Raw genomic sequence first — 144,179 nt, 5'->3', positions numbered from 1 at the left:
TTCCTCTTCGAGCTACAGCCCCAGTGGCTGGCTCAGACGCACCCTGTCTTGCCGGTGTTGATGTTGGCGCAGTCGGTTCTCTAGTTCTAACCATCTGCGAAATAGAGTGAAGATGGTCAGATACCAATTTGTATCACCCAGATACCAATTGGATCCAAGTAATAGCACGAAAGAAAGAAAGAATGGAGTTTTCCTAAAGTCCTATAGCCTCTCAAAGAAAAGTAAAGGCGTCCCCCTACCGTTCCTCAAGACTCTACTAGACTCATTCTTGTGTGATGAGACCAACGAACCTAATGCTCTGATACCAAGTTTGTCACGACCCAAAATGAGCCGCGAGTGGCACCCACACTTATCCTCCTATGTGAGCGAACCAACAAATCTAAACCCCAACATTTCAGCCATAATAAACAGAATATAATGCGGAAGACTTAAAACTCATTAACGAAAACAATTAATAACTTCTAAAATTTATCAATTACTATCCCCAAAATCTGGAAGTCATCACACCAAGAACATCTATCCTCAAATTCTAAGTCTAAGAGTATTTAAGAAACTAAAACAAGTAAAAGAATGTCCCTGTCCGAACTTCAAGACATCAAGACGTGAAGGAGAGAATCCAGCACAAGCTAGGAACAGTAGCTCACCCTGAATTCTGATCTGCTGGAGACTGGCTAGAGTTGCGGACGAGTCGAAGTCGATGGTACGTTTGCTGCACTCCACAATTAACAAAGAGAAACATACAAGTAGGGGTCAGTACAAGGCACAAGTACTGAGTAGGTATCGTCGGCCAACTCAAAATAGAAAGAAATATATATCGAATAATAACATAAAATCAACCATAATACTTAACAGGTGACAACAACAAGTACAAGAATCATTGATAACAACCACAAACGCACCCATGAGGTCTCAAGCCTCCACACCATACTCATTTAGGAAATAGGTTCTTTGAATTTAATTACATTTACATAATTCCAGATTCAATCCCTTTACTCCTCTTGTGTCGGAACGTGACACTCCGATCCCCTAATACTACGTGTCGGTTCGTGACACCCGATCCCCTAATACTACGTGTCGGTTCGTGACACCCGATCCCCTAATACTACGTGTCGGTTCGTGACACCCGATCCCCTAATTCTACGTGTCGGTTTGTGACACCTGATCCCCTAATTCTACGTGTCGGTTCATGACACCCGATCCATTAACCTAATTCTTTTAGTTCATCAAGCCTTCTTTTATATCAAGACATCATCATTAATAGAGTGGATTTAAGGTTTTTAAGATTCCACAGTATCATCATTATAATACATCACCATTTACATAATCACAACATGCAACAACACAATTAAGTATATAGAAGACGTTACAATACCACCCAACACATATCAATCGCTATTTAGAGTTTACTACGAATAGCATAAACCATAACCTACCTCCACCGAAGAATTGTGATCAAGCAAGCTACTTCTCAAAGCCTCTGCTTTCCTCTTCGCTTCTCTCTGTTTCTCGCTCGTTCTCCCCTCTCTTCTTTCTCATTTTCTTTTTACCCTAATTATCATATAATCAAGTATCAAAGAGATAAAAGTAACCCATTATTTATTTTAAGGTTACCTCCTTTAACCCCCAAGTAAATAAGTTATTAAACTTACCCACTAATTTCATACAGTTTGTCATATATAGTCCAAAACACCCCTTTAAAACTTTAGCAGAAATCCGACCCAGTCAAGGTTACGCAGCTCGTGACGGCCCGTCGTGCCTGCGACGGTCTGTCCTACAGGGTCATCACAGAGTTCGGAGAGTCGAATTCATTAAAGAGCTCTATGACGGTCCGTCGTGCCTACGAAAGTCCGTGCTGCTTTTCCGTTGCGAAGTTCAGAGAGTTGATTCCCCGTACCCAAATTTCAGAGTTTAAGTGTTTTGGCACGACGACCCTCGACGGTCCGTCGTGACCATGACGGTCCGTCGTGGGATCCGTCGACATTGTCAGTTATTAAAAAAAGTAATTCTACCTGCTCAAAATGACTAAATAGGTCGTTACATAAAACCTCATATAGATTGATAATTCATTACTAACAACAAGTGACTTCATTAAAAAGACAACAAATGTTCATGATAGAAGACTCAATCTCTAGTTAAATCTTTTCTAAGCATAGCTTCAATTTTATTAACTCCAATTATAAATTCCATGATACTCCTGACTTCAATATTCCTCCTCATCTTCCGGATCAAGGGCAACATTTAAATCAAATTTCATATGCTCCTTCAAAATAGAATTTAGTGTTTCTTTTTTAATATTCCCTACCCGCAACTTCAATGCCAACTTCTGCTCCTCCATATGTTTATCTTGAGGTATTTCTGATCCAGGGTGCAGAATCTTATGCATTAGTACTCGTTTTTTTTCTTTCTCGTTACAAGTTTGCAATTCTTTATGAAGATCTTTCAATTCCTCAAAACCTTTGATTCACCCTCAGCATAATGACGCCGGGGGTCCGCCACTTTCATTTTGAGAAAATTTTCAATTATATCTTCTACGCTTGTGGAACCACAGGAATATGGTTTTCCACCTGGTGAAAAGAGCATCACAGCAACATCTGCACCGGTTTGAGTTGCAAACTTCTTTGCATCCTCAAACAAAGTTTTTTTTCTTTTTGAGAAACTCACAGCACGTGCTCTCTCAGACTCGATAAGCTTCATTTCAATTTTTTTCTTACCTTTTTTAGTCTCATTTTCCATACCAAAAGAAAATGATATGAAGAAGACAGTAATATATTTCTATTGAATAAGGCTGAGCAATTTCAAGAGAAACACTTGTAAAATTTATAGTAGATGTGTGAGTGTACTTCTCACGAGTATTGCAATGCTTTCTTTTAATGATTCTAGCTATCACGTGTATTGTAATGTTTACTTAATACTTTCATATTACGAGTGTATCTGTTTATTTAATGCTTTCACATTATATGGGTCTTTCTATGATGTTTGCTTTCAAGTGTGTTTTTAGATTTGTTTAATGTATTCATAATATGGGTCTACTATCACATTCATATTATGAGTCTATATTTTCATATTATGTGATTCTATTACAAGGTTACCTTGTAACTAAATAAAAAATTATAAAGTTGCAAGGTAATAATGTCTAATTGAATTTAAAGGCAAATAAAAAAGAAACAATGCTTGTGTGTGCGTGGGTGTAATTATATATACACGTACATATACACATCATATTTTCAAGTTGTCGATGTTTTACATTGTCATTTGGTGATGAAGGATACGCTTATATGCTAGTATCATTCACACAAGCATAAGACATATACAAAAATGATAAAATTATTACAGAATACATTTCAAATATGTATACATGCACAGATCAAAGTAATTTGTGTTGCTTCTACTTACCATTGAATCTTATCCCATAGATTGTATATCGTCTTCTCAATGTTTTGAACTCAATCAATTTATAAATCTTAAAATATTTAGCAACTGACGTTCCTAATTTTCTCCTTGCTCGTACAATTACTTGCTATACCACAAAGCCACTTTTACTATTTGTCATTTTAGAACAAATATATGATGTGGTTCACGTATTTTTCCTCTGTGAAAAATTAACAGTAAGTTTAAATATGAAGAAATTTTATAAAGGCAAAAAAGATTATCTATTACATTGACAAACCTTGGTATAATAAATCTTAAAATAAATATAACTTTACATACTTCAAAATGTTAATAGATATATGTGGCTAATTTTTTTATGTATACGTCAAAAACAAATAGTAAATATTATAATTACTTCATCATAGTATGTGTAGGAGTGCACTCGCCGACTTTCCATAAATTCACCATTTTGAGAAGAAAAAAACTGAAAGTTCATGTTTTTTTAAAAAAAAGATTATACAATTCTATTTCAATTTTTATGCTAAAACTAAAATTCATTTATCCGTATGTACATCATCAAATATTTTAACGTCTTTATTTGAATGACTTAGCGCCCGTTTGTATTGACTTACAAGTAGTTTTTAATTCAATAATAAAAAGTCAATTTGAAATAACTTTTAAGCCAAAAAATAAAAGTATGGTGGGACCTACTTTTGGTTTTTAACTTATTTTAAGTAATTTTTGTTCTTGTCAAGCACTTCCTCACTAATTTTATTTCATTTAGATAATTAAAGTTATTTTTTATATATTTGACAAACACTTCCAAATGTTTAAAACTGACTTAAGTGTAGGTTTAATCAGCTTTTAATTCAATTCAAACACCCTTTTAGACACTAATGCCTACTCAATAAATAACATATAAACTATATAATTGATGATATATTCCTGTTAAGGCTTGTTTACATTATTTTAAAGATGTACATAGGTGCATAAATCATGTGCAAGATCAGTTATCCAAAAGTAATATCATCTTAACATTTAAAACAGAAAATTACTTAATTATTTCTGATATTTCATCAAACACTTTACTAGTGTAAGAAGTTCTTCCTTCACAGGAACTACCACCTCTCTATTGGCTTGGGACGTCACGGCTTGAGCCAACACTTAAAAATTCAATCTAAACTCCGCATTTGTAACTTGTTCGGCCAAGGGATCGACCAAAGAATGAGGAGGAGCTTCATGTTCCAAATTCTTCCTCACATTCTTTTTAGAGTAAGCCCTTCGAGTAGACTTATCTTGAAGAGCATAAGCTAAGTATTAGGAGAGAGAATTTACAGAGTCAAACTCTATATCATGACTTTAGAGTAATGAAAGAAGTGAAGTTTCCTAATAATCTTGAAGCCTCTCATCATAAATGTGCCTCTCTTCACACTCATGAACAAGACTCTACTAGACGCGGCTTATGAGACATATTATGACCGTTCTAAACCTTATGCTCTGATTACCAAGTTTGTCACGACCCAGGGCAACACCCTAGATGTAACATGGAGTATAGAACCCCGAAGGACTCCATACAAGCCACTTAGCTTTCACAACTTAAGAAATAGAACAATAAAGAGTAAACAATCATCTTAAGTACAAAATATTTTTTTAGAAAAGCGGGGAGTCTAACAATATGTCACAACATAGACATCTATTACAATCCAACGAAATTAGGCGTAGCCAATATATCCTGTCCAAAACAAAAAATAAAAACAAAAGAGAAACTAAAACGAAAGTAATTAGTCCTCGCATTATAAGTACTCACCAAGCTCGGGAAAGAATCAAAGTCCAAGATCTTGCCACTAAAATGGGAATCCTGTCTATCGGACCCTACATTTGGAGAAAATGTAGGGAAAAGTATGTGTTGGTAAAAAATGCACTAAGTATGATAGTTATGCATTAAAACATTTAAAATATGCTAAAAGAGACATTTCATTCCATAACATGCAATTGACTAAGTAAAACATAACATAAAAAAGTAAATATAACACAAGTCATAATATCATGGTCAATGCAAGCTAAATAAAACTTTAAACACATATGAGATATTTATTCTGTAACCTTAGTTCACTATAATCTTGTTGTGGAAAATTATCCTTAATCAACTTAGAGACGATGGGAACTATAACATCATCACCTGATGTCCCCCAAACCAAAAAGAATTGTTCTACTTGCCTAAGGTAAAAGCAAGAACTTCTAGCAGCTTAAGTGGATGAACTAGCTAATCATCCTATTAGGGCACTTAATTTATGAAATGAGGATATTGATATTAGAAACCGGAGTACACTAACGGGGGAGCTTCCATCTAATGAGACTTCTTCTATAAACCCGACCTCTATTAACGGGAGAGCTCCTATTTCAATGTCAATATCCACTTGGTGTGTTAACCATAACTTCCTTGGACCAATATTTTCTTACTTATATATACTCGTTATCCTAAGAATCCTTTCTATGTATATCATGCTAGTGTGTGTTTATGAGGATAGTCTTTCACAACATAAAATAAAACATCATTATTTGACACTTAACTCTCAAATCACCCTTTAACATTCGCATAGGTTTCATAAGATCAGGCATAAACTCATACTTTGCCCATTCAAGATTCAAAGTTTTCAAGATTCAAAGTTTACTTTCAATCACAAATTCTAGAAATCATGGTTTAGATAGGGATTTTTTCAGAAATTCATGTAATTATATTACTTCATTCTTTGGATCATAAAATTCCAATTTCATAATCAACAACTCACATCATATGACATGGGGGCTTGCATGGGTTCATAAGGAAAACATCAAAAAAGCATTGTAAATCACCAATTCATGAATATTTAAACATAATTCAATCATTAAGATAAATATTGAAAAGAATCCTTGGCGATTGAAGAAAACCCTACCTAACTAGGGAATTCTACCTTTAGGAATAGAGGGATTTGGGGACTCCATGAAGGTATGAGATTTCATGGATGAAACCTACCATACCACAAGTCCAATTGCTTCTCTTCAATGGAGTAATTGATATTTTAGATTGAAACCCTATGTTGAATCATTTTCTTCTTCTTCAAGCTTTCAAGAGAGAGAATATTTCGGAGGAGATTTGATTTCTTTAGTGAAAGTTGGAAGAATGAATTAAATATGGTGAATTTAATGTAAAAAGGCTTATATAGGGGTTCTAAATATAGGCAAAATGATATGGTATAGGAATTAATTAATTAATTAGGAAAAGATCTAACTGCCCCTAAAAATAACTGTCAAACAGTGACCCACACGACACCACTATCACGGATCGCGGATGGACCTACGGTCTGTCCAGCACATTTGTAGTTAGGTGGTCTGGGAACTGATCTTTGGGGGTCAAAACCACGGATTGTGGACCTCTACGGTCCGTAGGTCTAGTCGTGGTCCTAAGCCTGGACAACTTTTTGAATGGCCAATCACGAACCCTACTTACGGTACGTGGATAAACCTAAGGACCATCAGTGGTCCTTATGGATGGCAACGGTAGGTTTTGGATTGATTCTCACTTGTATTGGTTGGAATTGCCAAGTGTCATCATGAGTGTTTTTGAGTCGTGAAATAATCAAAGTCCAAGATCTTGCCACTAAAATGGGAACCCTGTCTATCGAACCCAACATTTGGAGAAAATGTAGGGAAAAGTATGTGTTAGTAAAAAAATGCACTAAGTATGATAGTTATGCATTAAAACATTTAATATATGCTAAAAGATACATTTCATTCCATAACATGCAATTGACTATGTAAAACATAATATAAAAAGGTAAAGATAACATAAGTCATAATATCATGGTCAATGTAAGCTAAATAACACTTTAAACACATATGAGATATTTCTTCTGTAACCTTAGTTCACTATAATCTTGTTGTGGAAAATTATCCTTAATCAACTTAGAGACCATGGGAACTATAACATCATCACCTGATGTCCCCCAAACCAAAAAGAATTGTTCTACTTGCCTAATGTAAAAGCAAGAACTTTTAGCAGCGTAAGTGGATGAACTAGCTAATCATCCTATGAGGGCACTTAATTTATGAAATGAGGATATTGATACTAGAAACCGGAGTATACTGACGGGAGATCTTCCATCTCATGGGACTTCTTCTAGAAACCTGACCTCTTTTAACGGAGAGCTCCTATTTCAATGTCAATATCCACTTGGTGTGTTAACCATAACTTCCATGGAACAATATTTTCTTACATATATATACTCGTTATCCTAAGAATATTTTCTATGTACATCATGCTAGTGTGTGTTTATGAGAGTAGTCTTTCACAACACAACATAAAACATTATCATTTGACACTTTACTCTCAAATCACCCTTTAACATTTGCATAGGTTTCAGAAGATCATGCATAAACTCATACTTTGCCCATTCAAGATTCAAAGTTTACTTTCAATCACAAAATATAGAAATCATGGTTTAGATAGAAATTTTATCAAAAATTCATGTAATTATATTACTTCATGCTTTGGATCATAAAATTACTCTTTCATAATCAACAACCCACATCATATGATCACAATTTGGGAAAACATGGGGGTTTGCATGGGTTCATAGGGAAAACATCTTAAAAGCATTGTAAATCATCAATTCATGCATATTTAAACATAATTCAATCATTAACATAAATAATCAACAGAATCCATGGCGATTGAAGAAAACCCTAGCTAATTGGGGAATTCTACCTTTTGGAATAGAGGAATTTGAGGACTTCATGAATGTAAGAGATTTCATGGATGAAAGCGACCATACCTCAAGTCCAATTGCTTATTTCAATGGAGTAATTGAAATCTTAGCTTGAAACCCTATGTTGAATCATTTTCTTCTTATTCAAGCTTTTAGAGAGAGAATATTTTGGAGGAGATTTAATTTCTTTTGTGGGAATTGGAAAAATGAATTAAATGGGGTGAATTTGGGGTAAAAAGGCTTATATAGGGGTTCTAAATATAGGCAAAACGATATAGTGTAGGAATTAATTAATTAATTAATTAGGAAAAGATCTAACTGTCCCTAAAAATAACTGTCAAACAGAGACCCACGACACCACTATCACGGACCGTGATGGACCTACGGTCTGTCCTGCACATCCGTGGTTAGGTGGTTTGGGACCTGATCTTTGGGGGTACGAACCATGGCCCCTGGACCAGGTCTGTGGACCCCTACGGTTCATAGGTCCAGTCGTGGTCCTAAGTCTGGACAACTTTTTGAGTGGCCAATCCACGAATCCCACCTACGGTATGTGGGTAAACCTACGGACCATCTGTGGTCCTTGTGGATGGCATCGGTAGGTTTTGAATGTTAGTTCATTATCCTTTTCTGAATACCGGGTGTTACACCCTCTTTTTAAAATGTCTTTTAAGTCTAATTATTTTTCATAGTTAATTCAAATATCATAAAGATATTTTAATAATTAAGTGACAAACCTCTTATTTATACATTTAAAAAGCTTCGTGGAAATATCGAAATTCTTTAATAGTGCATTTATTTTCCCAGTAAAAGTGCATATATTATTATATTACATATATAAAACTATACTATTTTCTTAAAGACATAGTTGATGGAACATGTGATTAGTGTATGTCACATAGTTTTTTAGGAAACCCCGACAAAATTTAAACCAATACAAGATTGAGTTAATTAATTTGACTTGATTTCAATATTATAAAAATTAATTTAATTAATTGATCCGATTATCTTTTTAAAAAAATCACTTCAAACCAAATCAACAAATTAAAACAAGGATAAAGGAGTACTATATCTATATTATTGAGTAACTTTCACGAATAGTAATAATAAAAAATATATTTGTATATTATAGTTTTACTTTGTATAATTGTGCTTTATAGCAAACATATATATGTATTTCGCTATACATATAAAAATTGTTGTATAATTCGTTATACATATATAAATAAAGCAGTTTTATAATTTGCTATACATATTTAAAAAAACATTTGCATACATAAAATCAATTGTATAATCTGTGTACGTATAAAACAAGAAAAAGAGAAAGACAAAAAAAAACTAGGTAGGAAAATATTTGTATTGTATAATTATAAGTTTATAGGACGAAGATATATGTATTTGCATATGTATATACAATTTTCTCTCGCTTTATACAAACAAAAACACAATTTATATATTTCGTTTTTGTTTGTATAAGCGAGAGATGCGAGGGTGGCGAGCGAAATATGGGAGAGTGGTGAGAGAGATCTGGGAGAGGGAGAAGGGGAACATAATTATATACAATTTCCCCTTGCTTTATATAAGCACAAACTCATTTTATTCATTTGTATTTGTATAAAAGTGAGAGAGACGAGCGAGACTGCCACCAAACGAGAGTGGCGAGCGAGATTCCATCAGGAAAAGAGGCGAAAATAGCAATAATTTGATATAAGGTACAATTAAATTAAAATATATTTATAACATTTAATTTAAATTAATAGTTCGTTATTATATATAATTTTTTCAATATATTTTCGTGTGCCCTCTTTATTTATTTATTTTTATAGAAAGTGACAAAAAGTGATGAGATAAGTGGTGATGGTTTTGGGTCAACAAAGAATATAAAACGTAGCTAGTAAGTAAAGTAGGATTTTATTTGTGTAACTTTCCAAGTGGTGGCTCGATGTTGACATTCAACTAACCAATCTTGGACTTGGTCTACATAACATTTATAATAAAATTCTCAATTTTACCCTACTACTCCATATACTTACTTTAGAAAAATAAACAAAGTCAAATACATATCTACCCTTGTTTTCATGTGGTGTGGTCACATTTTTTTTCTTTAATTCTTTCTTCGTTTTGTTTATTCTTTTTAAAAAATGTTAAGTAGTTGATGTCTAATAGTCTCATGGAATTTCGTTGACCGGTGAACAGGGAAGGATTTTGACACATGAATTTTCTTTAAACATAAGTAATCTTTCATCTTTACAAAATTTAAGAAAGAAAGAAAAATAAACTATAAACTTTTGAGTTGTTAAAATTAAATTGTTACTATTTATTGTATTTTTAGAACGGACTAAAAAAAAATCATTATTAGAAAAGAGAAAGTGCTTATTTAATTAAAGGGAATATATACAAGTTTATTTTTAGGGGAGGAGAGTTGATGAAATTAAGATATAATCAACATGCATGCAGGTGAAAGAAAAAAAAAAGGAAAATGAATATCATAATGAAAACAACAAAATTAACAATGAGAAAAAAAAAAAACAGATTTTTTAAAAAAGACCATCTAATTAAAAGGCTTGTACAAGTGATTTCTCACATCTACTTTATTTTTTAAGGAAGAAAAAACAAACCTTTTCCTATAATACAGTATGTAGATTATTTATTATTGATGATTAATCACATCCATAATCTTCAACACCAAACCTACTTGATCCAGAATTACTATAACCTGCATGAGTAGTAGTAGTACCATTCATGTCTTGGCTATTATTATAATATCCATATTTTGAAGCATCCCCTACTATTGATGAATTTTCTTGTGATCCAAAACTTAAGTTAATTGGACCCTTTTGGTTGTTGATTGGACAAGTGTGACAACCAGTATATTGTTGTACAACTGCTCGAAAATTCGATATGCTAGCATTGACAAGAGTAGTAGGTGTTTTCTTGGAAGCTCTTGATCTTCTTCTCACTGGTTTTGATGATGCACTTTTTGTATCACCACAAGAATTATCAGGACTTAAATTGGAATATTGATTATCATGAGGATAATTAGTAGTAGTCATGTTATTTGTTGTCATGATTGTTGAATGAGAGAAATTTTCATAAGGTGTATTAATTGGTTGCTCAAATTGTGTTTGTTGGTAATTATTGTATGGCATTTGGATATCATCCATCCATTGATATGTAGGAGATGTTGGGATACTCATATTGTTGTTCATGTTTGTTTGTTTTTTGGGGGGGAGTGTATGGTTTTGGTGGATATAAACTCTCTTTATATAAACTATAAAGCTAGTTAGCTCTTAGTATTTTTATTCACTAGTTTGTCAAAGAATTTATGTATTAATTAATAAATATTGGTTTGGCTTTAAGATATATATAATATAATATAGGACTTATTTAGTCAAAGGTATACATTTTTGTCTGGATATGTCCTTTTCAACTAAGACAATCTTGACTTTTGACTATTCAAATGTTGAGGTAAGAGGGTTCATATCAACCTTTCAACCCATCTACTTTCCTTTTACCAAAAATAAACTATTGGATAAGCTTAATTCTTTTTTCTTTTTTACCCCTCCATCAACCTTCTATCCTTTTTTTGGGTTTTTTTGGTAACTCAAAATTACAATTTTAAAAATAGAAGCGGAGAGTATTTATTAATTGAACAATTTTTTTATTTTTAAGAGTCTTAATTTGTTATCTTGATTAATATAGTTTTACGATATCTCTTTTTTTTGTCATATTAATGTAATATAAATTTTATAAAATTAAAAATTTCTTCATTTTCAGAGATCAAGCTCGAAATCTCTAATTAAATGAACAGATAATCTTCGTCTCATCATCTTCCATACCAATTCTTTTAATCCATTACATCAATTTAATTCTTTCAAGATATTGTTTTTTTACTCTCTTTTTTTTTTTTTTTCTAACTTAGAGATACTATTTTTTTCTGCCATGTTGTCAACCTAAGAATGGAGAGAAGAAGGGGGTTAGGTTGCTTCTTGGAAATAACATGCATGCTACATGGCAGAAAGAGGGAATAGAATGCTTGAAAAGGAAGATAACTAGTCTAATTTTTTTTATGCCAAACAGAGACACACACTCTATACTTAGTCTTAAAATTTTATTTTCACATTTAACACGATCTTATTTTATTTTTACCTTTCAACTTAGTTTTTATGTACCATTTTAAATTAAAAAAGAAAAACTTTACTCAAGTGTTAACCGTCTGTTAGACAAAAAAATAAAAGGATAAAAAAACATACGGTTCAATATGTCTTTTATTTTCTTCAAATTATTCAAATTTACTTGATATTTACATCACTATATCTATTTATCATCTTTAAGTAATATCAGAACAATATATATTAGTTCGGTCTATGTTAATCTCTAACTCAACTTTTTATGTACCATTTAAACATAAAAAGCTTTACTCAAGTGTTCGACGTATTAGACAAACATTAAAGGGGTAAAAATAAAAAAGTAACATACCATTAAAACAATACGTTATTTGTTTTCTCCGAGTCCTACAAAATTTACTTGACATTTACATTAATTGTATAAAACTATCATTTTATTAAGTAATTTAAGTAATACAAGATCAATATATGTTAAGTTTCATTTAACACTCCAACACAATGTTTTATGTGTCATTTGCACCTTGTTTGGTTGTTAACTGTTGTACTGTACTGTATTGTAGTGCACTGTATTGTAGATTAAATACAATGTTTGTTTTGATTTACTTAAATTTTATTGTATCATATCGTTTAAATTCAAAGTTAGGTAACGATGAAAAGTCTCATTTTATATAACAACTGATTTGGTGTGATTCCGTCTTTATCTTGATATTTAGTAATCATATCTCATCTTATATCCTATATTTTCATAGTAGCTCTACCTCATACCTTATTTTTCTTGTAGATTTTTCATTCAAATTATGAATGTGTGACATTATGTAACGATGAAGAATGATACAATATATCGAAACATTAATTTATTTAAAACAGTACAATATGATACGATACAATACAATATAATAACCATCCAAAAAAAAGTATCCAAGTGTTCAACTCATGCTAAACAAACATTAAAAAAAGATTATTTTTTAAAAAAAAAAAACATAAAATTAAATAGCGTCACATATTTTTTTTCTACCAAACCATCCGAGTTTACTTGTCATTTATGTTAAGTGCATCAATTTATCATTTTAAGTAATATAAGATCAATATATATTAATTAGTTATATTCAATTGATATAAAAACTTATTGTGAGGATCGATTTGTGATACAAGTTAATATAAACATCGAATTTCTATTACTAGGAAAATTTCTATCTTTTTAGAATTTATGTGGCATCAACAACATATTTGATATCATTCAAATAATTATAATTCTACATTTTTATATGATATCGTTCTCCTTAGTCAAACTCTTTACTTATTATGTTAACATTTTATTTAGTCTTTTAAAACATGGAATATAAAAATATTTTTAAATTTTATATAGATACACTACAACAAAAATAACATTTAACAACATTAAATATTGATATTAATAAAAAGTGTTAAAGTTTTTACCGGCATTAATTAAGTCATTAGAATCAATGTCGCTTAAGGCTTTAGGGACATATATAAAGAGTGACAATTGCCGCTAAAATACATATTTAGTGGCAATTAAGAATTAATTATCGCTAATGATTATTTTTAGTGATATATAAAATAAATTATATAAATTAATATTAAAAAAATTATCTTTAGCTTAGAGAGAGTTAAATAGAAAATGAGATAATTGAATAAAATAAATGGATAATTAGTAAAATAAAAAAAAATATTGTGTTGAAGAGAAGATGGAGAAAATAAATAAGGGAGAAAGGGGTTAATAATAAAAATGTCGAATAATTCTTATTCTGTTATTTCGTCTGTCAAATAATTGAACCAAATTATAAGTAGTAAAGACATTTTTTTACACTAAATTGTTTATAATAGGAATATTTTTAGAACAAATTATTAATTAAGATATTCTTGTTCAAATTTTCTTAGTTTAAAAGTATTTTTACAATTTTCCGTTTGATAAATAAGCATAATGTATAGAGTCATTAGCCAATTAAAACTGAATAAAAGTTTCACGAATATATATATATATATATATATATATATATATATATATATATATATATATTTATATATAAACTAAAAAGTTACTAAAATTATTAAAGTATAGTCATAACTCACTCATCTAATTCATACTAGATTTTTCAAAATATATTTTTATAATAAAATAATTTTAACAATATGAATTAATTTGAATTGAGTATCAACCCACAATTTAATAAGATAAAATGAATTAAAGTAAGCTAATAAAGAAGTAGATTCAACAAATTAAGATATTTTAAAATCTTTTCATAAACTAATTTATTACTTGTAGTTATGACCTCCAAGAAATCTAGTGTTGACGTGACTTGAGAGTTGCCATCTATTTTAATAGAGAAAAAAAAAGACACGAATTGACGTTGGTTTACTTTGAATGTTCTCGTAGCATTTTAATACGAGATTTCGAAATTATAATTGTAAATTTCAAATTTAAAAACATGAGGTAAAAGTTTATATCAATGATTTTATTTTTATTTTTTTTGGATGTAAAGCTTATTTCATAAATTTATATTTTATATAAATAAATATAAATTTATCATTTTAAATTTTAAATTTTAAAAATAAAAAAGAAGTTCACATTTGGCATGAATAGTATGCCTTATAAAATGATTATGTAAAAAAATAATTAGTTACTATAGTATGTGTTAGTCATTTGGTCATTTTAATAAGATTCTAAATGTACTTTTCATTCTTTCTGTTCATTATTATATAAAAATAAACTATAGTATACAGTACATGAAAAAGTGAGTTAAAAAGAGTTTTATTTAGAAGTCCAAATAAATTAATTATTTTAACTAGTAATTATTCTTTGACATATAATTATAAATCTTAATTTTGACAGATGGATATTTAATGAATATATTTTATATTTTAAGATATAAATAAAAATAAATTTATCATAAACCTTTTAAATTGATATTTCTTTAAGTAGAGAAGTAAAGAAAAGTCTATGGCACGTGTTTACTAGCTTCTGTGATTGGAGCAAATTATGAATATTTACCATTGTTGTTAAGTAGCAAGTGAAGACTGAAGACCAAATGAATGTGTCCAAATTTGAATATCCAAAAGTAAGTATGTTTGATCTATTCAAAGTTCAACCTAATGGAGTACTTATCTTCTTTATTATTTTCTTGAAAATGATTATACATCCCCATTTCCATCCAGCATTACTTCTAGGTTTATTTCAAGTTTATAATTTTTTCCCATGAAAATAGAGAAATCATCTGTAATTTTCGATAAATAAGAAAAGTAAATTTTTCAGTCATTTAGAGGTTATTTGGTAGAATGTATTAGCAAAAATAATGCATGCATTAATTATGTGTATTAGTAACATCTTGTTTAGTATACTTTTCTGAATATTAGTTATACATTCTATTGTGTATTAAGATTTATAATACTAATATCATGAACGTATCTTCAATCTCTACCAAACGATCCCTTTGAGAAAATAACGTGCTTTTTTTTTTCCAGACCATCATAAACTGGTTAAATTTGTAAACTTTGAGTGGTCGTCAACTCACCCTCTATCTCCGGATGACCCTGTTGATGCACAAGATTAATGTTGTTCACTGACACTCGGATTTGCATCAGAAAAAAACTAATGAAAAAAAAACTAATGCAGAGTGTAGTATGTGGACCAACCAATAGATACATAATAGGCATCATAGGACAACTAAGTTTGAAAAATAAATAAATGACAAAATGTGAGAAATAAAATGATGTCAAGGGGTAAAATGATGGGAGAATAGTGATAAGTCTAACTATGCACCTCAATAAGCTAGCAAAAAATGAAACGATAAGCCCAAACAAGACCTCGTAAGCCCGATGAGTACACAAAAAGAGTTGAAAGATAATTTTAACTAAGATTTGATTTACAATTTAACTGAAATTGTCAAGCTCGGACTCTAACCGCAACAAAGGAACCCAATAGAACCAAGATGTCAAGGCTCAAACCGACTAATAGAAGCGTGCCTAGACTCAAACCACAACTCATAAAAATGTGCTCTGACCTCAAACCATGGGTACTACACTATGGAGAATCTATTACCAAATGTTCAACATCATAAGGGAATACCGTGGATTGACACTATTACAAAAGATTCACTTTAGCTCGAAACCCAAGTCTAAATTCAAAAGATCCAACAAGGCCCAAAGTCAAATAACATAATCAAATCAGGGTCATAGCAAATTAATTTGAATATATAGAATGTGTCTTTATTTAAAAATTAATGAAAATAAAATTTAAATAAATATTAAATTAATTTAATATTATATTAGTAAAATATTAATAATATAACTATTGGTGATGATAATGACTAACGATGAATTAGTAATAGTTATGGGTGTTGATTTGAGATGTTAGTTTATGGTAGTGACTATGAATAGTTGCTAGTAGTGAAGATGGTTGAAGGTAGATAGTAGTTGATTCTGATATGTATAGTTAGTGATGACATGTAATTTATGGTTATTTTTATGATGGTTGGCGAAGTTGATTCTGATATGTATAGTTAGTGATGGCATGTAATTTAGGTTAGTCTTATGATGGTTGGCGTAGTTGATTCTGATACGTATAATTAGTGATGGCTTGTAATTTACGGTTAGTTTTATGATGATCGGCAAGTGTATATATATCTAGTGGATACTGTTTTGAGTGATTGGTGGTAGAGATTAAGCTAGTGATAATAGTTGATGATGCCATGTATAAAAAGATGGACATAATTAAAAAAAAGTAATATATATATATATATATATATATATATATATATATATATATATATATAATGACGATTGATGATAATGATTTATAAATTTACATAAATAATTGATAGTTACTATGGTAATAGGAATGATAAACGATAGCTGGTGAATACTGTTTCTAGTAATTGGTGGTGGCGATTAAGCTAGTGATAATTGTGAGAGGTAATAGTTGATGATGATACGTACAAAAAGATGGACATAATTAAAAAAAATAATATAAATATATATCATTCAAATATTTTTTTAAAAAATAAATATAGTGACTGAATGTAAATAATTTAAATTATTATTTTCAAGTGAAAATAAATAAAGCACGAGGATTATTGAATATGACTACTTTACAACTAAACTTTCATCAGCATCCTGGTCAAATTCTCCGAATTGATACGTGATATCATGTGTTATCTTTTGAATTTCAGAAAATACGGTTAGGCTTAACTAAAAATTTTGAATTTGGATTTTGGATATAAAAATTTTTTTATCGGAGGAGCCACTTTTGAATAGGTCATATAAAACGTAATTTAAATTTAATCGAGATTTTAAAATCCGGAGAAAATTAAAGAAAAAAAAAACTTATCATACTAATTAATTTTCACACAAAATATTGGATTTTACTAGCAAGTAGTAACTAGTTAGTGGAGTTGTTATTTATGCATAATACATATAAGTATTATTTATTTTGATTATAATTGTTTTATTTTTTAATTTTGAGTGTATATAAATAAATATTAAAATTTATATGAAATTAAATAAATAAATATATTCGTGTTGTATATTCTTGATGTGTGACATTCTAACATAGTAATTTTTTGTATTAGCGACATCTTAAATATATTATAACATGTAAGACGCGTGTGTATACTTGCTCAATTTCATACAAATTTGAGTGTCTACTTATGCGTATCATAATTTAAAAACATAAATGTCACCCGAAGAAAATTTATTTATATGTTATGCCTATTATATACTCCACGAGTTACTTCTTATTCACCATATTTATAAATAATTATCACAGATTACTGATTAATTATTTCATTAAAATATTATTTTACCATTACATTTAATATTTTTTTGGCTAAATAAGTTTATAACTCCAAAAAGTTAAGACATAAAATAAAATATATATTAAAATAAATTAATAAAAATACCTTTTTATTTATAATTTTTTTTTAAAAAAAAACGGGATAAAAGAAAAGAAAGAAGCTGATAAGTAATTAATATGGGGCGGTGGAGGTAAAAAATTAAAGGAAACTTCGTGCTACTTTCTTTTAAATAAAATATAGCGAGAGACATATCTCTAGTTTTTAGCTTATTTTGTTATTTTAAATTTTATAAAAGACTTTCTAAATTGACTTAAATATAAGTTTGAACAACTCTAAAAATATATTTGTATAACTGGGAAAAAATAGTTTTTAAATTAAAAAATAAAAAATTAAACTTGAAATGTAATTGTACGAGATTATGTCATCTCAAATCAAATCAAATTGATTTTAAAAGTTAAAAATAACGAATTTAAGTAATTTTTAAGCCAAGTAAAATTGGTTCAAAACGTAATTGTAGGAGATTATGTCATCTCATAGATTTCCTTGTCCACATTTTCCTATACTAGTTTATATTTATTTAAATTTTACACGTTTCGTAAAAAATAATATTGATTAACAAATTTTATCATAAATTTATATCAATAAATAATATAAAAATAAGTAATAAATATTAAAAATAAAATATGAAAAAATTACCTTTTTAATATATAAAAACAAAAAATAAAAAAATAAAATAAAGGCAAGTAAAAATGAAAGAGAAGAATATTTAGAGTCCAAAGGTTACTAGTGGTCAACCATGTTTAATTACACTATTTGGAAACTAAAGTTTATAGTCGTGATAGTACTGAACCTTCTTTTAGCTTTGTGATAAAAGCAATTCCACCACCTATATAATAATGAGAGAGTATTTGTCTATCACTATTAAATGAATGATGTACTATAAAAAAAAATTATTTACATATAGATTATTTTTATTTAATTAGATGAGTTCTTGATCATCTATTAAATCAACAAAGTTAATAAATTTTGCATGAATACGAAATTATTAGCTAATCTCTTTTATTTTTCAGGAGAAAAAAAGTAAAGTAAAATCATTGTGATGAAAAGAAAAAAAAAAGGTAAACACTATTTTGGTCAAAGCCCTAAAGTCAAAAATAAAAAAAATATAGTGGTTGGAATTTGCTAATCCCAAAGCCATGTTCATATTTAGTCAAGCCAAATAGTCAGAGTCTGTTGATTCATTGGACTGTCATGTTATTTTAATAAATATTATTTTGATTGGTGGCGAAGTTAGAAACTTAAAAAGTTTAAAATTTAGAATTATGAATATATCAATATTTGTATACTTAATGATTTAAAAAATTATATATATATATATTATATAATTATTTTTAATAAATAATATTCAATTGATCACTCTTAACGATATGTGAATATGTCATTGATTTTGATATGCAACGTAAATAAAGGAGATAATTTTTTAACCTCTTACATATTTTTCTAGCTGATCACCCTTAACGATACGTGAATATGACATTGATTTTGATATACAACTTTGTAAATAAAGGAGAGAAATTTTTCAACCTCTTATATATTTTCCTAGTGTTGATCAAACACACTTTATGAATGGAATGATCATCTTGGACTATATTAATTTGACTTTATTCCTAAATATTGAATAATTCTATGGTGTTCACTCCACAATTTATATACACAGCAAAGTGTATTATTTATCTTCAAGATATAAAATAGAATGATCAAAAAATTATGTAACTCTTAATAAGATAAATTTAAACTTTCAAAAATGAAAGAAATATTTAATTTATAACTTATAAGTCACATTTCCTTTTTTAGGTCATTTCTTACAAATTCATATTTATATCTTTATGCGTATTTTCTCTGTTTTCTTGTTCATATACGTATTCGGTCAAATGGAGAGTTGTGTTGAATGATTTGAGTGGTACACTATTATTTTTATCTTTTGTTATATATTAAATTTAAATATATCAACATAAATATAAGTTTTACAAAAATAAAAAATGATTGAAGATTTAAAATAATCTCAAAAGCATTTGACTTGTGTTTTACAAATTAAACTAATAATCTTGTTAAATGTTTTATTTACTCTCTTATATTAGATCAACATCTTACTAAAAATATATATCTTATATTACTTGATTATTTATTAAATCAAGATATCATTATTTTGAAGGGAAAAAAATCATTTTAACACCTACAATTAATATGGCATATGAAAGTTTAAACAAATTTTAAAATTCAAAAATAATTTATTTCAACAGGATAGTTAATATGAATAAAGATCAAAATAGTACAATTAATTAGTCTATTGATAATCTTTTTAATTACTATTTAAAATAAAAAAAAATATTCATCTAATATATCGGATATGACCGAGGAAGTAACTAATTTCATATTGGTTTTTGTTATTGAATTTCACCTTATCTTAAAACATTGATTACTAAAATGTTAAATTTATCATAAAGACAGAATAAAGTATATAGTAATGTGTTCACACTAGTTCACATTGCTAACATCATCACTCAATTAAGTGTGACGGAGGAATACTTTTCTACTTCCGCCGTTCGCTATTATTTGTTATAATTTCTACTATAGATTTAAAATATAAGAATTTTTAACACTTTAAAATTTATTTATTAAAAAATTATAATTTATAATATATTTTATATAGTTTTTGAATATTTAAATTTATTGTTTAAAGTATATAATTGATATAATCTACTTTAACATTAAAAATTAAATTAAATTAATTTTTGAAAAATGTAACATAACAAATAAAACTGAACAGAAGAAGTATCCTTAATGGTAAAATAATTAGTGTTATCTCTTAGATATATGATAATTAATGCTTATCCATAAGAAAAATTTATGTTTACATAAAATAGATCTAAAATTTTGTTTTTTACATTGATATCGTAAAAGGATAAAAGATTTTATTTTCTCTGGTAATCGATAGGCACAAAAATATTAATCTAGTTTGAACTTATTTTAAAAGCATGTTTAAATATAATTTTCATTCCAAATACTTTTTTTCTAATTTAACATCAAATGCTATGAACCGACCATAACAATTATTCAAAACCATTGAGAATTGCTTTTACTATAAATTGGTGTCTGACCGTAAAAATTCTAACAACTTCAACTAAATATTTGCATAACATCCAGAATCTGGTTTCACCTTATCCTACCATTATAGTTTTGTTTTTTGATATATATATATATATATATATATATATATATATATATATATATATATTTCATACTTCTTAGAAAAAAAAGGTATATTTAAATAACTAAATATTATTGCAAAAATTGAAATCAAACACAACTTCATCCTTAACTCCAAACTTCAAAAGAATCAAAAAAATATAAATTGAAAAAATAAATAGTTATAATATGTAGTATATCAAAATTAATTAACGATATTAGGTGATTATCTATTTTGCAATATTACACTTATAGAGCAAATGTGATTTCTGACGGCTTCTATCTCTTTTCCTTTATGGTGAAAAATATGTCTTATCAATTTTAAATATTTTATTCTCTTAGAAGCTCTTGAATTAGATGAGTTCCTTGAAAAGATTTGGGGTATTTTCTTTACAAAAAAGTGTTTCAGTAGACTACGTTGAGTATTTTAGAGTTTTAAAATTGTTCACTTCTTGATGTTATGATTGAACTTGGATTAATAGTTCTCATATCTAGATGTTAGAATAGGCGTTCCCACGATCAATGAGTTGGATCATTACAATTTCCAGGTAGGTTAATCAAATTTAATTATTGTTAGGTTTTAGAAATTGAGTTGATCGAAAAGGTATAAATCATATTTAAAAAAATACATTTCAATTCTAAATATTCTTTTGTAATTTTGTCAAAAACAATTATTACTCCAATTTCAAAATTTCAACCAAAATGAATAACATTCGATTTTATTTTTGATCAAATGCCTAGTACTCAATTTATTCTAAATATTATAATTTTTATGTCCAAATGCCTACTAAATTTTAAATCATAAATAACCAAATTAGAAAAGAATTTTTTTTTTTTTTTTTACATATTTGTTTAATGTAAGGTTTGTTTGGCAGTAGTTAGCACCATATTTCTTTTCTGTCATTCTATTTGTGATTTTTGTATTTAATAACAAAACTTCCATATCCTCTTAAGTAAGCTAAATAGCCACCAAAATCTAAAAATAAAAAGATAAATATAATGCATATTTAAATGCAAGGGTAAAAACCGAGTCGATCGATAAATCAAATTGAAAAAATGTTATTAGGTTATTGGGTTTTAATGAGTTTATAAAAAAATTTATTGAGTAGTGCGATATCAATTTTTATTATTGAGTTATTGGGTAAATCCATAACTCAATAAGACAATAGTAATTTATTATTTTATTCTTTCTATTTAAAGGTTGCAATTAAAAATTGAGAGTTATAACTTATCACTTTCAGATGAGGATACGTTTAACATATCAGTATTTTAAATAAATAAATAAATGTGTAAATGACTTAACTCAAAAAAAGAATACCTTCAATTATATCTACCTACCATAATGAATATGTTAAATAGAGACAATTTCATTAATGGGTACAAATATTTATATTGTAACTACCAAGTATCTTATCCGTGTATCTAGTACATAGTGATAAAAATTGTATTTGATATTCATTACAATTCGATAAACTGTAAATGTATTAAAAACGGTATATGATATTAATTATAACTTCATATGCTCATTGTGCAATATTTCTGTATCAAATACAAATTATGTTGTATGTGATATAATATTCTGCATAGTACAGGAACTTTTTGAGAAAATATGAGCTAAACTTAGCTCAAGCTATTCATTAATGGAGATCTATATTCTATGAAAAAATACAGAGAAGAATATTTTGGAAAATGTAAAATTGTATTGATCTTCAATTGAAAGAGTCATGAATACACTATATATAAAAATGCTTAAATGACTTTCTAACTAACTTTGATACAGCTGGACCATTAGCTACTAATCTAACTAACTTGTAACAATATAACAACCCAAAACGTCACGTGTCAATACTCCCCCTCAAGATGGAGGGTGTAAAATGTTGAACACTCCCAGCTTGTTCATCAAATAGAAATGTTGCACTTTACTTAGACCTTTAGTCAGCAAATCTGCTTCTTGTTCTTCAGTTCTCACAAACATTGTTTTGATAATTCAACTCTTAATTTTGTCCCGAATAAAATGACAATCTATTTCAATATGCTTCGTTCTTTCATGAAATATTGGATTAGATGCAATCTGTAAAGCAGCTTTGCTATCACTCATAACTGACACAAGTTGTGTTATTTGTACTCCCAATTCTTGAAACAATCCCAGTAACCATGTAACTTCAGCCACTGCTGAAGCCATACTTCTATATTCTGCTTCTGCAGAACTCCTTGACACTGTTTGTTGTTTCTTGGACTTCCATGACACCAATGAACTCCCAAATTTAACTAAATAACATGTTACAAATCTTCTGGTATTTGGGCAAGCTGCCCATTCTGCATCACACCAACATGTGAGCTCATGACTAGATGATGAACTCATGAGAATACCTTGCCCTGGTGCAAGTTTCAAGTATTTTACTACTCTGATGGCTGCTTCCCAATGAGACCGTTTTGGCTGCTGCATGAATTGACTCAGTGTCTGCACAGTGTAACTGATGGCCGGCCTTGTTATGGTTAAGTATAGTAGCTTACCAATTAGTATTTGATAAACACTAGCGTCTGCCAGTAATGTATCACCTTTTCTCCCTGTTGACTCATCGAATTCTGTAGTTGTTAACTTGACATTAGTTTCCAAAGGTGTTGTTGATGGTTTTGCTCCTCCTAATCCCATTTCTGAAATTAATTCCAACACATACTTCCTTTGATTCAATAATATTCCAGCTTTGGATCTTAATACTTCTATCCCCAATAAATACTTAAGATCTCCTAAATCTTTGACTTTGAATTGCTTGTGAAGTACATCGTTTGCGTCACTGATCATTTTACTACAACTTCCTGTGATCAGTAGGTCATCTACATAAACAAGGATGATGACAATATCTGCACCCTTCTTCTTTGTAAATAATGAGTAATCATGATTGCTTTGAACAAAATCATTGCCAACTAGTGCCTCTGTTAGTTTTATATTCCACTGTCTTGAGGCTTGTTTAAGCCCATACAGTGATTTCTGTAACTTGCACACTTTAGACTCCCCTTGGCTTCTGAAACCCTCAGGTATCTCCATATACACTTCTTCACATAAATCACCTTGGAGAAACGCACGAAAGACATCCATTTGAAACATATTCCATCCTTTGGAGGCTGCAAGTGCAATAACTGATCTCACTGTGACCATCTTGGCCACAGGAGAAAAGTCTCATGATAGTCAAGACCTTCTCTCTGACTATATCCTTTGGCAACCAGCCTTGCTTTGAATCTCTCTACTTCTCCATTTGCCTGAAACTTGATCTTATAGACCCACTTACAACCCACCGTGTTTTTGCCTGCTGGAAGGTCAACAATGGTCCAAGTGTTATTGTCTTCTAGAGCTTTGATTTCCAACTTCATGGCTTCAATCCATCTAGTATCCTTAGCTGCTTCTTTAAATGTTTGTGGCTCCATAAGGGAAGAAAGTTTTGTGAGATAACTTTGGTCTTAGCACTAGTATTCTCATAAGACAAATGATTAGACATTGGATATAAGGATTTGGACTTGTGCACATAGTCTTTCAACCATATAGGTTGTTTAGATATCCTTCCTGATGTTCTTCTAGTATTGACAGCATCAGAAGTACTTCCAAGGTCTGTAGCGGAATTATGATCAGCATTATCATCCTCAGATCTTCCGAAAACTTGTGTTTCATGATTTAGCTCAGAATCTGCTAACTCATCTGAAGACAACTCAATTATGGACTCTGAGGGTGAAGAAACCACTATGCAATCATTTTGATCTGTAGTGATAGGCATTTCTGTTCCAAAACTAGGATATAATGTAGATTGCGAAGAATGAGAATGGAAGGGAAATATTGTTTCCTTAAAAATAACATCCCTACTAACAAATATGGACCCTGAAACTCTGTCAAGAAGAATATAACTCTTCTGAACTTCTGCAAAACCAAGAAGTATAGCAGCCTTTGCTCTTGGTCAAAACTTATCTCCTTTCTGCAGGTTGGCGGCATAACATAAGCAGCCTATCACTCTCAAATGAAAGAGTGAGGGCTTTTGGTGATTGAGTAATTCATATGGCGTGCTTCCTCCTATGGCAACAGAGGGTAATCTGTTCATCAAGTAAACAACAGCTTTGCTGCACATTCCCCGATATCTGAGAGGGATCATGGCCTGGAATCTGAGAGGTCTTGCTATATTTAGGATTTGTCTATGTTTTCTTTCCATAGTACCATTTTGTTGTGGAGTATATGGACAACTACTTTGATGTTGTATTCCCAAAGTTTTCAAAAAATCATTGCACTTGGAATTAAAAAACTCACTCCCATTGTCAGACCTCAATACTTTGACCATCATTCCAAACTGATTTTGGATCATATACAAGAACTGTTTAAGCACAACAATCACCTCAGATTTTAATTGCAGCAAATAAACCCAAGTAAATCTTGAGTAGTCATCGACAATGGTAAGAAAGTAATATTTCTTATCATAAGTGGGCACCTTATAAGGACCCTAAATATCCATGTGTACAAGTTTGAAAGGTAAATCAGCTCTAGAAGTACTAACTGGAATTGTAATCTAACTTATTTAGCCAACGGACATATGTGACAAGCATTGTCATTTATTATGCTAGTACACTTATGTAATGCTGGAATCTTCCGCATAACTGTGGATGAAGGATGACCTAACCTCTTGTGCAAAAGATCATAATCCTCATCCTTGCTAGACAAATGTGTAATCTTTATTTCATTACTCATCAGCCTCTTATTAATGTCTGCAACAACCACATATAAGCCACATTGTTTTCTACCAATCCCCTTCACCTTGCCACTGTAGAGATCCTGAAATACACAAAAACCAGGAAAGAAAGTGACAAGACAAGATAGCTCTTTAGTCACTTTAGATACTGATAAAAGGTTATATCTAAATTCAGGGACATATAACACACCATGCACTGAGTTTTGTCCAAACAGACTAGCATTCCCTATGTGAGTGATCTCAGCCTTCTCACCTATAGGCAAATGCACTTGATCTTTCTTAGAAACATCTACATCAACACTATCTTGTAAGAGTTTCTTATTTGCGGTAAAATGATGTGTAGCTCCAAAATCAACAATCCATTTCTTTTGAACAATTAGACATAGACATCAAACAATTAATAATACCTGCCATATTAGCATGATGTCCTCCAGCATTTTCCTTGTGCAACAACTTTAGAATTTGTCTACATTGTTCATCAGAGAAAGGACTATAGAATTGTCCTTGCCTTTCACGATAACCTCCTACAGTGTCTTTGGATGAAGATGCAACATCAGCACAATTCACAGCTGAAAATGATGATTGCTCCCTTTTCCGGCTATCTGAGTTGTCTGTATTTCTCTTCCAGCCCTCTGAGTTTCCATTTCCTCCCCCATACGATTTTCTAGGTGGATAACCAATTAGCTTGTAGCAATTTTCCCTTGTGTGGCCTTTCGTCCTACAATAGTCACGTTGTTTACCCTTAAAACCTCTACCTCTACCTGTTTGTGAATTCAGATTACTTGCTTGTAGTGCTAAGGATTCCATTTTTTCAGTCGTTTTAGCAACTATGTTGGCTGCAGTAACTTGTTGACTCTCATCCTGGATTATCATGGCATATGCCTGTCCTAAAGATGGAGCAGCTGACTTCATGAGAATTTGCCTCCTGGCTTGATCATAGGACTCATTCAGACCACTAAGAAAATGAAGCAATCTCTGTTGACTCAAATGTTCAATGTAGTCCTTTGATTTCTCACAACCACAATTTGGTGATGGAACTAAGACATCATATTCACTCCATAATTCCTTTAATTTTGAGAAATAAGTTGATACGGAATTGGCACCTTGCATTAGTGTAGTGATTTCCCTGTGTAACTGCCAGATCCTTACTCTATTCACCTTGTCAAAGCTTTCCTTCAAATCTTCCCACACCAAATGTGCATTTGAAGCATAAACGATTCCATTCAGAAGATTTGCAGATATTGTGTTCATGAGCCAGGATAATACAATAGCATTACACGTTTCCCATTGATCGTGTAATTGAACATCAAATGAATCCTTTGTACAAGTGCCAAGCACAAATCCAAGCTTCCTCTTTCCTAAGAGTGCAATTCTCATCGATCTACTCCATAAACCATAATTTTCAGATCCGGTAAGCTTCACCGGAATGAGGACAGATCCTAGAGTATCTGATTGCCCTAAAAACAGAGAATGAGAAACATCAATCTTCACTCCCGTCATCGAAACTGTAAAGAATCAGTTGAAATGTAAGAACAAAGCACACAATGAATGAGATCTACTGCTCTGATACCATGAGAAAATATGAGCTAAACTTAGCTCAAGCTATTCATCAATGGAGATCTATATTCTATGAAGGAATACAGAGAAGAATATTTTGGAAAATGTAAAATTGTATTGATCTTCAACTGAAAGAGTCATGAATACACTATATATATAAAATGGGAAAATGCTGAAATGACTTTCTAACTAACTTTGATACAGCTGGACCATTAGCTACTAATCTAACTAACTTGTAACAATATAACAACCCAAAACGTCACGTGTCAATACTTTTAACTTGATACATTTATAAAAACTATTCAAATAGAGAACAAAACTAGGATTTTATATATCAACATATCAATATGAGAACATCACGTTATCAATAATGTATGAATTTTTGAAGCAAATAATAAAAGACAATATCAAACATCAAAATTATGTAAATAGATAGAAAATATATACCCTGAATAGTGTAGGTGGGGAAATGGTTGATGCAACTTTTCTATCCCTTTTTTGAATTTTTTTTCCACACCCGTTTAAACATCTCTCTTCATCTCCGCCTTCTCAATATTCTGATTGGTCATTGATATGAATCATGTAAATGTTTAGATCTCTTCTCAATCCAATTATCATTGTCAGAATCATAAATTTGATCAATGTTAGATGAGTGTAATTGGGTAATCCTAATACTAAAAGAAAAAGCATCATTCATATATTGAATTTAATTGATTGGAGAGAGATTTTGAAATTTAAATTGTGTTGAAGAATCTAACTGATTAGATTATGAAAGTGTAAATAGGAATGAGAAACGTCAGTTTTGATGTAGATGACTTATGTATTCGAAAGATTTGGTCATTGGGGAAAATAAGGAATTTTATAATATTTTACAATATATGATTCGAATTAATAGAAAATATGGTGAATAAAGAGGTGAATATAGGTAATTCTTTCAATTTTTTGTTTTTCTCAAGTGGGGATAGGAAAGGTGAAATAATGGAGAAAGTTTAGTAACTAACCGATTGAACTACTGAGAACCTGTTTGAATTGACTTTATTGCATTTTTGTAGTGTATAAGCAAAACAAAAGTGTTTTAAGCCGCCCATAAAAGGCATAAGCCCAACAAAACAGGTTATAAGATTCCTCAATATAGGATACATGCTGCTCCAAATAGGACTTTTCAGTTCAGCTTGAATGCTACAACCTGTTGGATATAATAACATTTTAAAATTCTTGATCTGGCACGGTTATACTCCATCCAGATGAACGGTAAGAACCTAAACGGTTGCCCCATGTTCAAAAGACTCATCCGTGCATACCTAGCCAGAGACGGTTATAGTGAGAACTTTCCTCCTCATTGTAAAAGCTAATGATCCATCCGCGCATACCTGCAACTAGGAATAGGATGGTCATGTTAGTGAAAACACACTCATAGTAAAACAAGATCTTCCATAATTTCCATACTAGCCTATTATGCAAATGCCCAACAGAATGGCAATTGAACATATGTATTGTCAAGAATAAGATCTCGGTTGTTTACGTGCATCCTATACCACCTTTATCTTCACATAAACCAAAAAACATGACATGAACAGTGATGCTGGTTGTCAATTCAGATGCAGGACTAGACACCTAATCAACTTTCTCCAATCGAAAAAAAATAATCAAATTTCTCTAGATACAAGGATTACAAACAAAATGGTGATATGGGGATTGGGCAAATGGAAAGGATCTTACTTACATGTCAATCAACATGAGCAAGAAAATGTTTTATTAACTTGCGTAAGAATATGGTTTGACACCAAGTAGTGGCTCCATACTGGACAACTGATGTTGCAGAAAATTGTACACTGATTCCGTTGTCATGGCAGCTATTCGAGTAACAACTCCAATTCCCTGCAAGGATATATTTCTTATGAAGCATAACACGGAAGTGAATTCTGGTTTGCACTTCTAAATGGTTAACAGTTTTTTTTTTCAACAGCATGAGAAGAGCATGTTTAGATTATAATACTAACGCCAAATTCTTTTTTATTTCTTAATGGTAGTAAACAATACTTTCATCAAATTCTATGGTATGAAAAGAAATACTAAAATGCAGTAGAAAAAAAGTCCAAAACAGGATGTCTAACAGAAATAAGAGTTTGGTGATGGTATTCCGACATTGTATCTGTGATAAACAGTATACAGCCCGGGACAACAAATTGCAAGTGGAGAACTCCCTCCCTTCCACATTGTTTGGCATGGTTCGGAGTATGAAAGTCCAAGTACTTAATTTTTTTTGGTGTGAATACAGATATAGATTCTTCAAGTTTTTGGAAATAAAGTTAGCATATTTAGGAACAACAACAAAAGTACTATATGTCAAAATAACTAATAAATTCAAAATATATTGAAAAAATATTTAAGAAAAATGTGTTCACCTCTAGAAATTGTACAAGTGTCGAACAAAGTGAAACAGAAAGAGAAGCAATTAAAGGATTATGTGTCAGATATTTTTGAATCCTGGAAATAACTAATAAATTCAAAATATATTGAAAAAATAAATAAGGAAAATGTGTTCACCTCTAGAAATTGTAGAAGTGTCGAGCAAATGTGAAATGGCGAGAGAAGCAATTAAAGGATTATGTGTCAGCTATTTTGAAGTCTTGGAAGACCAACGTGGAGAGGGGCCAAATAAGTGAAGAAAACCAGTACAAAATAAATCAAATGAGGATAAAAGCAACACACGCACAACCCAAGTAAAATATTTTGGGGTTGACTCGGTTGTTAAAGCAATAAAGAGATTAAATAGATAACACTGTCAAATTTACATGTAAGGTATATCAAGAGAAATGGAAGGCTTTATTTGCACAGAGACTTAAATCGCTATGCTCAAACAACTAGACCTGAAATTCACAGGTCATTCACATATAAGACAACCAGAGAAATGGAGTAGGTGTTAATGTATGTTACCTTTGGACCAAATATGCTACAGGAAGCAAGAAAACTTGGTTTGGTCAAGTGATGATCATTATGTCTACTAGTCGACTGTCTTGAACCAATTGTAGGCATGTGTAAACTCTGAGACATTATTTTCTTCACATCTTCCTGGATTTGGTTTTGAACGTGCTTCAACTTTGGCCTGTAAATAAGTAACAAAAGTTGATCTTCATCTTCCTTTTTTCCAAAACAGATGAATGCTGGCTTAAAAAATAAAAATAACACTAAGAACCAGAAAAAAATGACAAATGGTGGAGTGAAGAATATTTTTTAGTACCAGATGAGTAACCTACACACCCCAGTAATATCACCATTGCGATCACTTGATAATCTTGCATACGCTCAGCTATATCTGAACATGTTCCTTGTTCTAGCAATGCCTGATTAAAAGAAAAAACAGTTAAATAGCTGCAGCATGACATGAAAAACATGGTGTTCAGATGAGTCACTCTAAATATCTCATTTGAAATATAAGATCAGTGTGAGGGAGATTCCCTATTGGAAAAAAGAGCACCCCTGGATATGCAATCGATCAAGTGATATTCGTTAGTGGCTAAGACCCTTGTGGCGATGGAAAGGGAACATCATGAGTCATGCCCTAAATGAAAGGCTGGTTCTGTGTTATTGAGAAAGAAAGAGAATGTAGAGAGCAGTCATCAGGGGTCCAGCTAAGAGGCAGGGAAGTCTCTAGGGTGGAGATGCCTGGGTCAGTCCAACAGATTTTTGGACTACATCTAGCAGAGCATAGTTGGAAAAGAGAAGAGATATGTTACATCATTTTTATGACTCGTTTCAAGATACACAAGTGTGCCTCACACATATATTAGTTACAACTTATAAGTAATTAGCAACTACTATACCATAAGCGCCTTCCAGGATTTTAAGGTAGTGGGTGCTCAACGACTATAGATGTAATTAGCTACATACCATAAGTGCACTACTATTTGAAACTTGACGGTTAAAAATAATTTTCCGAGCAAGTTGAAACTAATATTATTGTTGCCAAAAAAAAAAATCTAGTCATTCTCATATAGTTTCCATGGTATTTGTAAAATGATAAATAATAGTTTTATCATTATTTATAGAAATCTTATGTTTTACTTAACACACTAGACAACTATTTAAAGAATTATGCAAATGTTCCATAAATCAGATTTTCTGTAGTCAATTAATGAGGAAGGTATTGAAAGACCAAGTTATACAACATAACCATAAAACTCAACGCAAGTCAGGAAATTTTTTAAATTTATTTCTCAGAAATTCTCAATTTCTTAAAACCCAATTTTGTAAATCAAAACACTATAGAATCTATGCAAAACTTCCAATCAGTAATAAGTTCAACCGCTTTAGGAAACATCCCACAATTGAGCCAAACGGTTATGTTTGCACATTATGACTCAAGAAGAAGCATTTGCATTTAGAACTAAAGATGGTTGTTTTATTGTATTGTATATTTTTCTTCCATGTCTTGCCACTATAATTAAAGAAAGGTAAGGAAGAATGGAGGGAAAAAAGAATGTCAGCGGCAGAAGAAGAAAATAAAAAGTTAGGGAAATAAGAGTTAAAACAGGAATCAGCCCATTTTGATAATATGATTGGGTGTTGTTGCCGAGGGTCAAATCCATTATTCTCTGAGGTAGGCAGCTCAAAAATAATGGTTCAACCAGGTCACTTGCCCATTCTTTCATTCTATGGTGCTCACACAAAATATTTACTACTGTCTTTAAAATTCTATATACAAAAACACATTTTCTGCTCAGGGTTAATGGGTGCTCGAACACCCACACCATTAAATATGATTCTTCCCCTGTGCGGTGCAAGTTGTAAAAGATGGAACTGACTAGGACATAGTTACTCAACAGCCTTAATCAGACAAAAGCAGAGATTGCTACTTCATTATAATTGTTCAAGTTGTTACCACAATCCTGTCTCTCTAGTTCTTCTCTTTGGTTCTTTACTTTGGGAGGGCAAGGGGTCAATTGGAAAAGTTTTCTTCTCCAAATGCTATAAGAGGCAAAATGAGGACAAACTGCCAAGCACTGAAAATTTCCTAGCAGTATTGTCAACGAGACCAATAAGATTAAGAGAAGAATAGGAGTTGAGAAAGCAAAGCATTATGCTCTATAAGCTTTTTCATTTACCATGGTTAAAAATGTTTAGCTACTTTTCCATTTTTTTTTAATCTTTATGGCTTTCCAGTTAGCAATTCATGATACCATGTTCTTGTTTTGGTTTCCTTGTTATGTCAGTACTGGATGTATCAGATTTTGCAGGGTTACAACCATCCAGGGGACATCTGTAAGGAATATCTGCTCCTTGTTAAGATTGCTATACATAGCAGGTTATCTAAGATAGAGCCAAAATGTAAAAAGAAAAAAATAACAAAATTTTCACTTGAAATAAAGGCAATAAAAGAAGTGATGGGCAGGTTAAAGGCAACAACAACATACCCAGAGAAATCCCACAATTGCAATCTGAGAAGGGTAGAGTGTACATAGACCTTAACCCTACCTTGTGGAGGTAGAGAGGTTGTTTCCAAAGGACCCTCGGCTCAAGTGCAGCAAATCAAAGTAGATATGGAAAGGGAAAATGGCAGTGAAGAAAACATGGCATTTATGAGGAAAGCAATACAAAGCATTTTTCAAAAAAAGAAATAGGAACAACAAAATAGTGTAATAACCGAAACGGACAGGTTAAAGGCAAAACTCACAGTATTATTCCAATATCTAAAAGAGAAATTCCTACTGATATAGTTATACTTTATAAAAATGTAAACTACTTTCTACACATTAAAAAATACAGACTGATAAACAAAGAAACTTACTGTATCAAGGAATAAAGGCTCATCATCATTATGAAAAATGTTATTCATGCTCCTATAAAGATCAAAATTCCATTTTTCTCCTGTTTCATGACGGCCACTAGTTATCCAATCAACAAGAAGCAAACTTGAGTCTGACATAACTTTGAACACTTGCTTCTGGGAATATTTTGCAGTGGAGAAACAGGTCACTGGATCTGGAATTACAGCCAAAAACGCATTGCTTCCTATTCTTGCCTACAACATCATAAACAAAATCTTTTACTAAGATGGCTAGCTAGGGATCAAATGAGATAGTTAAAAGGATCCAAAATAATAAATAACAAAAAGAAGATAATGATATGCTCTTTAGAAATTGTTATCCCACACTCCTCATCATCGGTTTACCAAAAGTTACATTTTGAACTGTAAATTCTGTGTTTCGTAATAAATTGGAACGGATATGCACCCAAGGGTGTCGCCTAGGGGTCGATGATTGGTAGCGAGACATGAGATCTTAGGTTCAAATCCGAGGGAGACTAAAACACTAGGTGATTCTTCTCACATGTGGAACTGATATGCACCCAAGGGCGTTGCCTAGGGGTCAATGATTGGTAAAGGGACATGAGATCTCAGGTTCAAATCCAAGGGTGACTAAAACAGTAGGTGATTCTAAACCTTGGTGGATAGAGTTACTTGGTACCCTATTGTTGGTGGAAAGTGGCAGGTATCCCGTGGAATTAGTCAAGGTGCGTGAAAGCTTGCCTGGACACCACAGTCATCAAAAAAGAAATGGAACTGATCGTCAAATTTCAGGCAGATGCCTTGTTTAAAGGGAATTTAGAACCAATGATCACACCACGATATCTTTTGTTATGGCTGTATCCAGAAGTGGAATCCGTTATGTGTCTTTTATTATGGCTGTATCCAGAAGTGGAAGCTGTTATGTATCCTTTGTATGTCTTTTCTTTCAGAAGTACCATATCAACTTCTTAAAATACATAAAGTACAATTACATTTGAAAGCAAGTTAGCTCATAACTCTACATCCTACTTGAATGACAGCTACCTATATATCAACTAATGCAGACTATTTCAAAATCAAGGACTCCATTTACACACAATTTCCAGATCAACCATTTTGACACCAATTTCAGGTTCTCAATTTCCCTTTCTTTCTTTTCTTTCTTTTCTTTCTTTTTCTTCTCCTTCAGCTATCTCCCTAAAGATCTAGCAATCACTTGCTTTTCTTGCATCATCAAATTTGTTAAATACTTTGGTTCCTACGGAGGTGCTTGTAGTCTACAGGTGTACATGTGGCTTGCATTAGGGAAATTAAGGACATATGTTGGAGACAAGACCCGAGTAAGAACAATGAGAGGTGACTTGGAACACTCTAGATCATGATGAGGGTTGCACCAAGAATCATCCCTTAGCTCGTTCCTATTTGCCATAGTGATGGACGAATTGACGAGACATATATATCGGGATGTGTCGTGGTGCATGTTATTCGCAGATGACATAGTTTTGATAGACAAGATGTGCAGAGGAATTAATCATAGGCTGAAAGATAGGAGACAAACCATAGAATCTAACGGTTTCAGGTTAAGCCGGACTAAAACTGAGTACCTAGAGTGCAAGTTCAATACATAACATATGAAACAAAAGTAAAAGTGAAGATCGATATATAAGTCATATCCAAGAGGGGGAGTTTTAAGTATCTTGGTCCTATAATCGAAGACACTGGAGAAATCGACAATGATGTTGTCCATCATATTAGAGAGGGGTGGGTGAAACAGAGACTCTATCTGGGGTATTATGTGATAAGAATGTGTCGAACCTACACTATTGTATGGGGCAGAGTGTTGTCCAGTGAAGGACGCACATATTCAGAAGATAAGGATGCTAAGATGGATGTGCGAGCATACTGGAGAGACAAGATTAGGAACGAAGTAAGAGGACAAGATGATTGTCCTTTGAGGCAGACAAGATGAAGGAAGCAACATTGAGGTGGTTTGGGGATGTGAGGAGGAGGTGCAAAGAGGTACCAGTTAGGAGGTGTGAGAGTTTGGCTATAAGTCTATAACAGTTCTTAATAAATGTAATGGAGGCCAAAGAAGAACAGGGGGAGGTGATCAAACAAGACATGATACACCTTACCTTAGATTTTGCAGATGAAGCATTAAGGTGAAAGGGTAGTAGACAGTTGTGTGTTGCAGTACTTTCACGAGGGAGAGGCAAGGATCTAAGATTCTTTTCTCATTTTCTCCTTATTTAGTAGTCTTACCTTGTATTTGCATAGTATCTTCTTCTTCAATTTTACTACTTGTTACTTCGATTGCTTTGTTTATCTAGTTATTTTCCTGTTGTTATTTTCCTTCCCATCCTATTTTGATTACATATCTTTTGAGTTGAGGGACTATTGAAAATAACCTCTCTACCCCACAAAAGGTAGGGAAGGGTAAGATTTGTGTACATCCTATCATTTTAAGATCCACTTGTAAGACTACACTGGATATGTTGTTATCCAACTCTCTACGTCGCATGTTTAAGAGCACATATTTAAAATACATTTGACGAATCAAACCATGAAATCCAAAAACCAAGTGTGAAGTCAAAATAGGACACCAAAATGAAACGGAGAGAATAGTTATTTTACCTCCAACACTTGTTCAGAGATTTTTGTTCCCACAGCTTTATAGACCTGCAATGAAAATTTGACTTATATTATTAGAACATTAAAGAAGCTACAAAATCGACACAGCTAATTTATAGAGTTTAACCTTAGTAGAAGCTTGAGTAGTCAAAACAGTGGTGCAACCATCTCCAATTGTATAATCACATACTATAGAATCTCCCTAGAAATATGGGCATTAGATTTAAATAAAACAAACAAATTTAGAATTGTTGATGACTTACAGAGACAATTCCTCCACCATAAGTGATGGCGTAAATCCAAACAACATCAGTTTGAGAAGGAGCGACCTATGAAATTAAGAGGAAAAAAAATCAAATTGACCAGAAAGAATGGAAAAGAAGAAGAAGAATTTGAGGAGGAACTGACGTTTTTTGGGTTGATGAATTTGAGGGGATACTTTGAAAAGCATTTGGTAAGTGTTGATTTTCCTCTTACTTTCTCAACTATAACCTTCCCTGTTTCCATCTCCCACTCCTTTTCTTCCTCTTTCTTGCGCTCCTCCTTTGGGCTCTGCTTACACCATTTACAAACGAAACGGAAAATTATTGAATATACGGTTTTGACAATTTTTATTTTATTTTCAATGCCACTTGCCAATAAGAATTACAATTTGTTTGGATAATTGTTATCATTGTTTCATAATGTATTTTATTTTTTGGTAGATACAATGTTTGGTTAGATTGTACCGTTGTTGTTGTTCAGTAACATTTTAATTGTTTGATTTGATTGCATCTGTAATCATTTAAAATTTATTAAATATAAATTTATGAAATGATTCGGGTTATATTGAATTCATAATTATATTAATCCAAATAAATATTGTGGATTGATATAATTGAGTTAAATATTTAAGTCCAATAAATATAAATTTAATTAAAGTCTAAATTAATTGATTTGGACTACATTGGATGAACCCAATTTGTTAAACTCAATCTCATCTGATTCTATAGCTCATCTTAGCGCCACGTGTGCAGATGATGTGGCATGCCAAGTCAAATAAGAAAACCAATAGAATCATGACATGTGTTAAAGATGACAAGCCCGCTCCATAAAGCCCAAATGTGATGTCACTTAAATCTGATTGGCTGAACGAAATCTTATTCCAATCGCAACTCCTCTATTCTAAAACTATAAATAGGGGTCTTCATAATTCAGAAAGGAGACAAAAAATTCTAAATAAGATGCTATAGAAATTCCGTGGTACAAACGCCATTTAATTCTCTACAAAGCTACAAGTTTAAGAATTCAAGCATTCAAGTTCAAGAACGATCAAGATCAAAACCACCGAATTCAAGAACAAGCTCGAAGCCCTTGAATTCAAATAAAAGTCAAGATCAAGATAAAGTTCAAGTTCAAGTTCATCATAGATTCAAAAACAAGCTTTTAAGCCCTTGAATTTATATTTGAAAAGGCGAATTTAGAGGAATTATAGAGATTGTAACACTCGCATTTGAAATAATAAAATTGATTGTTGCTATAATTTTTCGTTCTTGATTATTGTTTTGTCGACGCGAATCTTATTGTCTACAATATCGTACTGTATTGTAATTTATAAATTTACTTAAATATCCTTAATCATGCTAGAGTAGGAGATTCAACTAGATGCAAATAATTAAGGTAAAGGGTGAAATAGTATTTTGAAATATTATGTAAAGACATAATTGGAAAAAGAAATTAAGAAACAATGGGAACACACCAAATTGGTTGTTCCATAAAATAGGAGTTTCAATTGTTAAGTAACAACGAAATTTAACAATACGGTACAATACATTTAAAGTAACAATCAAAACAAACATTGTAGATATATAACGATACAATACAATATAATTGATAACAATGATCCAAACATAGTGTTAGTGAGGATAGTAATTATCAGTATAATAATTATAATATGACCGAACAGACCCTTAAAGTTGTCCACATAATTCACTTAAGCATAATAACTAATGTTTGTACCTATTGAACACCTTGACTATTCCGAATTTGAATTATTTAGACACTTTATGCACACGTGACACAAAAATGTAACCCACACCTAATTAGGCGCGTGAAATATTTAATCAACACCTCTTTTATTTTTTTCTTTTTTCTTTTCATTATTACTATTTTTTTTGAAAAAAATAACCTTCTTTCTTTCTTCTTTCTATTTCAATACTGCCACCAATTTTTTATAACAACAAAATCTACCATCTTACGTTTTTTTTTTTTTAATAAATTTACTTCTTCCCTTATGCTTAAATTTGATAAGAAATGGAATCAACTATCTACATTTTCTTTGTCGAAAAAAATAAAGAATATAATTTAAGTTTTTTATCGAAAATATAGAAACCATTATTCACTTTTTTGCTAGAAATATGGAGGCACAAACACTGCAGTTGATCTACACTCTTCCTTGCTTCATAACAAAACTTAAACAGAAAGTAAATTTGAAATAAAAATAAAAAATGGACGAATAAATTTTTTTAAAAAATGAAAAAGAAAATATTACTACTATCAATTAAGATAATAAAAAGAGGAAAAAAAAGAAAGAAGATAAATTGATACTTAGGTATATGCTAAAATCTCCATATTAAAAATAACAATGGTGAACAAGAGATAATTTTAGTGAAAGAAGTAAAGAAAAGGTTTGGATTGGTGTCGGATGGAAGGTGAGTGTAATGATGGCAAAATGGATTTTTTTAAAGTTGAAATTCTTTTTTATTTAGATTTAGATTTTTTAATTTTCGAAATCTAATGGTATAATTATTTTAAATTTGAATTTTCCACGTATTTTCATTTGATTTCTTATTTTGTCACGTCAGCTGCATTTGTGTTACACGCACTCCTTGATTTAACCAGGTCTTAGAAAAATGTATGGTAGATATTTATTTTAAAGGTTTGAGTGTCTAATAGGAAAAGAGGCATGTTAAAGTGTGTAATTGAATTTTGTGGACAACTTTAAGAGGCCGTAGATGACTTAATCCTTTTAATATCTACTAATTACACTGACATATTTGGTTGCAATTACACATGTTCACACAAAAGTAGAGCATTTCAATTTCAAAATGAAACTCTTAAATATTCATTTTGTAAACTATAAAGTATATGATCAAATTAACACAAAATTAAAAATGTTAATTCTTAAAATTTTTTGAGTAATAATACTACTTGAAATAATAAAGGAACTAAACTAAAAACAAAAGTAAAATTAATTTACTGAGATGGTTAAGTTTAAATTTCAACGAGAAATTAAAAGGTATGCTATGACACCTTCAATATTACTAGCTTGAAATAATAAATAAACTAAACCAAAAACAAAAGCAAAACTATTTACTAAGACGATTAAGTTTTAAATTTCAAATTATGAAAAAACGGTAAGATATATTATGACACTGTCGCAATGACAGTGGCTGTGAGGTTGAGAAGAAGTACTACCTCATCATTCTTTCTTAAAAAGATAAAACAATGAAACTCAACTTCTGAGTAATAATACTAGCTTGAAATAATAAATAATCTAAATCAAATACAAAACTGAGACCATTAAGTTTTTTAAATTTCAAATTATGGAAAAACGAAAAGATATATTATGACACTGTCACAATGGCAGTGACAATGAAGTTGAGTACAAGTTACTACCTCATCATTATTTCTTAATAAGATCAAAAAAATAAAACACAACTTCCGAGTAATAATACTAGCTTGAAATAATAAATAAACTAAATAAAAAACAAACGCAAAACAATTTTACTGAGACGATTAAGTTTTAAATTTCAAAATATGAAAAAATTAAAGGTATATTATGACACTATCGCAATGGCAGTGACAGTGAGGTTGAGTACAAGTTACTACTTCATCAATCTTTCATTAAAAGATCAAAAAAATGAAACTCAAGTTCTGAGTAATAATACTAGCTTGAAATAATAAATGAACTTAATAAAAAAAACTATTTTACTGAGACGATTAAGTTTTTAAGTTTCAAATTATGGATAAAAGGAAAGGTAAATTATTGCACTGTAGCAGTGGTAGTGGAGGTAACAGTGGCAGTAAGGTCGAGTACAAGTTACTACCTCATCATTCTTTCTTCAAAAGATAAAAAAAATGAAAACAACTTTTGAGTAATAATACTAGCTTTAAATAATAAATGAACTAAACAAAAAACAAAAGCAAAAATATTTTACTGAAACGATTAAGTTTTAAATTTTAAATTATGAAAAAATTAAAAGGTATATTAGAGATGAGATAGGTGTCTTAAATGAAATCTATCTAAGCTCTTTATGTTATTCACATGGCAGATCTATGATGATATGAGTTATATAGCTGGTAATTTCATAGGAGTTTGGCGTGATTGAGGATAGTTTCAATTCTGTACCTCGATTTTTCGGTATCAATGTGGCACCGATCAAGTGTCAGACTGTAACTAGCTTGGAGCTCCGAGAAAGAAAGGAGCTTAGTTAGTTTCAAATTTGTTCACCGTAGCTTCTTTTTTTTCCCATTTACTTTGGGTGTTTTATTTGACTTCCTCTTTTAAAAAATTAAAAAAAGCAAAAAAGCAAAAAATAAAAAAATAAAAACATATAAAATAAAGTTTTATATTTATTTCGGTCTTCACTCTTCTTCACTTTGCCACGTGAACATATATGGAGGTAATAATTTTAATTTTAAATAGTTTAAGTGGGTAATAGAACCTTCATATAAAGTATAAATATGTAGTTAAGAATTCGATATGAAATTAGGGGCTCATTTGACCATTTTATGTTAAAATAAGAATGATTTCGTTTTGTAATCACTAATTGACAAATAAAATTAAAAGATTTTCTAATTTAGAAGTCATTTTCAATGTGTACCAAAATGGAAAAATAACTTAAATACACAACTATAAGTTTAGTATTTTCTAATTTTTTCTTCTTTTTTTAAATATTATATAATTCTTTTTTTTTAAATTTTAGTAGAAGTTTAGAGATACATAGTCTTCTCTCTCCTATAACACACTTCCCCAATATCATGCCTATTTTTTCTCCACTAAAACACTCAATTTTCTGAATCACTTTTTAAATTTTGAATTATTAATTTTAATTAAAAACGTTTCACAACATTTAATATGAAATTTTGAATTTCAAAATTCAAAAAATTTGAAATTTCTGAAAATTGAACCATTGTTCTCTGGTTCTTCTTCTTCTTCTTCTTCTTACTCCTCATCCGTCTATAGTTCTTCTTCTTCTTCTTCTTAATCCATCATCTGTTCTTATTTTCTTCTTTTTTTTCTTCTTGTTCATTGTTATATTACAACAGCCGTCTCTAGGTCTTCTTTTTCTTCTTACTCAATCATCCGTTTTTTTGTTCATTGTTCTATTACATCATATTAATGAATCCTTTTACTAATAGAAGGATTTATGATTCGGACGATAAAAATTGGAAAGAAAATAGAAAAAAGTCTTTGCACGATCCTATGAATGTTCGGAAGGATTCAAACAAAGATTTTGACGAATCATCTAAATCAAAGGTTGACAAAATACACCAAAAAAAGAGAAAAGAAGCAGCAACCATTGTTGTTGAAATTAGTAAAAATTTTAGTAAAGGAATCCCATATGTATCATGAATTTTTGAAAATTATTATCATGTATCAGACAATAAGTTTAATACATAAGTACTCAGTGTGTTATAGTGTGTTAGTCGATGCATTGATACATAATTAGATGTGTATCATATGATTTCCTATGTATCAAGAATTTTTAAAAATTATTATCATGTATCAGTCAATAAGTTTAATAACTGCGCCATCAAGTGTACTTGCTGATACATATCGACTCAGTGTGTTATAGTGTTTAGACGATGCATTGATACATGTATCATATGATTCTCTATGTATCACGAGTTTTTGAAAATTGTTATCATGTATCAGTCAATAAGTTTAATAACTAGATGTTCATAAAAATGTCTTCAAACTAGATGATATATTCTTGAATTTTCAAAATTTGAAATTGTTATCCAATTACGTACTGAATTAATGCTTATTAATGAACTGTTACCGTAATTTAAGCTGATTTAGATAACAAATTTAAATGTTCCGTTTTCCCCCCTTTTAATCTTAACAGTTTTAAGTTATTGTGTATCATTTACCATGTATCACAACATATTAATGTATCACGCCACAACAATTTTAAGGAATTATTAATAAATACTAAATTTGTCGGGACAGAAAGTAATTATTGTATTACACTATGAGATTCTTTAAATTTATACTATAAAAAAAAACTTAAAAAGGAAGTGATTACGTAAATGACATTATTACCCCTGGGTTTTAGGAGAAAGGGCTAAAACTGGTTTTGGGATTCATCCACAAGGGTTCTTCGAACTGTCTGCAATTGCCGCTGCCATCGATTCGTCAACTCAAAACTCTAAGGTCAGTTTGGGTTTATATAATCATCTTTTCTTCATCATTTTGGGTTTCTTCAAACTTTGATTTTTCATTTTGCGGAGGTTATTCAGAGCTTGCCGCATAATCTGTAGCTTAGGAACTACGGTAACTGAGCCCTACCCATAATCTATGCTTCTTTATTTGGGTTGCACTTATTCAAAAATTAATAGGGAAGTGCACTTGTAACTGATTTCAGGATCTAATATTAGGTTATGGGCAAAGGATATGTTTGAAATTACATACCTTTTTTCGTCTCAAGTTTGGGAAATGTTTGTGTTCAACTTGAGATAACTTTTGGTTAAGCTTGCTTTAATATACTTCTGTTCATTAACATTGGTGTTTCTCATCATCATTATTAATAATTCTGTACTAAAAGTACCTGATGAAATGATTCATGTTCCTTTATATTAGTTTGAACAACATGCAGGGTCACCAAAGCAATGTGAGATCCTAACTTTCTTTTCAACTGGGAAATGTGAAAATTGGGGTGGATCTTGGATGCAATAGGCAACTCTTAAGTGTTAGCAATAGCTCCGACCCTGGCTAAGATCTTAAAGGGTCCAAAGAACATGACTAAAAGCTTCTGATAAGCATGTGACCTCAAGGATAATAGCCCGTAAGACTGAAATTTGACTTAGACCTAATTACCAACACTATTGGATCTCAGTCCTCCCCTATATCAGCCAACAACTTCATTTTGCTCTAGGATTTGTCAAGGTGTAACTTGATGGTCCTCAATGTGGCTTCTCTTATGTGCTACCTCCTATCAACCAAATCCTGTTAGGAATCATGTAAGGAAGCAATGAGGATGGCTTTTGGACATAAACTGCTTCATAGAAGGTCATATGCATAGAGGAGTGGTAAGAAGTATTATACCACAATTCATCTAAGGATAACCATAATGGCCACTCCTTAGGCATCTCAAAGGTCATGCACCTCAGATAACATTATAAGCATCTATTGACTGCGCTTCAGTTTGATTGCTTGCTTTTATATACTTCTGTCATTGTGTCGCCATTTAGACTGGTGTTTCTCATGATCATTAGTGATAAGTTATAGATATGTGGTGAGCACCCATGATACAGGTCATTAGTAAAGATACCCGTCAAATTGATTCATGTTCCTTTTCTTAATTCATACAAATTCTTTTTATTTTACCCTTTTGGCCTTTTCTTTGTTCATCGTCTATAACACACCTGACATCTTCTCACCTAGGAATACATGCTTATTTTTTTTTCACAAGGTAAAGTGACAACCTTTTACTAGGACATTTGGTTCTTCTCTCTTGCAGCTAGGGACGATGAACCCCCATTGAGCTGAGCGGGTGTTTGAGCACCCATGGCCTTTAAATTGTGGGTCTGCTGTTGTTTGCAAGTTACACTTTTTTCTGAACTTATAGGTTGTTTTAGAGAGCATGACTATAAAAACGTCAAAGGTATTGCATAAAAGAAAATACTTTTTGTTTTGTTCTCAACAATAAAAAATAAGTGTATTGTTTTCCCCTCAGGTTTATTGAAGCACCAAATTTTGTATTCTTGCTGTCCATTAGACAATTGGTGATATATGTAGGGAGTCTGGACTTGAGCAAGTGCTGAATTATTTTACGGGAATTTTTCAGAAACTTATTCTATATGATTGACTTAATGTTTGGGTGTTATTCTCTCTGTAAATTTGTATTTACACTGTGCAGAGGATAACTTCCAGTGTAACATATACAGTGATGCTCTTGTCAACTTTTTACAGTTGTGCACTTGTTAACACTTCACAGTTATTAGACCATTCCAACCCACCTCTGTTTTACTCTCCATTCTCTATATTTGGAGATTGAAATAAAGAATGCCCTCTCCAACCCCTCTCCATATTACTCTCTATACTCCATTTATAGGGAGGTGAATAGTAGTTCTTCAAATTATTATTCATACTACTGTTCACACTCTCTATTTCACTTTTTTAATATTTTATTATTATTTTCATTACTTTTCATTAACATATTATTTTACATATAATTTCATTTATTAAATATCTAATAATCATGATTCTTTTTGAATGTAAAATACTATTTAAAAAAATATAATATCTAATATATTCTACTTTAGTTTCAATTAATATAATTTTAATAATTTTCACCAATAATAAAAGTTTATTTTATTATTAATTTTCCTTATAAAGAATACACAAAATGAAAATGATAAGATGAAAAAATTAATTTAAATACAAATAACAATACAATACATAACATAATATTTAAATGCAAGACAAAATACAATATATAACATATTAATTCGCGATGAAGCAAGAATCATGTCGAAAAGATGTGGAACATGCATTCAAAGTTTTGCAATTATTGCAAGACCGTCAAGTTTTTGAAGAAAGGAAGTGCTACATGATATAATGACTACATGTATTATACTACACACCATGATAAATGAGAACATAATCTTAATGCACTAATTCAAGATGTCGTAGAGGCTCCAACTGCAACGACAAAAATGGTGGTAGATGGAAATCTCTGATTTGAACAATCTTTAGCTAGACATGATAAAATTAAGGACAAAAATGCTCTTTTGAACTCCGTAATGTATTAGTAGAGCATTTATGAAAATAGCGTAATAATTTCAAAAATTGAGTGTTTATGTAATGTTTATGTAATTGTATTTTTACTTTTATTTGAATTTGTTCATTAATTTATATATTATATAATATTTTCGTGCAATTTATGATATTTAAATATTTAGAATAAAATATAATTTATATTAAATAAAGTATGAAAAAATAAAAATTTTATCAGATGAGAATTATATAAATTATTCATTGGGAGAAAGAAATAAATGATTTATATGAAATAAGAATATAAGAATGAAATAGAAGTAATAATATCATATTAAAGAGAGAAAAATAATTCTTTTTTAGAGAGTAAAATAGAGAATTGAGTTGTAGTTGGTTGTCTGAAAAAATAAAGAACTCTATATTTGGAGACTAAAATAGAGTGTAGGGTTGGAGATGCCCTTAAGTGTAAGAAGCTTTAGTTGTGCATAACATATACCGCTATGGACCTGTTAACTTGCCTCTAATTCATTCCTGAAACTTTTTGTTTAAGTTCTTTTTTATCCTAAGTGCTCTCTATATAATCTGGAAGTGGAATTAGAGCTTCCATTTTTTTTCTTCTGGTAAAAGCTTCAGTTGTAATGTTTGCAGTTATACACTTGTACACTTGCTTCTCATTCATTACTGAAACTTTTTATTTGTTCTTTTTTGTCGTACCTGTTCCTTTATAATTAGGAAGTGGAATTAGAGCTTCCATCTTCTTCTTCTTGATATATCTTCTTTTATCGATAAAAAGATTTATAGTTGTGCTTAATATATACACATGTAAACTTGATTCTCATTCACACCTAAAACTTTTTGTCTTTTTGATTCCAAGTGCTGTCTGTCACTACATTGTTTGGAAATATAATCAGAGTTTCCATATGACCTTATTGTTGGTTTTTGCAGGTACAGATCGAGCTAGCAGAAGGATCCGTAGATGGTTACTTTCTAGTACAGTTCCCTGTGCAGTAGAATTTTGGAAATGAGTTTGATTTCACGACTGAGGCATCATTTGCCTTGTGTACTCTTGAGACAATCTGTTCAATCTAATGTGGCTAACTCCCATTTTGTTACCTCAACTGTCTTTACTCGACACTTTGGTCAGCCTGCTAGGAAAGAGGAAGAAGAGGAGGAAGAAGTAGAGATTGACCAGAGAAAGCTTCCAGCTGATTATGATCCTGCAAATTTTGATCCTACCGAGCATCGCAGTCCTCCATCGGATAGGGTATGGAGGCTTGTGGATGAAGTTTCAGGACTTACCTTGGTTGAAGTTTCAGAACTGTCTTCGATTCTTATGAAGAAGTTGGGTATGAGCGAGCAACCAATGGTTGGTGTTATGAAGGCAGGGGCTGCTGGATTGGCAGCAGCAGCTATGAAGGGACCAGAAGCAGCTAAGGAGGAAAAGAAACCAGAGAAAACTGTTTTTGAACTTAAACTGGAGTCATATGAGTCTGCTCAAAAGATAAAGATAATCAAAGAAGTCCGAAGTTTTACTGATTTGGGACTTAAGGAAGCAAAGGACTTAGTCGAGAAAACTCCTGCTGTTTTCAAGAAGGGAGTGTCAAAGGAAGAAGCAGAACAAATAATTAAGAAAATGAAAGCTGTTGGAGCAAATGTTGTTATGGAATGAAAACAATGCACAAAATATTTGGTCTGATATCAGGTTCATCCGAAAGTATCTTGAAACTAGACTATGCTTCATTCAGCTATGCAGTTTCCTTTCCCAAAATCACTCTATGTGGCTCATGAATAATTTTGTCCATCGTGTTTGAACATGCTTAGCTGAAGATGAACGCGACTTAGTTTTAGTCTACTCTTCTTTGATTCTACCTTGGGATTATTGATTCTTTTCTTATGGGTAGTAATTCTGTTCTTGTTTCAAAATGTTATTTGCAGTAGTACTTTTGCTTGACTTTTTTCCTAATGAATAGTATTGATAAACTTGCATCTTTTGCAAAGGTGAGGTTATATTATTTTCTGAATGAGAGCATTGTTACAGTAAACAGATAAATCAAATTAGATAATTTTTATAAGAATTCCATTTTCTCTTACATCATGAAAACATTTTTCTCATATTATCTCCCTCAGATACCTCCTTGTGCCATTAAAGAGAGTTCTGCAATATTAGACAAAAACCAATGTTAACTACTTCATTATTTTTCTTGTAAAAAAATAAAAATATTAAAGATAAAAAAAAAAGAAGGTGATAAAAGCACTTACTCTCCAACTTCCTTGTTGAATGTTTGTGTAAGTTGTTCAGGATTTTCATTGTAAGCAGCAAGAGAAGACTGAAGGGCTTCTTCAGCTTTCTTTTCCAAATATGGGTCAAAGTCACCAATGTTGGCATGCAATTTTGGGATTAAAGATGCAAATAACACAATTGAAAACACAAATATAACTGAGTAATTACATCTAAGAGAGGCCATTGTTTTCTTTTTTTCCCTTCACAACAGCTATCTCTTCCCTTTTTTTTTTTAAAAAAAATAATTATGGTTGCAGAAATAATGTTTTTTTTTTATACATACAAAAGAATACAATGATAGGGAGTAACTTAAGGGAGAACAATGGATAACTAAATAATACTAATTTGAGGTTGACACCAACGGTTTACCTAATTTATTATTTATTTGAATGTTTGGCGAGAAAGCTTTCCCGTAAATCTGAATTATTCGGACTAATAAAAAAACAAAGTAAATCTCGGATATTGTTTAACTATATTTATAGTTTGTTCAAATTAGTGGCCTTCTAAAAACTATACTTTCATTATAGACGATAAAAAAATATCTTCTAGGGAAAAAGAGAAATCCCCTATCTCCGATTCTAATGTCATCTTTTTGAAATGTATAATTTTATTTGGTAAATAAAATATTTATATATTATAGTATAAATTTATTTTTGTTGATTTATTTTTAAAGTATTTATTAAATAAGTTATGTTTTTAATAAAATGAATAAATTAATATAAAGATGGACAAATTTGTCAAGTCATAATTGATTTATATTATTTTAAATTGATTTTAAAAAATGGTTTTAAAAAAAAATCAAAATAAAAAAAGTAGGCGTAATATCATAAACTAAAAAAGAAAGTGAGTATTATAGAGCAAAATCTTAAGAGAGATCTCTAAAAATTATCCTTATATTATAAGTCTATTAAAATATATGATAAATATATTATTTATCAATAAAATTTAAATTATATGTGTTTTATAAATCATTCTCTGCAACATGTATTAAAACTATATTGCAAGTGTTCAAATAAAAAATATATTTTATTACTAAAAATAAGAGTAAATATTTTTTTTAATATAACATAGTTACGTAATTTCCCCCTTCCTAGCTACCCGATTCCAACACACTAGGAAAAAAAGTGGGACTTTATTTTTAAGTTGGGAAAAAAGTGAAACTTTATTTCTAATTTTTTTTTCCATATACATTCATTTTATAAATATGTAATAGAATAACTTATAAAAATAACTACATTTATAGGGTTATTGAAGTTCAATAGCTATAAATATGTTATTTATTAAAAATGAATACACTTTATGTCAATTTCTAGCTGCATGTTTGTATTAAATTTTATTTTATTTTATTGTTATTATTATTATTTATACAGTGCACTAAATAAGGTATGATATGTTACCATAATTTCAAAGTATCAACCATTTATTATGTTCCTAAATAACTGAAATTTTCATTATTAAATTACCAACTAATATTTACATATTGTATGCAAATATGATTGATTCACATAATACAAAAGGTTGTATTTATATTCCTAAATACAATATATTCACTAAATACTAATCATAAAGATATTCATAAAATTTTGAATATAAAAGTTTATTCATGTCTTTTCTCGTTGTATTTTTGCATATGTTTTTTACTTTTTATTATTTATACACTAATACAATTGTAATTACAATAACTAAATAAGGAAAATGTATTACTTGTACAATTAGCATATGAATACTTTGAATTCAAATTGGTGTTTCTATGTATAAAACATAAATTATTAATATGTCAAGGATACAAGTATTTATAAAAATTTATTGTATTAATACATCAAACAAGGTAAAGTAGTACAATTTTAGCATATGAATACAACAATTTGAAAATTGGATACACTATTGTTAACCAAAAAAATGAATATACCAATTTACTATAATATGAATACACTGTTGTTAAATAAGAAAATGGAAAAACATAGAATTTGTATGTATCAAAGTGTGTAAGTATTCAACTATATAAAAAATTAAAAAAACCAACAAAACGTCGATCTATTTTTTGTGAAGTTTTCTATAATACTTGAGGCTTGACGTTAACTTAGGTATTTATTTATAAAAATATAGTATTGATGTAGCCAACTATACTTGTATTGCCTAATCAAATTGGATAAATTACTTATGTATCCAAATATATTTGAATTCACAAATCACCATTTTATTAATATTACAATACAATTATCTATGTATATAAGTATTATTAAATATAAACATTTGATATTTGATTGAACGACAAATATAAGTATAATGAATTGAACCACATAAATCACTCCTACAATCATACAAAAGGATCTTGAATTGGAGGAATTGAGGGGAAGATACAAAACAAATCTATAATATAAGGTTATTGATAGAAAGAGAAGGTATGAATACATAAACAATTATGAGTTTAATAATAATTTTTCTATTTATTATTTATTTATATTAAACATAAAAAAACTAATTATTGATATACAATTAAATTTGCTATTTATTGTATAGTTATAGTCACATAACATAAAAAATTAAACTATAGCTATATTATATAAATGTATATTAAAGTTTACCAATATTATTATAAGAATAAAATATTAATTATACTTAAGTAACTGTTCTTACTCCGACGGTCACTTTCACATGTGGTGTCATAAATTTAAATAATAACATGTTATATATAGTTTTTTAAAAAATGATTATCACTACCTAATAAAGATGTTATTCCGGTCAAATATTAACTTAGGTGAATAAGAAACTACTTATATTAAAATTACTCCATTCGTTCGGAATTGTTTGTCATGTTGTGCTTATCGAAAGTCAATTTGACTAATTTTCAAAAGTAAATTAGATCACATTAATTCGATATTTTAAACAAAAAAATTAGATATTTTAAAACTATATAAAAATTACTATAAATTACAATTTTTTACATATTAATATGATGAAAAAATACATCTTAAAATGTTAGTCAAAATTTTTCTAGTTTGACTCTATAAATAAAAACCATGACAAACACCGAACGGAGGGAGTGATTTAAAAAAAAAACATAAATAGGTTAATATAAACATAGGAGAAAAATGCTACTCATCTAAAAAATAATAACAATTTCATTAGTGTCAAGACCCAAACTTGAATTAAAATTTACTCTATCAAGGCTATAACCGTTCCCCATAGATTTCCCAATTAAAGTAGAACCAACTACTTAGCACTAGAGCCGTCTCAACAAGTTTAAGGACCTAAAGTCAAATATTATAAAGAGATCCTATTTTTTTAAGTTATTATATATAAATTGAATAATTATAATATACTAGTGTAATCTTATAAATGAGGTCTGGAGAGACAGGATATATGTAGACAGTATGAAGTAAAAATAGAATAATGTAAATTTTCAATGAAAATTATATAATGTAAAGTTGACACATTTAAACATGACTCAAAAATTTTAAAAATAAAATGATATTAAAACACTGTAGAGATGAATTTGATAAGTTAAGAAATAATATGAAAATAGTGTTGATTAATTTTAGTACTTGAAATTTGAATAAGGTAATAAATTTAGTCTTTTTATAAACACATAACAAGATATCACATAGTGTAGAATGTTGGACGTTTTATTGAAGAAGAAGAAAGCTGACAATTGAAACATGTCAAAGGAACAGGTCCAACGCAGCTAACTGACATGTATGCAACAAGTGTTAATTAAAAAGGAAGCTAATGATTGAAACATGTCAAAAACACATCACTCAACTGCATTTGACATGTTCCAATCATCAACTTCCTTCTCTTCAACACATTTGAGAGACTTAAGAATATTCAATAATGAAAGTAATAATAAGAACACAATACCGTTGGTTCATGATAATCGTCAAAATATAAAGAGCTAGACAACAAATAGATAGCGACATGCAAAATTCAAAAGAATACTACAATTAATTAGCCACATGAGAATTTAGAAAAGACACTACAATCAACAAAACAATATTTAATTTTCTCAATTATATTTTCTATACAAAAAATTCTTTTCAAATTTATCATTACATGATTTTTTTAACAATACACACACACACACACACACACACATTCTTGAGAGAAAATGGGGGCCTAAAAAAATTGAGGCCCCAAGCGATTATTTTAGTGGCCTTATGGTCGAGAGGACCCTGCTTAGAAGTTACAACCTATCATCATTCCATGTACTTAGTAGTCACTAATACAGATCACCTCTCAAAGCAACACATAGTAACACCTGGATCCTTGATCTTCACTTACAATATCCTATTCTGTTTTCATCCTGGCCATTCATTGTTCATTTAATAACTAGATATCCATCAAACAAACACGCCACATTAGTCTGATTATACAAAGTCACGATTCAATCAAACAATTTCAAATGCAATGTACAATTCCACATTCCCAATATCACATAAATATGCATATATGACAAATTAGTGGTCCTCTCATGGGAACCATACCCAAACTGTTAGTGCACCAGAACGTGGTATCCGATTCAAGTTAGTGTGCCGAATCGTGACACCCGATTCAATATGTATGCTACTACGTGACATTCAATATCTCAGTTAGTGTGTTGAAACGTAACACTAAGAAGCCACAATTACAATAACAAAGTATATTCTCATAATCATACAATCAAGTGTTATTCATGGCTTACATTTATTGTCACCCCCGGATCCTACACCCTAGACGAGGGCGGCACTCAACGACCATTGCTGGCCTTGAGCGAACCTTGTCCTAACTTACTTAACCCAACGGAAGACTATGCTAAACTCAGATAAAGAATTAAAGGCATTCTCATAAGATAACTCAATAACTTGTATTGATCAAAAGACAATTAAGTCTCAATACTGTAACATACAAAATATAAAATGAAGGAGACACCAAAACTAAACTACTACATTGTCTATGAAACCTTTAAACTGATTGAGATGGATCCTGGGACATACCCCACAACATCCTAATGGTCTAAACTAGAAAAGCAATAAAAGGATGTCCTCGGGGATGCAAGGAGACTCACCAACTAACTCTGGAGCTCTCAACTGAATCAACGGTGCTTGCGTGATGATCCTGGTTACTTGCGTCTGCATCATAAAACGATGCAGGCCAATTGACATCAATACATTGAATGTACGAGTACGTGAGTTGGAACGCTAAACACATCTATGACGCTTGAAATGGATTAAGGATGAACTTACATTGGATCTGTTTGACTCACAAGATAACAACTCAATATAAAACAATAAATACATATGCAGTATATATATATATATATATATATATATATATATATATATATATATATATATATATATATATATATATATATATATATATATATATATATATATATATATATATATATATATATATATATATATATATTAAACTGGTAAAACAGTGTAAACTCTTAGTTTATTAAAGATAAAACAATAATAAACTCAAATTTACTCATACATGAAAGTAGTATAATTTCTGTGTGAGTTTCTCTAATCGACAACCGCCACTATGAGCCTAAGTGGTGATACAACATCTTGCACACACTGCCAGGACTGTCCTATACCTTGCCATCGGTATAAGACCTTACTTAGCGTAGTAGATCCTCTAGATTGACTTACATGATCATCTAAAAAGTATGACCTGTCAATTCCTATGATGACTTCATGATTTACATTGACACTTGAGTTAATATGAACTCTCATCCCCATATCAGTGCTCAATACTACTCTCAAAACATACTTTAGCTCATGCTTTTAATAAAACTTCCTTCCTTTGGGTTGAGATAATTTACTGAACCCTTTTAAAAGCTCCTTTTTGGAATCAATGTTCCCCTCTTTAGTTCAAAGCTCTTTTGAAATCTCTAAGTTTCCTTTTTACTTAAATGTGAAACATTTATACACTTTTAGGGAATACTTAGTCCCCTTACGAACTTTGAGAAATGAACTCAACTCTTACTCTTAACTTAACTTGAACTTAACTCTTAGGAATACTTAATTCCCTTATATTACTTGGAAGAAAGATCTTCAACTCCTTACTCCTTACTTGACTTGAGCTCTAGGTTATTAAAACAAAGTGAAAACGTTTGTGAAAGACTTTAACCTTTACTCATTCTTTAATTCGGAACTTGAGTCTTAAAACGAAGTTAAAACGTTTAGGCAAGACTCTTGGAAAATTTAAGAAACTTTAATTTAACTTACTTCATAGATTTAGACTCACTCCTTAACTCACTTGACTTCAGTCCTAACTTTCCTTGAATGGATTATGAATTCAAGGTTTCGATTTGAGTTCTTGGATGATTTCTAGGTATTTAGAAATCATTTGAAGTGATTAGAATCATTGGAAGATGTTAATGTACCTTGGAAGGACTTAAAAGGGCTAAACTCTAAAAATTGGATGAAAAACGCCGAGTTAGGCATACTGGTGGTGCACCGCTCGAGGCCTTGGTTGATTGAAACCAATTTCTGGAGCACTGCAGGCGCACCACGCCTACCCTTACCCATGTGCATCTGACAAATTTCTAAACTTGTTTTCCATCTCCAAATTCTCCAAAACTTCCTAGTTCTTTCCCTAAACAGTTGGGGCTATTGATACTATCAATAAATACTGAATTCAACTAAAAAACTCGAATTAACAAGTATCTAATCAACAATATCAGCCAACAATCCAATCAACAAGAAATCAAAATGTTCTTCCAAAAACATGACTCCTAACAAGAAATTGATCCACAAACTCGCTGAACTGAAATAAATTGGTATGTGGGTGGAGTAACCCAACTCAAAAGATCTCACATATCTTAAAGGGATTACCCCGACGAAATCCAAGCAACAATCCTTGGCGTTCTTGCATCTTCTTCTCTTTTCTTCTCGTCTTTTATCTTCTCCCAAAAATCCTAACTTGCGTTCTAATACGTAAACTGAATGGGATCATCTTAGACTCCAACTCATTACCCAAAAACGAAATTAGATAATGGGTTAAGTAAAAGATCAAAACACCCTTAACTAATAAGGGTTTGGATTTTTCCTCTGTTCAATAGCCCAACTTCCGAAAGTCATATCTCCCTCATACCACCTCGGAATTCCGCCAAACTCGGCGTCATTGGGGGAAGATCTTTCCATGCATATAAAAAACTCACCTTAAATCCTCTTGAGCTGGAAGTTATGGCTGTTTGAAAATGACCAAAACTCATTTTTGAAATCTGGAAATTAATTTCAAATTTCCCTATTTAATTCCAAAAATGATTATTCTTGGTCTCTTAGCTTAAACTTAGTTGTTTCAAGTTACGAGATGTTAGATTCATACTTATTTACATTAGTGCAACATTGTCATACATATATGCACTACAACGAAGCAATTGCTAACATACATAACAGATCAAGATTCAACCATTACCTACCTTGATTCACAAGAATAGTCTTTCTTTTAAGCTACACTCCAAATGGGATAACTAGGATTACATGAATGACAATTCCTTTTTCAATAACTAGTATACTAAGGTGAACCACAGATTTAGAACTGTTGAATTAAATAAACCTAGCCTATGTGAAGCATTTGTACACAATTATGGCTCCACTTCTATTTTCCAGACCTTGTGACAGTGGATTTGACCAAGAATTCGCTAGGTATCATCGTTCTTGCATTAGAAATCTCTTCCTTTTTTTTACTAACCTAGGGCATCTTTTCGAGGTATGTGGGTAATCTTCGCCTATTTTTTGTGTTTTGAAAAGAAAAAGGTAAAAAATAGACTTCACATTATTTAAGTTCTGTCCCATCATTCCTGCTCTAGCGAGAGCTCTGCCATCATCATCCCAGTAGCAAATGGTCCGTTGTGGCGGAATGGTGGCCCTAGTTTTCCCTCAACATTTTTATTTTCTAAATAATGATAGTTTTGATCATTATAATAAATACTAATTTACCCCTCGTTCGTCCCCGAACGACTAGAAAAGGGATAACTATGAGCTCTCTTTGGAGTGCTTCCCAAACTAGAAAATTGTACCACTACAAAAACACGAAGGATGGAGATTTTTCAACTCTTAAGAACTAAAGGGTTCTATACTCGGTTAGGGAAAATATGCAACACCAGAAGAAAATAAATGTGCCCAAATTACTCAACCTAGCCTTGCTAGAGCGATTGGATCCCCGATGAGGCAGAGCCACTGTGGCGAGATATCGCTTGCTGTAGCGAGAGATCGGAAACAATAAAAGGGGTTGGGGTTGGGGGTGGGAGGGAATGGTTTCCCCACTTATCTGTTGGAATAGGGGTTTTCACTTGATTGGCATGGAGGAGAAGGCACACACCTTTTATACTCGTCTGATGGAGTTTGGCTGGGATCTACTGACAGAGGCTCCCTCTTTGCACACTCCACATGGGTGAGGGAGTTCTATGTCATCTTACCTACTGTGCGCTGGGATGATCTTCACTCTACCATCTGCCTCCGGGGAGTTGACATCCCCTTGAACCCTCTCTTTATTAATGATATACTCGAGGTGACCGAGGTTCCCAACACAGAGTACGAAGCCAAGCTAAGGGAGATGGACATGACCTAGTTGATAGATACGCTGGTGGAGTCTATGCGTTGGGACATGGTTTAGTGGGATACTACAGAGGGCATCACCATTACTGAATGGTCATTGGATGCTAAGAGGTGGTTGCACTTAGTTACTAGAAGGATTCGCTCGTCGAGCAATTGTATTAACGTGACATTTCCTCGGACCATGGTCAGTGACAGACGTAGAAAATTCATTCAGGGATTCAAAAAATAAAAATATAAACGTGTAAATAATCCAACAAAATAAAATTTCAAGGAAGTAGTAGGTACACAACGTTAGTTTCGTTACAAGAAATCTAAAACTAACATGAGTGATTACAGTGAAATAAAAAGTTATCCCTTTACAATATGTCAATCTAGAACTAGGATGCTAAGTAGAGAAAAAACAGGCTAACTAGAACAAAAAAAATAGCACTTCATAATGCCTCACTCTAGGAGAAGAGTTCTAACTATAAACTCCAAAAAGAGGTTAGTGCTAATACTTCTGAAGCACGTTTACGATACTATTCAACAAATTTCATTTCTCGAAAAGACAAAATAATATCATCTATAGAAACATCATTAAACACATCCTTCTCTATAGAGGAACCATGCAACCGCTCAAGAAGTCATCATTCATTCGACTTCACAACTCATTCTTAATAAATTTATTCACGAAAATGGTCTTTCAACGGGTGCAGTGACAACTGGCAAAAGCAAAGCAAATTTCACTGAACAAAACACAAGAGGATAACGTGAATGTTTTTTTGTATGAACTAATCTTTTTGAAAGATCACAAAGCCTATGTAAATCAGAGAACCTTTTATCTATATCACAACATCAATAATGTCATTTGCTAGTTAAAAATGAAGTGCACACATGCTAAATTTATCAGGATATAATTCAGTCATTCTCAATATTTTCTAGGTATCAAAACTTGAAAATAGTATATGCTATGTTATTACATCAAGCATAATCAAATATTGAGAAGGATCGAAGTCTTGTATAAATAGGGCTGAAACCCAATAATCATCAAGAAAGTCAAGAACAATGTTTAAAATGACTTCAAGTTTGTGTACAATTTCCATAACTAAGATGACAAAAAATTCTAAACAAGAGGCATGCGATATGGTGACAAATTAAAGTCAAAGACACAAAAAGGACAAAGGTCCAACACGAATGCAAAATGATCAAACAATTTGTACAAGTGACGAATTAACAAATATTTCACCCTCATTTAGAAATACGATACAACGATATAAAAGTAAACAAAAGTTTCAAAGATAGTAGTTGAAATACTCCAACATATATAGAGAGTTCAAGTTTAGCTTTTAATTAGCACATAAATTTTCTTACTTCAACAACTTGCAGAGTTCAAATCATAGACCAAACAAATACATCAAGTAGTCCTTAACCAACTTCTTTTAGCTTGTACATACACCTTTTATATGCAACCAAGTACCTAATAGTTTCAGAAACAACATTAGCATGAAAAGTGAACCTAGTTTGAGCTAATCACACTAATAATATATTAAAGTAGTATATCTAGACAGCCCAATGGTCTTGTGTTGTAATTTAGCTTGGAATAAATAATTAAACTGAAGCAAACTAGACATTATAGTCTTCATGATAAATTAGGTATGTCCCAAAGAGTCCAGAATTCACTGCAAAATAAATTTCTTACAGAAAGATAGTAACAATAATACTTAGAAGATTTCTACATCGAAAAAATAGCTAGGAAGAACTTTTCCTATGATATAATGCATTTGAATTCATAAAATAAAAAAATAGATTTCAATATCAACATACGTAAATATAGAGTATATGTACGTATTAGATTTCAAAAACATATTTATAATTCACCTAAAGTGGAGTTCATATATTTAACGATTTCTAACAGATGAAGAATTGGATTTTACAAACTTGAATGACGTTGACATTTCTCTATGTTATTAGATAGTTACGAGTTGTTTGAGCTATGTAACTTTAATATCATAGCAAACTGTTAACACAAAATTATGAAAGCAACTCAAAATAACTCATGATGATGCCTCGATCTGACGCACCACCATTAAGCTAAGAGAAAAGATAATTTATCTACCATCATATGCTTTCCACCTGATTTTGTTAAAGATAACAAAACTCTCACATCGGTAGTTAATGAGATGGGTGGACTCCTTATAAGATAAGTTAAGAGAAAAGATAATTTGTCTACTATCATATGCTTTCCACCTGATTTTGTTAAAGATAACAAAACTCCCACATTGGTAGTTAATGAGATGGTGGACACCTTATAAGGTTTGGGCAATCTTCCTCCTTTTGAGCTAGCTTTTGGGGTGTGAATTAGGCCTAAGACCTAATTTCACATGATATCAGAGCAGGTCCCATCTCACCCAATGCTGGTGCCCCCCCAAAATTAAATTGCTAATCTCACCCCATGTTGATGCCCCCAAAATTAAATTGTTAAGCAATGGTTCTAATTTCATAGATTTATTGTTGTATTTTTCCTACATAGGTAAAAATGCCTCCAAAAATTAGACTATGTCCCTAATTTTGAGCCTAAATGCAAGCATGTTTGTTGTCATATGTTTACCTTTCTTTGACCCTGTCCCTCCTTAGACATCATGTATCTCACTCATGAAAATGCCTAAATTGAGGGTGGCTTTCATGAGTATATAAGAAAAGTACAATGGGGTATGAAAAATATAGGTTAGAAATGATCAACACATGTGGATATGGTGTATTAAGATAGTTTGAATGTATTTACCTTCAAATTGAAAAAAGGGAATAGTGAATGAAAAGAGAGAAAGGAAGGGGAGTCACATTTAATGACTCAAAGGAAGAGAAAAGATTGTCTAACAAAAGAAAGGAAAACAAGGTAAAAAGGGTAACAAGGAGGGCGTAGTCATTGCTCCCAAATGTATCCTACCTTTGCTCTAGCCTATGTTATGAGTTAAGAAAGTCCTATGCATAGTAATCCTAGTCTTATTGTTTTTTTAAGTTGGTGCCAAAATAATAAGGACAAAATTATGAATTATGTATGCATGGTTCGAATTTCATTATGAGAGAGTGTTTCCTATTGTCCCTCATATGCAAATATTTATGTAACGACCCGAAATAAATAAATAAATTAAATAATAGGTACTTAAGGTGATTTAATTATTAATTAAAAATCTGAAATTTTATGGGCATAGTGGTCCTTTCACGTATTAATTAAAATAAATCAGATTTGTATTAATCTAATTTAAATCCTATTTGACTAGTCTTGAATTTAGTCTCCTAATCCTAGTAACTCTCTCTCTCTCACGTTCTCCATATATATCTCTCACGTTGGTTTCTGCCAAAAATAATTTTAAGAACCAGAGAATACATCAAGAATTCTTTACACTTGAAGAACTCACATGAAATTTTTTAAAAAAACAAAAAAAAGCAACCAAAAACGTTAAGGCAAAGAGAAGTTCGTTGAGTGGTGTGGACGTTGAGGTAATTTGGACTGATTTTTGGAGAGAGTTTTGGGCATCAAATTCTTCGTTTGAACATCAATAAAGGTATGGGTTCCTTTCCTCTTGGTCCCTTTCCCAAGAGATCCCTTAGGGTTCACGTAGTTCATCCGAAACTAGGATTGTTTTCCCTTTTGCATGTTCCCTGTCACTAGCTCCCAACGATTTTAGGTTGATATGTTTGGTGACGATCTTGTTTCGAGTATGTGTTCATGATTATGTGTTTATATTTTGTGTCTTTCGGAAATATGAATGTAAATACGTATGTATTTGTGCAAGATTTTGACCATGATTTTGGGTCTTTCTTTAGCATGTTAATAGATTAGAGATTACTCGTGTTTTATGTGCAATTAGAGGCTCTTAATATCGTGATGTTCACATGGTTGAAATGCTAGAAATTCCAGTTAAAGAAATGACCAAATCATACCTTTAACTTGTCTAATGAATCCTAATGAACGACCAAGAAAGAGATGCTCAAATATCCCGTAAAATGCTACATAAAAATGTGTAACAAAGTTTCAGAATCTGGAAATTCGCTACAGGTGAATTCTGGAAATTTTGCGTGTCAAAAATTTTTTTTAAAAAAAGGTGAGGTCTGCAGGGATCGAACCTAGGACCTCACCAACGCACGCTTTAAAAAGGAAAAAAAAATCGCGTTAAGGGGATTTGAACTGGGGTTGGGGGCCAACGAAATTAAAAAAAAAATAAAATGAAAGGGAATGGGGGCTAGGGGAGTTGAACACGCGACTTGGGGGAGGAAAAGGAAAAATTAAACAAACGAGTAAATGAGAGGCGTGGGAATCGAACCCACGACCTCCCAATCGCGAATAAAAAAAAAGATGCGAGGTGTGGGGATCGAACCCACGACCTCAGCGCCGAACTGTGAGGCGAAATAACAAGAAAATAAAGCGAGGTTGTGGGGATGGATTCGATCCCACAACCTCATTGCCACTTGCCTCTATAAAAAAAATTAAAAAAAAATTAAAGATGGAGGGGCTGTGGGGGTTCGAACCCATCACCTCACAGCCTCCTACTCAGCGAAAAAAGAAAGGAAAATAAGGGGGTTGTGGGGGTTTGAACCCACAACCTCCCTATTGTAGCAAATTTAATTCTAAAAATCAAAGGGGTTGTTGGGGCTCGAACCCCCCAACCTTTCGGTTAATTAGTAGTAAAATTAAAATAAAATAAATTTATCCGTTCATGTAAATATTGAGATTTAATTTAAAATTCTAATTAAAAATAGAAAACTAATTCTTTCATGTAAATATTGAGATTTAATTTAGAATTCTAATTAAAAATAGAAAATTAATCCTTTCATGTAAATGTTGAGATCTAATTTAGAATTCTAATTAAAATAGAAATTAATTACTTCATGTAAATGTTGAGATTTAATTTAGAATTCTAATTAAAATAGAAAATTAATTATTTCATGTAAATGTTGAGATTTCAGTTAGAATTCTAATTAAAATAGAAAATTAATTATTTCATGAAAATGTTGAGATTTAATTTAGAATTCTAATTAAAATAGAAAATTAATTATTTCATGTAAATGTTGAGATTTAAGTTAGAATTCTAATTAAAATAAAAAATAACTATTTCATGAAAATGTTGAGATTTAATTTAGAGTTCTAATGTTATGAATATTAGAAATAAAATCAATGAAAAATATAAATGATATTCAAGTGATTCAAGATTTGGGTTCCCGTGTCCAAACCTCTGTATTGATACATAAGTCATACGTGAGTAAAATATTCAAGAATAATGCCATCTACTTAGATAAAAAATTAAGATCTTGTCATATATACAAGATACATAAGTCTTGTAATGCATAATATTAGGAAAGTAAGAATCACTTAACGAACTATAAATGAAGCCACATGGCTTGTATGTATAGACACATAAGTCTAACATACGTTCAAAAATAAGTGAACCTAAGATATACTTAATAAAATGAAGAAATGAACATTCACGAAATAAGAGGTGAGTAACTATGAAAAATAAAGGTGCTAATAATGAATAATGTGGTGACAATCATGATGAGGCTAGTATATGATGAGAGCAATCTCAAATGAGCCTAAGTAAATGTTACCAATACGTACTCACCAATGAGAGTATTGATAATGAAGAGACCAATCTCTATGAACACTCTAATGAAAATATTGAGTTTAAAATATTTAGTACTAATGATGAGATGAGAAATCATCTATTGAGCTATGATGTCCTCATACTAGAAGCCAACTTCCATGATGTATGAGTTGAATGTAATGTAACTTTATACTGAGCACTGATAGGCTAGCTATGAGCAGTGATGCTTTCTTTCGGGAAGGGCGAAGGTTCACGTAACTCTCATGAGATGAGACTGTCCGGCTTGCCGGGTATGTGTCTCCATACATCTCCTAGTCTTTGAACCTATACTGCCACTATAGGGATCTGGCGGGGTTAAATTCCCATATACGCTAGCATGTTATTGAGTCACTTTGGCCGGTGATTCCACCTCTTTTCGGTGTGGGGGAGACACTGAATTACATGATGCTCACATGATCTATGACGGTTAAAGTTAAAGTTTCCAATGAATGAATGAGGCCAGTCTCAAATGAATCACATAAAGAAATGAATGATACCGAAGGTGTTACAATAGGATAATCAAGAGGTGAGCTAGATTCAGGTAATGACATTAGGTTATTCCCGATCATTGCACAACAAACCCGATGAAAGTCTTAAACTACATTCTAGGTATAACTGGTGTTCACACTGGCCTATGAATGAACTGAAATGAGGTACGTATGAGTGAATGAAGAAAACTCTGTGTTTGCTAAAGAAGGCTCCCTAGTTGAGGTCCCATCTGTTGAGCCCTCATTTTGGAAAGTCTTAAGGTCAAGTCCATGATAACAAGGTCTCATGGCATATGAATGAATAATATGAAAGAAGTTATGTGTCATATGTTATGTGCTATATGCAGATGTTATGTGTTGTGTGCAATTTGATAATTATAATGATGCATGTCACTCTCATGGCATAACTTTCCCAATCTCAATTTGGCAAGTCCATTGACCTGACTTCCAAAAATCATGTTGTTAGGAAAAAACTATTCTTTCTCATGCATGTCCCTAGTGTGTGATTGCATATACCCATACTTAGTACAAGTGTGTACTAATTCCATACAAACATCTACTTTTAGGTGTAGGCACATGTGGACGGTCGAGCTACAGGTTCATTTTTGTAGCTATTCGGACGTCAGCATTCCTCCGGAGTTTGGTAGGTTCTCATGCTTTCGAGGATGCTACTGTGTTACATTCTAGCGTAGTTTTAGAGTTGAGCTAGTGGATCATGTTCCACTAGCGTTTCTTTCCTGTTTTGGTTCAGACTTTGTATTAGTGCTATTTTGGCCGATATAAAATTAATACTTAATGAATTATTTTTTTCAGTTACTTATGTCTTAAATGTTAGATGGTTTATGATGAACGATTAGCAAGTATAATTAAAGAATCAAAAATTTCAAATTTTCCACTAAAATTAACCTATGTAAAGTAAGAATGACGTAAGTAGGCTTATTTGCGACCTCTGAGAGATCAACGACGCTGGTCTCGTCTGGAGTCTAGATTCCAGTCGTGACAATTTATATATGAGAGATAGGGTTATCTTTGTGGTGAGGGAACTAATTTTGCATTTGAGAGAATTGCATATGTCATTCACAACCATTTGGGTCGTGATAGGATGGGGAGTAAGGAATTAAGGGGGAAAAGGTAATTCAATGGTGTGCATCTCCAAATATCCATTTGGCTATTTTTTTCTTCTTTGTATTCTCTTTTCTTGAGTATATATAATTGTTTGATTGATAGAAACACCAAAGATGTAAGTAAGATTTTTGCATCAACCCAATTTATTTTGAAATCAAACGAATCGATTCAATTAAGTTCACTTTTCTCATTTTTCATAATAATCCTTATGGCTTAAGAAGAGTAGGCATATCTTAATGTATACAGGAAAAATGAAAGACAATCATCATATCAAGAAAAATGTAGATAGAGAAAATTTGATGACTGAAAAAATATAAAGAGTTGCATAAAATTTATTGAAACATGATTATTTGGAAATAGAGTTGCATACACTTTATTATAACATGACTATTTGGAAATAGAGTTGCATACACTTTATTAAAACAATATTATTTGTGAAGTACCAAAATTTTATTGAAGAAGTGAAATTTGACATAATTAGCTGTGGTTGAATAATGAGCACTGTTGAGTGGTGGTATTATCATCCTGACCTTGCTCAATGTTTGATTCAGATATTTTTGGTCCCTTGAGTAGTCCACCAAAAAGTTCTGCTGGATCATAGTATAACTCTAATTCCTCCATTCTTAGATATTTATCTACCTGCAAATATACAAAAACAACTAGTTAGTTAAACTCACAAGTTTTATACTAATGTATGTGAACTTTAATTCTTTATATTGGACTAATTCTAAGTGACTCAATAAGATTCTAGCCGAGGTGATCATTTACATGAACGACCTAGTAAATATGTGGTCTTGAACTCATGGACAAAATTTTTGTTCCAAGGGCAACACGTTTGAGTTTTGACCGTAAAAGTTTATCTAAGGAAAGTGTCCAAATGTTCAAGATCAACTATTTTCAAGGTTATTTTGTGTGTGCAAATTTTAATCTAAAGTTTGAGATTGCCATTTTACCTGTAATTACATAATTTGCAGCCCTAATATATCTAAGTTTTGTATTGAATCATAAATTTTAAAGTCTTGTTTTAGTTAAATTTTGTGCCTTAACAAAATGTCACATAAATGAAAACGATATATGTGTATATATAAGAGAGAGGGAGATAGACCTTCATAATGCCAATGCCGTAGAACTGTATCATCTCACCAGTAGGTGCATGTCCTTTAAATGGTCCTTCAAAGAAACCCCAATGCCTGAATTTGTATGTCACAACGGGAGGGCCAGTATACACGTTGATCACTTCCCACGCGAATCCTCTTGGAAAAGCTGACCGAAAAGCATTGTGAGACGATTCAAAGGTCTCTTCGTCTTCTTTGTGGTATTTGAATTCATTCGGCATTGAATTCTTCAATAGCGCATTGTAACATCCAACTTTTAGTGTCTCTTCTGCTGACAGTCCTTCTCTTCCTGTTCAGCCGTTCAAAATAAATGATACTTTTTGTATTTTATATTTAAGAAGAATAATTCAAAAGAATTGAGAATTGATTTTTGTAAGACTTACCATTAACAAAGAGCTTAAATTTTTCAAGATTAATGGTCCTAATGTCGTTTACGCAAGTCTTGTATTTAATCTCCATTTCCCACGTCTTTATAGAATTTTGTGTTGTTTCTTCAAGAGATCCTTTTGGCCATACCTGATTTAACCATCAAAACCAAACAGAACAAATCATATTGACAAGAAAAATGATGATAAAATCACTACTTCAATCATGGACATTGATCACATGTTAAAAGCTGAATTCCAACATAAATTTTTTAAATCATTTAATATAAAATTTATATATTTAAAAACCACGTAAAAAATAGTATTCCATTTTAGTTCCTGTGCTTATTAAAAGTAGAAGATCCAAATTTTGTCATTTTATAAAATCAATATATTATTTCTTAATTTTCATATTTACCTTAATCAATAAATGTTAGGGAGAGATTATAAAGTGATGATGAAAGAAAATAATAAAAAATTGAAATCAACAAGTAAGGATTATTTCACAAAGTAAGTAAATGGGCAGGAGGAGAGTACAAAATAATACAATAACTAACAACTCAAAATATTTTAATGACATATGAAAAAATATCACATAACTTAAGAGAGGGAAGGAATAGTTAACAAACCTTGGTTCTTCCTTGTTCAAAGACATTATTAACACTGTCATAAATTGGAGGGCTACCATGTTTCCACTCTATAGTTTCTGCAGCTGCAACATGATCTTCATGGAGGAACCGCCTATACTTATCAATTGCCACTTTAGTTGTTTCCTTCTCACCAGCCATTTTTCAACTACTTCAAGTTTTTAATACTCTCTCTCTCTCTAAGTTTATTGATTTTGGTGAATTTCACTTTGTGTGGTTATGCTTTTTTATAGATGAAATTGTATTGATAATTACATGAACTAAAAATGCACATGGTAAATAATTATTTCGATGACTTGTAATTTATAGGGATGGTATGTTAAATTTATTTTATTGTTTATTATTTCTTAAGAGATGTATCAAGTCAAACCTGGACATGTAAGCTAAACAGATGGACAATTATACTAGTACATATGGCAGGAAATATAATGTCAATAATCTAATTATATTGACTTTCGGAGTGGCATCTGTAGAGATACTGTGGATTATGTGTTCTGTTGCTTGTATTGACAACAGGCGAAGCTCGACCATTTGAGGTTTGGTGGTGAGTTTAAGAGATTACCCATTTCAAAGTTCTAATAGTAACGCATCACTGTGGATTTTGTTATGGGATTGTCTCAGACTTCCAGAGTTGTTGATAGTATTTGGGTAATCGTGGATCAGTTGACTAGTTTAGCACATTTCATTATCATTCAGTCTTCTTTAAGTGTTGAGAGGTTAGCTTAGTGTATATTCAGGAGGTAGTTTGTCACCATGGGATGCATGTGTCTATTATCTATGATACGGATTCCCATTTCACTTCTAGCTTCTAGAGAAACCCTTAGGAGGAGTTGGTACCTAACACGACCTTAGCACAATTTTTCATCTTCGGACTGACTGGCAATTGAAGCATACTATTCAAGTTTGAAAGATATGTTTCGGTCATGTGTGCTGGATTCAAGAGGTCAGTGGACTAGTTCTAAATAACCTTTGCGGAGTTTGTGTATAACAACATTTACCATTCGAGTATTTAGATTGTTCCATTTAAGACCTTATATGGTAGGCATTGTCGCTCTCCCATTGGAGGATTCAGAGCCTAGGTCACGTGGTACTGATTTGCTTCAAGAGGCTTTGGATATAGTTTGTATGATTCACGATATGCTTAGATCCACACAAAGCAGGCATAAGAGTTATGTTGACCGTAGTAAGCCTTTTAGATTATTAGTCGAGTTTCAATCCCTGCAACATGTTTCTATTAGGTCCTTTGGGCTCCTTAGCTGAAATTTGAGTCTGAGTTTTGGACTTTCCAATTCTAGAATAGATCTAATCTTAGAATTACATGTATATCTTCTATGTACTAATCGAGCTTATGGAGGCCCGTTTGGGTTATTTTCATTCAAGTTCGTATGAGTATACCTGCTAGGCTTATGCGGATCTAGTTAAGTTATAGTTTGTTGATATACTTTATTGTCCCGCTTCTTGCTAGATTATTGTGGTGCATGGTTAGACTTATCACTATTGTTCTATTCTCCTGCCTCTTTGATGCCACTTTACGTCCCTCTTTTCATTGTATATTTAGTTTCCAAGCGTGGTTGGCCTTTGATATCCCTATTGGATACCTATTATTTTGGAACTACTCATGTTACACTCTGAATTTGTTTTTCTTAATGCAGACCCGAGCACCAGTCAACCACGTTGATCTCGTGTACAACTGTCGGGACATTTAAAGATCGAAGGTGAGTTCATGGCGTTCTAGTCAGTGCCGGCTCTATGCCTTTGAGAATAAGACTTTTGCCTTAGGCCCCCAAATTTTTATCAAGAATGAATAAATTATGTGTTAAAATTTTTATATAAAAAAATAATTATTTATTATAAAAAGTAATGTTTTTAAAAATATATATTATTTCACTCACTTTAACATCTTTTATTCTTTGTTAAAAAGAATTAATAGTGAAAAGTATTGAACAAAGTGAGTTACAAATTCTTTTTTTTCTTTTTAAAATTTAGTTTCAAGCATTACTACAAGCATATTAAAATGGGTATATCAAGTCATCAACCTCTTGTATCAAATTATATGGTTCTAACTCTTATCTTTATTTAATATTTGTCAACTTATTACTTATAGAATTATATTAACAATTCGTATAATAATTGTATCATTGAAAGGATGTATTTCAATTTAGAGTTGATAAAATCTTACCTAAAACTAATAATATTAAAATACTAAAAACTTTTATCAAATAATGTAAGAAAAATAAATTTTGAATAAATACGTATATGAAGTTTGTTAATATTTTAGGCCTCGAATTGAAATTTCGCTTTAGGCCCTCAATCACGTCGAGCCGCCCCTAGTTCTAGTTTGACTCATCTTTATTTGTATATAGTTTTTGGCTATTATTTTGTATTCAACACAAGTATTTACTTATTTTGCTTATTTATGGAGTTTGTACTCATTTTATTAGCTTTGTACCATCGTCCACCAGGTCATGTTTCTTTCCGTTCCAGCCTTGGGTTTGCTTACCTACCAGTGGGTATCGTTAGGTGTCATTATGACTTGAATTTTTCGATTGTGAGACAAAGCATGTTCCTATAGCACCGATTGTGTGAAGTCTCCTTCAACTAAATTTTTTGAAGATCCAGTTTTATTATCCATCTTGGTTATATTTATCCGTACCAATTCATAACTCAACAAAATATTATCAGATAAAATTCTTCTTCAAATAAAAGCTAACTAGCTAACCGATCCATATATCTTTTTCTTTAAAGTCATAATGACATATTTTAAACCACAAGATCAAAGGATATTTTGGTATATTACACATGTCTTTAATTAACAACTATAAGGTTTAAATAATCTATTATATTTGAAATTTCATGTCCGATCAAACTAAGGGCCCATTTTGACATGATTTCAAATCATAATTTGAAATAATGTTGATTTGATGTTGAAATTTCGTTTTAGAATGCAATATATAATTCATTAATTATATTTTTTTTTCTTATTTACAAGGAAAAGCCCATAATATTTTGAAAACTTTCAAAATATCCCAATAATTCTTGTACTATCTAACCAATGCACAAATTGTCGTTCACAAATAAGGTACAAAGAATACTAATGCGCTAAATTAAAAAAATTACACATCTCCATATATGTTGTACTTATAAATATTTATGTTCAAATGTTCTTACAAACTTTCAAATTCACATAATTTTACATATATTTATTGATTGAATACATTTTTAAAAGATAGTAACTAACTATTCTTTTAGGGAAAATGCACAAGTACCCCTCAACCTATGTCTGAAATCCCAGAGACACACTTATTATATACTAAGGTCCTATTACCCCCTGAACTTATTTGATAAGTAATTTTTTACCCCTTTTCGGCTTACATGGCACTAGTCTGGAAAAAAAAGTCAACCAATGTTGGGCTCACAAGATAGTGCCACGTAGACTGAAAAGGGATAGAAAATTATTAATAAAATAAGTTCCGGTGGGTAATAGGATCTTAGTATAGTATTAGTGTGTCTCTGATTTCGGGCATAGGTTGAAGGGGTACATGTGCATCATCCTTATTCTTTTATAAAATCATCATATTATACGAACAATCTCTTCACACCGAGAATGATTATTATATTTTACAAAATTTAAAATTATGAATCTCTTTTTATTTAAAATATAAATGATAGGTCAAGTTCATATTTTAAACCAAATCAAAGTTCCAATTTGGAATTCCAAATCTAATTTTTGGACAATTTTGGGATTTAAAATCACGATTTGAATAATGTGTTGATATCATAAACAATCATTGATTTGAAATAGAAACTTAAAATTAGATTTTCAAAATCTATAGAGAAATCAGTTATTTCGTAGGATAGGGTAGGGCGTGAGAATCACAACTCAAATTCTAAATGGGCCAAGCAAGCCAAATTTTGGGTTGAAATTTTTATATATTAATACTAATTAGAACCATTTATACAATGTTTTCACTATTAGTTGACGACTAATTTTGGTAATTTTGTGTAGTATTACAAACTTTTATAATACTATAATAATAATAATAATAATAATAATAATAATAATAATAATAATGAAATACTCTTAATCCAACAAGAATAAAAACTTCATTGGTTACATTTTGATTATTTTGAATTTTTCTAAATTACCGTTGTGAACTTGAAAACAAAATAGAGGAGCTAAATGGGGTGGTGTGGGGCAAGGCTAATTAGGGAGGGGTGGGGTGGGTATTGAAAAACAAAAAAATATTAATTGGGGTTTGGTAGGGTGTGTTGAATCTATGGCGGGGTAAAAATTAACCCACCTGCCCCGCCCTAACTCATTCTATTGATATTACTACTTATTATTTTGTTCTCCCTTTATTTCTCCTTCCTCTACCTATGTACATAATAAAAAGTGTCAAAAATTATTAAGAATTCTTTGCACATAATATTTCAAGTGGAATAAATCAATCATCATACAAAAGTATAGTTTCCTTGGCCTATAAATCAAGTGGAATAAATCAATTATCATACTCCTTCTTTTGATAGTGATTGCTTGGCCTATGAAAATATAATTATACAAAAGTATAGTTCCCTCGAACACATAAATGTTGGAAGAAGGATAAAGGAAAATGAAATTTGATGTTATGCCTCCTTCTTTTGATAGTGATTGCTTGGCCCTCGAACACGTAAATGTTGGAAGAAGGAAAAAGGAAAATGAAATTTGATGTTATGCCTCCTTCTTTTGATAGTGGTTGCTTGGCCTATGAAAATATAATTATGCAAAAGTATAGTTCCCTCGAACACGTAAATGTTGGAAGAAGGAAAAAGGAAAATGAAATTTGATGTTATGCCTCCTTCTTTTGATAGTGGTTGCTTGGCCTATGAAAATATAATTATGCAAAAGTATAGTTCCCTCGAACACGTAAATGTTGGAAGAAGGAAAAAGAAAAATGAAAATTGATGTTATGACTCCTTCTTTTGATAGTGGTTGCTTGGCCTATGAAAATATAATTATGCAAAAGTATAGTTCCCTCGAACACGTAAATGTTGGATGAAGGAAAAAGGAAAATGAAATTTGATGTTATGCCTCCTTCTTTTGGTAGTGGTTGCTTGGCCTATGAAAATATAATTATACAAAAGTATAGCTCCCTCGAACACGTAAATGTTGGAAGAAGGAAAAAGGAAAATGAAATTTGATGTTATGCCTCCTTCTTTTGATAGTAGTTGCTTGGCCTATGAAAATATAATTATGCAAAAGTATCGCTCCCTCGAACACGAAGAAGGAAAAAGGAAAATGAAATTTGATGTTATGCCTCCTTCTTTTGATAGTGGTTGCTTGGCCTATGAAAATATAATTATGCAAAAGTATAGTTCCCTCGAACACGTAAATGTTGGAAGAAGGAAAAAGGAAAATGAAATTTGATGTTATGCCTCCTTCTTTTTATAGTGGTTGCTTGGCCTATGAAAATATAATTATGCAAATGTATAGTTCCCTCGAACACGTAAATGTTGGAAGAAGGAAAAGGAAAATGAAATTTGATGTTATGACTCCTTCTTTTGATAGTGGTTGCTTGGCCTATGAAAATATAATTATACAAAAGTATAGTTCCCTCAAACACGTAAATGTTGGAAGAAGGAAAAAGGAAAATGAAATTGGATGTTATGCCTCCTTCTTTTGATAGTGGTTGCTTGGCCTATGAAAATATAATTATGCAAAAGTATAGTTCCCTCGAACACGTAAATGTTGGAAGAAGGAAAAAGGAAAATGAAATTTGATGTTATGCCTCCTTCTTTTGATAGTGGTTTCTTGGCCTATGAAAATATAATTATGCAAAAGTATAATTCCCTCGAACACGTAAATGTTGGAAGAAGGAAAAAGGAAAATGAAATTTTATGTTATGCCTCCTTCTTTTGATATTGGTTGCTTGGCCTATGAAAATATAATTATGCAAAAGTATAGTTTCCTCGAACACGTAAATGTTGGAAGAAGGAAAAAGGAAAATGAAATTTGATGTTGATTGGGAGGATTTCATTATTGAGACCCTCCTGCTTCATCAGGTGGACCTAGAAATGGGATATTATAAGTCATGCTTTATTTGGGTTAGTATTCGGTTATGGGGCGGATAGTGGATTTATGGGTTAAAAAAAAGCTTAAACGGATAGTTTAATAGGATTAAGACACGTGTAAAAAATTAGTGAGAGTGGTATATGTTTACCTTTAATTGGACGGTAGGGGCTTATGTTGATCCAAAGTATAACGGATGGCATGGACTTACCATTTATTAAAGTTCGGGGATATATCCGTCTCTTTTTCCTTAATAATAAAGTAATTATTTCGCTTTCTAAGGGTTTTTAATTATTACTCCATATGTCTTTAATAACTTGTCCACTTTTGAACTGGCACACCTATTAAGAAAATAATTATTGACATGGTGAATTTATCATTTTACCCCTGTTGTAATTATGAAGTTGATGAATTAAAAATTTAATATTTTCAAGAAGTTCTACATTTTTCAAAAAAAATAATTAAGGGTATAATTGGTAAAAAAAAATCTTTTTTTAATTTGTCAGAATGAACAAGTTATTAGACACAAATACAAAAGAAAAAATGGACAAATAATTGAGGACATAAGGAATATTATATAATCAAAACAAAAGTCATTATCTCATGCATTTGAAACCAAAAATTTCAAAGAAAAGAAAGGAGTAGACAAGTATTAATTAAACATTAATATGTCATATCGAAAGAGGTGATGATCCAACATAATCTAATATGTTACGTTAAAGGAAGTAACAGTTCAACGTTGTATAATATGTCACATTGAACGAGGTGCCGATCTAATATCTCGCTGAAGAAGGTGATGGTCCAATATATTGTATAATATGACATATTGAAGGAGGTGATGATCCAACAATATAAATGCAACAGTTGATATCTCAATATATGTAGCGACCTTGTATGTCACGTGCAAAACAAAAACTAATCTACTACTCGTAACGTTTAAAAGACTAATTTTAGAAATAAGTAAATAAATAAAATATTCACTTATAATTTAATGGTAGAAATTAGGCCTATTCTTAAAGATCTTAAAAGTTTATTGAAGACTCAATTGCACATTAAAATGAATATCAAAATAATTAGAGAAAAAATATAAAGTCATCACTAAAGTCGTCCCGAATTTTTAAAAGACCACTTAACTTTGCAATTGTCCTATTACCCAACAAAACAATTTTGAATGGATATAATTATATCATTTTTCGTCCATCTGACATAGAGAGTGGTGTGCACTCTCTTAAAGAGAGTAGACAGCCTAAAATAACTAATATAATTTTATTTTTACAATATTTTATTATAAAATATATTTTCTTATTTTTCTTATTATTTTAACTATTTTTCTCTTTCTTTCTGCTTTCTTTTAAAAAATTCATTGTCATCTCCATTCATTTTAATGTCACCATTGTTATCACAACTTCACCTTCCTTTTTTTTTTTTACTATTAGTTTCTCTCTTTAGTTTTAAAATTTTATCTAAATATTTTCTTACATTTCAAATAATTCGATAAACTGATTAGATTTCAAGATGATTAGGAAGTATCATACAGTTTTTTATTCGATTCAATTAAGTTCTTTCAATTTTTGAGAAATTAATTGATTCTTTTAAAATTATCATTTCAATTTTAAATTTATATGAAAATGAGTAGTTGATGATAGCTTCGAAATTTTAAATTTTTTAAAAAATAATTAATTTTGTTATCAATAATTCAATAAACTTTAAATAATAGTATGAATTTATGAAGAATTTGACGGGAGAAGAAGAAGAAGAAAAAAATGGAAGTGAGTTTCAATTTGACATGGAGGATGGGAGGAGAAGAAAATAAAAGAAAATGAAGAGATGAATCACTTGAAAGTGGGAGGTGGAAGATGAAATGAAATTTAGATATATCAAAATTTAAATTCAAAAGTAAGAGAGAGAGAGAGATAGAGAGAAATAAAGAAAGAAAAAGATAAAAGGAAAAATTTAAAATGAAAAAAAAATATTTTTAATTAAATTAACACGTGTCATGTAATAATTTGGGTGTGAACTCACTTCCTTCTTAAAATTTGGGGTTGATTGAAAATGGTATAATAATATCTATTCAAAATTGTCTAGTGGAGTAATAGGACAATTGCAAAGTTAAGATGTTTTTTTGAAAATTTGAGGCAACTTTAACTTTATGTCTTTTCTCAAATAATTAAGCACCTTCCAATTGTTTTTCTTTATTATTCAACACAACATTAGGGTCCTACTGTTTTAAACTATTTTTAAACTTTTGAATATTAAAGAAGTATACTAGTTGCATGACTTGAATCCATTATACTATATTATAACCAAAACGTGACTTCAATACACTGCACGACCAGTTACACACTTCAAAGCAGCCAATAAGTCACCAGATTCAAATTTACTTTATATATGTATAGATGTAATATAGGAATTACATACGATTCTCATAATTATTACAAAATATAGATGTCTATATACATCACTTCATACAAGACTTTGAAAAAGTATCAATTTCAACTTTTAAAGACTCGAGTTCAAGAAAGCTCATGTAACTATTTCACATAATGTCAAATACTAACATGTTTTGCTCAATATATATGTTATGTTATTACATCAAGCATAATCAAATATTGAGAAGGATCAAAGCCTAGTATAAATAGGGCTGAAACCCAATAATCATCAAGAAATCAAGAACAATGTTTAAAATGACTTCTAGTTTGTGTACAATTTCCATAACTTAGATGAACCACAAATTCAAAGTCAAGATGACAAAAAATTCTAAACAAGAGGCATGCGATATGATGACAAATTAAAGTCAAAGCCACAAAAAGGACAAAGGTCCAACACGAATGCAAAATGATCAAGCAATTTGTATAAGTGACGAATTAACAAACATTTCAAACTTATTTAGAAATACAATACAACGATATAAAAGTAAACAAAAGTTTCAAGATAGTAGTTGAAAAACTCCAACATATATTGAGAGTTCAAGTTTAGTTTTTTAGCACATAAATTATACTCCTACTACAACTTGAAGAGCTCAAATCATTGACCAAACAAATGCATCAAGTAGTCCTTTCTTTTAGCTTGTACATACACCTTCTAGCTATATGCAAGCAAGTACCTAATAGTTTCAGAAACAACATTAGCATGAAAAGTGAGTAGCTTGAGATAATCACACTAATAATATATTAAAGTAGTATACCTAGACAGCCCAATGGTCTTGTGTTGTAATTTAGCTTCGAAAATATAATTAAACTGAAACAAACTAGACTTTATAGTCTTCATGATAGTTTTAGGTATGTTCCCAAAGAGTCCAGAATTCACTGCAAAATAAATTTCTTACATAAAGATACTAACAATAATACGTAGAAGATTTATACATCGAAAAAACTAGCTAGGAAGAACTTGTCCTATAATATAATGCATTTGAATTCATAAAATAAAAAATAGATTTCAGTATCAACATATGTAAATATAGAGTATATGTACGTATTAGATTTCAAAAACATATTTATAATTCGTCTAAAGTGGAGTTCATATATTAAACCATTTCTAACAGAAGAAAAATTGGATTTTACAAACTTGAATGACATTGACATTTCTCTATGTTATTAGATTTTTACGAATTGTTTGAGCTATGTAACTTTAATATCATAGCAAACTGTTAACACAAAATTATGAAAGCAACTCAAAATAACTCATGACAATGCCTCGATCTGACGCACCACCAGTAAGCTAAGAGAAAAGATAATTTATCTACCACCATATGCTTTCCACCTGATTTTGTTAAAGAATAACAAAACTTCCACATCGGTGGTTAATGAGATGGGTGGACTCCTTATAATGTTTGGGCAATCTTCCTCCCTTTGAGCTAGCTTTTAGGGTGTGAGTTAGGCCTAAGACCTAATTTTACATGGTATCAGAGTATGCACCCAAAATTAAATTGCCCATGCACCAGATGTTAAGCAATGGGTCTAATTTCACAGATTTATTGTCCTATTTTTCCTACATAGGTAAAAATGCCTCACAAAATTAGACCCTGTCCCTAATTTTGAGCCTAAATGAAAGCATGTTTGTTGTCATATGTTTACCTTCCTTAGACCCTGTCCCTCCTTAGACATCATGTACCCACTCATGAAAATGCCTAAATTGAGGGTGACTACCATGAGTATATAAGAAAAGTACAATGGAGTATGAAAAATATAGGTTAGAAATGATCAACACATGTGGATATGATGTATTAAGATAGTTTGAATGTATTTACCTTCAAATTGAAAAAAAGGAATAGTGAATGAAAACAGAGAAAGGAAGGGGAGTCACATTCGAAATATTATTAATTAACGACTCAAAGGAAGAGAAAAGATTGTCTAACAAAAGAAAGGAAAACAAGGTAAAAAGGGTAACAAGGAGGGCGTAGTCATTGCCCCCAAATGTATCCTACCTTTGGCTCAAGCCTATGTTATGAGTTAAGAAAAACCTATATATAGTAATCCTAGTCTTATTGTTTGTAAAGTTGGTGCCAAAATAATAAGGACAAAATAATGAGTTATGTATGCATGGTTTGAATTTCATTATGAGAGAGTGTTTCCTATTGTCCCTCATACACAAATATTTATATGTGAGCGATAGGGTTATCTTTGTGGTGAGGGAACTAAGTTTACATTTGAGAAAATTGCTTATGTCATTCACAACCATTTGGATCGTGATAGGATGGGGAGTAAGGAATTAAGGGGGAGGGGCGGGTGGAGGGAGGTAATTCAATGGTGTGCATCTCCAAATGTCCATTTGGCTATTTTTTTCTTCTTTGTATTCTCTTTGCTTGAGTATATATAATTGTTTGATTGATAGAAACACCAAAGATGTAAGTAAGATTTTTGCATCAACCCAATTTAGTTTGAAATCAAACGAATCGATTCCATTAAGTTCACTTTTCTCATTTTTCATAATAATCCTTATGGCTTAAGAAGAGTAGGCATATCTTAATGTATACAGGAAAAATGAAAGACAATCATCATATCAAGAAAAATGTAAATAGAGAAAGCTTTTTTACTGAAAAAATATAAAGAGTTGCATAAAATTTATTGAAACATGATTATTTGGAAATAGAGTTGCATACACTTTATTATAACATGACTATTTGGAAATAGAGTTGCATACACTTTATTAAAACATTGCTATTTGGGAAGTACCAAAATTTTATTGAAGAAGTGAAATTTATCATAATTAGCTGTGGTTGAATAATGGGCACTGTTGAGTGGTGGTATTATCATCCTGGCCTTGCTCAATGTTAGATTCAGATATTTTTGGTCCCTTGAGTAGTCCAACAAAAAGTTCTGTTGGATCATAGTATAACTCTAATTCCTCCATTCTTAGATATTTATCTACCTGCAAATATACAAAAACAAATAGTTAGTTAAACTCATAAGTTTTATACTAATGTATGTGAACTTTAATTCTTTATATTGGACTAATTCTAAGTGACTCAATAAGATTCTAGCCGAGGTGATCATTTACATAAACGACCTAGTAAATATGTGGTCTTGAACTCATGGACAAAATTTTTGTTCCAAGGGCAACACGTTTGAGTTTTGACCGTAAAAGTTTATCTAAGGCAAGTGTGGCCAAATGTTCAAGATCAACTATTTTCAAGGTTATTTAGTATGTGCAAATTTTAATCTAAAGTTTGAGATTGCCATTTTACCTGTAATTACATAATTTGCAGCCCTAATATATCTAAGTTTTGTATTGAATCATAAATTTTAAAGTCTTGTTTTAGTTAAATTTTGAACCTTAACAAAATGTCACATAAATGAAAACGATATATGTGTATATATAAGAGAGAGGGAGATAGACCTTCATAATGCCAATGCCGTAGAACTGTATCATCTCACCAGTAGGTGCATGTCCTTTCAATGGTCCTTCAAAGAAACCCCAATGCCTGAATTTGTATGTCACAACGGGAGGGCCAGTATACACGTTGATCACTTCCCACGCGAATCCTCTTGGAAAAGTTGACCGAAAAGCATTGTGAGACGATTAAAAGGTCTCTTCGTCTTCTTTGTGGTATTTGAATTCATTCGGCATTGAATTCTTCAATAGCGCGTTGTAACATCAACTTTTAGTGTCTCTTCTGCTGACAGTCCTTCTCTTCCTGTTCAGCCGTTCAAAATAAATGATACTTTTTGTATTTTATATTTAAGAAGAATAATTCAAAAGAATTGAGAATTGATTTTTGTAAGACTTACCATTAACAAAGAGCTTGAATTTTTCAAGATTAATGGTCCTAATGTCATTTACGCCAGTCTTGTATTTAATCTCCATTTCCCACGTCTTTATAGAATTTTGTATTGTTTCTTCAAGAGATCCTTTTGGCCATACCTGATTTAACCATCAAAACCTAACAGAACAAATCATATTGACAAGAAAATGATGATAAAATCACTACTTCAATCATGGACATTGATCACATGTTAAAAGCTGAATTCCAACATAAAAATTCTAAATCATTTAATATAAAATTTATATATTTAAAAACCACATAAAAAATAGTATTCCATTTTAGTTCCTGTGCTTATTAAAAGTAGAAGATCCAAATTTTGTCATTTTATAAAATCAATATATCATTTCTTAATTTTCATATTTACCTTGATCAATAAATGTTAGAGAGAGATTATAAAGTGATGATGAACGAAAATAATAACAAATTGATATCAACAAGTAAGAATTATTTCACAAAGTAAGTAAATGGGCAGGAGGGGAGTACAAAATAATACAATAACTAACAACTCAAAATATCTAAATGACATATGAAAAAATATCACATAACTTAAGAGAGGGAAAGAATAGTTAACAAACCTTGGTTCTTCCTTGTTCAAAGACATTATTAACACTGTCATAAATTGGAGGGCTACCATGTCTCCGCTCCATAGTTTCTGCAGCAGCAACATGATCTTCATGGAGGAACCGCCTATTTTTCAACTACTTCAAGTTTTTAATACTCTCTCTCTTTAAGTTTATTGATTTGGTAAATTTCACTTTGTGTGGTTATGCCTTTTTATAGATGAAATTATATACTGATAATTACATGAACTAGAAATGCACATGGTAAATAAATATTTAGATGACTTATAATTTATAGGGATGATATGTTAATATTATTTTATAGTTTAGTATTTCTTAAGAGATGTGTCAAGTCAAACATGGACATGTAAGCTAAACAGATGGACAATTATACTAGCTGATATGGCAGGAAATATAATGTCAATAATCTAATTATATTGACTTTTGGAGTGGTATCTGTAGAGATATTGTGGATTATGTGTTCTATTGCTTGTGTTGACAACAGGCGAATGTCGACCATTTGAGGTTTGGTGGTGAATTTAAGAGATTACCCATTTCAAAGTTCTAATAGTAACGCATCACTGAGGATTTTGTTATGGGATTGTCTCAGACTTCCAGAGGTGCTGATAGTATTTGGGTAATAGTGTATCGGTTGACTAATTCAAAACATTTCATTATCATTCAGTCTTCTTCAAGTGTTGAGAGGTTAGCTTAGTGTATATTCAGGAGGTAGTTCGTCACCATGGGATGCATGTGTCTATTATCTATGATACAGATTCCCATTTCACTTCTAGCTTCTAGAGAAATCCTTAGGAGGAATTGGTACCTGACTCGACCTTAGCACAATTTTTCATCTCGGACTGACTGGCAATTGAAGCATACAAATCAAGTTTGAAAGATACGTTTCGGGCATGTGTGCTGGATTCAAGAGGTCAGTGGGACTAGTTCTAATTAACCTTTGCGGAGTTTGTGTATAACAACATTTACCATTCGAGTATTTAGATTGTTCCATTTAAGACCTTATATGGTAGGCATTGTCGCTCTCCCATTGAAGGCTTCGGAGCCTAGTCCACGTGGTACTGATTTGCTTCAAGAGGCTTTGGATATAGTTCATGTGATCCACGATATGCTTAGATCCACACAAAGCAGGCATAAGAGTTATGTTGACCGTAGTAAGCTTTTAGATTGTTAGTCGAGTTTCAATCCCTGCAACATGTTTTTATTAGGTGTTTTGGGCTTCTTAGCTGGAATTTGAGTTTGAGTTTTAGACTTTCCAATTCTAGAATAGATCTAATCTTAGAATTACATTTAGATCTTCTATGTACTAATCAAGCTTATGGAGGCCCGTTTGGGCTATTTTCATTCAAGTTCGTACGAGTATACCTGCTAGGCTTATGCGGATCTAGTTAAGTTATAGTTAGTTGATATACTTTATTGTCCCGCTTCTTGCTAGATTATTGAGGCGCATGGTTAGACTTATCACTATTATTCTATTCTCCTGCCTCCTTGATGCCATTTTACATCCCTCTTTTCATTGTATATTTAATTTCCAAGCGTGGTTGGCCTTTGATGCCCTATTTGATACCTATTATTTTGGAACTACTCATGTTACACTCTGAATCTGTTTTCCTTAATGTAGACTTGAGCACCAGTAAACCACGTTGATCTCGTGTACTGTTGGGACATTCAAAGATCGAAGGTGAGTTCATGGCGTTCTAGTCAGTGCCGGCTCTATGCCTTTGAGAACAAGACTTTTGCCTTAGGCCCCCAAATTTTGGGGCCACAAATTTTTATCAAGAATGAATAAATTATGTGCTAAAATTTTTATATAAAAAAATAATTATTTATGAGAAAAAGTAATGTTTTTTAAAATATATATTATTTCACTCACTTTAACATCTTTTATTCTTTGTTAAAAATAATAATTGATAGTGAAAAGTATTGAACAAAGTGAGTTACAAATTCTTTTTTTTTCATTTTAAATTTTAGTCTCAAGCATTACTACAAGCATATAAAAATGGGGTATATCAACTCATCAACCTCTTGCGTCAAATTATATGGTTCTAACTCTGATATTCGGGCATAGGTTGAAGGGGTACTTGTGCATCATCCCTATTCTTTTATAAAATCATCATATTATACAAACAATCTCTTCACACCGAGCATGATTATTATATTTTACAAAATTTAAAATTATGAATCTAGTTTTATTTAAAATATAAAATGATAGGTCAAGTTTATATTTTAAAACAAATCAAAGTTCCAATTTGGAATTCCATGTCTAATTTTAGGATAATTTTGGGATTTAAAATCACGATTTGAATAATTTATTGATATCATAAACAATCATTGATTTGAAATAGAAACTTAAAATTAGATTTTCAAAATCTATAGAGAAATCAATTATTTCGTAGGATAGGATAGGGCGGGAGAACCATAACTCAAATTCTAAATGGGCCAAGCGAGCCAAATTTTGGGTTGAAATTTTATATATTAACACTAATTAGACTCATTTATACAATGTGTTCACTATTAGTCGACGACTAGTTTTGGTAATTTTATGTAGTATTACAAACTTTTATAATATTAAAACCTATAATAATAATAATAATAATAATAATAATAATAATAATAATAATAATAATAATAATGAAATATTATTAATCCAACAAGAATAAAAACTTCATTGGTTACATTTTGATTATTTTGAATTTTTCTAAATTACCGTTGTGAACTTGAAAACAAAATAGAGGAGCTAAATGGGGTGGTGTGGGGCAGGGTTAATTAGGGAGGGATGGGGTGGGTATTGAAAAACAAAAAAATATTAATTGGGTTTTGGTAGGGTGTGTTGAATCTATGGCCCGCCCTAACTCACTCTATTGATATTACTACTTATTTTGTTCTCCCTCTATTTCTCCTTCCTCTGCCTATGTACATAATAAAAAGTGTCATAAATTATTAAGAATTCTTTGCACATAATATTTCAAGTGGAATAAATCATTCATCATACAAAATAATTTTAGAATATGATATAAACAAATGGTCGTACAAAAAAATTTTAAAAAAAATTGAATCACCATATTATAAAATTATAGTACATGATACACAATAGTGGAACTGGAAAAAAAAAAGGGAAAAGCAAATAGGACCAACATGCATACCAAATTTGTTTATGTATTGTGGGCTTTCATTTCCTCTATAATTATCACATAGTTCATACTCCCTTCACCTTAAATTTTTTATCATGATTTTTAAATAATAGTTGTCTCAAATGATTTTTTAATTTTATAAATCAACATAAAATTAATTATATTTTTCTATATCCATAATAGTAATTGTCCTTGATATCTCAAAATAACACATAAAAATTAAATATTCAATAACAAAAAAAATTATATCTCTAGATATAAATAAAGGTAAAATATTAAAGAAACAAGTCTCTTAAATAATGCTATCTTATAGATCATGTAAACGAGAAACATAATGAATAGGCGTAATAATGAAAATTGCTACTACTTTAGAACTTTCTTGAAACTCTATGATATATAGCTTCATAACTATTGCCTATGGTAAAAGTCATAGTTGCCTTTTGTAATTGTAAGTCATTTACACGCTTTAACTTAACAAGTGTCTCTTTACCCCTATTGTTCTTGTTTAGAGGAGAAATATTATGTCTTTGTCAAATCATTAAGGTCCAGTCTAGATTTTCATCTTGTATGGTTTAATGGACTATTTGATTTTAACACATCCAATTTTTAATGTAAAAATCTATTTTGTTTTAACTATAGTTAACTTCTCTCATTTGTATCTTCCCCTTTCATCTATTTTGCTCTTTTGTCATTTTAACCAAAGACTCACTTTTGTTTCTTCCAAACTTAATTAAGAAATTTAAAAAAAAAAAAGAGAGTCAATTTTAGGCTTATAATTAAAAATAGTTTAAAAATATACGTAGTATGTTCAAGATAATTTATATCAACTAAATTTCCAACATGTGATATAGCCATGCATAGAGTGTTGATGTGCAGACATGAGAAGACACATTTGATGCTCTTAACGATGAATAATTTTAATTTTTAAGAAACGGTTGTCATTTAATAGTGTTTCTACATCATTCGGGGTTATGGATTAGCTTTCCTACCAGTGGGTTGAGGTAAGTATCATCATGACGTTTTGGGTGGTGACAAAGTTGGGATCACATTTTTGGATTCGTCGATGTCATTGGTACAAAGCTAGTGCCTAAGAGATCCTTCTTTTGACCCAGTATTGTCATGTTGATTTTGTTGATTGGTTTCTAGAATCCTACTTGCTTCACTCTTTCACAGGATGGCCCGCGCGTGTGGTTTAATGGCTGAGTAAAACTCCTGTTTGTCACAATCTAAAGTATACCCTTGGTGCAACATTAGTGTATAGAACCCCGAAAGGACCTACACAAGTAACTTAGCATACAATGTAATAGAATTGAATATTTCAAAGAGACAATCTTACATCATGAAAGAGTTTGACAAAGCAGAAGTCTAACATAGTCTCAACAAGCCATCTAAAACATCAAACGAGTTGTTGGAACGTAACCCAATACATCATCTTAAAACTAGAAAAACATAAAGCAAGAAAAAGTGTTTCCATCCTCGGAATAGGAGGACTCACCAACTCTTAAATTTGGTAAAATTATCATTCGTACACATCATCTTTTGCTAAAGTGGATCCATACCTAGGTCATTTAAGACAATGCTACGGGGGCACATAGTTAGGAACTAGAGATTACTACTACAGACTTCCCAATTTGATTCTCCACCTCAAAGAACTCTTGTTGCTAAGTCTAAATCCAAAAAAAATAGATAAAAATCAAATATCATTATAACATAGGAAAGGCAATGACCAATACCAATCCACATCATAAAGGTCAAAACATAAAGTTCCTTATATTACAATTCAAGCATATGTGACAAGACATTTCACCAATGTGAATCCATATATGAGAAATGTCTTTCACGATGATGATCATATTTGTATATGAGAAAACCTTTCACAAAAAATGGATACTTTTCATATAAAATCACCCTATCATCTTAAACATCAAATTCATAAGACATGTATAATACTTCAAAATTCGTAGTTCATAGGTTCATGAGTTCTTCATAGGTTCATAGTTGAAAAATCATGAATCATGCTTGGGTCCATATGATTTCAACTAAATATCTTATTATTACACTAAATCATGAAATTGAAGATTGAAACAACAATTACACGCATAATTGGATGAAATCAAAGGGAAACTTAAGAAGAACCCGAACTTGATCATTTGAAATTGAAAACCTTGGTGAACCTATGGAGGAATGGACTCCATGGGTGAATACCCATATACATTTCTACTTAAATCCCAAGATGAATGTTGATTTGAAGACCTTGAATTTGGTTTAGTTTTGGGGAAATAGGAGAATGAGTTTGAAGTGGGTAGATTTATGACTTAAGGTCTATTATAGGGTTTAGGATGGATTCCAGAATGATATAACATCATCTTATAACTTTTACGATCCAAGTGTACACCCTGTACGTAATCGACACTCGAGAACCATTGTTGGTCCTAAGCGAATCCTCATCCTGGCTAACTACAAGCGGAAGACTAACTCAAGCACACAAAATCTTAAAAACTGAATTAAATTTAATAACTCAAATACTCCATCTTTAAAAAATTTGAAAAACACTCAATACATAAACTCAGAGTTTGTAAAAACAACTCAAAGAAGATACATATCAAAAACTACTCAACTTTGTCCATTGATGAAGCCTCTACTACTATAGAAGGATAACAAGACAAGACCTACGACATCTCCAAGACTACAATTTTAAGGTAAAGGTGAAGTCCTCCGAAATGTAAGAAGGCTTAGTACCAAAGCTAACTTGAACTGCAAGTGGTATCAACGAAGCTTCTGTTAATCAACCTAAATACATGTATCTGCATCATAAAAGATGCAAGCTAAACAGCGTCAGTAAATATAATGTACGAGAATGTAAGGGGAACTATAAAGTATAAGCATAAGATTGAACTAATGAAAAATAAACATACTTACCCTTCTTAACTCACACAACTCAACGAAATATAGTTCAACTCAACGAAATATAGTTCAACTCAACTCAAAGAAAATAAGGCTCAACTCAATAATAAAATACTCAAGTCAATAAAATATAGTTCAACTTTGGATACTCAAGGATAAAGCAACGAGAAAAGAATCAATATCTAGAAAAAAATTAAAACAATAGATAATAACTCAGTTGTATGCGCAAGTACAATAATAACTCAATCATATGAAGATACAATAATAACTTTTATTTGTATGTAAAGATACAAAATAAGTCTGTTTGAGAGATTCTCTTACCGGCAACCATCACTATGAGCTATGTGATAATACAACGTCTAACTCACGCTGCTAGAACCGTCCTATACTTTATCGGGGTATAGAACATACTAACTAAGTTGATCCACCAAGTTCTGTCTGAAGGGACTTAGGATTCATCTAAAAAGTATGATCATGTACTCATGTTGTCATACATAGTCTATGAGGAATGTGAGTTTTTTGAACACATTATTCATATTGGTGCTCAATACTACTCCCAATAATATGTACTCATGCTCAATTTTGAAATTCATACTCTTTCTATGGTTTGAGATAATTGCTTAAACTATCCTCTTAAAAGAGGTAACTGCTCTTAAAACATCTTTGAACTAATAACTCATTTAGAAATCAAAGTTTCTCTTTTATTAACGTATAAAAAATTGATTCATTTTTGAATACTTACTTTCCTTATTGTGATATAAATCAATCATCATACAAAAGTATAGTTCCCTTGGCCTATAAATCAAGTGGAATAAATCAATCATCATACTCCTTCTTTTGATAGTGGTTGCTTGGCCTATGAAAATATAATTATGCAAAAGTATAGTTTCCTCGAACACGTAAATGTTGGAAGAAGGAAAAAGGAAAATGAAATTTGATGTTATGCCTCCTTCTTTTGATATTGGTTGCTTGGCCTATGAAAATATAATCATGCAAAAGTATAGTTCTGTCGAACACGTAAATGTTGGAAGAAGGAAAAAGGAAAATGAAATTTGATGTTATGCCTTCTTCTTTTGATAGTGGTTGCTTGGCCTATGAAAATATAATTATGCAAAAGTATAGTTCCCTCGAACACGTAAATGTTGGAAGAAGGAAAAAGGAAAATGAAATTTGATGTTATGCCTCCTTCTTTTGATAATGGTTGCTTGGCCTATGAAAATATAATTATGCAAAAGTATAGTTCCCTCGAACACGTAAATGTTGGAAGAAGGAAAAAGGAAAATGAAATTTGATGTTATGCTTCCTTCTTTTGATAGTGATTGCTTGGCCTATGAAAATATAATTATGCAAAAGTATAGTTCCCTCGAACAGTAAATGTTGGAAGAAGGAAAAAGGAAAATGAATTTTGATGTTATGCCTCCATCTTTTGATAGTGGTTGCTTGGCCTATGAAAATATAATTATGCAAAAGTATAGTTCCCTCGAACACGTAAATCTTGGAAGAACGAAAAAGGAAAATGAAATTTGATGTTATGCCTCCTTCTTTTGATAGTGGTTGCTTGGCCTATGAAAATATAATTATGCAGAAGTATAGTTCCCTCGAACACGTAAATGTTGGAAGAAGGAAAAAGAAAAATGAAATTTGATGTTGATTGGGAGGTTTTCATTATTGAGACCCTCTTGCTTCATCAGGTGGACATAGAAAAGGGATATTATAAGTCATGCTTTATTTGGGTTAGTATTCGGTTATGGGGCGGATACTTGATTTATGGGTTAAAAAAAGGCTTAAACGGATAGTTTAACAGGATTAAGACACGTGTAAAAAATTAGTGAGAGGGGTATATGTTTACCTTTAATTGGACGGTAGGGGCTTATGTGGATCCAAAGTATAACGGAGGGCATGGACGTACCATTTATTAAAGTTCGGAGGTATATCCGTCTCTTTTCCCTTAATAATAAAGTAATTATTTCGCTTTCTAAGGGTTCTTAATTATTACTCCACATGTCTTTAATAACTTGTCCACTTTTAAACTGGCACACCTATTAAGAAAATAATTATTGACATGGTGAATTTATCATTTTACCCCTGTTGTAATTATGAAGTTGATGAATTACAAATTTAATATTTTCAAGAAGTTCTACATTTTTCAAAAAAAATAATTTAGGGTATAATTGGTAAAAAAAAAAATCCTTTTTTGATTTGTCAAAATGAACAAGTATTAGACACAAATACAAAAGAAAAAATGGACAAATAAATGAGGACATAAGGAATATTATATAATCAAAACAAAAGTCATTATCTCATGCATTTGAAACCAAAAATTTCAAAGAAAATAAAGGAGTAGACAAGTATTAATTAAACATTAATATGTCATATCGAAAGAGGTGATGATCCAACATAATCTAATATGTTACGTTAAAGGAAGTAACAGTTCAACGTTGTATAATATGTCTCATTGAACGAGGTGCCTATCTAATATCTCGCTGAAGAAGGTGATGGTCCAATATTGTATAATATGACATATTGAAGGAGGCGATGATCCAACAATATAAATGCAAATCTCAATATGTGTAGCGACCCTGTATGTCACTTGCAAAACAAAAACTAATCTAATATGTAACGTTCGAAAGACTAATTTTAGAAATAAGTAAATAAATAAAATATTCATTAATAATTTAATGGCAGAAATTAGGCCTATTCTTAAAGATCTTAAAAGTATATTGAAGACTCAATTGCACATTAAAAATAATATCAAAATAATTAGAGAAAAGTCATAAAGTCATCACTGAAATTGTCCCGAATTTTTAAAAAGACAACTTAACATTGCAATTTTTCTATTACCGAACAAAACAATTTTGAATAGATATAATTATATCATTTTTCGTCCATCTGACATAGAGAGTGGTGTGCATTCTCTCAAAGTGAGTGAGCAGCTTAAAATAACTAATATAATTTTATTTTTATAATATTTTATTATAAAATATACTTTCTTATTTTTCTTATTATTTTAACTATTTTTTCTCTTTCTTTTAAAAAAATTCATTGAAGTTTCTTACTTTCAATGTTACCATTTTTACAACAACTTTACCTTCCTTTTTTTTTTTATTACTATTAGTTTCTCTCTTTAGTTTTAAAATTTTATCTAAATATTTTCTTACATTTCGTACAATTTGATAAACTTATTAGATTTCAAGATGATTAGGAAGTATCATATAGTTTTTTTATTCGATTTCAATAATGTTCTTTCAATTTTCGAGAAATTAATTGATTCTTTTAAAATTATCATTTCCAATTTTTAATTTATATGAAAATGAGTAGTTGATGATACCTTCAAAATTTTAAATTTTCTTAAAAATTAATTAATTTTGTTATCAATAATTCAATAAACTCTAAATAGTAGTATGAAAGCATGTTTGCTGTCATATGTTTACCATCCTTTGACCCTGTCCCTCCTTAGACATAATGTACCTCACTCCGGAAAATGCCTAAATTGAGGGTGGCTACCATGAGTATATAAGAAAAGTACAATGGGGTATGAAAAATATAGGTTAGAAATGATCAACACATGTGGATATGGCCTAAATTGAGGGTGGCTACCATGAGTATATAAGAAAAGTACAATGGGGTATGAAAAAGATAGGTTAGAAATGATCAACACATGTGGATATGGTGTATTAAGATAGTTTGAATGTATTTACCTTCAAATTGAGAAAAAGGGAATAGTGAATGAAAAGAGAGAAAAGAAGGGGTGTCACATTCGAAATATTATTAATTAACGACTTAAACGAAGAGAAAAGATTGTCTAACAAAAGAAAGGAAAACAAGGTAAAAAGGGTAACAAGGAGGGCGTAGTGCTCCCAAATGTATCCTCCCTTTGGCTCTAGCCTAAGTTATGAGTTAAGAAAGTCCTATATATAGTAATCCTAGTCTTATTGTTTGTAAAGTTGGTGCAAAAATAATAAGGACAAAATTATGAGTTATGTATGCATGGTTTAAATTTCAATATGAGAGAGTGTTTCCTATTGTCCCTCATATACAAATATTTATATGTTAGCGATAGGGTTATCTTTGTTGTGAGGAACTAAGTTTGCATTTGAGAGGATTGCTTATGTCATTCACAACCATTTGGATCATAATAGGATGGGGAGTAAGGAATTAAGGGGGAGGAGGTAATTCAATGGTGTGCATCTCCAAATGTCCATTTGGCTATTATTTCTTCTTTGTATTCTCTTTGCTTGAGTATATATAATCGTTTGATTGATAGAAACACCAAAGATGTAAGTAAGATTCTTGCATCAACCCAATTTATTTTGAAATCAAACGAATCGATTCAATTAAGCTCACTTTTCTCATTTTTCATAATAATCCTTATGGCTTAAGAAGAGTAGGCACATCTTAATGTATACAGGAAAAATGAAAGACAATCATCATATCAATAAAAATGTAGATAGAAAAAGTTTGATGACTGAAAAAATATAAAGAGTTGCATTAAATTTATTAAAACATGATTATTTGGAAATAGAGTTGCATACACTTTATTATAACATGACTATTTGGAAATAGAGTTGCATACACTTTATTAAAACATTACTATTTGGGAAGTACCAAAATTTTATTGAAGAAGTGAAATTTGACATAATTAGTTGTGGTTGAATAATGGGCACTGTTGAGTGGTGGTATTATCATCCTGGCCTTGCTCAATGTTAGATTCAGATATTTTTGGTCCCTTGAGTAGTCCACCAAAAAGTTCTGCTGGATCATAGTATAACTCTAATTCCTCCATTCTTAGATATTTATCTACCTGCAAATATACAAAAACAACTAGTTAGTTAAACTCATAAGTTTTATACTAATGTATGTGAACTTTAATTCTTTATATTGGACCAATTCTAAGTGACTTAATAAGATTCTAGCCAAGGTGATCATTTACATGAATGACCTAGTAAATATGTGGTCTTGGACTTTTCATCCCGCTTGTCTCATGGACAAAATTTTTGTTCCAAGGGCAACACATTTGAGTTTTGACCGTAAAGGTTTATCTAAAGGCAAGTGTGGCCAAATGTTCAAGATCAACTATTTTCAAGTTTATTTGGTGTGAGCAAATTTTAATCTAAAGTTTAAGATTGCCATTTTACCCGTAATTACATAATTTGCAGCCCTAATATATCTAAGTTTTGTATTGAATCATAAATTTTAAAGTCTTGTTTTAGTTAAATTTTGTGCCTTATTAACAAAATGTCACATAAATTAAAACGATATATGTGTATATATAAGAGGGAGGGAGATAGACCTTCATAATGCCAATGCCATAGAACTGTATCATTTCACCAGTAGGTGCATGTCCTTTAAATGGTCCTTCAAAGAAACCCCAATGTCTGAATTTGTATGTCACAACGGGAGGGCCAGTATACACGTTGATCACTTCCCACGCGAATCCTCTTGGAAAAGCTTATCGAAAAGTAGTGTGAGACGATTCAAAGGTCTCTTCGTCTTCTTTGTGGTATTTGAATTCATTCGGCATTGAAGTCTTCAATAGCGCATTGTAACCTCCAACTTTTAGTGTCTCTTCTGCTGACAGTCCCTCTCTTCCTGTTCAGCCGTTCAAAATAAATGATAATTTTTGTATTTTATATTTAAGAAGAATAATTCAAATGAAATGAGAATTGATTTTTGTAAGACTTACCATTAACAAAGAGCTTGAATTTTTCAAGATTAATGGTCCTAATGTCGTTGACGCAAGTCTTGTATTTAATCTCCATTTCCCACGTCTTTATAGAATTTTGTATTGTTTCTTCAAGAGATCCTTTTGGCCATACCTGATTTAACCATCAAAACCAAACAGAACAAATCATATTGACAAGAAAAATGATGATAATATCACTACTTCAATCATGGACATTGATCACATGTTAAAAGCTGAATTCCAACATAATATTATTAAATCGTTTAAAATAAAATATATATATTTAAAAACCACGTAAAAAATACTATTCCATTTTAGTTCCTGTGCTTATTAAAAGTAGAAGATCCAAATTTTGTCATTTTATAAAATCAATATATTATTTCATAATTTTCATATTTACCTTAATCAATAAATGTTAAAGAGAGATTATAAAGTGATGATGAAAGAAAATAACAACAAATTGAGATCAACAAGTAAGGATTATTTCACAAAGTAAAATAATGGGCAGGACGGGAGTACAAATTAATACAATAACTAACAACTCAAAATATCTAAATGACATATGAAAAAATATCACATAACTTAAGAGAGGGAAGGAATAGTTAACAAACCTTGGTTCTTCCTTGTTCAAAGACATTATTAACACTGTCATAAATTGGAGGGCTACCATGTCTCCACTCCATAGTTTCTGCAGCTGCAACATGATCTTCATGGAGGAACCGCCTATACTTATCAATTGCCACTTTAGTTGTTTCCTTCTCACCAGCCATTTTTCAACTACTTCAAGTTTTTAATACTCTCTCTCTCTCTCTAAGTTTATTGATTTGGTGAATTTCACTTTGTGTGGTTATGCCTTTTTATAGATGAAATTGTATATTGATAATTACATGAACTAAAAATGCACATGGTAAATAAATATTTAGATGACTTGTAATTTATAGGGATGATATGTTAAAATTATTTTATTGTTTATTATTTCTTAAGAGATGTGTCAAGTCGAACATGGACATGTAATCAAAACAGATGGACAACTATACTAGTAGATATGGCAGGAAATATAACGTCAATAATCTAATTATATTGACTTTTGGAGTGGTATCTGTCGAGATACTGTGGATTATGTGTTCTGTTGCTTGTATTGACAGCAGACGAAGCTCGACCATTTGAGGTTTGGTAGTGAGTTTAAAAGATTACCCATTTCAAAGTTCTAATAGTAACGCATCACTATGGATTTTGTTATGGGATTGTCTCAGACTTCCAGAGTTGTTGATAGTATTTGGGTAATAGTAGATCAGTTGACTAATTTAGCACATTTCATTATCATTCAGTCTTCTTTAAGTGTTAAGAGGTTAGCTTAGTGTATATTCAGGAGGTAGTTCGTCACCATGGGATGCATGTGTCTATTATCTATGATACGGATTCCCATTTCACTTCTATCTTCTAGAGAAACCCTTAGGAGGAGTTGGTACCTAACTCGACCTTAGCACAATTTTTCATCTTCGGACTGACTGGCAATTGAAGCATACTAATCAAGTTTGAAAGATATGTTTCGGTCATCTGTGCTGGATTCAAGAGGTCGGTGGGACTAGTTCTAAATAACCTTTGCGGAGTTTGTGTATAACAACATTTACCATTCGAGTATTTAGATTGTTCCATTTAAGACCTTATATGGTAGGCATTGTCGCTCTCCCTTTGGAGGCTTCGGAGCCTAGGTCACGTGGTACTGATTTGCTTCAAGAGGCTTTGGATATAGTTCGTGTGATTCACGATATGCTTAGATCCACACAAAGCAGGCATAAGAGTTATGTTGACCATAGTAAGCCTTTTAGATTATTAGTCGAGTTTCAATCCCTGCAACATGTTTCTATTAGGTCCTTTGGGCTCCTTAGCTGAAATTTGAGTCTGAGTTTTGGACTTTCCAATTCTAGAATAGATCTAATAGATCTTCTATGTACTAATCGAGCTTATGGAGGCCCGTTTGGGTTATTTTCATTCATGTTCGTACGAGTATACCTGCTAGGCTTATGCGGATCTAGTTAAGTTATAGTTAGTTGATATACTTTATTGTCTCGCTTCTTGCTAGATTATTGAGGCGCATGGTTAGACTTATCACTATTATTCTATTCTCCTGCTTCCTTGATGCCATTTTACATCCCTCTTTTCATTGTATATTTAATTTCCAAGCGTGGTTGGCCTTTGATGCCCTATTTGATACCTATTATTTTGGAACTACTCATGTTACACTCTGAATCTGTTGTCCTTAATGTAGACCCGAGCACCAGTAAACCACGTTGATCTCATGTACAACTGTTGGGACATTCAAAGATCGAAGGTGAGTTCATGGCGTTCTAGTCAGTGCCGGCTCTATGCCTTTGAGAATAAGACTTTTGCCTTAGGCCCCCAAATTTTGGGGCCCCAAATTTTTATCAAGAATGAATAAATTATGTGTTAAAATTTTTATATAAAAAATAATTATTTATGATAAAAAGTAAAGTTTTTAAAAATATATATTATTTCACTCACTTTAACATCTTTTATTCTTTGTTAAAAATAAGAATTGATAGTGAAAAGTATTGAACAAAGTGAGTTACAAATTCTTTTTTTTTTCATTTTAAATTTTAGTCTCAAGCATTACTACAAGCATATAAAAATGGGGTATATCAACTCATCAACCTCTTGCGTCAAATTATATGGTTCTAACTCTGATATTTCGGGCATAGGTTGAAGGGGTACTTGTGCATCATCTCTATTCTTTTATAAAATCATCATATTATACAAACAATCTCTTCACACCGAGCATGATTATTATATTTTACAAAATTTAAAATTATGAATCTAGTTTTATTTAAAATATAAAATGATAGGTCAAGTTTATATTTTAAAACAAATCAAAGTTCCAATTTGGAATTCCATGTCTAATTTTTGGATAATTTTGGGATTTAAAATCACGATTTGAATAATTTATTGATATCATAAACAATCATTGATTTGAAATAGAAACTTAAAATTAGATTTTCAAAATCTACAGAGAAATCAATTATTTCGTAGGATAAGATAGGGCGGGAGAACCATAACTCAAATTCTAAATGGGCCAAGCGAGCCAAATTTTGGGTTGAAATTTTATATATTAATACTAATTAGACCCATTTATACAATGTGTTCACTATTAGTCGACGACTAGTTTTGGTAATTTTATGTAGTATTACAAACTTTTATAATATTAAAACCTATAATAATAATAATAATAATAATAATAATAATAATAATAATAATAATAATAATAATAATAATGAAATATTCTTAATCCAACAAGAATAAAAACTTCATTGGTTACATTTTGATTATTTTGAATTTTTCTAAATTACCGTTGTGAACTTGAAAACAAAATAGAGGAGCTAAATGGGGTGGTGTGGGGCAGGGCTAATTAGGGAGGGATGGGGTGGGTATTGAAAAACAAAAAAATATTAATTGGGTTTTGGTAGGGTGTGTTGAATCTATGGCCCGCCCTAACTCACTCTATTGATATTACTACTTATTTTGTTCTCCCTCTATTTCTCCTTCCTCTGCCTATGTACATAATAAAAAGTGTCATAAATTATTAAGAATTCTTTGCACATAATATTTCAAGTGGAATAAATCAATCATCATACAAAATAATTTTAGAATATGATATAAATAAATGGTCGTACAAAAAAATTTTAAAAAAAATTGAATCACCATATTATAAAATTATAGTACATGATACACAATAGTGGAACTGGAAAAAAAAAAAGGAAAAGCAAATAGGACCAACATGCATACCAAATTTGTTTATGTATTGTGGGCTTTGATTTCCTCTATAATTATCACATAGTTCATACTCCCTTCACCTTAAATTTTTTATCATGATTTTTAAATAATAGTTGTCTCAAATGATTTTTTAATTTTATAAATCAACATAAAATTAATCATATTTTTCTATATCCATAATAGTAATTGTCCTTGATATCTCAAAATAACACATAAAAATTAAATATTCAATAACAAAAAAAATTATATCTCTAGATATAAATAAAGGTAAAATATTAAAGAAACAAGTCTCTTAAATAATGTTATCTTATAGATCATGTAAACGAGAAACATAATGAATAGGCGTAATAATGAAAAAATGCTACTACTTTAGAACTTTCTTGAAACTCTATGATATATAGCTTCATAACTATTGCGTATGGTAAAAGTCATAGTTGCCTTTTGTAATTGTAAGTCATTTACACGCTTTAACTTAACGAGTGTCTGTTTACCCCTATTGTTCTTGTTTATAGGAAAACTATTATGTCTTTGTCAAATCATTAAGGTCCAGTCTAGATTTTCATCTTGTATGGTTTAATGGACTATTTGATTTTAACACATCCAATTTTTAATGGACAAAATCTATTTGGTTTTAACTATAGTTAACTTCTCTCATTTGTATCTTCCCCTTTCATCTATTTTGCTCTTTTGTCAATTTAACCAAAGACTCACTTTTGTTTCTTCCAAACTTAATTAAGAAATTTTAAAAAAAGAGTCAATTTTAGGGTTATAATTAAAAATAGTTTAAAAATATACGTAGTATGTTCAAGATAATTTATATCAACTAAATTTCCAACATGTGATATAGCCATGCATAGAGTGTTGATGAGCAGACATGAGATGACACATTTGATGCTCTTAACGATGAATAATTTTAATTCTTAAGAAACGGTATTGTCATTTAATAGTGTTTCTACATCATTCGGGGTTATGGATTAGCTTTCCGACCAGTGGGTTGATGTCACGACCCAAAATCACGAGTCGTGATGGCACCTATGTTCCCAACCAATAGATAAGCCAACCAACACATTTTAACAAACTTAACTAACTAATAAGTGAAAAGACAACAAATTGCCAAATCTCCAATACTGAGTTCTTTATAAGTACGAATGCGGAAAACTGAAAAAAAAATACTACCCAAGAATTGGTGTCATAAGTACAAGAGCTTCTAAAATACGATGCAAGTCTGAAACTAAAATGACAAATCTAACATAAGGGATATCCTGTCTGAATACTGAATAACAGAATACGTAAAAGATAGAGGGAGGTGTGGGCCATGGAACAGCCAAGCAGCTCACCACAACTCCAAGACACTCCAAACTCGGACTCAAACTGCTCCTCGAGATGTGCTCCTACTCGGAATCGAATCTGCACCACAAAAAAGAGTGCAACAAGTGTAGTATGAGTACGAAACCACGTGTACTCAGTATGTCTCATTGACCGACAACGAAGAAGTAGTGACGGGAGTTATATAAGAAAATAAATTCTTAAATTATATATATATATATATATATATATATATATATATATATATATATATATATATTACACTTACTATTTAAGTTTCATTAATAAAGGGAATCAACATTTAGTATTTTCCAAACACCGAGCGAAATATATTATCACTAAGAACGAATGATGGGATGAAATGCAATGCAATATGATACCATAAATGATATGTCTCAGAATACCCAGTACTCACTCAACCGTATGTACATGATACTCCTCGGAAATACATCGAGAGTTCATGACCCATGGGGGACTCGCGAGGTCTATATACCGACACGGACGATCTCCACGTGTCTGTGCGGACGATCTCAACGCACCATCATAATATCAAATAACTTCCGCACGGACGGTCTCCACGTGCCCAATTACAATCTTAACATCTCACCATACTCAATCCCATGTCAATGCATGTATACAGTATTGTTTCAATATAAGGGGATAATGATGCATCTCACTCAATCAGTATCAACATAATACATAACCACCTCAATTATCACAATTATACGAGTGTAATAAAGAAAACACAATCACACCAAAATTTCAAGTTAACAATATATCAGCTAATGCCCATATGCTTTGGCAAATTCTCAAATTACATTCCACATTCTATAGTAGTAACTTTCCGTTTTATAACACCAGTACTCGTACCAATGCCCGTCACACCATTGATACGAGACCCCCATCTTTCGCCCTTACCCCTTAGTCTATTTTCATTTTTAATTTTTAATTAGGAAAACGTCATTCAACAAGTCTAAAAGTCTTAACATACCTTAAGAGCCGAACCTCGTGCCACGAATCTTCAAGATAGTTTCTTTCCCTTTCGCAAAGTTTCGGAATGTTCACAATCTACCAATTACACAGTATTCGTAAGTAAGCGAGTTTGTAGACTTTAAAATTATTGTATGTCTATCATAGACCAAAAAAAACTCACTCATAATTCTAATCAACTTCCAAATTTTAATATGGTTTATATGCCAAAATTATTATACTTGCTAAATTTTAAGTCAAGAATTGAACTTTCATCTCTCCAAATACCCTAAAATTCAATCTTAATATAATATACACCTAATAATTAATTTCCTATCTCAATATACCAAAAACTAGTATCTTAATGTGATAATAATAAGAAAATAAGCCAACTTAAAACCATTTACGAAGAACTAGTTTATTGCACCTCAAATTCCTATACATCTGCATATTTGCATACAATTTCTCAATCCCAAAAAGAAAGAGAACTATCGCTGCATCCATTTAAAATCCTTGGGAACTAAAAACCTTGCCAAAAAAAAAATCCAAAATGTTTCAACCAAGTACTAGTAAGGACCCATAATATAAAACTATTATTTAATGTCTCTTTCTACCTATTCTGACCATTTCATTCTTGAATTCAAATCAAAACCTTAAAAATAATAATTTTATCTATAAAGAAGAATTGGAAAGTCACAAAATTTGTCCACTAACCTTGCAGGTATACAAAGCAAAATTGGAAAATTGACATAAAAATATAAACAGAAAACAACAAAAGTTAAAAACTCTTTCACTCAATGACTAACACACACCTAACCCCACCACTTTTGCACTATATTATCCCATTAAATCATAAAAAATCAGAATAATATATTACTATGAACATTCAATAACACAATTAGATTGAAAGTTCAGCTGCAATACACGACTCACGAGTAAATATTATGCCCACGCCGCCGGTAGTTTTTGAACCCTTTTTATTTTCTGTTTTTCTAATGTTAATTTATTATAACAAATAAACTAATCCCACTAACTTAAATAAATTAATGGGTCAAGTATAAGATATTGAATAAATTATGGATATGACCCTTTAACTATTAACTATATTAATTCTTCACTAAAAATTTTTTTATCAACTAAATACTCTTAGTCTTCGAATAATTTAAAAATACCCATTTAAATTTTCAAAAGGAGTCAAACTAGTCCTAGTTCTCAAAACGACCTAGCGGGTCGTTACAGTTGAGGTAAGTATATCATGACGTTTTGGGTGGTGACAAAGTTGGGATCACATTTTTTGGATTCGTCGATGTCATTGATACAAAGCTAGTGCCTAAGAGATCCTTCTTTTGACCCAGTATTGTCATGTGTTGATTTTGTTAATTGGTTTCTAGAATCCTACTTGCTTCACTCTTTCACAGGATGGCCCGCGCATGTGGTCGGCTGAGTGATGCTCCTGTCTATCACAATCTAAAGTATACCCTTGGTGCAACATTAGTGTATAGAACCCCGAAAGGACCTACACACGTCACTTACCATACAATATAATAGAATTGAATATTTCAAAGAGCCAATCTTACATCATAAAAGAGGTTGACAAAGCAGAAGTCTAACATAGTCTCAACAAGCCATCTAAAACATCAAATGAGTTGTTGGAACGTAACCCAATACATCATCTTAAAACTAGTAAACCATAAAGCAAGAAAAAGTTTTTCCATCCTCGAAATCGGAGAACTCACCAACTCTTCAATTTGGTAAAATTATCAACTATCCACGGGTGTGAAAGGCAAGACCATCAGACCCTACATTAGTGAGACAATGTAGAACAAGTATATGTCCATGTACCAAGTGTGGGGAAATATGAACAACAGACATGATAGCATGGAGAGTTTAAACATATGAGATATGACCAACATTTGAACATTCAAAGGCTAAAGAAACAACAATCTATAAATCATAAGATATGATCATTGCATTTCAAAATAAGACAACCAAAAATGTTTTGAAGAAACATATTTATTTTTGTGGGATATTTGTTTTAACCGACAATAAGACCATGAGAGTATGTCATGGAATTCGGTATATCCCTCATACTAAAACAAGGAGATTCTACTTGCCAAGATAGCATTCGTACACATCATCTTTTGCTAAAGTGGATCCATACCTAGGTCATTTAAGACAATGCTATGGGGGCACGTAGTTAGGAACTAGAGATTGCTACTAGAGACTTCCCTATTTGAGCCTCCACCTCAAAGACCTCTTGTTGCTAAGTCTAAACCCCAAAAAAATAGATAAAAATCAAATATCATTATAATATAGGAAAGGCAATGACCGATACCAATCCACATTATAAAGGTCAAAACATAAAGCTCCTTATATTACAATTCAAGCATACATGAGAAGACATTTCACCAATGTGAATCCATATAAGAGAAATGTCTTTCACGATCATAATCATATTTGTATGTGAGAAAACCTTTCACAAAAAAATGATACTTTTCATATAAAATCACCCTATCATCTTAAACATCAATTTCGTAAGACGTGTATAATACTTCAAAATTCATAGTTCATAGGTTCATGAGTTCTTCATAGGTTCATAGTTAAAAAATCATAAATCATGCTTGGGTCCATATGATTTCAACTAAATATCTTATTATTACATTAAATCATGAAATACAAGATTGAAACAACAATTAGACTCACAATTGGATGAAATCAAAGGGAAACTAAATTGATCATTTGAAATTGAAAACCTTGGTGAACCTATGGAGGAATGGACTCCATAGGTGAATACCCATATACCTTTCTACTTAAATCCCAAGATGAATGGTGATTTGAAGACCTTGAATTTGGTTTAGTTTTGGGGAAATAGGAGAATGAGTTTGAAGTGGGAAGATTTATGACTTAAGGTCTTTCATAGGGTTTAGGATGGATCCCACAATGATATAACATAGTCTTATAACTTTTACGATCCAAGTGTACACCCTGGACATAATCGACACTCGAGAACCATTATTGGTCCTAAGCGAATCCTCATCCTGGCTAACTACAAGCGGGAGACTAACTCAAGCACACAAAATCTTAAAAACTGAATTAAATTTGATAACTCAAATACTCCATATTTAAATTTTTTGAAAATCACTCAATACATAAACTCAGAGTTTGTAAAAACAACTCAAAGAAGATACATATCAAAAACTACTCAACTTTGTCCATTGATGAAGCCTCTACTACTATAGAAGGATAATGGGACAAGACCTATGACATCTCCAAGACTACAATCGTAAGGTAAAGGTGAAGTCCTCCAAAATATAAGAAGGCTTAGTACCAAAGCTAACTGGAACTGCAAGTGATATCAACAAAGCTTCTGTTAATTAACCTAAATAAATGTATCTGCATCATAAAAGATGCAAGCCAAACTGCGTCAGTAAATAGAATGTACGAGAATATAAGGGGAACTATAAAGTATAAGCATAAGTTTGAACTAATGAAAAAGAAACATACTTACCCTTCTTAAGTCACTCAACTCAACGAAATATAGTTCAACTCAACTCAGAGAAAATAAGGCTCAACTCAATAATAAAATACTCAAGTTAATAAAATATAGTTCAACTTTGGATACTCAAGGATAAAGCAACGAGAAAAGAATCAATAAATGAAAAAAAAATATTAAAACAATAGATAATAACTCAGTTGTATGTGCAAATACAATAATAACTCAATTATATGAATATACAATAATAACTTTTATTTGTATGTAAAGATACAAAATAAGTATGTTTGAGAGATTATCTTATCGACAACCATCACTGTGAGCTATGTGATTGGGTATAGAACCTACTAACTAAGTTGATCCACCAAGTTTTGTTTGAAGGGACTTAGGATTCATCTAAAAAGTATGATCATGTACTCATGTTGTCATACATAGTTTATAAGGAATGTGAGTTTTCTGAACTCGTTACTCATATCGGTGCTCAACACTACTCCCAATAATATATACTCATTCTCAATTTTTAAATTCATACTCTTTCTCTGGTATGAGATAATTGTTCAAACTATCCTCTTAAAAGAGGTAACTGCTCTTAAAACATCTTTGAACTAATAACTCATTTAGAAATCAAAGTTTCTCTTTTATTAACGTATAAATTGATTCCTTTTTAATACTTACTTTCCTATACTCTTACTCTTCGTACTTAAAAACTCTTTCTCAAATATATTTCAAAATCATATTGTGATATGACCATTGAAGACTTGGAAAGTCTTATTGCATAAGCATTTATGGTGTATCTAGATACCATACTGCTTAAACATTGATGGTATAACTAGATATCATATTGATTAAACATTGATGACATAACTAGATATCATACTACTCAATATATTGACGTCATACTCGATTCTCATACTAATCATATTTTAGAAACACCTTTCTCAAAACTTATATTTACTTTTTTCAAAACTCAGTATAAGAACTCAAGTGTTAGTTTTAAAAAAACTTTTCAACTTAAAATTGGGTTCATGCTGAAATATAGACATAAAAATACTAAATCAAGGATCTCAATAGTAATATAGAAACTCAACAATTAGAAATAGAGTTTTTAAAAGAACCATGAACTCAAGAACTCAAAATCAACTTATCTCAATAGTACTCAAATCTAGGAAAAGAATCCTATACTACTCTCTTACTGATATGAAAGTATGTGTAGGGCATGATGATGAACTAGTACAATATTATGATAGCATTACATATATGGAAGAACAAGGTCCTTGAAAAATCTTCAAGAATTTTTAAGTCTTGAAATCCTAGCTTGAAGAAGAAAAATCAAGAAAACCTTTCTTGATATTCCTCGAATTAGTTTCTTGAAACTATATGGCCAATAATTATGATTTTCATTAGTGATTCATAATTGTGTGGAAGAATATGAGTTGGAAAGAATGAAATTCTTGGAGAAAGACTTATCTTGAAGAAGATTCTTGAAAAGAATTTGAAAGAATCTTGAAAGAAAGTCTTCTACTTTGATTTTTCCTTAGGTTTATGTCTTAGGAATTGTGAGCGAAGAGAATGATGGATTGAAAGATTGAAATAGGATTTTTTAGGTCTTTATAAGAGTTAAGACATCTGTTTTAAGGTTTTCCTGGTGTTATAAGGAGAAGAAAATTATCTTATTTAGAATTTTCCCGCGGCTAAAACGAAATTGCACTATATTATATAGTAAAATAACTATAATCTCTACTCTGAACATGAAATGACTCAAACTTGGTGACATTAGAAAGATAATTCAAATAATTTGATAGGTTAGAACCATGTTACTCTTTATACTCTAAGAGATATGGTCGTTTTAAGTTGACCTAAGAAAAATCTTATGTCAAAACTTAATCCTTAAGAAAACTTTCAACTCAACTTTGTACTAGGAGATTTTAGTAAATTTAATTGATATTTAAGAGTCACTAGGTACGACCTTATACGCAATCAAAGAATGGTTTGGGCTTAACTTAAATAATTTTGTGGTGTTACAATAATATATAGGAAAAGAACCAAAATCCCCTAAGAAGTAATTTTCGGACAACTCTATGGGTGTGACCTACTTTTTATGGTTTGTACTAGTAAACTATAAACCAAGTATTAGGACCTTATGATTTACCCAATTTTGATGGGACCCTTCTACGATCCGTAGACTTTAACAGTTCTTCTGGATTTTGAGTTTCAATTTGTTTTGGACTTAATTATTTTATTTAGGATTTTCTATATCTATAAATAGTCTTTAAGAAAAATTATTGGAGCATCATCAGATTTTGTAGTGCAAAACAATCCTACTTTGAAGAGTTCTTCTTTTAAACATTAGTATCTAAATGGCCTTGTCCCGGGGATGTAGCTATGAATGATTCTTGAGCATCACATTTTATGGATGATTTTAGTTATCATATAAATTACCCTTGTATTCTTGTTTTTGTATTTCTTGCTTGATCACTATTGATATAAATTCACTGTCTATTCTTGAACTCGAAAGACGAATAGGTAGATAGACCAGAAAATACAAGGAGCACGTCCTTTCTTGCACACTACTTGTTTAGATTTGTGTTTAGGATTCATATCCAAATGAATATAGTGTTTGATTAAGAGACAGGTTGAAAAATAAGTGTTTCATGGTTGAATATGTCTATCCCCGCTCAAAGATGTAGTTAAACAGTCAATTGGGCAGAGAGATAATGATCATATCAACCCTGTAAAACAGTAATTTGCTAACCTTATGAAATTCATGAAAAAAATATGATGTGCAAATTCCTAGTATGCTGCAACCCTGGAATTTCTGATCATTGTAAGTTAATCTGATTATTTAATTCTTGTATTCTATTGTTTACAAATAAAAAATGAATTATTTTGACACTTTTAAATAAATAATTAGACTAGTATAATTTAGTATACTAGTTAATCGAGAAGTCCGTTGTGTTTAATAATTCGGCTCTTTTAGAGCTACTATATTATTTGCACGACCGTGTACACTTGCATGTGCATTTGGAAACAATATATATATTTCTTATCCATATTGCAAAGAGTGTACTCAATAGTATAAAGACATAAATGGTTTTCCTAAGATTATTAATCTTGAAAGTGCAAAAGACGGAAAAATTTTATGGACATACAAGAAGTGGTTTCCAAAATAAGAACACATTCTTGGCGGATAGATGATTTTCAAGAAGATATTTTTGTTATCAAGATATGATCTTCTAAGGCATTAGGATTATTGTGGTAATCTAAAATATCATATCTCTGATTCTTTCTCTTTATGTAAATATATCATTTTGATTTCATGGGATTTAGGTCTATTCCACGATTTTTTATGTATATATAAAACCATGTATATGACATAGAAATATATGAATGAAATTATTTAACAATTTTATTTCACATTAGTATCAGAGCTTCAGGCTTATTTCTGACCAATTATACTCACCATAGCTTGAAAAATCCAATTTTGCAATCTTTATCTGATAAACCATGTTTAAAAATAACATTGTCGCAAATATTTCAGCCTATGGAAATGTTTTTGCAACCATAGAGAATAACTCTATAGTTTCAAATTGATATTTGTAACATTCAGCTTCAACATGTAGTTGTTCATTGACCTTCACAGACATTTTTCTTACTTTTTTATTGCTAATGGCTCAGACAAATTTTGTCTAATATGCACGGTTGATGCTGAGCCAACTGATCACATGACCAGTCTCTCATATTTTCATATAATATTCTCCTTAACCTAGCTATAAAAAAACTATATATGATGAATCATTTATCACTTTAGTTGGACAACGAGATATACGACTTGAAAATTCCTTGATACTTAAAAGATGTCATTCATATCCCAAAGTTATCTACAAATCTCATTTCTATTTGGAAACTCACAAAAAATCCCAAATGTCAAATTACTTTCTTCCCTTCATATTGTTTATGTCACGCCCGAGGCTATATCCTAGATGTGGCCGGCATTCAAAGACCATTGATAGCCTCGAGTGGACCTTTGGCTTGACTTACTTAACTCATCGGAAGACAGTATACATATTTATGTAATGATCAATAACTCAACTGAACTAATAAAACTGAGAATGTTTTAAATGAAACATTCAACTGGCCAAAATAGGCAACCCAAGTCTTAGCAAATAGAAAGAAAATGATAAGACTAACATCTGACTGTCTATTTATGAAGCCTTTAAAATTGAGTTGGATATTGGGACATACCTCACAATATCTTGATTAAAAAAAATACTGAAAACAATAAAAAGGGGTCCTTCGAAATGCAATGAGGCTCACCAACTACTCTAGAGTGCTCAATTGGATCAACGGTGCACCGAATGTCGATCCTCGTTACCTGTGTTTGCATCATGATACGATACATGTCAACTGATATCTATACATTGAATGTACAAGTATGCGAGTTGGAATACTAAAGCAACTTAATCTTGAAAAGAGTAAGAAGGAACACTTAGCTTGGCTCTACCAACTTGTGAATAACATAACTCAATAATACTGACTTATTTCAATATAAAACAATTTAAAAGCAAGTGCAATATAAAGGAAAGTTGTTGAAAACATGTTGTAAGATCTGAATGTATACAATGATAAAAATAACTCTTAGATGTATATAAAAATACAAATAAATTTATGTATATACAAAAATACATTTAATTTTTGTGGGAGTTTCTCTAACCGACAATCATCACTTAAAAGCTAGAGTGATGATACAACATTTTGCCTCCACTACTAGAGTCGTCCTACACCTATCGATATAGGACCTGAACTGGCTAATGGATCAACAAGTCTATGCTAAAAAGCACTAAAATGATCATCTAAAAAGTATGACCCTTTTTTAATGCATGGTAGCTACATGTTTTATGGGGGCTGGGAGTTATCTGAACTCTCACCCATAGCGGTGCTCAATACTACTCCTAAAATTTCATTATATTAGCTCTTATGTTTTTAAAACATACTTACTTCTGTGATTAGATATTAGTGCTAAAAACTTAGCTCAAACGCTATCTTGGAAATCTCAGTTTCTCTACTTGCTTTATTTAGAAAGTTATTACCCTTTTTTGAAAACTAGCCCGAAGGCTCTTTGGAAATCTCAGTTTTCCTTCTTTTTAAATGTTAAAACATTTTTATACTTTCTTGGAAATACTTAGTCCTCATATACTTCTCTAAAAAAAAGACTTCTCCTTACTCTGAACTTAACTCAAACTTATGTCTTAAACGACATTAAAACGTTTTTGAAAGACTTATAAAACTTGAAATGAACTTCTTTTTCTTATATTTCTCTTTACTCAACCTGATCTTTAAGTCTTAAAATAAGTTTAAAAATATTTGTAAAAGACTTCTTGAAAGGAATCTAAGAACTTTCTAGACTTGGCTCTATATTTTCCTTGAATTTGAAGTTATGGATTCAAGGTTGTAATTCATGTTTCTCGATGATTCTATATGATTAGAAGTCATTTAGAGTAGTTAGAATCATTAGAAAGTGTTAAAACACTTTAGAAAGGCTTATTTAGACTAAATTATGAAATTTGGATGAAAAACACCAATTCTGGCGCATTCTGGGCGCACCATGCCAGACCCGAAGGTCTGGGGCTCTATCTAGGCGCACTACAGGCGCACCACCCCAGACCCTCTGGCGCAGATGGGGCGCATTGTGCCTGACCCTGCCCAAGTTACGCCTGACGAATTTTTTATCTCGTTTTTCATGCTAACCCCCCTAAACCTCCATAGTTCCTTTCCCAAACCTTTAGGATCATTAGAACCTTCAATACCCAATAGATCTAACTAGAAAAACAATCCGGAGTTACGAATCAAACAACAATGGACATTCAAACAACTCAACCAACAAGAATTCGATAAAATTCTTCAAGAAATCACTTCTTAAATGTAAACAATTCAAAAACCACTAAATTACAACAAGTTTGGTGTTTGTGTGAACTAACCCAACACAAGAGATCTCACATACCTTGATAGGGATCACACCGATGAATTTCACTTGCAAATCTTGGCATTTTTCGCGAATTATTGACTTTTCTCCTTTTCCTTCTTCTTTTCTCTGTTCTCCAAGCCCTCATCATGATTTTGAATTTCTAAAATTGAACTAAACATAGTTTTTACCCCCAATAAGCCCCTAAAATGAAATAGGAAATTAATTGGTGAAAAAACTAGTTTGCCCTTCCTTAAATTCGAATTGAGACTTCCCTTACTTCAACATGCCAACTTTCGATAGGCATATCTCCCTTATACGATATCGAAAATGCACAAACTTGACAGCATTAGAAATATCTCTCCAAGAAATTTCCAACCATATCAAGAACTAACTCTAACTCATCCTGAGCTATGAGTTATGACCGTGCGAAAATGGCCAAAACATTCTTAACTTAGGCAATTTTCCACATTTTCCCCTTTTTTTTTTCCAAAAATGAATATTTTTAGTCTATTAGCTAATACTAGCTATCTAAAATTGTGAGATGTTACAACTTATTTCTGGAACAGAACACGAATGAGATGATTAGACATGCTAGTGAGGAAGGTGGTCTTTATTGTTTGGATTTCCACAATGATGAATATATATCTAAGAATTCCTCTTCTAGTTCATTCTTGTCTGAATCTATCATGCCTACTAAAGAGAAAGTATAACTTTATCATCATAGGTTAGGTCACCCATCCTTTTATATAATCAAACATATGTTTTCATCTTTGTTCAAAGATTTAATTGTTGAGTCTTTTCATTATGATGATTGTGAAATTGGAAAACACAAATGTTCTTCCTTTTCAATAAGTCACAAAATATGTCAAATTCCTTTATTTCTTATTAATGATGATATTTAAGAACCCTCTCTCATTCCTAATATTTCTGGTGCTAGATGGTTTGTTTTATTCATTGATGATTGTACAAGAGTTATGTAGATCTATTTTCTTAAGCAAAAATCAGATGTCAGTAAAATTCTTCCTACCTTTTTAATATGATCAAAATTCAATATGATGTGTTGATCAAAAGATTCTGATATGATAATACCAACGACTACTTCAATCAAAACCTCCCCGTTTTCTTCCACAAAGAGGAAATTATTCATGAATCTTCATGTGTCAATACTCCTCAACAAAATGGGATAGAAGAGAGGAGAAACATTCTGCTACTTGACATTGCTAGATCACTATTGTTTCACAAAAAAGGTGTCAAAACAATATCGAGGGATGTTGTCTTAACTGCGACACATCTTAGTAACTGAATACCATTAAGAATTCTGAACTTCCAAAGACCGTTTGATACTCTTAAGATTTTTTCTCAAATTTTGAAATATTTAATAGATTGGTTCGTAGAATCTTCAAAAGTGTTGCCTATGTTTATGTTCATATACATTCTCAGAATAGAGGCAAATTAGACTCATGTGCTCTTAACTGTGTTTTCATAGGATATTCCCCTACTCAAAAAGGCTGCAAGTGTTATCAACCATCATAAAAGATATTCTTTGTTTCAGCGGATGTCGCATTTGATGAGAGTAAATCCTTTTTAATCATTCTTACAATCAAGGGGAGTCATTGAAGGGATAGGAACCTCTAGACTTGTCACTATTTGATTTATCCATTTTTAGTCGTCCTAAATTTTTACCTAAGTCATCTTTTATTCAGTCACATGAGCCTTTAAATCCAAATGAGCCCATTTAGTCTCCTTATCCAAATATAGATATTAAAATTCTGGAAAGTAATCTACCATTGCAGGTATATTCAAGAAGAAAGACACTAGGTCAAACTCTCAGTTGCAATCATCTTTTTAGGTTAATGCTCTTAATAACCATCTTGAACTTGTTGAACCATTAGAAACATCAAATCACACTAATCATATTGAAGAATTTAACCAACCTAATAACCTTAACATTCCCATTGCACTCAGAAAAGGAACCAGTGCTTTCACACAACACCCTTTGAGCCTCTCTCTGATACATCAAATATATCTCACGTCATAAAGCTTTTCTTTGTAGCCTCCACAAAATTCCTATCCCCGAAAATAGTACTGAAGCATTAGAAAATAGAGCATGAGAGAAAGCTATGAAGATAAAAATGGAAGCGTGGAGAAAAAAGAACTTGGGATATTGTAAAATTACCAAAAGAAGAAAGGTTGGTTGGGTGCAGATTGGTACTTATGGTGAAATATAAGTCAGATGAGTCCATAGAAAGATATAAAGTGTGTTTGGTTGCAAAGGGTTATACACAGACCTATGAAATTGATTATTTGGAGACTTCTGCCCAATGGAAAAAATGAATACAGTAATAATCTTATTATCATTGTTTGCAGTTCTTGATTGGAATAATTTATGTAAAAATGCCTTTTTACATAGAGACTTAGATGAGGAGATCTATATGGAGGTGTCACCTGGTTTTGAAAGCAAGATGGAAATGATGTGTCGACTGAAGAAGGAACTCTATCGATTAAAGCAATCAATTCGTGCATGGTTTGGAAGATTTACAAAGGATATGATAAGCTTGGGTATCGATAAAGTCAAGGAGACCACACCTTGTTCATATGACACTCAAAAACAGGAAAAGTGACAACATTATTGGTTTATGTGGATGACATCATAGTAACAAGTGACGATTCAGAAGAGATACAAACTTTAACAAATGTTTACTCAAGGAATTAAACATCAAAGGGCTTGGGATATTAAAATATATTTTTAAAACTAAAGTGACACGCTTGAAACAAGGAATTTTTATTTTCCAACAAAAATATGTGTTTGATTTGCTGAAAAAGAAAAGAAAATTAGGATGTAAACCAGTGGCTACACCAATTGAATATAACCATAGATTGTGCAATGCTAAAATTTTGTGGTAGATGAAATCTTGTATCAAAGGCTTCTAGGGAAATTGATTTATTGTCCCATACAAGGTCAAACATTGCATTTGCTGTAAATGTTGTTAGCCAACTTATGCATGATCCTAGAGAGATGCATCTTCAAGCTGTCAATCGGATTCTACAATATCTTAAAGGAAGTCTAGGAAAAGAAATATTATTCAGAGAAGACATGGTTTTATAGGCTTATACAGATGAGGATATGATGGTTCATTACTGGGTCGAAGGTTAAGTTCTGGATATTGCACTTTCTTGAGAGGAAATCTAGCGACTTGGTGGAGTAAAAAATAAAATGTAGTAGCTAGATCACGTGTAGAATCCAAGTTTGGATATATTTATGAGAGTTTGTGAGTTGTTATAGTTAATGATAATCCTTGATTATTTGAAAATGAGATAAGAAGGACCTATGAGACTATACTGTGATAATAAATCAGAAAATAAGTATATTTTATAATCATGTACAACATGATTAACTAAGCATGAGGTCGACAAACATTTCATTAAGGAGAAATTAGATAGTGGACTCATTAGTATGTGATTTGTATCTACAAAAGATCATGTGACAGATGTTTTAACAAAAGGACTGCCAAACAATGTATTTCAAGATCTAATAAGTAAGCTAGGAATGAAAGATATTCATTCACCCGCTTGAGGGTGAGTGTTGGCTGATAGAGGATTTTTGCAAGAAGATATTCTTATTATCAAGATATGATCGTCTAAGATCTTAGGATTATTGTGGTAATCTAGAATATCATATCTCTGAATTCCACAATTTTTAATGTATATATAAAGCCATGCATATGATATAGAAACATATTAATAAAATTATTCAACAATCTAATTCCATAGATATTATACTATGTACGAATTTGCAAGATTTCTTTATTGGCATAATGTTTGCTTCCAACAGACGCACAAACGTATGTGACTGTGCAAGTAATATAGTGACTCAAAAAACATGGACTTGTGATTTTCTCTAATATCACAAATTTAAGCAAGTGTTTAAGTAGCCAACAAATGACTATGGTTGTTATTATAAAAATTAAAGACCAAAATCTAAGTAAAATTGATTGAAATCCCTATTTGAGCTAAATTTCAGGATTACAATTTTACTAAGAAATTGTGTTAAGTATCTGATTTCATTTATTTAGTTTATTTATCTTGTTATTAATTTACAAGATTAATAATATAATTATGATTTTTCTAACTTTAAATTACCTATCAACAATGACCTCACAACTACATCGTTGTGCGGGAATGTAATAATCCAAAATTAACTTATATAGTTATTATCTCTACACTTATAATCAAGTAGGACCTTCTTGATATATTCCTATTCTAGATGTAGATTAATTTTTTATTTTACTAAAGTAAGATCCTAATGATTCATCTTTAGAGATCACAGAGAGATTAATTCATTTTCTTTTAATGGTAGCTAAGTTTCAAACAGTAAGCTACCATTAAAATAGTAAGCATAAAAATATAAGAATAATTAATATTGATAAATAACTTTTGCCAAGTTAGTCGCCATTCAATGCTCCAATTTTCTTAATCTAGATTGCTTTCGATCTTCGTTCCTAGATTTTCTTCACTCTTTTATTTGGAATTCATCCATCCACTCACATATTTGAGCTAATAATCAAGCACATTACAAATATGATCAACACAATGTTATCAAACAATTTATTGTTCTCAAAATAAGATAACAGTGACAAAATGAAATGTACAAATTCACCCATGTTACATAATCTATTAGAAGTATCAACTAATATTGTATTTAACTTGAGAAGTTTGGATGTGATTTCATTAAATTGTATTCTTATGATTAAAAATATCAAGTTTGTGATATTGCTGTATTTTCCATAGTAGCTGCCTTTTTAAATGGTAAAGTTCACATTTTTCTTACCAAAATTTAAGAAATCAAACGGAATCTAAATTTAACATAATTTGAATATGTAATTATCAAATAAGTAAATCCAAACGTCGAAAATATCCAATGGAATAAGGAAAAAGGACACCCTTATGCAACATCAGTTTGCCGATGGTGAAAAAAAATAAAAATAGAAATTAAGTAAATGTGGGTATTTGTGAGTCAATTATTAGTCAAAATTAAAATTTTATATAATTTAATTGATTATAAAAATATTAAACAAAATCAAATCAATTATGTAATATATACTTATTAGTTTAGTAATTATTGATTTTGATTAGATTACTAGTCATACACAAAAATAAAATCAAAAGATCGATAAAGGAATAAAAACATAAAACTAGTTAGGAAACAAAGAATAACCAAATAACCTACTAATCTCTCGTTATCTTGCACATCTTGACGAGATTTCATTTATTTATCCAACAACAAAAAATCACACGGTTGTGATATTTTATCTTTTTATATACCTTTTTAATTAAAAAGTAAATATAGTTTAAAATTAAAAATATATTATAAATTCTTTAAATTTTTTGATCACTTGGCATTAATCAAAAATTAATTACTTAATTGATTTGGTTTAATTTTTCGTCGAATTCATTTTTATCCGAACCTTAAACGCCCGAAGTCTTTTGAGTGGAACAAAAGGATACTTTATCCAAAAGTACCACATCTCAATGAAAAAGTACCATTCTTTAAAGCGTAGTTTAGGGACTTGGTGCAAATTGTTTCATCAGTCCCCATATTTCACAAACAAGTCCACATTTGACTCTTTTTAACTACGGTAAAACACTAGAGATCTCTCAATATATTTCAGTTCTGTTCGCCGATTTGCTTCCGCCGCTGCTCGCCGGTGCCGCCGATTAAATCTAGGGTCAACAGCTGTTTGTCATAACAACTTCTATCTATTACGGTAAACTGTTTAGTGGCTTATTTCATATTCTTTTTGGCTTGAAATTTGAAGTTTTGCATTATTTTGTATTTTAGCTTTGATTCCACTGGAAGTTTTGGTTTCGGATATCTGTTGTTGATTTTTGAGAATCTTATTGCGGAGATTGATCATTTAATCATTTACAGGAAACTTTTATTTTAGTGCTTGATAATTGTTGTATTGACCTTGATGCCAAGTCTTAAACAGTTGAGTTGAACTGAGCTGACAAAGGTTTCGATTTGGCTTACCTCATAACAGCCTGAAAGTGTTGGTGGAAGTAGATCTTGTGCTAAAGATTTTATAGCTCAGTACTGTAGAAAAACATTACGGGACCTCCTTTTTTAGTTTATTCAAAGATTATAAGTTCAAACTTTAGTAATGTTAAAAAAAATAAAAATGGAGTTACTTGCTGTGGAGGTTAAAAGAGTGAGGAAAGTAAAACAAGGTAATCAAAGGCTGCATTGGATTGAATTTTCCTTAAAACTTCTTCTCCGGAGTTTTCTTGATCATCAAGTGTAGTGTGTCCTTTTAGGAATCATGAGATCCGGCTTGTTAGAAAAAAGGGTGTCTGATATGTTATTTTACAAAAAAAGTGTCTGATATGTTAATTTTCAATGTTAGCCACCCTCTTCATTTAGTTGATCTTGGTAGGCAAATAATAAATCCTTTTGGAAGATAACTAAAGTTTGAGAGGATTTTTCGGCGGAAAAAAACTAACCAGTACAAGATGTTTGTACCGACCATAAATGAACATGTGATCTCGACCTTCTTTATCACCAATTAAGAATGTAATTCATATGTATTCTCTACTTGGGTTGTATTTGATGCATTTCTTGGAGTATTTTTTAACTTGGCTTGGTACAAGCTGGATTGTGTGAAGTGACTCTACTTGATGACAATTTTATGGACTGGAAAGAGTTTTGACCTTGAGGTTGAGTTTTAGGAAGGTAGATATATTTTGAATGATATATTAATGCATTTTACCTTGCTTAGGACATGTAACATGTCAAACCTTAACTTTCTTTGGTTAATAATGATTGACTAAATGTTGGTGTGCACTGTGCAGGTTGTAGTTCTTTTTTGCAAGGATCAAATTTTATCTAAAAAAGGGAAAGATCAGGGTAAACCATTAGAAGTCCTCAGTTAGGATTACTAAAGCGAGATTAGCTAAAGCACATCTGTCCTATTGACAAGGGTCTTCTGCTACCCTACTGCTCGGTCAATGTTCACCTTTAAAAAATCTAAATAATATCAGTTATTACTCATTTCTTTTTAAAACATCCCACTGAGAGTGAAGTGTGCTGGTGAGATTGAAAGTCCCTAATTGGTTGCTGTTACATGGATATGAAGTCTCCTTATGGGGTGAATGCTAAGAATTGAGTACAATGGATAGAGATTTTGGAGAAGGCATGCCGGGACAGCAAAATAACTTTGAACAAGCTCGTTATAGTTCTATAGACACTAGAACAGAGGTCATTGGTTCTTCAAACCAGAAATTTTTCCAGGATCCATCAAGTTCTATCAATACAGACATAAGACCACCTGATTTCACTATACCAGTCGGAGCTAGACCTGTAATGAACTATTCCATTCAGACTGGCGAGGAGTTTGCTCTGGAATTCATGCGCGAAAGAGTTAACTCAAAGCAGAACCTTATTCCTCATGCTTCGGGGGGTACTGCTGGTGCAACTTCTTGTATGGACCTGAAGGACAAAAGTGGAATATCTCATACAGGTTCTGAAAGTGGATCAGATATCGCCATGATCACCTCAGTTGGAAAAACTCGAGTTCAACATCACGGGAGGTCTACTTCTGTAAATGAAGGGATAAGCAACCATCAAGCTGTGCAAACTGAAACTAGAGCCTTATCAAGAAATAACAACATTCATGGAATTCAAAGTCATATGTCTTCTAGATCTAGTACATTAACAAAGTTGAAGTTCCTCTGCAGTTTTGGTGGTAGAATTATGCCTCGTCCAAGTGATGGGAAACTTAGATATATTGGAGGTGATACGCACCTCGTCCTTTTAAGAAATGATGTTTCTTGGGAGGAATTCTGGCAAAAGATGTTAACTTTATTTAACAATTGTCACACAATAAAATATCAGCTACCTGGTGAGGATCTCGATGCATTAGTGTCAGTTTCTTGTGATGAAGACTTGCAGAATATGATAGAGGAATGTAATGTATTAGAAGGCGATGGATCACAAAAATTGCGTACATTTCTCTTTTCTTACAGTGACTTAGATGATTCTCTGGCTGGTTTGGAGAATATTGAAGGAGATTCAGAAATGCAGTATGTTATTGCTGTCAATAGCATGGACTTTGGTTCAAGAAGAAACTCCACTGCTCTGGCAAGCACTTCAGAAAAAAACCTGGATGAGTTTCTGAGTGCAACAATTGCTGGGGAGGATGGTCAAGTTGCTAGGCATGTAGCAGGGGCTGATACTTCTGATCCAGTCATTGGCATGCCTCTAACAAGTCAATCTGCTCATGAAGGGGTATCAATTTCATCACATAGAATAGTTGGGTCAAACATGGGGCATGACTCTAATCAACTAGAATACTTGGGTCAAACTGTACATCATGGTGGCACTGAATGGCAACCTTTACCCTCTTCCACACCTGTTGACAACTTTCCAGGTGTAGGTGGCAAAAATCTGGTTCTTCCATCTATGCAAGTGCAGTATAACCATGGTTATCAACCACCCAACTCTTCACAACTTACAAATAACTTTCTTGTAAGTTCGAATCATGGTTACATGAATTGGAAAGGAGGCATCGATCCCGAGCAGTCTTACGAGAGCTCACGTATGAATGACCAAGAATCACCTGCTTCAGTAGTGAATCTGAAAAGAGATAACTATCCCCGGGAGATGTTTGAACTTAATAAAGCAAAACCTCGAGAGAAGGAAGTGCCTGAGGAGGGAAATATAAAGATAGAAAGCTCTTTTCAGAAAATAAATGAGCCTGAAAAAATGTGGCCTTTGGAAAGCAAAAAAGTTGTTTCCTCAAACACACTGAATGATTCCGCCTCAAGTCACGTTTCAAGAGTTGAAGTTCCGAGTTTCACTTCTGTAGCAGTTATTGGAAACGATGTTATACAATCTAAAATTAGTGACAAGAGTCAGGAACAAGTTCAGAGTTCAGCATCTCCTGCAGCTGTTGAGGAAGAAAAACTTGATAGGTTCACAGAAGATGGCTTCTCCGGATCTGGTAGAATATCAAATTCTGGCTATGGAGACTCGGGGGCAAACCTACATGACATTAGCTACGAACAACCATCGATTCCTCCACGAACTTTTCGCTCTGAATGGATACCCAGGGAACAGCCCGGCCTTAATCGTTTATCCAAATCTGATGATTCTGCTGCCTCGCAATTCATAATGGCCAATGCATATTCTGAAGGCTCACAACAGATCATAGAATCCGTTAATAAATTGAACGATGGGAATGTGGCTCCCCAGACTGAGCATTTTGTACCTTCTGGAAGATATGGGAATGTGGCTCCCCAGACTGAGCATTTTATACCTTCTGGAAGATCTTTTTCTGCTAATCAACATGCTACTGCAGATAAAGGGGTAAAACTTCAGGAATCTCAAGAGTTAAGTGTCAGTGCGAGAGAAGTTGATACCAAGGTTGGTGGAGAACTTTCTGAAGCAAATTATAAGCCTGAGCTGAAACCTGCAACTTATGCAGAGAAAGTGAAATCTGGACTAAGTGATCCTATCTTAAGTAATAATATCCAGTCCGAGTCTGCTTCCAGGAAGACAGAGCTTCATTGGGGTGATGCATCTTCACATGGAGCCGAGGGAAACAAAGAAGCAGAGCAACTACACTCTTTGGCTGAGAAAGAGTGTCAGGTTGGAGCAGCAGTTTCCACAGGGATACCCTCTGGTACTGTTGGTACACTTGAGCATGGAAGCATTCTTTTTGACATTAATGACTGCTTTCCCCGTGATTTTCTCGCTGATATATTTTCCAAAGCCAAGCTTATGGATGCCTCACCAATACCTGCCCCACTGTACAATGATGGAACTGGTTTGAGCTTGAATATGGAGAACCATGAACCAAAGAACTGGTCCTTTTTCCAAAAGATAGCTCAAGGTGATTTTGATAGAAGAAATGTCTCTTTGATGGATCAGGATCATCTTTGTGTGTCTTCTACTCGTGCAAATGTTGATGATGGGGTCTCTATGGATTATGGCTATCCTCCTTTCAAGGGTGATGGACCAATGATAGATCATATGGACTCTCAGCTCAATATTGAAGCTGAATTCCAGCAAGCATCTCCTGAAATTGTTGTCCCAGACACCATGGATTTGCCTTCCGGGTACAACCCTTCTCAAACCGCTGACGTTCAAAGTATGCAGTATGATGTTGAATTGAGTTCAAAAGTACCTGAATCGGGTTATCAGGTATTTTTTAGTAGTTCAGATTTCTAGCTGCATTATTTTGCTTCAATTTGAAATTATTGTATTTTCCAGTAACATGCTAATATGGTGAAGTAAATCCTTTTATATAACATGAAGGATGAGAACCAAGGAGCTCAGAATGCTGGCTTTCCGCTTACCAATCTCCCGCTTGGAGACTTTGATCCCAGCACTTTGCAGGTACTGTGGACATTAGCTAGTAATTTTTATTATCTTTTGTTTCATGGTGAAATATGTATTTTTATTGGTGGTTGAATATAGGTATAATAGATGCCTGATAATTAAAAAGAGAAAGAAGGCTACTTTTGGAAAGAAGTACTTGGAAGGAAGTAAGAGGAGACGAATGATGCTACTTCACTAATTATTTACTTATAATACATCACCCTTTCTTAATGCTAAATTTCTGAAAAAATGCTCAGGCACTTTTCCCGAGACTGACCTCCTTTAGTCTTTCAACTGAATTGGATATACTACTCATGCGGATATTCCAGTAGTTTTGACCAGAATCTTTTTCAGGTTCCATTATTTTACATTAAGGGGAAGGAGGATCTATTACAATGCTGGTTTTAAGGCCTATGATATCCAATTAAAAAAGAAAAAGAAAAAAGTTCTATGATATTACCAGAAACTACTCGGGGGTAGAAATATGATCCAACTGAATTGAACATACCAGAGGTTTAATGAGGCAAGTATATTAATATTAGCCTTTGGCAGTGAATATTATATGTAGTTAAGATGGTTTCCAAATAACAAAGAACCACAGTAATAGGTGGAAAGTGAAGGACCGCGTCCTTTTGCACTCTTAAATACAACGAACATGGTAGGTACATCAGTTGTATTGCTGTACAAGGGAACAAAAAATCGGTAATTATCACACGAGAGGTCTCTTTGAATGGAAGGTTGATGTAACCTTGAAAATTTCAAACTTCATAAGCATCCCAAGAAAATAAAGGAGCCAGTGATCTTCAGAAGCCATCAAAATGAAATCTCATATGAGAAGGCCCTCAGAAGTGGCGGATTGTTTTCTCGTTTTTGATTGTGTGCTTTGTGGGAGGTTGGTTGGGGTTGGGGAGGAGAGAGCTTGTCATTCTTACTGCTTTTTGTTTCTGCATATGGCTTGTATATAGATTGTTTCCTACATTTTATTAGTCTATTCTCATACGTTCATTGTAGCCACTTTTTTTAATGAAGTACATTCATTATAGTCAATCAAACATCTTTAAAAGTAGTTCGGGCTTAAATGGGTACTTGTAGCTATTCTTTCTGTCAATCTTTGTTGTTAACTTGCTTTCATTCCGTTATAGATAATCAGTAATGAAGATCTTGAAGAGTTAAAGGAATTAGGATCTGGAACATTTGGGACCGTATATCATGGAAAATGGAGAGGGACTGACGTTGCCATCAAGAGAATAAAAAAAACCTGTTTCACAGGTCGGTCATCAGAGCAGGAGAGATTGGTGAGTTTCATCTTAAACTGCAATTGTTAATATTAAACTAGAAGAAGGTAAATAGTTATAAAATATCAGTCCAATCATCTCCTAGTTGGGAGATGACGAGGCAATCCTTTTGCCCCAAAACCCCAAAATATCCACCACTCGAACACTTCAGTATTGTTGGTGTTGAACAAAAATCCCCAAAAAGAATGTTGTGTTGCCCTTGGTAGAAAAACCATGCTGTTTGCACTGTCTATATCGTGGTAGAAGTTGTGAAGTATTTTCATGTTGACTCTTGATTTATGAGATTAAACGTAAATCCTACACCTAATTGATACTTGATATTATTCCAAGCTACTATATACATACTTGAAATGGCTTTTGTTGCAGTTCAAAAAGAGTCAGGTAGAGAGCTTCATTGCAGTTTAGAATTTTGTAAAATGAAAAACTTATAGAAGCTTTTGAATACATAGATTTTTTTGGTTAAAAAATACACCTTTTAACTGGTAAGCAGGAGCTTTTAAGTACATATATTGGTCATGTTTCTGCTTTCTTTCCTCTAGCTATTTCGTGACAGAACTTGGGAACTATTTCCAGACTGAGTTTTGGCGTGAAGCTGAAATTCTTTCAAAACTTCATCATCCCAATGTGGTGGCATTTTATGGTGTAGTGAAAGATGGGCCAGGAGGGACTCTTGCCACAGTAGCAGAGTTCATGGTGAATGGTTCTCTTAGGCATGTTTTACTTTGCAAGGACAGGTGTGGGAATACTGGATAGTACACTTAAATTATTCTTTTTGTTTTCTCTTTTTTTTTTTCATGAAAACTTATTACGTTCTCCTCCCTACTTGAACTGTCCAGACACCTTGATCGTCGCAAGAGGCTCATAATTGCAATGGATGCTGCATTTGGAATGGAATATTTGCACTCGAAGAATATTGTGCATTTTGATCTGAAATGTGACAATTTGCTTGTCAACTTAAAGGATCCTTCTCGACCCATTTGTAAGGTGACCTTCAAGAATGTGCTGCTTTTGAGTTCTTTCAATGGATTCTGCATTTGCAAGAATGTGCTGGTTTTGATTTGAAATGTGACAATATGCTTTTTCTTTCTGTAGCATATGAGTCTGATGATCATATTCAGTGTATTAACCAATATATTAGTCATACCCTTCGAAAGTAGTACATCCAAAACATATGAAATGCAGTTAATCCTGCAATGGTCCAAGCTATTATTGCCAGATACAACCATCCAACAACAACAACATACCCTGTGAAATCCCACGAGGATTCATAATACCTAATAATAATGTAAACCTAAACCAAGCAACAGGTGGAATACCATAGGAGGACTCAATACCTAATAATAATGTGATTTCTGTAATTGGTGCATGCTTTCTAGATCTAAGGTTGACTTTTTACTCTTTTCTGTATTACTAGCTTAATAAATGCATAAACAGTTCCTAGCACCGAACTTCAAACAACCTCTTCAGTCACTTTGATAACCACTCATCATACTTGATACAAGTTTATTATGACAGTTGGGGGTCGTTTGGTAGTGTATAAAAATAATGCTAAATAGTGTATTAGTAATTATTGCAATAGTAATGCATGTATTAATTATGCTTGCATTAATTTATTCATAGATTATTTTTTGAAACTGGTAATATTGTATTTCACATAGTACTTAGGTAGTACTGAGAAACCATATTTACAAAAGCAGAAAGGAAGTATAATCTATCTAAAAAATTGAACCAAATCTAAATGGATCCTAAAACATCTATGATTGACTCAGTTTCATTAGAGTAGACATTTTGTACACCGAAAGCAGAATAACAGAATACACTTAAGCTTAACTTCCTGCAGGTCGTTGTTCCTATTCTCAAAACGTCTCTCATTTCTCTCTCCCCATATAGTCCACCAAATACTAGCAAGGATCATCCGCCATCTTTCTCTGTTTGTAGCCCCAACTCCAGCCATATCCCAACCGAATAGAGTCTCATCAATTTTGCTAGGCATACACCAAGTTATGCCTCTGAGATTAAGGAAAATCTGCCACAGCTGCCCAGTAAAGTTACAATGTAAGAAGAGATGTCTCACTGTCTCATTTGCCTTCCCACAAAAGTAACATCTGTTGCATAGAGAGATTCCTCTCTTGGCCACATTATCCAATGTCAAAACTGCTTCCTTGGCTAGATTCTTATACATAGGTTATTTTTATGCATTGTTTATAGAATGCATTGCATAAAAAAATGTGTTTACAAAGATATGGAAAAGCTATAAAAAGGTATTCAGGGGCAATTGGGTCTTTGATTGAATTAATGCATCCATTAAAACCATTGCCTTGCTAATACCTAGAAATCCATGGTATTAACAATACACACCTTAATACATAATAGGGTGTATAACTAATGCAAGCATTAGTTACACATAGGTTGGAAAGGAGTACCAAACAAGGTACTAGTAATATACAAGGCTAATGCATGCATTATTCATTTTAATACACTCTACCAAACGACCCCTTAGGGATCGTTTGATAGAATGTATAAGAATAATTTTGAATAGAGTGTATTAGTAATGCTTGAATTAGTTGTGCTTGCATTATTGCTTATGCGTTGTTTTGTTTGGTGTATTAAAAATAGTATGTATACCAAATGGGAATCCTAGGTATAGGCAAGGGTGGGAGGGATGAGAGAGCAAGCTGGCGTGGGGGGCAAAGGCAAGAACATCCGAGCAAAGCAAGTGTATAGTTTTTTTTTAAAAAATTATTTACAAAGATACCCTCCACAAGTATGGTGATAACATGTAAAAAAAATTGAGGGGCGATTGGGTCTCTAACCATGATAATGCATACATTGAACCCTCTTGCATTACTAATACCATGAATTTCCATGTATTCATAGGAAAATACACTCAATACACAATAGAATGTATAACTAATGCAAGCATTAGCTATACATAGGTTGAAAAAATGTACCAAACAAGGTACTACTAATACACAAAGCTAATGCATGCATTATTTCTTCTAATACATCTACCAAACGATCCCTTGAATCTTCATCAACTAAAGGACAACAAAGATACCGTAGAGGGATCAGTGCAGAACTGATGGAAATTGTGTTGTGTAGGTGGCTGATTTTGGGCTGTCAAAAATCAAGAGAAATACCTTGGTTACTGGTGGTGTCAGGGGAACGCTTCCATGGATGGCTCCAGAGCTATTGAATGGTGGAAGTAATAAGGTTTCCGAGAAGGTAAGCTTTCAATTCCTCTTTTACGTTTAAAACTTCAAATGTGAACGCTGAACTTATAGTCTATTTTAGACGTCATTTTTTTTCACTTCATGTGGGGGATGTTGGTGCTTAATGCTTATTAACTCAACATGCTGTTATAAAATGCTTGCCAACTTCAAGAATCCAATGAATTATGTGGTCTCTCTTTTTGTTTTGAAAATGGACTTTACATTTATCAGCACCCTAAGAAAGGTCTGGCTTCAAATATCTACAAATACAAAATTTTTGTGCATTATGTGAGTCTCTCCTGTTCATTAGTTTTGCGCCTAAACTTTTGTGTACAATAGCTTCTGCATTTTCTCGCAACACTGCTATCTTCCCTTTGAAATGTTGTTCCACTGTAACTTCATCAGCGTGAGTTCTATATTTAAGATAGAATAAATCATGAAACAATTTTAATCCTTGATGCCTAGTTGCCATTCATAGTAACAAATTTTGAACTTTGCAGGTCGACGTCTTTTCCTTTGGGATTGTGCTCTGGGAAATCCTCACTGGCGAAGAACCTTATGCAAATATGCATTATGGAGCAATTATAGGTTTATATTACTCTATCCCTTCCAACATTTTTCTCTTTATATCGCCCATTGCAGTGTGTGCTGCCATTGTTGTCTGCATCTGACAAGAAGTTGCTTGTTATGTCCTATATTTCCTTCTAAGTGCTGCCTTAATGAAGGATGAGGCAGGAGTTTCAGAGTCCATTCTAGAAGTAAGGAACAGAAGGTTGCTTTTTTACTGGAAAGTGAAAACACAGCAGTATAGACATATTTAGCAAATATATGCACTTCAATTTTATACCCCACTAATTTCTACATTCTTACAAAAAATTCTACTAATAATCAATATCTAGAAATTCCTGATCAAAACTTTGGGTTTTCTAAAGCCACTAAGATGTTAATTGATGTTTTACCATATCTGCAAGGGCATTCTGTAAGTGCCAATATTAGTAAAAGACATTGAAGCTCAACATGGTTCAACTATTTTTAGTGCTAGTTCCTATTCCTGCTAATCTCTTATTTAGTAAGCCATTTAATATATCAAGTCTGGAAATTAATGCAGGTGGTATTGTCAACAACACATTGAGACCGCCTGTGCCAAGCTTCTGTGACACTGAGTGGAGAATGCTCATGGAACAGTGTTGGGCTCCAGATCCTGCCATCCGCCCATCTTTCACTGAAATTGCCAGACGGTTACGTACCATGGCTGCTGCCTGTCCAACAAGACCGCAAGCTCATCCAGCCAAGTGATGGCATGGTGTCTGTCCCTTCTTTCTTGGTATCTGCATGAAAGTTTCTTTTACAAGTATACTCTGTTTATTCTGTATTATTCAGAGAGAGGAGAGTGGTCTCCTTTAGATTCTGAAACAACATTATATGGGAAACATGGAAAAACTTTTTATATATGTAAAACATCATTTTGTATCTGTGATAAATCGAAATGTAATATTCTTGGTGATATATTAATAATTATCATTTTTACCTGTTATTTGGAGTTAGCTGAGGAGATTAGATAAAAAAAATTGCTCCTCTTAAAATAACTCAGAAACGGAAAGGAGTAAATAGATCATCTCCTCACTTTTTCTTCATTAGCTTAGAGGGGAACAAAGTGAATAATTACAGGCGTAATGAAGTATATTTATTGTATCATCTTTCTTGTATATAAGCAAGACATATTATATATAGTTGATAAGTAAACACTCATGCACATTTAGACACGTCTCCACTGTGTACTGGAACAGTTGCATTCATTATATTGTCTGCAAGTGTCTAGATGTAAGCTCTCAGAATTGAAGTGTTGGGGCCAAATTTGAAAGTTTGTATAGTTCACTACTTCAACAAACTTGTAACTTCAGTACAGCAACCTACAATGCATCAGCTCGAGGGTGCATGTAACTCTATAACATATGAACTTCTAATTAGGACCATACATAAAGGAAGACAACAAACAGAAATATATTTATAGTCAATCAGTGTCCCCTCAGAAATTTAATCTTATCAAGACTGAAATCTGTCTTTGCATGTTTAAAATGCCAAAGGAATCAAGAAATATTAGATGTAAGGCACAAACTCACCGTAAGCATCGCCTATTTGGCTTTGATTTTTAAATCCAGCAGTAACGGCAATGCAAAGAACCATAAGAATCCAATTAATATCAGAAATATATATCTGCCCCCAAGAACTTCTTTGATGTATGCCCAACCTATACTCCTGGGAAACAGCCAAGTGCTAGAGCTTGCATATGGTAGCCTGACTGGCAACAATAGCAGCTAAAGTTGCAATGACAAAAACTGGCCAGTATATGCTTTCTGCATCAAGAAAAAAAAGATTATTTTTAGTAACCTTTTACCACTACCATATCTTCCTTCATAATTCTACTTTGTTTCCCTCTTTTTTCTTCAAAGGTAGGCGGAAATGGTAATCCACAGAGACTGTATTATAAACATAGTAAATGTGCAAACAATATGAACGTTACATGATCAGAGTATTTAGGAATTTATGTACACGTTTCCAAGCCACAACCTCCCGCCCCATATTCAGAGATCCTGTCCTACCCAATACATGGAAAATGAATCCTTATAGCCTTGTTACATGGAAAAGAAATCATTTGTGTCTCATTATCCGTATTTTGCATGTCCAGAATAAGCTAAAAGAAGGCAAGGGAAAACAATGACCGTGAAACCAAGCTGTATTGCTGACACTGGAAAATGAGCAAAAAGTGCTTCTGTTCCTGAAATAGCAATTATAAGTACCTTGGAGCTGTAATAAGTATTAACAAATAACAAAAAAAAAAAAGAAGATGTTTGAAAAGAGGGCAAGAGGAAAAAACCTGTAATGCTGAGCATGATCCCCTCCAATGATGTCCAACCATCTCTTTTAAAATACCGATATATGTAGACAGGAGAAAAAGCTCGCAAAACAGGATGTTATAGATACCAATACCTCCTACTAAGAGAAACCAAAGCAACTAACCCACACTGCCTATGCCATAATGCTGTAAGCTAAACAAACCAACTAATATACTACATCTGCATCAACAAGCATAATAATGAATTTCTTTGCGAGTGTGTCACAAATAACTGAAAGTAAACAAGCTGTGATTGACAAACACATCAAAGAAAGGTATTTGATGTATTCCCTAACAAGTCCAAAATACAAATGAAGTAATACCATTACTCATCTTCAGATGGTCCACCAGAAGCTGAAAGAACTGAGAAAAATATTCTGCATAAGTACTTTCTTGCAAAATATATACAGGTATACTTCTCTTTGATAAATAAAAAATCTTTTGGTTGATTAATATACCAAACAAGTGTCATCCCATACAAAATCATGACATGACTAATTCGACAACGATAACAACTATGCCTCAGTCCCAAACAAGTATATGAATCCCATTTCTTCATTAATCTCATATCATATTATCATCATACTAAATAAAATACAAGTGAAAAATAAGTTATAATATATGTATTCCCTAACAAGTCCAACCAAAATACAGATGAAGTAAAAAATCTCAAAAGCACACTACAAAGGCCATAGAATTTCACCACTGTTTGAGAGAACCTAAGCTATATAAAATAGAAGGTCCATAAATTATAATGCAGTAGTAGGTGATCATCCCAAGCATTGTGACTAACACATGCAACAACAACTTAACAAACATCAATTATTTCCTCTTACTAATCTGCTGTTAAGAAAATTACGTAATAAACTTTAAAAAGCCTTAAGAAAGCATACGATGAAAAAATCATCACTTTGTTAGATGCTTTCCTCTCCATAAGCATACCCTTATCAACATTATTCTGTCATCCTCGATCTGATGACCGTAGAGAAATCCTTCGACTTGTCTTATTACTAATCCTAGATAGATACATCTTAATTAAGGGTATTTTGTTCTTTCTGAGTATTTTAGCTACCGTGACATGCTTATTAATACTGAAGAGAACAAGCTGGGAATTCTCTCTTCAAGCTTTAGCCTCTACAAATATCCTTCCACACTCCTTCTGTACCGCCCCGCAAGCCGGTACATTAAAATCCAACGTCTCCAACAAAGCAGCAGCATCTCATCACAAAATCGGAGGGTCTAAAGCCTTGCCAAACTCTTGGCCAACTGATGGAGGTGCCTTGCAAGAAAGAAGGAACTTGCCATGCTCATCAGGCCAGCCAAATGCTTGAGGACAAAAATCTGTGCAGCCAGTCTGCCATGTGGCAGTAAAGCAGGGAAGACAAAACTGCCTCTTTTCCAGCCTTAGAAAATCTGCCACATGGAGCCTTCTCTTTGAAGCTTGGGGCCAAACGTTTTGGAGCTTACTTAGAAGCCTTGTACATTGCCTTAGACAGATTTATCACATAGAATACTTAGAATACTCTTTGTTTTCTCTCTTACTTGTATTTTCCCTCTTATAAAAACTCTTGGAAGATTATTGGAAAATTGGCTTGTTGGCCTCCCAAAGACTTGGTTTCTTTCTTGTTTTCCTTTCTTTGTTTGTGGCTGTTTGGGGACTGTCTTGCTTCCGTTCCGTTTGTGTTTGGTTGGACTGAAGTTTAGAGGAGCCGTGCAAGCCTTCTTGACTGTCCCACGAGGTGCGAAAATTGACCCCGTGACAAGTGGTATCTGAGCAGCAGTTGAAGCATGACTTCGAAGTCACAACGTAATGAAGAGGCTGTCTAAGACAAGGAGCCTGAAGTCCGGAAGGAACCTTCCAAGAAACGTGACAAGAGCAAGGTAAGAGAGCCCTCTTGCAACCCTTTTCTTGTTGGTAGAGCTGCTGGTGAAGAAGAAGGAGGTGCGGACAACAACCCACTCGATGAGAGAATCGTCAGAGTTGAGGTGGGGTTGTCGGCCTTGAACATGAGGATTGTAGTGGTTGAAAACAATTTCAGTTCCCTCGAGTCCGTAGACATTGAAGGGCTGGACGAGGTGAAAACAACCTGGTTGAACTTGAGGATGTTCAAAAAGAGGGTCTGTCCGCCCTTGAACTCAAGCTCAACGAGGCCATCTCTTCCCTTCAAAGAGAGGTGGAGGCTTTGAGACGGCAGGTCTATGAGGCTGCCGAGGTGGGGGTTGCTCCTCCCGTTACAGTCCGAGAAACCCGTATTGAGGCTCCTAAACCGAAATAATTTCGTGGGGAAAGGAGTGCTCAAGACGTGGAGAACTTCATATGGCAGATGGATGCCTATTTCAAACACGTTGACATGCACAGCGAAGCTGCCAAGATCAGAACGACAGCTATGTACTTGACAGACACAGCCATGCTGTGGTGGCGACAGAAGAAAGCAGATATGGAGAGGGGGGCTTGCCAGATTGATGATTGGGAGCAGTTCAAAGCTGAGCTCAAACGGTAGTTCTACCCCCAAAATGTCATTCACGAAGCCCGTCGGAGGTTGAGGGAGTTAACGCAGACCTCCTCCATTCGGGATTATGTTAAGAAATTCACGAAGTTAACACTTCAAATTCCTATCCTGACGAGTGAGGACTTATTGTTTTACTTTCTAGATGACCTTCAAAATTGGGCCAAGCAGGAGCTGCAAAGACGACAAGTGCATGACGTAGATGAGGCAATCGTAGTGGCGGAATCGCTCAACAATTTCTGTGCTGATGCGGCAAAAGGGAGGGATAATAGGAGCAAAACTATTCCTCCCAAGGTCGACAACAACAACAGGAAAAGGACCAGGCCGAATCCCAGAGGCAGCGACGCAAGAAGCAACGCTCGTGACCAACCTTCAAATTTTTGGAAAAACTATGAGGACCGCAAGAGGGGTGCTCCTCAGCGGGAAGGTTGTTACATCTGTGGGGAGACGACCCACGCTGCTCGGTACTGTTCGTCATTGAGGAAGATGAGTGCTATGGTGGCTGCCGAAAGGCAGCAAGAAAAGGCTGCAACACAAGCTGGAAGTTCTACCGGTGAGCAACGTGGGCAGGGTAGCGGATCAGACAAAGGCAAGAACGTGGCCGTGGGCATGTTCAATCATATGGCGCTTATCAGCCACATTTCCATTGTGGCTGCCAAACCAGCTAGTGTCAGTCCGCGAGAGTCACTCTTCGTCGATGCCAAGTTGAACGGCAAAGACGTGCGGATCATCGTAGACACAGGGGCAACTCACAATTTTGTGACTGAGCAGAAGGCTAAGGAGCTTGGCCTAAGTTATGAGGCCAACAATACAAAATTGAAGACAGTCAACCCCACTCCGACTACCGTCCATGGCTTTGCGACTGAAGTTCCAATTGACTTAGGAGATTGGACGGGGAAGACTGACTTCACAATTGCCCCTATGGATATGTTTGATGTGATATTAGGGCTTGATTTTTGGTACGACATCAATGCGTTCATCTCGCTGCGTCACAACTAGCTGCACATCAGTGACACTGGTGGTTCTTGTGTGGTACCCCTTATTCGGGTACCACAAACTGGAATGCATTTGTCGGCAATGCAGATTATCAAGGGCTTTAAGAGAGGCGAGCCAACATTTCTTGCCACCTGATTGAGGACGCCGAAAGCTGCACAGAGGCAGTTCCATTGCCGCCTTGCATCGAACAAGTCCTTAGCAACAACAAGGACGTGATGCCAACAGAACTTCCCCAACGGCTGCCACCCCGAAGGGAAGTTGATCACCAAATTGAGCTAGTTTCAGGGGCAAAGCCGCCTGCCATGACGCCTTATCGCATGGCGCCCCCGAAACTGGAGGAGTTAAGGAAGCAGCTCAAGGAGTTGCTGGATGCTGGACACATCAGGCCGTCAAAGGCGTCGTTTGGTGCGCCTGTTCTATTCCAAAAGAAGAAGGACGGGATGCTGCAGTTATGCATTGACTACTGGGACCTCAACAAGGTCACGGTGAAGAACAAGTACCCCGTTCCTTTGATTGCGGATTTGTTCGACAGGTTGGGACAGGCAAAGGTGTTCACCAAGATGGATTTGAGAAAGGGTTATCACCAAGTTCGGATTGCCGAAGGTGATGAACCAAAGACTGCTTGTGTAACGCGCTATGGTGCCTTCGATTGGCTGGTAATGCCATTTGGGTTGACGAACGCACCAGCGACATTCTGCACACTGATGAACAGACTGTTCCACTCCTACTTGGATCAGTTTGTTGTCATTTATTTGGATGATATTGTTGTCTACAGCAACAACATGGAGGACCATGTAGAGCACTTGTACAAAGTTTTCGAAGTCTTGCGCGACAACGAACTATACGTGAAGCGTGAGAAATGCAGCTTTGCCTAATCGACGGTCCATTTCCTTGGGCATACTATCAGCCACGGTGAGATCAGAATGGACAGCGACAAGATAGATGCTATCAAGAATTGGGAGGCTCCAACGATGGTACCAGAATTGAGGTCCTTCCTTGGCCTTGCCAATTACTATTTTCGCTTCATCTTCAATTATTCAGCAATTGCAGCTCCTCTCACGGACTTGCTGAAGAAAGACCGCGATTGGAATTGGTCGGGGGCTTGCCAAGCTGCCTTCGAGAGGCTGAAGGGTGCTGTGACGAAAGAGCCTGTGTTGGCCTTGCCAGACTTCTCCAAGGCATTCGAAGTCCATACTGATGCATCAGACTTTGCCATCGGTGGTGTCCTAATGCAACAGGGCCACCCGATAGCCTATGAGAGCAGAAAGTTGAATGAAGCAGAGCGGCGGTATTCAGCGCATGAGAAGGAGATAGCAGTTGTGGTTCACTGCCTGAGAACGTGGCGCCATTACTTGCTGGGAGCTCACTTTGTCGTCAAGACGGACAACGTCGCGACGACATATTTCCAATCCCAAAAGAAGCTGTCCGCTAAGCAAGCCCGATTTCAAGACTTCTTAGCAGAATTTGACTTCACTCTGGAGTACAAACCGGGGAAAGCGAATGTGGTTGCTGACGCCCTTAGGCGCAAGACATCTTTGGCTGCCATTGTGAGCTCGAGTTGCAACTCACTTGTTGATGACATAAAGGAGGGGTTACAGCATGATCTAGTTGCCAAGCAACTCTTTGCCTTAGCCCAACAAGGCAGGACAGAGAAATTTTGGGAAGAAGGCGGCCTGCTCTATACAACACGCAGGCGTGTGTACGTTTCGAAGTGGGCTAACCTTCGGCGTACATTGATTAAAGAAGGCCACGATTCTGCTTGGGCTGGTCACCCGAGGCAGAAGAGGACCTTGGCCTTAATTGAAGCTTCTTACTATTGGCCTCGGATGCGGGACGACGTCGAGGCCTATGTGCGAACGTGCCTTATTTGTCAACAGGACAAGGTAGAAACTAAGGTACCAGGCGGACTGCTTGAGCCCCTTCCCATTGCCGAAAAGCCTTGGGACAGTGTCACCATGGACTTTATCACCTGCTTGCCAAACTTAGAGGGGTTTGGGACAATAAAGGTCGTGGTGGATCGCTTCTCTAAATATGCGACATTCACTGCCATGACTGCCAACTGCAAAGCCAAGGAAGCTGCCCGAATCTTTTTGCGTGATGTGGTTAAGTACTGGGGCATTCCTAAACATATCATCAGCGACCGGGATCCTCGGTTTACTAACTCATTCTGGAGGGAATTGCTTAGCTTATTGGTGTCGGAGTTGCATTTCTCGACAAGCTTCCACCCTCAAACAGACGGGCAGACGGAGAGGATCAATGCACTGTTGGAATGCTACTTGCGGCACTATGTTAGTGCCAATCAGAAGGATTGGGAAAGACTGCTGGATACTGCCCAATTCTCGTACAACTTGCAGCGCAGTGAGGCGACGGGAAGGAGTCCATTAGAGTTAGTAATGGGGCAGCAGCCTAACACGCCCCAATCCTTGCCCGTCAACGCCGGTTTCAAAAGTCCATGTGCCTATCAGATGGCCAAGGCCTGGGAAGAACAAGTTGACCTTGCACGGTCGTACCTTGACAAGGCTGCCCAAAAGATGAAGAAATTTGTTGATTGTAAGCGACGTCCAGTGGATTATCAAGTTGGGGATCGAGTTATGGTGAAACTCAATCCCAGGCAATTCAAGTCGTTGCGAAGCGTGAATCAGAATTTGATTCGCAAATACGAGGGACCATTCGAGATTATTGACAAGGCTGGCAAAATTTCTTAACGGGTTGACATGCCTCATCACTTGAAGATTCACCATGTCTTCCACGCAAGCCAATAAAGCCTTATTTCGAAGACAAGGAAGACAAGGAACGGGGGCAGTCTGAGAGGGCCAGAATCTTCATCACGCCGCCGACAGTGGACAAACAGATTGAGGCTATCATCGATCACCAGCTTGTTCGTGGGAAAGGCTGGAACAATTGTAGTTCACAATTCCTAGTTCACTGGAAGGGAACAACATTGGAGGAGGCGACTTGGGAGAGATACGAGGACTTGTGGCAATTTTGCAACAAGTACCATCAGTACTTGCAGTTGTGTGGCGTCGGGGTCGTCGCCAATTCAGGCGGGGGAGCGTGTACCGCCCCGCAAGGTGGTACATTAAAATCCAAAATCTCCAACAAAGCAGAAGCATCTTATCACAAAATCGGAGGGTCTAAAGCCTTGCCAAACTCTTGGCCAACTGATGGAGGTGCCTTGCAAGAAAGAAGGAACTTGCCATGCTCATCAAGCCAGCCAAATGCTTGAAGACAAAAATCTGTGCAGCCAGTCTGCCAGGTGGCAGTAAAGCAGGGAAGACAAAACTGCCTCTTTTCCAGCCTTAGAAAATCTGCCACAAGTAGCCTTCTCTTTGAAGCTTGAGGCCAAACGTTTTGGGGCTTACTTAGAAGCCTTGTACATTGCCTTAGACAGATTTATCACATAAAATACTTAGAATACTCTTTGTTTTCTCCCTTACTTGTATTTTCCCTCTTATAAAAACTCTTGGAAGATTATTGGAAAATTGGCTTGTTGGCCTCCCAAAGACTTGGTTTCTTTCTTGTTTTCCTTTCATTGTTTGTGGCTGTTTGGGGACTGTCTTGCTTCCGTTCCGTTTGTGTTTGGTTGGACTGAATTTTATAGGAGCCGTGCAAGCCTTCTTGACTGTCCCACGAGGTGCGAATATTGACCCAGTGACAAGTGGTATCAGAGCAGTAGTTGAAGCATTTCTTCGAAGTCACAACGTAATGAAGAGGCTGTCTAAGACAAGGAGCCTGAAGTTCAGAAGGAACCTTCCAAGAAACGTGACAAGAGCAAGGTAAGAGAGCCCTCTTGCAACCCTTTTCTTGTTGGTAGAGCTGCTGGTGAAGAAGAAGGAGGTGCGGACAACAACCCACTCGATGAGAGAATCGTCGGAGTTGAGGTGGGGTTGTCGGCCTTGAACATGAGGATTGTGGTGGTTGAAAACAATTTCAGTTCCCTCGAGTCCGTAGCCATTGAAGGACTGGACGAGATGAAAACAACCTGGTTAAACTTGAGGATGTTCAAAAAGAGGGTTTGTCCGCCCTTGAACTCAAGGTCAACGAGGCCAACTCTTCCTTTCAAAGAGAGGTGGAGGCTTTGAGACGACAGGTCGATGAGGCGTTCGAGGTGGGGGTTGCTCCCTCGTTACAGTCCGAGAAACCCATAGTGAGGCTCCTAAATCGAAAGAATTTCGTGGGGAAAGGAGTGCTCAAGACGTGGAGAACTTCATATGGCAGATGGATGCCTATTTCGAACACGTTAACATGCACAGCGAAGCTGCCAAGATCAGAACGACAGCTATGTACTTGACAGACATAGCCATGCTATGGTGGCGATGGAAGAAAGCAGATATGGAAAGGGGGGCTTGCCAGATTGATGATTGGGAGCAGTTCACAGTTGAGCTCAAACGGCAGTTCAACCATCAAAACGTTGTTCACGAAGCCCGTCGGAGGTTGAGGGAGTTAAAGCAGACCTTCTCCATTCAGGATTATGTTAAGGAATTCACGAAGTTAACACTTCAAATTCCTAGCCTGACGGGTGAGGACGTACTGTTTTACTTTCTAGATGGCCTTCAAAATTGGGCCAAGCAGGAGCTGCAAAGATGTCAAGTGCATGACGTAGATGAGGCGATCGTAGTGGTGGAATCGCTCAACGATTTCTTTGCTGATGCGGCAAAAGGGAGGGATAATAGGAGCAAAACTATTCCTCCCAAGGTCGACAACAACAACAGGAACAGGAGCAAACCGAAGCCCAGAGGCAGCGACGCGAGAAGCAACGCTCGTGACCAGCCTTCAAATTTCTGGAAAAATTATGAGGACCGCAAGAGGGGTGCTCCTCAGCGGGAAGGTTGTTACATCTGTGGGGAGACGACCCACCCTGCTCGGTACTGTCCATCATTGAGGAAGCTGGGCGCTATGGTGGCTGCTGAAAGGCAGCAAGAAAAGGCTGCAACGCAAGCTGGAAGTTCTGTCGGTGAGCAACGTGGGTAGAGTTGCGGATCAGACAAAGGCAAGAACGTGTCCGTGGGCATGTTCAATCATATGGCGCTTATCAGCCACATTTCCATTGCTGCTTTGGCTGCCAAACCAGCTAGTGTCAGTCCGCGAAAGGCACTCTTCGTCGATTCCAAGTTGAACGGCAAAAACGTGCGGATCATGGTAGACATAGGGGCAACTCACAATTTTGTGACTGAGCAGAAGGCCAAGGAGCTTGGCCTAAGTTATGTGGCAAGCAATACAAAATTGAAGACAGTCAACCCCACTCCGACTACCGTCCATGGCTTTGCGCCTGAAGTTCCAATTGACTTAGGAGATTGGACAGGGCAGACTGACTTCACAATCGCCCCTATGGATGTGTTTGATGTGATCTTAGGGCTTGATTTTTGGTATGACGTCAGTGCGTTCATCTCGCCGCGTCCCAACCAGCTGCACATCAGTGACACTGGTGGTTCTTGCGTAGTACCCCTTATTCAGGTACCACAAACTGGAATGCATTTGTCCGTAATGCAGATTATCAAGGGCTTCAAGAGAGGCGAGCCAACATTTCTTGCCACCTGATTGAGGACGCCGAAATCTGCACAGAGGCAGTTCCAATGCCGCCTTGCATCGAACAAGTCCTTAGCAACAACAAAGACGTGATGCCAACAGAAATTCCCCAACGGCTGCCACCCCGATGGGAAGTTGATCACCAAATTGAGCTGGTTTCAGGGGCAAAGCCGCCTGCCATGACGCCTTATCGCATGGCGCCCCCGAAACTGGAGGAGTTAAGGAAGCAGCTCAAGGAGTTGCTGGATGCTGGACACATCAAGCTGTCAAAGGCGCCGTTTGGTGCACCTGTTCTATTCCAAAAGAAGAATGACGGGACGCTGCAGTTATGCATTGACTATTGGGCCCTCAACAAGGTCACGATGAAGAACAAGTACCCCGTTCCTTTGATTGCGGATTTTTTTGACAGGTTGGGACAGGCAAAGGTGTTCACCAAGATGGATTTGAGAAAGGGTTATCACCAAGTTCGGATTGCCGAAGGTGATGAACCAAAGACTGCTTGTGTAACGCGCTATGGTGCCTTCGATTGGCTGGTAATGCCATTTGGGTTGAAGAATGCACCAGCGACATTCTGCACACTGATGAACAGTTTGTTCCACTCCTACTTGGATCAGTTTGTTGTCGTTTATTTGGATGATATTGTTGTCTACAGCAACAACATGGAGGACCATGTAGAGCACTTGTGCAAAGTTTTCGAAGTCTTGCACGACAACGAACTGTACGTGAAGCGTGAGAAATGCAGCTTTGCTCAATCAACGGTCCATTTCCTTGGGCATACTATCAGCCACGGTGAGATCAGAATGGACAGCGACAAGATAGATGCTATCAAGAATTGGGAGGCTCTAACGAAGGTACCAGAATTGAGGTCCTTCCTTGGCATTGCCAATTACTATCGTCGCTTCATCTTCAACTATTCAGCAATTGCAGCTCCTCTCATGGACTTGCTGAAGAAGGACCGCGATTGGAATTGGTCGGGGGCTTGCCAAGCTGCCTTCGAGAGGCTGAAGGGTGCTGTGACGGAAGAGCCTGTGTTGGCCTTGCAAGACTTCTCCAAGGAATTCGAAGTCCACACTGATGCATCAGACTTTGCCATCGGTGGTGTCCTAATGCAAGAGGGCCACCCGATAGCCTATGAGAGCATAAAGTTGAATGAAGCAGAGCGGCGGTATTCAACGCATGAGAAGGAGATGACAGCTGTGGTTCACTGCCTTAGAACGTGGTGCCATTACTTGCTGGGAGCTCACTTTGTCGTCAAGACGGACAACATCGCAACGACATATTTCCAATCCCAAAAGAAGCTGTCCGCTAAGCAAGCCCGATTTCAAGACTTCTTAGCAGAATTTGACTTCACTCTGGAGTACAAACCGGGGAAAGCGAATGTGGTTGCTAACGCCCTTAGACGCAAGACATATTTGGCTGCCATTGTGAGCTCGAGTTGTAGCTCACTTGTTGATGACATAAAGGAGGGATTACAGCATGATCCAGTTGCCAAGCAACTCTTTGCCTTAGCCCAACAAGGCACGACAAAGAAATTTTGGGAAGAAGGCGGTCTGCTCCATACAACGGGCAGGCGTGTGTACGTCCCGAAGTGGGCAAGGTAGAAACAAAGGTACCAGGCGGACTGCTTGAGCTGCTGCCCATTGCCGAAAAGCATTGGGACATCGTCACCATGGACTTTATCACCTGCTTGCCAAACTCGGAGGGGTTTGGGACAATAATGGTCGTGGTGGATCGCTTCTCTAAATATGCGACATTCACTACCACGACGGCCAACTGCAAAGCCAAAGAAGCTGCCCGGATCTTTTTGCGTGATGTGGTTAAGTACTGGGGCATTCCTAAACATATCATCAGCGACTGGGATCCTCGATTTACTGGCTCATTCTGGAGGGAATTGTTTAGCTTATTGGGGTCGGAGTTGCATTTCTCGACCAGCTTCTACCCTCAAACAGACGGGCAGACGGAGAGGATCAATGCACTGTTGGAATGCTACTTGCGGCACTATGTTAGTGCCAATCAGAAGGATTGGGAAAGATTGTTGGATACTGCCCAATTCTCGTACAACTTACAGCGCAGTGAGGCGACGGGAAGGAGTCCGTTTCAGTTAGTAACGGGGCAGCAGCCTAACACGCCCCAATCCTTGCCCGTCGACGCCGGTTTCAAAAGTACAGGTGCCTATCAGATGGCCAAGGCCTGAGAAGAACAAGTCGACCTTGCACGGTCGTACCTTAACAAGGCTGCCCGAAAGATGAAAAAATTTGCTGATCGTAAGCGACGTCCAGTGGATTATCAGGTTGGGGATCGAGTTATGGCGAAACTCAATCCCAGGCAATTCAAGTCGCTGTGAAGCGTGAATCAGAATTTGATTCGCAAATACGAGGGACCATTCGAGAATATTGCCAAGGCTGGCAAAATTTCTTATCGGGTTGACATGCCTCATCACTTGAAGATTCACCCTGTCTTCCACGCAAGCCAACTAAAGCCTTATTTCGAAGACAAGGAAGACAAGGAATGGGGGCAGTCCGAGAGGGCCAGAATCTTCATCACGCGGCGTACAGTGGACAAACAAATTGAGGCTATCATCGATCACCAGCTTGTTCGTAGGAAAGGCTGGAACAATTCTAGTTCACAATTCCTAGTTCACTGGAAGGGAACAGCACCGGAGGAGGAGACTTGGGAGAGATACGAGGACTTGTGGCAGTTTCGTGACAAGGTCCATCAGTACTTACAGTTGTGTGGCGTCGCGGTCGTCTCCAATTCAGGTGGGGGAGCGTGTACCACCCCGCAAGGCGGTACATTAAAATCCAACGTCTCTTACAAAGCAGCAGCATCTCATCACAAAATCGGAGGGTCTAAAGCCTTGCCAAACTCTTGGCCAACTGATGGAGGTGCCTTGCAAGAAAGAAGGAACTTGCCATGCTCATCAGGCCAACCAAATGCTTGAAGACAAAAATCTGTGCAGCCAGTCTGCCATGTGGCAGTAAAGCAGGGAAGACAAAACTGCCTCTTTTCCAGCCTTAGAAAATTTGCCACATGGAGCCTTCTCTTTGAAGCTTGGGGCCAAACATTTTGGGGCTTACTTAGAAGCCTTGTACATTGCCTTAGACAAATTTATCACATAGAATACTTAGAATACTCTTTCTTTTCTCTCTTACTTGTATTTTCCCTCTTGTAAAAACTCTTGGAAGATTATTGGAAAATTGGCTTGTTGACCTCCCAAAGACTTGGTTTCTTTCTTGTTTTCCTTTCATTGTTTGTGGCTGTTTGGGGACTGTCTTGCTTCCGTTCCGTTTGTGTTTGGTTGGACTGAAGTTTAGAGGAGTCGTGCAAACCTTCTTGTTTGTCCCACGAGGTGCGAAAATTAACCCCATGACACCTTCCCTTTATGAGGTTATAACCTATCATGCCCTCGGCATCCATGATAGCAAGAATCACTTGACTTCCCACAAGAAGTCCTCCTTTTAACCTTGGATTTTCTACTATAACAACTTCAAATTATGATTCTACGGACAAACATATATAGATTCACTGTCCACTTGATATGACTATTTAGAGAATCACACAATATTGCTTCCTCTGTTCCTTTTTTTGGCACTATTTCCAATCAATCTATTTCAAAAACAATATAAATATTTATTTTCCTTGGAAACAAATTAACTTTAAACTTCACAATTTACCATTAATGGCACCGCCAATCTCATGGAACATTTAAGACCACAAGTTTCAAAAATCTTCCTAAATTCCCTGTCCAGTCAAACATTGTCATGAAGAGACCTTTCACAGCATTTCTGAACTTGCCTTTGAGATGGAAACGCTCACTATGTTCATGAAATAAACTAGGGGAAGTTATCTTTGAAGGAGGTTGACTTGATAGAGAATATCTTCATGTATCAGTAAAAACAAGTATAGTAGGCCGATACCCCAATCAGGTTAGAGCACAACCGCTTATGGTGTACTGTCGGTCTCTTACTAAGTGGCGTTCTTGTAGCCAAGATAATTCTAATCATGTTAGCAAATCTTTAATGCTCGTCCCTCGTGACTTTCATCAAGAGAAGCGCACAAGTATATAATACATGTATGTTTTGGTCAAGCATGATGTTTTATTGATTAAGATTGTTGGTAAAAAGCAACAAATAGCTTTCACCAAAGCAGAATCTTAGTAATATCAAGTAACTTGTCACAAAAGTATATAATACTATGTGTTGGTCAAGCATGGTGTTTTTGACTCATCTACTCCTCAATTTACCAAAATCTTGAAAACCCGATTTACTCATTTATGATTTTCTTCAGCCATTGGCTGCTTCTCAACTCAATATCCCCACAGTTGAGTTTATTAGTAGTAGCTCCACTATGACTGCTTATATGTGGCATGACTTTTTGAAGAAGCCTAAAGGTATTGAGTTGCCTTTCTCTTCTACTTGTATTTATTATCGCGATTATTAGAGAAAATGATCAAAAGCCCCCCCCCCCCAACCTATACCCGAAATTCCAACTACGCACTCCAACTTCATGGGTGTTCCATTACCCACCTAAACTATATTTTTATATATTTTCTACCAATCAAAGTGCTGACCTGTCATGGGAGGTGTTGTCACCGCCTCTAGGCGTGTTTGAAGCAAAATTTGACGAAAAAATTCCCCCTTATCCAACGGTCATCTTCCCCACTTTTAAATACCCATTACTTCTTCTTTTCCCACCATTAAACCTTGTTTATTTAGTAAAAAATTCACGAATTCCTCTCAAAATCAAGTAGGGATTAGTTGTAAATGTTCATTTGTACTTCAAATCTTGAATTTAGGGTTTGTAATGTGATCAAATTTGTTATTTAGGTTTCTAATTAGAAGTTTGAATTTTCTCAAAATTCATCAAAAATGGCAAATGAAAACTTGAATACGCTTTGTATGGTTGAACGAAACCCAATGCTCAACGTTGTAGTGAGATAAAAACATGGAATTTTGCTGAATTTGCAAACTTCTTAATCGAAATTAAATCCGGGAAGAAGATTTTGGTCTTGCCCATGCATGGTGTATGTGTTTTTTCTCTTGTATTTTTGCTACATTTTATTTTGACGATGCTGATGTACCTATTTGGATCATTTTCAGTCTAAAGTTTGCAAATTTTTTCGATAGAGAGACAAAGAAGAAGTGGATCCAAGATCAAGTTTTATCCTTCCAATATTTGTGAATAAAATCAATGACTTGGAGCAAGAATTACATATTAGACAGGTTTATATTGAAAAATTGAGGAACTTTAATTTGTTGTTGGAGAGGAGACTCAATAGAAGGTTCAATAGGAAGATAGTTTTCTGTATTTTGATTTGTGTTGTTGTTGTGTTCATCAGCAACCAGTAGTTAAAGTGCAACACATTTGGAGTTCTTTTTTGTTGTTGCTATGTTCATCAGCAACCAGTAGTTAAAGTGCAACATATTTGGAGTTCTCTTTGATTTGTTGTTGTTGTGTTTAAGTAAAATTGTCAATGCATGTATGTGTGTCATTTTGTATGTAGAGATCTCTTGCATCTATGATGTCAATTGAAGCTTCAATTAATATGCAACACTTCATCCGAAACACATAACTAACACAACATATGTAAGCACACCTGAATAACGCCAATACACTTAGATAGACAACATAAAAATCATTTTAAAACACAATATAAACATTCATTCATAGGGGCCTCACATAAGGCAGAGTTTAACAAAATAACGCCTCACACAAGTTAATAACATATAATCAATAATACACAAATATTGTGTAAAAATTATATACATCTCAAATATATACAACATAATCAATTTATAGGTATAGAAATGGGATCATAAACGATTGAGTGTTTCATAGATTTATCTTTTAAAAAATGAGAAAATATTTGATTTTGAACGTTAATATGATACTTCGGTCGTGTGCTTTAAAATTGGTATTGTCTTTCTATAGCTTTAAAATTCTTTTTGGGAAAATATTTAATTTTGAATGTTTTGCTTAAATCACAGTATTATGTGAATTTATCGTTACCATCTTTTGTGCTACTATTGCCAATATTGAAAAAATAATTTTTTTTTGTATAAATTTAGTTAAAAAAATATTATATACAAATTTAAAGGCACCTAACAAACTAAACTATACCCATGGAATATAATTATGTAAACTATGCCCATGAAATGTAATTTCATAAAATCCGTTTGCCATATATGAAAATTTCCCAATTTAGTATTGTTTGGACAACAAACGTTTAGTAATAAAGTTGTTATTTCGGTTAACAAGGGTTCTTAATTATTACTTGTTCACTTTTAAATTGACACATCTGTTTAGAAAACAATTATTGATGTAGTGAGTTTACCTTTTTACACCTATTAATTATGAAGTAGATGAATTAAAAACTTAATATTTTCAAGAAGTTCTACCTTTTCCCAAATAAATAATTAAGGGTATAATAGATATAAAAAAATATTCTTTTTTAATTTATCGAAATAGACAAGTAATTAGTAATCAAAACAATAGACATTATCTCATGCATTTGAAACCAATTATTTCAAAGAAAAGAAAGGAGTAGACAAGTATTAATATATGTCACATTGAAAGAGGATATGATCCAACATAATGTAATATGTTAGGTTAAAGGAAGTGACAATTCAACATTGTATAATATGTCAATCTAATATCTCGCTAAAGAAGGTGATGGTCCAATATTGTATAATATGCCATAATTGAAGGAGGTGATGATCCAACAATGTAATATGCCAAAGTTGACGTCTCAATATGTGTAGTGACCCTCTACTTAGAGTATGTCACTTGCAACACAAAAACTAATCTACGTATAAAAGACTAATCTTAAAAATAAGTAAATAAATAAAATATTTATTTATAATTTTATCGCAGAATTAGGCGTATTCTTAAAGATCTTAAAAGTACATCAAAGACTCAATTGCACATTAAAAAGAATATCAAAATAATTAAGTACCTTCCAAAGTTTTCTCATTCAACGCAACATTAGGGTTCTGCTATTTTAAACTATTTTCGTACTTTTGAATATTAAATTACACTAGTTGCATCCATTATACTATATTATAACCAAAATGTGACTTCAAAACATTACACAACCCAAGCTACACACTTCAAAGCAGCCAATAAGTCACCAGATTCAAATTTATATTTACACTATATATAGATGTAACATATGAATTACATACCATTCTCATAATTATTACAATATATATATATATATATATATATATATATATATATATATATATATATATATATATGCAAATGTGATCTTCATATAAGACTACAAAAAAGTATCAATTTCAACGTTTAAAGACTCAAGTTCAAGAAAGTTGATATAACAATTTCATGAAATGTCAAATAACATACTTTGCTCAATAGATACGTCATGTCGTTAATACCAAACATAATCAAATATTGAGAAAGACTAAAGCCCTGTACCAAGTAGGGTTGAAACCCAATAATCAAGAGAATCAAGAACAATGTTATAAATTGCTTCTAGTTTGTACTTAAAATGTACAATTTCCATAACTAAGATGGACCACAAATTCAAAGTCAAGATGAAAAAAAATTCTAAACAAGAGGCATGCGATATGGTAACAAATTAAAGTCAAAGTAAAAAGGACAAAGTTCCAATCAAGCAATTTGTACAAGTGACGAACTAGCAAATATCTCACACTGATTCAGGAATACGATACAACGATATAAAAGTAAACAAAAGTTTCAAGATAGTAGTTGAAAAACTCCAACATATATTGAGAGTTCAAGTTTAGATTTTTAGCACATAAATTGTACTCCTACTACAACCTGAAGAGCTCAAATCATAGACCAAACAAATGCATCAAGTAGTCCTTTCTTTTAGCTTGTACATACACCTTCTAGCTATATGCAAGCAAGTACCTAATAGTTTCAGAAACAACATTAGCATGAAAAGTGAGCCTAGCTTTAGCTATGTTCCCAAAGAGTCCAGAATCCACTGCAAAATAAATTTCTTACAAAAAGATACTACTAACAATAATACGTAGAAGATTTCTAAATTAAAAAACTAGCTAGGAAGAACTTGTCGTCGTATAATATAATGCATTTGAATTCATAAAATCAAAAATATATTTCAGCATAAGCTTACGTAAATATAGAGTATATGTACGTATTAGATTTCAAAAACATATTTATAATTCACCTAAAGTGGAGTTCATATATTAAACGATTACTAACAGATGAAAAAATGGATTTTACAAACTTGAATGACATTGACAATCCTCTATATATGTTGTTGAGATTTACGAATTTTTTTGCTATGTAACTTTAATATCATAGCAAACTGTTAACACAAAATTACGGAAGCAACTCAAATTAACTCATGACGATGCCTCGATCTGACGCACCCCAGTAAGCTAAGAGAAAAGATAATTTATCTACCATCGTATGCTTTCCCACCTGATTTGTTGTTGTATTTTTCCTACATAGGTGAAAAATGCCTCCAAAAATTAGACCCTATCCCTAATTTTGAGCATAAATGCCTCCATGTATGTTGCCATATGTTTATCTTCCTTTGACCATGTCCCTCCTTAGACATCATGTACCTCAACTCAGGAAAAAATGCCTAAATTGAGGGTGGCTACCGTGAGTATATAGGAAAAGTACAATGGGGTATGAAAAAGATAGGTTTAGAAATGATCAACACATGTTGATATGGTGTATTAAGATAGTGTGAATGCATTTACCTTCAAATTGAAAAAAGAGAATATTGAATGAAAAGAGAGAAAGGAAGGGGAGTCACATTCAAAATATTATAAATTAAGGAAGAGAAAAGATTGTCAAACAAAAGAAAGGAAAACAAGGTAAAAAGGGCAACAAGGAGGGTATTGTCATTGCTCCCAAATGTATCCTACCTTTACCCCCGAGCCTATGTTATAAGTTAAGAAAGTCCTATATATAGTAATCCTAGTCTTATTGTCTGTAAAGTTGGTGCCAAAATAATAAGGACAAACTTATGAGTTATGTATGCATGGTTTGAATTTCATTATAAGAGAGTGTTTCCTATTGTCCCTCATATACAAATATTTATATGTAAGCGATAGGGTTATCTTTGTGGTGAGGGAACTAAGTTTGCATTTGAGAGATTTGCTTATGTTATTCACAACCATTTGGATCGTGACAGGACGGGGAGTAAGGAATCAAGGGGGAGGAGGTAATTCAATGGTCTGCGTCTCCAAATGGTTTGTTTTTTGAGGATGTCTAATTATTTACTTGCTATAAACACCAAAGATGCAAGTAAGATGTTCCAATTTATTTGAATCAAACGAGTCGATTCAATTAAGTTCATTTTTTCATAATAATAATTATGACTTAAGAAGAGTAGGCATATCTTAGTGTATACAGGAAAATTGAAAGACAATCATCATATCAAGAAAAATGTAGATAGAGAAAGTTTGATGACTGAAAAAATATAAAGAGTTGCATAAAATTTAATTAGTTGTGGTTGTATGGGCAATGCTGAGTGGTGGTATTATCATCCTGGCCCTGATGCTCAGTGTTAGATTTTCGGCCCCTTGAGTAGTCCACCAAAAAGTTGTGTTGGATCATACTACAACTCTAATTCCTCTACTCTTAAAGACATTTATTTACCTGCTAATATAAAAAAAACAACTAGTTAGTTAAACTAATAAGTTTTGTATTAGTGTATGTGAACAACTATTCTTCTTAACATACAAAAATGCTTTGGACTAATTAAATATTGAAAATGTGTATCAAACAAACCCCTAATTTTATTTTATACGATATTCTTTATCTTTCCGATACGTTAAAAGTACGTTTTTTTAACTATTAATATAATTTAACTTGTTACAAAAAAAAGTTATTTTTCGTATACTCACAATGAATTCTAGATACTGCAGTAATTACATCACAATTAAATGATATTATAATAAAAAAAAATTGCACTTTCAATTTATATATATAGTTAAATCAATCTGTCAATGTTAATTTACACATGTGCTAAGAACTCATTAATTCATTTTATATTAAAACCAGCAACGAGCTTAGCTTCATCGCTAAATTGCTCGTAGCTAATATAATTTTCTTTAATAATTCGCCTCTAAATAGAATCAATGACAAATTCACTCTTTAGCTACATATTTATTCCTCTCTAATACCCATGTTTAATTAGATAATAATGAAATAAAATGAAAATGATATATTGTTTTTGTCTTAAGTTATATTTATGAGGCATATTTTTTTCTATTATATAATATAAAGCTACAACATATCTAAGTTTTGTTTTGAATCACAAATTTTAAATTTTTGTTTTAATTAAATTTTGTACCTAGTTAAAAGATGTCACATAAAATTAAAACGAAGAGCGTATATAAGAGGGAGGGGGAGGGAAAGATAGACCTTCATAATTCCAATGCCATAGAACTGTATCATCTCACCAGTAGGTGCATGTCCTTTAAGCTCCATTTCAAATGTCTATATAGAATTTTGTATTGTTTCTTCAAGAGACCCTTCTGGCCATACCTGATTTAATCATTAAACCAAACAAAACAAATCATATTGACAAGAAAGATGATGGTATAGTTTCTTAAATTTAACTATGAATTCCAGCATAAAATTTTTAAATCATTTAAAATAAAATTTATATATTTAAAAATTACTTAAAAATTAATATTCCATCCAATTCATTTTAGTTCCGATCCCGTTCTTATTAAAAGTAGAAGATCCAAAATTGTCATTTTATAAAATCAATATATTATTAGTTCTTAATTTTCATATTTACCTTAATCAATAAATGTTGAGAGAGATTATAATTAAAGTGATGACGTAAAAAAATATTAATAAATTGAGATCACCAAGTAAGAATTATTTCACACAGTAAGTAAATGGGCAGGAGGGGAGTACAAAATAATACAATAACTAACAACTCAAAATATTTAGATGACTTGTGAAAAATTATGATGAACTGTCGGAATTGAAAAAATATCACATAAATTAAGAGAGGGAAGAAAAGTTAACAAACCTTGGTTCTTCCTTGTTAAAAGACATTATTAACACTGTCATAAATTGGAGGGCTACCATGTCCCCACTCCATAGTTTCTACAGGTGCAACATAATCTTCATGCAGGAACCGCCTATACTTATTAATTTCCACTTTTGTTATTTCTTTCTCACCAGCCATTTTTCAACTACTTCAAGTTTTTAATGTACTCTCTCTCTCTCTCTCTCTCTCTCTCTCTCTCTCTCTCTCTCTCTCTCTTTGAGTTTATTGATTTGGTGAATTTCATTTTGTGTGGCTATGCCTTTTTATAGATGAAATTGCACATTGATAATTACATTAACTAATTAATGCACATGGTAAATCATGAAAGAAGGTTTTAGTAGTTGCTGGGAAATTTAACTATTTAGATGACTTATAGTTAATAGAGTAATTATACGTTAAAATTATTTATTAAGTTCAAGAGATTACCCTTTCAAATTTCAAATAGTAATGCATCCCTATGATTTTGTTATGGAATTGCCTCAAACTTTTAGAGGTGTCGATAGTATTTGGGTAGTCGTTGATTGATTGGCGAATTCTGCATATTTAATTACCATTTAGTCTTCTTTAAGTGTTGAGAGGTTAGCTTACTGCATATTCAGGAGGTAGTTCGTCAACATGGGATGCATGTATATATTATCTATGATACATATTCTCATTTCACTTTTAGCTTCTAGAGAAACCTTTAGGAGGGGTTGGGTGAGTGGACCTTAACACAACTATTCATCTGCAGACTGACTAGCAATTGAAGCAGGCTAATCAGGTTTGGAAGATATGTTTCAGGCATATATGATGGATTTTGGAGGTCAATGAGACAAGTTCTTAACCTTAACAGAGTTTGTGTATATATAACAACATCTACCATTTGAGTATTCAGATTGTTCCATTTAAGGCCTTATACGGTCGGAGTTGTCGCTCTCCTATTGGAGGCTTCAGATCCTAGGCCACATGGTATTGATTTGCATTAAAAGGCTTTGCATATTGTTCGTGTGATTCAGGATATGCTTAGATTAGCACAGA

General features: G+C 33.0%; 7 protein-coding genes, 6 long non-coding RNA genes and 1 pseudogene across 23 annotated transcripts; 5 read left to right on the top strand and 9 right to left on the bottom strand.

Annotated features, from left to right (window-relative positions):
* Positions 1-2,200: 2,200 nt before the first annotated feature.
* On the bottom strand, positions 2,201-2,694 carry LOC138342055 (agamous-like MADS-box protein AGL29). The gene is made up of 2 exons (XM_069294238.1): positions 2,466-2,694; positions 2,201-2,355 (listed from the first exon to the last, which is right to left on the bottom strand). Exons 1-2 carry the CDS (start codon positions 2,692-2,694, stop codon positions 2,201-2,203), a joined length of 384 nt encoding a protein of 127 aa, XP_069150339.1.
* Positions 2,695-4,311: 1,617 nt separating this feature from the next.
* LOC104645549 (uncharacterized) lies at positions 4,312-8,311 on the bottom strand. 2 transcript variants are annotated; one of them, XR_739423.3, is made up of 3 exons: positions 8,181-8,311; positions 5,177-5,241; positions 4,312-4,664 (listed from the first exon to the last, which is right to left on the bottom strand). It is a non-coding gene; the product is annotated as an uncharacterized lncRNA (long non-coding RNA). The 2 variants fall into 2 exon arrangements; XR_002026796.2 differs by having other exon boundaries at positions 8,114-8,304.
* Positions 8,312-28,582: 20,271 nt separating this feature from the next.
* On the bottom strand, positions 28,583-36,598 carry URED (urease accessory protein D). Of its 10 annotated transcripts, none has more exons than XR_011214422.1 (10): positions 36,406-36,588; positions 36,261-36,326; positions 36,125-36,199; positions 36,001-36,045; positions 33,367-33,600; positions 30,820-30,922; positions 30,516-30,684; positions 29,302-29,456; positions 28,880-28,948; positions 28,600-28,764 (listed from the first exon to the last, which is right to left on the bottom strand). XR_011214422.1 is itself a non-coding variant. In NM_001306139.1 (9 exon segments), coding segments are annotated over 8 exon segments (894 nt in total). In that variant the 5' UTR covers positions 36,505-36,557; the 3' UTR covers positions 28,583-28,948; positions 29,298-29,333.
* Positions 36,599-46,001: 9,403 nt separating this feature from the next.
* LOC101249313 (uncharacterized) lies at positions 46,002-46,977 on the top strand. The gene has a single exon (XM_004231541.5). The coding sequence runs from the start codon at positions 46,002-46,004 to the stop codon at positions 46,647-46,649; it is 648 nt and encodes a 215-aa protein (XP_004231589.2). The 3' UTR covers positions 46,650-46,977.
* A 49-nt stretch (positions 46,978-47,026) lies between these two features.
* Positions 47,027-47,711, bottom strand: LOC101250752 (uncharacterized). The gene is made up of 2 exons (XR_011214561.1): positions 47,240-47,711; positions 47,027-47,135 (listed from the first exon to the last, which is right to left on the bottom strand). It is a non-coding gene; the product is annotated as an uncharacterized lncRNA (long non-coding RNA).
* A 3,532-nt stretch (positions 47,712-51,243) lies between these two features.
* LOC112940905 (uncharacterized) lies at positions 51,244-58,909 on the bottom strand. The gene is made up of 2 exons (XR_003245183.2): positions 58,404-58,909; positions 51,244-52,369 (listed from the first exon to the last, which is right to left on the bottom strand). It is a non-coding gene; the product is annotated as an uncharacterized lncRNA (long non-coding RNA).
* A 173-nt stretch (positions 58,910-59,082) lies between these two features.
* On the top strand, positions 59,083-62,742 carry LOC138337043 (uncharacterized). The gene is made up of 2 exons (XR_003245182.2): positions 59,083-59,358; positions 62,489-62,742. It is a non-coding gene; the product is annotated as an uncharacterized lncRNA (long non-coding RNA).
* A 101-nt stretch (positions 62,743-62,843) lies between these two features.
* On the top strand, positions 62,844-68,030 carry LOC104645545 (uncharacterized). The gene is made up of 3 exons (XR_003245180.2): positions 62,844-63,053; positions 66,827-66,889; positions 67,637-68,030. It is a non-coding gene; the product is annotated as an uncharacterized lncRNA (long non-coding RNA).
* On the bottom strand, positions 63,343-65,587 carry LOC101249032 (pathogen-related protein). The gene is made up of 4 exons (XM_004231540.5): positions 65,157-65,587; positions 64,546-64,678; positions 64,153-64,451; positions 63,343-63,686 (listed from the first exon to the last, which is right to left on the bottom strand). Exons 1-4 carry the CDS (start codon positions 65,313-65,315, stop codon positions 63,525-63,527), a joined length of 753 nt encoding a protein of 250 aa, XP_004231588.2. The 5' UTR covers positions 65,316-65,587; the 3' UTR covers positions 63,343-63,524.
* An 8,232-nt stretch (positions 68,031-76,262) lies between the features above and the next one.
* LOC101262158 (pathogen-related protein-like) lies at positions 76,263-78,308 on the bottom strand (annotated as a pseudogene).
* Positions 78,309-83,700: 5,392 nt separating this feature from the next.
* On the bottom strand, positions 83,701-84,831 carry LOC104645547 (uncharacterized). The gene is made up of 2 exons (XR_011214560.1): positions 84,417-84,831; positions 83,701-83,995 (listed from the first exon to the last, which is right to left on the bottom strand). It is a non-coding gene; the product is annotated as an uncharacterized lncRNA (long non-coding RNA).
* Positions 84,832-88,557: 3,726 nt separating this feature from the next.
* Positions 88,558-90,616, bottom strand: LOC101248729 (pathogen-related protein-like). The gene is made up of 4 exons (XM_004231539.5): positions 90,390-90,616; positions 89,779-89,911; positions 89,386-89,684; positions 88,558-88,896 (listed from the first exon to the last, which is right to left on the bottom strand). Exons 1-3 carry the CDS (start codon positions 90,546-90,548, stop codon positions 89,545-89,547), a joined length of 432 nt encoding a protein of 143 aa, XP_004231587.2. The 5' UTR covers positions 90,549-90,616; the 3' UTR covers positions 88,558-88,896; positions 89,386-89,544.
* Positions 90,617-110,746: 20,130 nt separating this feature from the next.
* LOC101248436 (uncharacterized) lies at positions 110,747-121,736 on the top strand. Its single transcript, XM_069293302.1, has 9 exons — positions 110,747-111,082; positions 112,167-115,518; positions 115,633-115,713; positions 116,838-116,990; positions 117,564-117,724; positions 117,827-117,974; positions 120,093-120,215; positions 120,703-120,790; positions 121,311-121,736. Exons 2-9 carry the CDS (start codon positions 112,486-112,488, stop codon positions 121,496-121,498), a joined length of 3,975 nt encoding a protein of 1,324 aa, XP_069149403.1. The 5' UTR covers positions 110,747-111,082; positions 112,167-112,485; the 3' UTR covers positions 121,499-121,736.
* Positions 121,737-130,816: 9,080 nt separating this feature from the next.
* Positions 130,817-131,569, top strand: LOC138342054 (uncharacterized). The gene has a single exon (XM_069294237.1). It carries the CDS (start codon positions 130,817-130,819, stop codon positions 131,567-131,569), a length of 753 nt encoding a protein of 250 aa, XP_069150338.1.
* The last annotated feature ends 12,610 nt before the right edge of the window (positions 131,570-144,179 follow it).

Source organism: Solanum lycopersicum, chromosome 2, assembly GCF_036512215.1.
Source record: "Solanum lycopersicum chromosome 2, SLM_r2.1".
NCBI lineage: Eukaryota > Viridiplantae > Streptophyta > Magnoliopsida > Solanales > Solanaceae > Solanum > Solanum lycopersicum.
The sequence above is the reverse complement of the archived record's forward strand: the minus strand, read 5'-3'. Positions and strand labels throughout refer to the sequence as shown.

What these genes read in the sequence shown, in the direction of transcription:
- LOC138342055 (XM_069294238.1), bottom strand. Translation starts at nt 2,694, where the DNA reads ATGAAGCTTATCGAGTCTGAGAGAGCACGTGCTGTGAGTTTCTCAAAA. An exon ending in CCGGCGTCATTATGCTGAGG is followed by an intron (nt 2,356 to 2,465) that starts GTGAATCAAAGG and finishes ACCCTGGATCAG; the next exon opens with AAATACCTCAAGATAAACAT.
- URED (XM_019211980.3), bottom strand. Translation starts at nt 36,504, where the DNA reads ATGGAAACAGGGAAGGTTATAGTTGAGAAAGTAAGAGGAAAATCAACA. An exon ending in CTACTCAAGCTTCTACTAAG is followed by an intron (nt 36,046 to 36,124) that starts GTTAAACTCTAT and finishes TTTTCATTGCAG; the next exon opens with GTCTATAAAGCTGTGGGAAC. An exon ending in AGCCTTTATTCCTTGATACA is followed by an intron (nt 30,923 to 33,366) that starts GTAAGTTTCTTT and finishes TCTTTTAATCAG; the next exon opens with GCATTGCTAGAACAAGGAAC.
- LOC101249313 (XM_004231541.5), top strand. Translation starts at nt 46,002, where the DNA reads ATGAGTTTGATTTCACGACTGAGGCATCATTTGCCTTGTGTACTCTTG.
- LOC101249032 (XM_004231540.5), bottom strand. Translation starts at nt 65,315, where the DNA reads ATGGCTGGTGAGAAGGAAACAACTAAAGTGGCAATTGATAAGTATAGG. An exon ending in ATTTAAGCTCTTTGTTAATG is followed by an intron (nt 64,452 to 64,545) that starts GTAAGTCTTACA and finishes ACGGCTGAACAG; the next exon opens with GAAGAGAAGGACTGTCAGCA. An exon ending in ACGGCATTGGCATTATGAAG is followed by an intron (nt 63,687 to 64,152) that starts GTCTATCTCCCT and finishes GTATATTTGCAG; the next exon opens with GTAGATAAATATCTAAGAAT.
- LOC101248729 (XM_004231539.5), bottom strand. Translation starts at nt 90,548, where the DNA reads ATGGCTGGTGAGAAGGAAACAACTAAAGTGGCAATTGATAAGTATAGG. An exon ending in TTGAACAAGGAAGAACCAAG is followed by an intron (nt 89,912 to 90,389) that starts GTTTGTTAACTA and finishes TGGTTAAATCAG; the next exon opens with GTATGGCCAAAAGGATCTCT. An exon ending in ATTCAAGCTCTTTGTTAATG is followed by an intron (nt 89,685 to 89,778) that starts GTAAGTCTTACA and finishes ACGGCTGAACAG; the next exon opens with GAAGAGAGGGACTGTCAGCA.
- LOC101248436 (XM_069293302.1), top strand. Translation starts at nt 112,486, where the DNA reads ATGGATAGAGATTTTGGAGAAGGCATGCCGGGACAGCAAAATAACTTT. An exon ending in CTTCTCGACCCATTTGTAAG is followed by an intron (nt 117,975 to 120,092) that starts GTGACCTTCAAG and finishes TGTGTTGTGTAG; the next exon opens with GTGGCTGATTTTGGGCTGTC. An exon ending in GTAATAAGGTTTCCGAGAAG is followed by an intron (nt 120,216 to 120,702) that starts GTAAGCTTTCAA and finishes TGAACTTTGCAG; the next exon opens with GTCGACGTCTTTTCCTTTGG.
- LOC138342054 (XM_069294237.1), top strand. Translation starts at nt 130,817, where the DNA reads ATGGATGCCTATTTCGAACACGTTAACATGCACAGCGAAGCTGCCAAG.